General features: G+C 44.3%; 1 protein-coding gene across 1 annotated transcript; it reads right to left on the reverse strand.

Moving 5' to 3' along the window:
• Positions 1-40,241: 40,241 nt before the first annotated feature.
• On the reverse strand, positions 40,242-104,098 carry LOC144797928 (extracellular calcium-sensing receptor-like). The gene is made up of 5 exons (XM_078668729.1): positions 104,012-104,098; positions 59,723-60,553; positions 48,319-48,546; positions 41,452-41,575; positions 40,242-41,366 (listed from the first exon to the last, which is right to left on the reverse strand). Exons 1-5 carry the CDS (start codon positions 104,096-104,098, stop codon positions 40,468-40,470), a joined length of 2,169 nt encoding a protein of 722 aa, XP_078524855.1. The 3' UTR covers positions 40,242-40,467.
• Between the last annotated feature and the right edge of the window lie 40,081 nt (positions 104,099-144,179).

Below are 144,179 nucleotides of genomic sequence, written 5' to 3' on the forward strand. Positions count from 1 at the left end.
CCACTCAATGTGGTGCATGTGTAACGCAAACCACAAAGACAGATTTTTTCAATGACACTTTGCGTGGCCCTGAGTGCCTTCAAAAATCTGGAGTAAGGCAATGCAACGCAAATCACTGATTTGCTTTACTCTGCACTGGGTAGACGTTCCATGGTCATCGCATGAGTGTTCCCACCCGACTCACATGGATTTTGGCGTATCGCTAGATATACAAAAACTTGTAAACCTGAGGATGTGCCAAAATCTTACACCTTCCCAGGAAAGGCGCACTGAGGAGAAATGTATATATTTCTCTGTGTTTCTTCATCTTTCTATGTCTGCTGCATAAAGCACACATAAAGAGTAAGTTTCCTCCCAGGATTGTTCTTTGTCCAGGAAGGTGCCCCTTCACTTTATCATCCTTAGATGATTGACTGATTGTTACAATACCATTAGAATCCGTATATTCTAGCAGATTTCTGAGGCGAATCACCAGTCCAGAGGGATGAGATGGCTGAGTCTGCCGCTTGATAGCCAAATTGGTGATACTAGATTCTGAGATGTCTATAAAGGTTATCTGTGAAATGCTGGTGTCTTTGGTCCTGCGTCTGTCCGTTTGAGGGGTCGACGTGTGTGGTTCGTCAGGAAGAGTCTTGGGCCAGAACACAGAGGGGCTTATTTACAAGCCCCTGCAACACTTTTGCGTCATTTTTAACATGGGAAAAATGACGCAAAAGTGACGCAAGGGGCTTATAAATCTGCCCCAGAGATTTTGGACGTGTGCAAAAAAGGGAAAACAGAGCTATTCCATGCTCACCTTTCGTGCCACGTGCATATGATGGAATGGGGCAAACATATGTCGCTGCAGGCAAAATCAAGGATTTTTTTTTTGTTACAAATGTTTGAAAAAACGGAATGCAGCGAGCTGCGATATTAGGAAAGAAATTGTAATCCTTAAAAAAATCCTAAACAAAACAGTTAATTGATTTGCAATGTTTTCTTTCTGTACCAGTGCAATATTTCTGCGATCAAGCTTTAACGTGAAGTTGTCTGAGGTCATTAATACACACGATTTGTTCGTTTGGGTGGATGGGAGTGATTGGTCCATTTGCCTCTTTCCCACGACTAAAATTCAAGCCATTCACCCCTAGTCAAGTAGTTTTCTTCAGTTTAAACTCATGCAACTTGAACGAAAACATTCAAATGTCGGGTGCGCCAGTGAAGACAATGGGATAGCTCGGGCTAATGAGGCAGGCTCCAACTTTCCAATCTTTGTGTGCCTGTTTCTCCCATTTTAATTCAGAACATTTTATCCTCGGTGGATGGAATGTTAAAATAGCCTTATATCCTAGGAATGTACAAATTGTTAAAGGCCCATTCACTTTTTATAGGCACTTGCCTGCGGCGCCGGTTCAGGGCCTTTAACAACTGGTATAGCTGTTGGCTGCAGAATAGAGGGATTGGAGGCATACATGAGCAGTCTGAATGTTCAGCATAAATGTCTCAATAAAAACCAGATGTTTTACAAGGAGCCCTCAAGGGATGAGTTGTCCTTAGCCTGTCCTGTAACATTAACAATAACCAGTAATAAAGATTCTGCAATGTTCTATTGTTTGAAGATGGTCGCCAAGTTTCTGTAACATCATTCGCGAGTTGGCCCCTTTAAAAAAACGGGTTACCCATTGCAATGTGGGCTTTATATTTATGATGATAAGAAATATGTGCAGCTGTCTATATAACCAATTAGTCAACTAGAAGAAGCATCCTTTAAAAAGATTTGCAAACTAAATGCAAAAGCTCTATCACTGATAGAAGACAAAAAGACTCTGGCCAAACGTCGACACGCATGGACTGTATTAAATTCGTATAAACGATTAAAACCGCAACCCTACCTCGTGGCACACTTTCGGCTATCTTTAAAAATGAAATTCATGGCTTTTAGACTGGGCGACCATTTTTCCAAAGACTTGATTCGGTCATGGAAAGACACACACCAGGGACCAAGATGTAGACTATGCGGGTACCATACGGAAACATTGTGTCACCTTCTGTGCACGTGCGAGTCAACAAAAGACGAGAGAAGAATTTTGTTGAAACCAGTCCTAAATATGTTTCAGATCCGCACCTGCAGGCAGGCTGTTATCAGCTGGATGGGAGCTGGTTCGAACATTTTAATATGTCGCGGGGTAGAATTTTTGAAAATAGTAGAGACTTTGCTTTTAAAAGCTGAACGAACCTAAAAATGGGGTCTGGAAAATAATGTTTTACTTTTTAAAGAAACAGAAAATATATTTTAAGAAAATGAATTTTATCTTTTTTCTATTAAATTGAAATTTGCATATGTATACTTTATGGTTGTGATAAACTAAATAAAGTTAATTTTGACTGACTCTATATAACCAATTAGGAATACTGCGCAGTGGCACCGTCCCTTACATAGGGGTACACGTTATTTCGGTGGAAACATTCTGCTAATTTGAGAAAAACATAAGTACATCTCGGGACGGAAAACATAAATGAAGCCTGTGCGTACAAATACACGGCTTCAATGAACGTGCTTCTGCGTGGGTTCAACTGGGCAGAAGAAAAGATGGCCCTTCCCTCATGTGCTCCTTGTTTAAAACTGCCTTGAAGCCAATTTACCCACCCCCTAAATTCAGATTTAAAAGGGGGCACTTCAGCCGCAAGAAGAAAGATCACAAAACTGTGCACATTTTTAAAAGCCAGTTGAAAAGTAGCACTGCAAAAATAATAGTGAAGCTCAGTTCCATGTGGTTCCCACCCACTTTGACCTCCTTGCTTTTCACTCTTGCAGCTGGACTTTATTCAGTCACATCCTGCAATAAGGCCAGCTCGCTGGCAAGGACATCTCCATAGCCCGCCATCAAGGTTAGGTACATCACCCACGTGGCGTTGTGGCCATGATGACTCCCCATGAGAGCTGACCCCCCAGAAACGGGTGCTGCGCCTGGAGTCTAAAGGAATGGACATGTCTCTCAGTAACTCGCAGTGTACTTTGCTTTTTTGGGGAAGTGTGTTCCTGCGGTCTGGAGTACGGCTGCCTTAGGATATATTCGTGAATTAGAAATCTATTCCAATAGCTCACGTCATTCCAGGGAAATATTCCTCCTGCTTGATCGGGTGGTTGTCATTTTGTAATTGACAACCTGTTTCTTTCCAACTTGCTCATGGGGCAATAGGTAACAATATACAAAGCGCAACTTATTAGATAAAGGAGTTATTTTGTTTTTAAACGTCCTCAAATCTCATTGTTTTCCAACAAAAAGGAGGGCACCGACTTTGAAAAGCATTCTTCTGGCAGGGTCATGTCCCCTGAGTGAGTTCCTGTTAGAGTAACTGGAAGTGAGAATGACTACTCTCTCAGGCTAATCGGTCACTCCCTGCGAAGGAAGTACTGTCCTAATAGTACACCCTGACACTGCCTTAACCCCAGAATCAGATCCTGTCCTACTTTGTGCAAATTCATCCTCGTTCTAGAAACATTCTGGAGTGATAAAATACAATAACACATCTGTAATCGCCTGCACAGCTGCACCCACCCTGCCTCTGCCTGTGGAACCAACCCGTGTTAGAGGGAAGTTGCTCCTGAAAGGAACATCTCTCCACCGCCCAGCCTGTCTCCCCTCAGAAGAGCCATTCCATATAGGAATGTTCAAGGTGAAACCACCCCTCCACGCCCACAAACTGTCCCTCCCCATGGAAGCAATGCTTGTTCCAAGGACTTACCACTGACAACAAATACCTCTACAGCCGCCAAGGGAAACATGAAAATAGCCCCGTTTAAGGGCATTAATAAGCCACTGACATCACTTTTCTCCCTGTTTTCCCCCTCTCTGTTGAGGTAATTCCTATGTCCTGTTGTACCGTACGAGCATTCCCCTGTAAAACGTTATTCTTAAGTATTAAGTACCCCTTTGCTTAACTACTGCGTGTTTTATATAAAAAAAAAAAATTGCTGGCGTGTAACTCATGTGCTCTCAAAACACCGGTCTGACAGGCAGCACACATCATTTTAAATCCCTGCCCATTCTTGTCCCTCTCCTGGAAGAACTTCTGCTAGAGCAGCCCCAGCAGGCAATGATTTAGGAACCGTGTATACTTGCTGTGTGTCTTCGAGGCGCTTTGCATGGGGAGAATGAGGACACCAGCACGGCTGCGAGCTTTACTGCATCTTCTCTGTAGAGACAGCTGTGTGCAGAGACGTCATCTCATCGCTGGCTGTCTCTGGACAGAGAGGCATGGATCCCTGCTCTCTCTTATACCATCCCTCGTCTCCGGGGATGGAAAGTAATTGGAGCGACTGACTGTGATGGGAGTGCGTGTCACTGCGTAATCTGAGGCGCGTGGCACATGAGGGGACACCCAGGGGTCAAATTACACTCACGCAAGAATCACACTCCCTTCATGAATTGTTTTTCCTTGAGTCTCAATGGAATTAAGAGATGTCATCATTTTGAGCATTTAATTAAAAAAATAATGATGCTAACCTGGGTTGATGCATCCGACACCACTGTGAGTGTGGTAGGAAAAAATGGGTACCTCTGTTAGCAGGTTAGGTACATAGGGCCTCATTTACAATATTTTGGCGCTGCCGTCCATCAAAAATAAAGAAAAGGGCAGGAATGCATCATATATACAAGAGGCAGTTCATTCCTGCGGCTGCCCTCGGACCCCACAGGGGGCCACCTCAGAGGGCAGCCACCCCTTAGTTACATTTGGGCACGTCCCCACCCCCTCTCGCTTCTGCGGGACTCCAGGAGGAGTCCCCTTACAGGGCACGCCAGACACGCCATGTCCGGCGCGCCGGGGGATGGGGAGGGTCTATTTAGGCCTCCCCCCTCCATTGTTGATCCACTTTGCTGCCCGCGTATCCGACATGGGACAGGCAGGGGAAGTTCAGAGGACGGTGTAATGTCTTCTTTGTCGTTGCAGGCGGAGTTACAGGGCGATCTGGAAGCAGTCTGGGTACAGAAGGATACCTCTGCAAGAGCACAATAGGGGTGCCAGAGCCAAATCACAGGAGCCTCATGGGAGGGTCCTGGAACAATGGCGTTGGCGCCTGTTAGTCCTTTAGGGCGGTTGTGGGCCTGAACAACCGGGGTCTTGCCTTGCTACACTCCGCCCTGAAAGGGGCATGAGTAATAAGGGACCAATGTGTCACGTGATCCAGTAAGGGGATCATCCCTATAAGGGGAGAGCTGATTGGGTTACTACAGTGCTCAGGCGGGCAGGGCAGGGCAGCATAGGTTAGTACGGCTACCTGCCCTTAGATCGCCCGTAAAATAACCCACCATAATTTGCATACTGTTATATGGAATAAACCGGCAGCAATATTTTCCCTATAATGGAACTATGTCCTTTTACCACCAGCACTGGTGCACAAGGAGCTGCCATGCGCCAACGCAGGCACTCTTGTGCCACGGTGCAAGGGTGTCTGCGTTGTAAGGGTGATTTGTTTTTGTGCAGTTCTTTTGTGCATCTTCCTGCACAAAAACAATCACAAGACGTGATTTCCTTTGTCTATCTGCAGCACACATAAAAAGAGGAAAAAAAAATGAAAAATAAAGGTATTTCTCCTGGTTGCGCCTCCCTTACGCCTTTCTTGTAGAGGCGTAGGCATCTGACGTATTCCCAGGTTTATGATGTAACTTGAAAACCTGGGAATGCGTCAATTTCCATGGATGTTGCAGGGGAACACCCACAACAACACGCATGGAACGCTCCTTCCACACAGAGTAAATTGTGAGAGGGAGCTATATTTACAAGGCCATGAAAACCTGCAGAGTGGCTTTGCATGGCCTTGTAAATATGGGCTAGCACACTGTGCCACCGGACAATCAAAAAAATTATGCATTGGCTGAACAATGAGGCTCATTGTGATTTCACCAGACTGAACTGTTTGTAACCCCACCACTCACAACAACAACATGGACATTAATTCACTAAGTAAGGGTGACATCATATGACATTTGGCCTTTTGTATGCTTCTTATGGGCTTGAGTGATGGTAGGAAGTGGAAACAACAGAACACAAGCAGGACTTTGCTGTGACTCCTGCCTTGATGCCCCTATGAAACCAGTAGTAGATAGACTGGTGTCAGAGCTACCAAAGGGTAAGCCATGGGACCCAGCTGCTACTACCAGCTGCCCTTAATTCAAGCCCACGCAGGGCACCCTCCCTGTACCACTCAAATCAGCAAGGCTATCCGAGCACAGCCATAATTGCAACCACTGCCAAGACCTGGAGGGCTACTGAGCCTCAGCACTACCTATGGGGACATCTGTAACACATCATCTGAGGGCTGGGCTCCATGAATAACACTGTTGGGGGCTGATTGCGTCCTTGGTGCCCCCAGCAGGTGCAGAGGTGGACAGGCACCTTCTGGTACTCAGCCTGAACTGTAAGTATGGGGAAATCCTCGCCCAGGTGCCCACAGGACAGCTGACTGGAATCATGTATCCCAGAGGACAGTTCTCTCCCACTCTGACTCCCCCCCAGTGGGGTTGCAGGTCTAGGTGAAACCCTGGTGCATTAGTGGAAGTGGGCTGCATTGATAAAGGGAGGCTGGCATTTTGGACAGTGGCCCCTTGTCAGGTGTCTGGCGCCTCCCTCTACTAAAGGCCCCCAGCTGCAAACAAAGGGATGTGTCCCACAGGGGTTGCCGATGGACACTGGTGAATGCCTGAATGCCAGAGAACAGCGACGAGCTGGGGCAGGGGTACATCGGCACAGGGCAACATGCGCACATGGGTGATCCCAGCGGGACCTAGCCTGTCACCTGGAAAGTAAATGTATGCACCCCGAATGTCCTGAACAGTGTGCATAGTGTAAAGGACAAACTGCAGGTGCCTGTAGTAATCCAGACCTCCATACCTCATACTGCCCGGCTGCTGTACAACAGGGGAGGTGGTAGTGGTGGTGCTGAGGTTTAAAAGCTGGATAGTGACGTCACACTCATTAATCTTTTCCCTTCCCCTTCTATTTCAGTTCCGATCCGGCCTGCTGGGTGTCACCGGGTCTTCTCAGTATCACTCGTGGTATTAGTCAATGCCCTGCAACATGGCGAAAGGCAAGGATACTAAATATCCCCGTTAAGGCAAGATGGATCATTATACTAAGGTCATAGCCCCTCTGATGAACCCAGGAGAGATATACAGTCCATACCTAATAATGCTATGCTACTGTAGGTGATCCAGTCATCAAGAGAGGGCAAGATACAGGAGGTATGTGCAGAGGTATCCTTCTAGTGCCAGGACATCTGCAATGTCTCAGAAAGGGTGATGGTGGATGAGCCTAGACTTTCAGGAGTAGAGGCTCTAGTGCAGGACCTCAGGAAAGGGATGGAGAGTCACTGCAGCACAAATAGTGATGTTGTGCGGCACCTGGAAGAGGCGGAAAATCAAGCACGTAGAAATAACATCCCCTTTGTTGGCATTCTGGAAGGAGCAGAAGGCACCATTTTGAAAAGGTTCTTGGTGAAATGGCTTAAGGATACCCTTCCCTCTGGTCATATTTTCTATGTGCTATGTAATAGGATGGACGCACAGGGCACGGGGTGGTAGACCATCCTCAGGAACCCCACCTCGGCCCATCACAGTGAAGTTCCTAAACTTCCTAGATCAGGAAATGATCCTTTCAAGAGGTACATTGTAAGAGGGAAGTGCGATATGATAATTCGAAAATTATGGTGTTCCCCGAATTTAGCCGAGAGGTTCAATGCCAGTGCCACATGTTTGATTCAGTAAAGACAAAACAAATAGCCCTCCAATTGCAATAAGGGTTGCTGTTCCCTGCAAAACTACAGGTTCTCTGCGAAGGACCATCTTTTTCCAGTCACCAGAGGAGGCCTGGACCTGGCTGGAGCAACAGCCTCGATTGCCATCACAGATGGGGACCAGATCTGAACAACTAATGCCTCAGGACATTGGTGCCAGGCCCAATAACTGCCAGTAAAGGAGATGGAGAACAGGCCTGAATCCTACATGAGGAGACAAAGGGACACCCTACCCAACGAAGGCCTGAGGCCGGGGAAGACACAGAGGGAGAATCCAGTCAGAGATCAAAGAAGGCTAGAGGATTTGCCCTGCTGCAGACCTCCCATTCCAGACCAGGGGAGGAAGTATTATCTTCGCAATCTAAGGGCCCACATCCACTAGCAATCGAAATATCAGCTCTTTAGTACAATGCGGACACATAGAGACAGCATCCACAAACACATATCTTGGATCCAAAACATCAAGGCCCTTAAGATGGCAATAGTAAGCTGGAGGCCGGAGTATTGGACACACATCAATTACCCCTGTTACCCCCGGGAGATATTACATGACCCCAGAATATTTATTCCCTCTTTGACTACAGTTTGCTCTCCTTGAATTTTAAAAAAAAATTCTTTTAAGTATTACAGTGCTTGGGTTTTAAGTGTCAATGGGTAGTGGGTGACAAACCTATCTTTATATTCTTGCTCTCAGTGGGTTTACAATAAAACAGTTACGTGTTGGAAGGAGGCAGTGGGGGTGGGGAGGGTGTTGTTGTGGTGGGGGGATTACCATTGTTCTTTGTTGTAGTGACTGTATTTGGAGGACACACAAACCTGAGGCAACATGTAGGCTATGTGAGTGATGTAAACATTGGTAGGCCAATCTACTTAAGCAAACCATGGCTCTGACAGCCACCCTTAATGACCCTACCCTTTCTGTGTTAACATAGAATGTTAGTGGTTTGGGGGGATAAGATCAAGTATGGGTTGGTGGAGCAGTATATAAATGCTTACAACCTGACATAGCAATGCTATAGGAGACACCATTGCAAGGCACCCAGTGTTAATTTCTAGGTCATTGGAATATACAATTTTGGCCCATGCAAGCAACACCTTTGGGTCAGAGGGAGTGGTAATATTGATAAAGAAGTCTCCCCCTTTTCTGGTGGCCCACAGATGGAGTGACCGTTAGGGCAGATATGTGGGAGTAAGGGATTACATGGGGAAGACAGGAAGTTACCACCCTGCTGTGTGTATATTCTCTTCCCCGGCTGCAGTCCCCAAATTGGCTAAAGTGGTCGATATTCTCTTAGAGATGTCCTCATCCCTACACATTATAGGTGGACATTTCAATATTGTAATGCAAACACCTGTTGATCACTCTGAGACACATGCACTCTCTCCACACGTACTCTCTCCACATATCGTTGGCTAATTTTGCTACCACATTGGGGCTATCTCAATTATGGCGACGCTGACACCCACACGCTCAACAGTACTCTTACTCCTCTCTAAAGAAACATTACGTTGGAAAGAGGCATGTCTTAGCTGACCACGGTGAAACACAGATCAGATAAACAGACCAGGTTTGTCACGGTCAGAGGTTTTACCTTCTGGAATGAATGTCAAAAATCCTCAATGGGATGCCAATGCATTTCGGCCCTTGTAACATAGGGCAAACTCAGAAAAGTGGAACAAAAGAATATCCTGTACCACAATGGCATGGAATGATATTGTAGGGTTATACAGGGGTGGAAGTTGCTTAAACAAGAGTGGCGCATCAGGCGGTGAAAGTTTTGATCCACACGTGCTAACGCCGGACTGTTCTCAATGAGAAAAGCTTGTTGATGTGCCATGTGGCTTGTTCAATCTCTACTAAACAACGTGATCAGGCAGCAGGACTTTTGCAATGCAGCCTGCAGATTGCCTGTGACTCAGCCCTCGGCTCCAGCTGACTCCACCGCACTAACTAGCATCTAAGCGGTGGTAAGAGTTCAAAATGAGAAGTGGACGTCAGAGTGGATAAATTACTTTGCCAACAACTTTGCATCCCCAGTGATCAGTATTGACACCACCTGGTAGGCTACTGCCTCCAGTGTGACCAGACTGACCAACACAGCTCACGCAACAAGCTCATCTCCCTGACAGCAGTCCAGTTTCAGCCCGAGCACACGAAAATGTTTGTTTAAATATTTATGTTAAAGACACACTCTAGGTATCAGTACCAAGACTGAAGACAGCTACAGTGAAATAAACAATGTGTTTTGGAATCCAACATAGACAACAGTACTAATTTAAGTATTTATTGTGTAAATAAAGAATGTACGATCTTTTCCTAGTATACATCATACTTTTGTTTATTTGTATTTTGCTCAGGTATTGTGGAGTCATTAGGGCAACACTCTAGATACTATACTAGTCAGCTGGGCTATTTCAGGAGTTTGAGCTCCTTGCCATTTTTTTCCACTGTAGATGAACTGGTGGTCAGCCAACAGACTCTTGGAGTCAACTTCATAGTCCTAGGTACACGTGGGATCCTTATGGTTCTTCCCACAGGTCACAAAAGCAGGTTCATTCATTCTTCTGTCTTCCACAGGTCCCGTAGTGATCTTAAGAGTGCACTGGGGGTGCCATGTTTATGCCAAGTGCCAGCATGTGGGTGAGGGTAACTCCTGGCTACTCCCTAATGCAGTACAAGTTCCCATGGGTGACCCTACCACCATTTGGAGCAATTCCCGTGAGTTATATTGTAAACTATCCCACAGTACCACACTCTTACTACATAGAGCATGGCAGGACCTTTCAGACCCTGTGCGGAGCTTCTTGGGTCCACCCAGAGGTGTGGCTATCATAATGGACAAACCCTCTCTTGCGGTTATACTAAAACAGTTCCGGGGTCACTCTCCCTCCAACTGAGTTTGAAGACATGCAGACTATGAAGAATAAAGGGAAGTAGACCTAGGTGTGTGCTATGTTTTCAAGTGACAGGGTAGGCATCTTTTGAACACATATTCATTGAGCCATTCAGCTCCTTGGTGACAGTGAACACTGACAGAATGGCAGGTTTGGCTCAGGTAGAAAAGGACAATTAAAGGTGTCATTATTTCATAGTGATATAAAATCCAACATGGCCATTAAGGTGAATTTTAAAATTAGCAAATTAATAATTTTTCTACCTACTCCCAACTGAAGTTAAGCATTATAAGGTGTTAAAATATAACCTTGATCTTTATATGGGAGAGTCAGTCTTGCCAAAGTGAGAATTGACTTTGTAGGTTTTTCACTGCGAGGGCATGCAAAACATAAAACACACATGAGCTGCTTTTTAAATACCATGCCCCCTGCCCTATGAGTTTTTATGGCCTAGCTTTGGAGTGGATTCTGAAAGAAAGGATTAGGCCTGGCACAGTGTTTATTTTGCCAGGTCAAAAAGGAAGTTTTAAAATTGCATAATCAGTCTGTAGGAGCAGGATTGGAGACATGCTTTGCATTATCACTTTATTGGATGACACATTATGTTCTGTTGTCCACCAGTGACATTTAAGACCCTGGGTAAAAATGCTGATTAGGATTGAAAAATCAAATAGTCAAGTCAAGTCAAAAACCACTTTATTCGATTTAGTTAAAAATCATAAAAGCATACTACAGCAAATAAACAGATCGAATACATGTTAAAATTTACATACAGTACAATATATAAAAACAGTAAAAAGGTTCAGGTTAAAAGAAGTCAACATGTGCAAAAAAGCGAAATATACCACGTTCGTCAAAGTTACCAAAGGATAAATCACAATTTCCTCTTCCTGATTCGTACAGCAGCAACAAGGTAATTTGCTACGCTGAACATCACCATGGGCGTATCTAGCATTTGCAAGTACAGTAAAGCTGGTTTCGCTTGCATAAAAGCTTTCTCTTTCAACAGAGGTATCAAATACTTCTGCCTTGGGACATTATAGAGGGGACAGAACAGCATATGGTGCATATTATCTTGAATAGAAAAATTGTCACATTTACATACAGGTGCATCCTCCGGCTTAAACCAGCCCTGTCTGTCACAGAGTACCAAGTAAATCTGGTTAAAACGAAACTTGACTAGGAGCCACCTGTGAAACGGAATGTTAACTTGGGTAAGATATGGTTGAATTGCCGGACAAATAATTGTCATATAATGTGCTCTAACCGTAGGTTTTATTAACTGGAGTTGCTCTCGCTCCAGGATCTTAAGCTTGTAAAAGTTTTCCTTAACCCAGGCTAAGTCAGCTTTTTTTAGATCCAACGGGGAGGAGAAAATCTCCGGGCGTCCAAGTTCTGTTGAGCACTTTTTGATATATGACAGCCAGGCAATATCTTTGTGTTTGTCAAGTTTTAAACAATCCATCAGAATTTTATGGTTAAGACCTAGGTTGTTATTAATCCAGACCCTAATCCACAAAAGAATGGGTGCCATGGAAAGGATATCAGTAATGTACCTTACTCCAAGCTCCTGATGGACAGAAAAAGTGGCTGTTGACAGAGGAAGTCCTAACACAGAACAAAAAAACGTATTAACCTCTGTTTGAATGGTATCAGTTTTTACATAGCCCCAAACACCTGCTCCGTACCTAGCTATTGCCAATGATTTCGCCCTGTACAAAGCTAATAATGCACCACTTTGCTTCCCTCCAAGTCTCCTTGAGAAGCTCAAGATGGCATTAACAGAGCTCCTCACTGCTTTAGTTTTTGATATTATCTGAGGAGACCAACAGCCCTTATTGTCGAAAATTATGCCGAGGTAGGTGAAAACTTTAACATTAGTGATCACTTCCTCCTTACAATAAAAAGGTTTAGTATTATTTTTAGCAGCCCCAAAAACCATGACATGGGATTTAGAATTATTGACCACAAGTTCAAGAGAAGACATGAAGTCACTAAATGCATCTAAGAGTCTCTGGAGGCCGAGATGTGTTCTGGCTATTAAGGCGGCATCATCTGCGTACAGGAGCACTGGGATGTTAATGTCTCCTGCACGTGGTGTATCCACACAAGCAGCCAAAAGATTCTTTTCCAGAGAATTTATATACAAGGTGAACAGCATAGGGGCGAGGATGCAGCCTTGCCGCACACCCCTTCCTGATTTAAACCAAGCTGTACGATGTCCCTCTTGGTCCATTCTAATGGAGGCCTTTAAGTCCTTGTGCAATTCAGCTAAAAAATAGACCAAAGGGGGATCCAAACCCATTTTTAATAACATGGCCCACAGCTTCGCTCTGTTTACTAAGTCAAAAGCTGTGGATAAATCCATGTAAGCAACAAAGATTGTCCCCTTTTTTGCCTTTGTATATTTGGAAATTAACATGTGCAAATTTAGGCATTGGTCCTCTGTCCCTCTTCCTTTCCGGAAACCATACTGGGCGTTGGACAAAATGTCATTTTCTAATGTCCATTTATCAATTTTAGCCAACAATACTTTACCCAGGATTTTCATAGAAGAATCCAACAAGGAAATAGGGCGGTAACATTTGGGGTCACTTCTTGAACCTTTTTTGAAAATTGGGACAATGATTGAGCATGTCCAGGTATTAGGGAAACCCCCTACGAGTACATGATTAAACACATTCCTCAATATCGTGGCCCACATATCCGGGTTTGATTTATAAAAATCTAGAGGAACACCATCGGGTCCCGGGGCTTTACTCTTGGCAGGGCCAATTATCGCAGTCTTGACTTCAGTATCATTAAAATCTAGATTTAGTTGCATGTCAGAATAACAGGGTATATGGAATGTTTCATAAGCTTGGTTACTCCCATAAATGGCTGAGAAATGTTTAAGCCACTCTAATTCTGGTATATTTACCTCAAGATCTAAATTGCATGATTGAGCAAATAAGGGATTATTTATTATAGACCAGAATTTAGAGCTATTTTTAAGGGTAGTTGAGTCCATTAAAGCTTCCCAGGCTTCTTCTTTTATGGCTTTTTTACGTGTTTTTACCGCCTCGGAATATTTTTTCCTTAACTGTGCTACCTCTAGCTTATTTCTAGGAGAATGTTTGAGTGCTGCCAACAATGCAGAATGGGCTTTCGAACAAGCATGGTCGAACCAACCAGAGACTGGGGCAGGTCCCCTCTTTGGGCTAAGTGTAAGTTCTTCTTCCACCTTAGAACAGATAGCCTCAAAGGCGGCGACTATCTCTTTACCTCCCCTTTCCGGGTCTCTACAGGTCTGTAGTTCCACCATCATGTCTTGTTCGATAAGATTTAAGAAATCATTTGGGCAGACTTTACACCATTTTAGTCGCCTCCCTTGATCTTTGCTCTTAACATTCTTCACAGAAGTAACCAACACAGCCCTTTTGAGCAGTCCAAGCGACCCATCCAGAATTAAACACACCGGGTTGTGGTCACTAAAACCACTTTCAATTGCATTATAGAAATGAACATAATGGAGGAGTCCTGGGGATAGAAAAATATAATCAATAATGGATTCACTACCCCTCGCATTATATGTGGCCACACGATCTTTCAAATCTGAAAAACCCGGTTCATATAAATCATTTACAGATAAAAGATATTCCAAAGCTGATCCCTTCAGGTTATGCTCAAAATGAGGGGGACTCGTAAGATCAGGCCCATTAAAGTCTTTAATCTGACAATGCAAACTACATAAATGAACGTTAAAATCGCCCATTAAAATGATTTGAACAAAAGTGGTTTGTTTTGACATGTAATCAGCTAGAAACGTATTTAAACTTTCTAAAACAAAATTTGGGGGTCCACCCAGCAAGGAGTTATAACAATTAATTAAAACAAGCTTATTTTTGTCTGGCTGACGGATTTCTAGAAACTGGAAATAATGTGACGAACTAGTCAGTTCCCTCACACTTCCAGCTATATTAAGTGAAACCAGTAATATCAGGCCGCCTTTGTCCCTTCCCACTGTGGTACACTGAGCTTTGACAAAAAAAGACGAATAACCATCCAGCCAGAAAGTATTTTCCCGTGCCCATGTTTCCTGCATGGCAACTATATCATATTCTTTTAGCATACCCAGCCAGATTGGGTCATTTTGTTTGGCACGTAGACCCGCAATATTCCAAGACAGGATCTTAATTTTTCTATTACCTAACTCTGTTGTAACTTCCCCTTCATTCGATGTAATGATACCTGGGGTAATAGTAATAGCATTGTCTACCAGGGCATTAGCTAACAGATTCGTCTGATGGGGCTCTAGTCAGTCCATATTTGCCTGGTTAGCGAGAACCGCAAATCTATTTGTAAGGGGCAAGTTATCTATGTGCGTATTCATAGTAGAAGTAACTGCGCCAGCAACCCTTGGTTTCCTTGTCACCCATTCATTCCCTTGGAGTGGAGAAAATTGTCTACTCTCTACCCCACGGTTGTTATTTTGCAGCGGCCTACTGTGCCCTCCTCCCGCTGTCAGAAGAACAGGTGGATAAAAGAAACCCAGGGGCATGGCGCGCACACCCTTACCTAAAGGATCCAACGGGGATGCATCCCAAAAAAGACGACTAACAACATCACGGGATTTAAAATTAACTATAACACAGTCTCCTGCCACACATTTCTTTGTTTTCCCCACCCAATTGACCCTTCTACACATCAAGATATTAGCTGCGATGTTACCTTCCCCCGAACAATTCGCATTACACCATCTTTCCGTGTGATCAAACAGCGTTTCATATTGTTCCACCTCCCCTGCATCTAATTTGGGCACATTTACCAATACCGCTACGAAGGGAGTCGCATCGGGGGGCAAGTGCACTGGAGGTACTCTACCCATCCGCTCTCCCGGAATACCTCGTGGGTTTTCCAATAAGACACGGTTTGGCGCTGTTTGCGGCAGAGGCATATATCTACCATTTACAACTTTCCCAGTGCTTGACACAAGGTCTACAACAGGTGTCTTTATAGCGGGGACAATAGGCGGGTCGATTCCTATAGGGGTAGAGACCTGTGGAACCTGAATGCAAGTCAAAATTTGTGGTGGCATTACAGGGGGCTGTTTATCTAAGAACTCATTAATGCGTTCACATTTATTGAGCAAAGTGTTAACACAGTCCTTCAGAGTCTCAGTTATATCTGTTGCGATCTGGATTAAAGCAGATTCAAGTCTTTCTGAGAAAAGTTTTTCCAGAAGAGACGAGAGGCCCTCCTCAGTAATATAGATAGCATTCTGATCCCTGGGCTGGGAAACAACCATGTTTTCAGTAGGACCCATGTCTATAGCAGGTACAACAGTAACTGGGAACTCCGGGGAAGGTAATGTTGTGGGGGACTGCGCCACATTAAGATGACATGAGTCAATAATAATCGTCGGCTCCAGTGGAACACAAGTGGAAGGCAAAGTATTCATAGAGCATGAGTCTGCTGATGTAGTTTCCAGACCCAACGCACGTTCAGAAACCTTAATCTGGGAGGATAGTTCGTCAACTTTACAAGTCAAGTATGTAATTATGCTTGTAGTGTACTTGGGCACCTTGGCCTTCGCCTCGCCCAGCACTGGGGTTACCAATTTGCGCTTACCCATGATGATAGAGCTGTGGCCGTCCCGTCCCTGGTCGTCCTTGGACGGCCTTAGACGGCCCGCCCTCTGCCCGGGCTCCGCCCGGCGACGCCCGCGCGCGTCCGCGAGGCGGAGATAGCCGTCTCCTTTTGTGCGCCTCCAGGCGCTGACCACAGGAAGTGGGCGGTGCAGTGGCAGTGGACCAGGCAAGCTGGGAGTTGTGGTCCGCTCCTCTCCGCGGCCACACCGTCAGGGACCCAGCGGTGTCAGGGCAGCTCGGCGTCAGGTGACTGGGGCAGCGAGACCCCTCAGCAGCCGGTCGGCAAAACAGGTGAGACCCCCGCTCTGCTCCGGGAGCCGTCTCCTTTTGTGCGCCTCCAGGCGCTGACCACAGGAAGTGGGCGGTGCAGTGGCAGTGGACCAGGCAAGCTGGGAGTTGTGGTCCGCTCCTCTCCGCGGCCACAACGTCAGGGACCCAGCGGTGTCAGGGAAGCTCGGCATCAGGTGACTGGGGCAGCGAGACCCCTCAGCAGCCGGTCGGCAAAACAGGTGAGACCCTGGGTAAAAATGCTGATTAGGATTGAAAAATCAAATAAAAGTCAGCCAAAAAATTCTTAATAACTGCACTAAACAAGATATTTCCTTAAAAATGGACTTAGATGATAACATTATTGTATAGGACTATATGGTCCCTTTCTACCTAAAATTGTAGTTCGCCTCTCCTTTTTCTATACCAATTGCCCAGGACTTCTCTGGCTTGCAGTTCAGAGCTATATCTCCTAATAAGCAAGATTCAGTACCAACAAAGGAGCACGGAAGAGTGAACAGTAACTAAGATGAAGGGGCACACCAGTAGGTGATAAATATACCTAGTGAATTTCATGAAGTTTACATAAACCGTGACCCTCATGACGTCATGGAATGTCTACAATCCCAAATAGATTCTAGCAGTGTAAACATTTACACTGATTGATAGAGTAAACTTGAATTGTTCTTAAACGTGTGGCTATTAAATTTGAATTTGTGTTCTTAAACTGTTCTTAATTTGTGTTCTTAAACTAAAAGCATGCTGCGTACCGGGAGGCTGTGAGGGGTTGGCTTTTGCCCATGATCGTGGCTTGTGGCTCTCCTTCCGGTTTTGCACGGTCCTTTTGGGTCCTCTAGGCTCCTATAGGGTGGACCCGGGGCACCATCTTGGACTCCAGTGCTCTAGTTGTGCAGGCTATAAAAAGAGACGCCTGGCGCGACTGTGCAGCCTTATGGGGCAGGCAGTCAGGTACTGAGGCTGCCGTAGCATTTTTACCTGCTTTTACCTTCATGATTTTAAAAACTGTTGATGGTGTAAACCTAAATTGTTCTTAAATGTGCGGCTATTGAACTTTTATTTGTGTTCTTAAACTGTTCTTAATTTGTGTTCTTAAACTAAAAGCATTCCGCATACCGGGAGGCTGCAGGGGGTTGGCTTGCGCCAGTGATGGAGGCTTGTGGCTTTCCTTCCAGTTTCATGCTGCCCTTTTGGGTCATCTAGGCTCCCGTAGGGTGGAGCGGGGACACTATCTTGGACTCCAGCGGTCTAGTTTCACAGGCTATAAAAAGAGACGCCTGGGGCGGCGAGGGGGCAAAAACCTTGCCGCGTGCAGCCCAGGTCTGGTGCAATTTTCCGCTAGCGGGCTACCTGCCCTAAACCGTGAGTGCAAGTCCATTTGTCTGCATTCGGTTCAGGCTGAGTTGGGACAAAATTCCTCAGAGAAATGCTCATTCATGTTACCCCCGAATCTGGTTAACTCCTCTGAACTCCCTAAAAAGGGCCAATTCTTCCTACTAAATTGTTGCTCCCTTCCCAAGCATTGATTTGAAATTGCCGATCTGCTTGTGGAGAAACAGATGACTGCCCTTTTCCTGGTAGAAACATGGCTTCATGCGCAGGCAGCTGCAGACATGTTAGATGCTGTTCCTAAGGGCTTTGCAATAACCAGACGGGATAGACCTCTGGGGAAGGGTGGGGAGGCGAACTGGCGTGATACACAAGCAACAGCTATGCTGCAGCCTATCAGAAGTCCATCTCAGTGGGGCCAAAGCAGCCTCCTTTACCCTAACAAGTTCAGGCCAGTGCTCTCTCAATGGCCTGTGAATCTACAGGCAGCCGGGAGTAGCTGCCTCGTTCAGCCCTGCACTACTGGATATGGTTCTGGCGTTTGCCATTCAACATTCTAAGTTCATAATTTTAGGGGATCTCAACCTACACTTTGACGATCCTACCTCACATAATAGTATAGATTTAATGGAGGAGCTCCCGCAGCTGGTGCAGGAACCCACTCACACTCGGGCCACATTCTTGACCCCAGTTTTGCAAACCCAGAGTGGGTGAAAGTAGACAACCCGATTCCTATTGTCTGGTCCGATCATCATGCCATCCCCTTCCAGATTCTGGATACCCTTTATCCTCCTAAACCCACCCAGGCCCTCCTCGTCAAAACTTGAAATTGGATTAGGATCCGTCAGGAGACGCTTACCTCTGCCCTGATTCATATTCCTCCCTGCTTAGAAGACTGCCTGCAAGCCACCAACCTGCAAGTTTCAAAATGGTTAGAGGTAGCTCTAGATAGGATAGCACAATGCAAAACACTAAATTCTGCACGGTCCAGACCCTCAGAAAAATTGGTTCTCACAGGAACTCGCACAAACTAAAGAATGTAATTGCCGGAAGTACTACTGTCCCCAACACAAATAGTCTTACCTACATTTTCTAAAATAATACCAGAAAAAGATCGGGGAAGCGCAGGCGGAATTTTATACACTAAAGATCGATGAGGCCAAGCACCACCTGCGGGAGATCTTTAAAATTGTAAAATCCCTTACCCCCCTGGATACTGTATCTGTGGGCATGGACCATCATAGCAGGAGCAGCTGCCATAAGATTGCCCACTTCTTTTCGGATAAAATCTCGGCGATATATACCTCTTTTTCGGTGGCTGAAAATAACTGTGTCCTCCCCTCCATGAGAAATCCTTCACTCCTTCGTGATGGTGCTTTCAAGATTGAGGGCATCACAGTGGAAAAGATGGACTCACTAGTGGCTAAAATTGAATCTGGTTCTCCACTAGACCCGGCGCCTCCAGCTATTTGGAAATTGGGGCTGCCCACACTGGCACCCAGGCTACGTTCAGTGCTCACTATTCGTTTGAGGCCGGCTGACTTCCGGTTGAGGGGAAACATGCCATAGTGATCCTGCTCCTGAAAAAACCTTCTCTTGATTCCTCTAAACCAGAGAACTTCCGCCCCATTTCTCTCCTTCCTTTTGTGGCGAAACTGGCTGAAAGGCACATTAACTCACAATTGACAGAGTTCATTGCAGAGCAGAACATCCTACACAAGACCCAGTCAGGTTTCAGGCTACAGTATTTTACAGAATCAGCCCTGCTTTTAACCTAGGACACACTACATGGGGTTGCTGACGAAGGGAAATCAGGGGCTCTCATCATGTTAGACCTCAGCACAGCTCTCGATACAGTTTAACATACCGTGTTACTGGATCGACTGTGGACACAGGGTATTAGGGGTGGTTGGAAAACAAGGCAGCATCTGTGAGGCCTGCACAAATAACATGACTACATTTGTCCTTCACTGGGAACCAAACACCCAATTGTAGCGTCTGACTTTCAGAGGGTAGCGTTGCAGAGCAGTCTGAGGCTTACTCAAGGGAGGTGGTGTGGGATAGTAATCGCCATTTGCAGGTGCGCAGAAATAACACTCAATAATTGATTGTCCAGTCTGTACTTTGCTTTATAAAAGTAAGAGTACATTTATTAAACACACACACTACTCAATACTATGCACCAATTTACAAATGTATATACGCTGTTGGAATTACTTTGTGACATTGCATAACATCTACATCTCTCCTGTAGGGGGGTGGGGTCTAGTATCACCACTCCCATGTATGCACAGCATCTTGCCCCCAATGCAGTTAGTTGAACATAACCTGGAGTGAGGGCCCTGCACACTGGCACCATCCCAGGGGCGACCCCCTCCCCCCATTGTCTCAGCAAGCATTTAAAATAGGTAACCCTGCCTTGGTGGCACACAACTCTGACTGAGCATTTCCTACTGATCATGAAGTATACACCGCTACATCTTAAGGGCTAGCAGTCGGGGTTCTTTACCTAAGCGCAGCAGCAAGAAAACATATTTATGCATCACTTTAGATTGACAGTACTCATCACATTTGTGGATCATTATAATGCTTCGCAATTCTACCCCCTAAAGGCGTCACAGATGAAATCACAGGATTACGCATATACAGCCATACGCCCTAGCAGGAATTTCTGGCACCATAACCCCACTTTGCTTATGACATCACAGTACACAGATACTTCACCTTACACATATGACCTGCAGTCCCTCTAAAAGAAATAACATTAGTAAAAGCATTTCTAGTGCAATTACATCTCTTCACCTCCAGGGGATGCCCTTCTCCAGACATTCCCAACTCAGCCCTTCACTCCTTAATGCACTGCTCAATACACCCTCAGCTGTAGAACAAACGTTCCAGCCCAGAAGGTGTTAAATGCTGGCTGAGCCCTTGAGGGGTTATTCTTTTCAAGTCCCCATGTGACTTAGGGAGGGACTTCTCTTTATGCTGGGGGGAGACTGTGCTTCTCCAGCAACTCTCCCAGCACCCTTTTCACAAATGAGGGTGACCAGCCCCTCCTCTGGGGGCCACCAGACACCAAAAACAATGATTTTCCCATGTCTTGCAAGGCATTATGGGGTGCTTCAGGCTCCATTCTGTGCATATTGTAACAGTGGCTCTCCTGCAGCGTCTGTGAGAGCCGCGATGTGGGCCTCCAGCTGTAGCACCCCTCGTTGGAGGGTCCGGTCCCACCCGGACCCCCTGGTGAGTGTAACGGCTCGGGGAGCCCATCCCCGGCCACCTTTGCCAACTTTCGGAGACCCGGTCTGGGACCCATCTTCTCTTCGTGGAGAGGAGGCCTTAGCTTATGGAAGAAAGGTTATCAATCCATCCTGCTGAGGTCAGCCCTCAGCCAGGCCTTGATTAAGGCTGACTCAGAGAAATGTGACATTTCTGGATTACCCAAAAGCAGTACAAATATGACTTTGGTCTCTACAGAATACTCCTTCTCACATCCATTTCAGTGGACTTTAGTGCTTGTCTGGAATCTGTAGGCCTTATGAAAGTTACTCTAGCTCATGGGCTCCTCACCCCCATAAGGGAATAAGGAAGTGAAAAACAGTAAAAACACATTGATTTTCCCTGGCATGTTCTTCCCAGTGTATAAAGCCTATTCCATGTCACCACCCCATTCTGCATAAGTCCTGCCACACCATTCACTTTGTAGCTGCTCCTTGACTGCGCACGCTAGGAATCTCCCCTGCGCAGCCCTTACACGTGTGCACACGCATGTACACCTGTGTTTACATGTAACAAGCCCGGTGTCCCTTACTCCAGCAGCTGCACAGTGACCTGGTCAAGCCAGGGGGACACCCTTAAAATTCCCATTCAGTCTCTTTTATTATGAGTTTACTGTGGGTGAGTCCCAACTTATGAGGCTCTCCAACAGTAAAGCTCAACAATTAGGTGCTCAAAAAGCGAAAAATCCGGGCGGCCCATAGTGTCAGACCACATTCTAACAGGGGTGGAGCCTTTGATTGGATTGCGGATTTCCTTAATAAGCACTCGTTTCAAGTCATCTAAAAGCCATACATTATCCCACTGCAGAGGGGAGTACTTCAGGGGTTGGCACTGAGTCTCACTCTGTTCAATCTTTAAATGCGCCCATTGGCCGATGGGATCCAGAGCCATGGGGTGAAGATGGTATCATATGCTGATGATGCGCAGCTCACGATTATACTAGCTAATGATGATGAGAGGGCCGCAACCAATTTTAAACTATGTGTGGTGACCTAATGACATGGATGCAAGTCAGCTGCCTGAAGGTGAATTCAGAGAAAACAGCGGTGCCAGAGGTGGGGAAACAGCCCTCCTTCTGGTCCTCGGCATGGTGGCCGGTCGATTTTGGTCCCACTCTGAGCTCAATACCCAAAGTGAAAAATCTATTCATCATTTTTGACGCACAGCTATATTTTGACAGTCAAATTAGGGCCACAGTGGCATATGCTTTTGGGTGCTGAGACTGATAACGAAGCTTCTGAGGCTAATACCGTCTGCTGCACAAAAAACAGTAGTGCAGGCCTTGCTGATATCGTAGCTGGACTACTGCAATGTGCTCTCTCCGGGTACATCTATAGGCAGGCTAGCTATGCTGCAAAGAGTACAAAACGCTGCAGCCCGGATGCTTATGAGACAACCTAAATGGTCTTCTGTTTGCCATGGTTTGGCCGAACTTCACTGGTTTCCAGTTAAACACAGAATCACGTATAAAGCCCTGTGTTTTACGCATAGGATTATGTATTGGGGGGGGGGTCCCACTTACCTTTTTCCCCGGATCAAGACTCATACTCCCTCCAGAACTCTCAGATCTGGAGGTGCAGCCCTGGCAGTGATCCAGTGATCCCCAGAGTTCACCGTGCAAGACTGGGGTATGCTCTTTTGGGCCAAGTGCAGCCAAGCTCTGGAACTTTAAGTTAATTAACCTAAGACTTGAACAATCATAGGCAAGCTTTCAGAAAAACCTGAAGACCTGGCTTTTTAGACAGAACTAGAAGTCCACCTCCACCAGACTTGTCAGGGCCTAATTTATGCTCAGCGCCTGGACACTCCCTTAGATTAACCACATGCTTAATTATAAATCTAAAAATCATTCATTCAGTGTGGTTCTGAACCCTCTAAAATATTTGCATCTCTTTATTTGGGTGTGTACATTATGCTACATAAGTAATATATCGTGAGGTCAGTTTTGATTTTTATTCAATGGATGATATTCATGAGTAAGAATACATGAGCAAGCTTGAGGTTACACAAGTTCAAGAAGCCACTATGTGTGCCCCAGTTTTGGCATTAGGGGGGGTGAACATGAGACTTGTTTCATTCAATACATTGAAGTTTCTTCATTCCTGCCTCACACATGGGACATTGATTACAGAAGCTTGTGACTAACAAAATGAGAAAACTGCGAACAAGGGAAGTTCTACCCTATCAACCTTCCCTGCAGTCATTGTCTCCATCCTGAGGTGATGTCTCTGAAGCCTCTGTGAGGGTAACAATGCCAATACTTGCATAAGAGTAACTGGTTCAGCAAGGGTGATACTGGGGCACAGTGAGTGTCAATATTAATTGATCTGTGCAGGTTTTCTGCAGACATAGATCATTTACCTAACAAGATCTATAAATGTCAGGGATTTCCTGTAATTCATTCATTGTGTGGTTTTATCCGCTTAACAAATGCTCCAGCATAATTGTTCTGTGAAGATTCTGGAGTCAGTCAAGGCTGAGAGGCTGAGTGACAGCAGAAAGATTAAACGGAAGCAAACCACCACAGACAGGTCTCCAAACGCAACCCAAATAAAAGTCTGCAAATATATACCCGCTAAAATTGCATCCTTTAGCATTACTTTTGGCCTCTACCAGGCCTTCATATGAGGGCCACCTTGTTTGTGAAACCCCAGGTCTGTAGATTGTCTGACCCTCCCATCCTCTGCAATGTCGCTGAAATGAATAGAATGAAAGGCCAGGAATGCAAGCATTGAGCATCATTAAGACAATGAGGTATTTCCATGATTGCTTACAGTATGGGTAAAGATTAAGAAGGTTAAGAACCTCAGGTGTGACTGAAAGAATGATGTGGAATGAGTGTGAAGCACATAGGTGTATGGCAAATGGGTAACCCTTCTTCTGTTACATTAATTTGCAAAGTAAACCACTAATAACAGGAGAATGCAACTAAGATGAAACAGTAGACTGCTCAGCAAGATTCTGGTAAATGAGGTGCATTTCAGACTCATATCGAGTAAACTGATTTTCACATACAAGTTTGTACTGATACCTTGCCAAGGTTCTTAAAGACGTTTGTAATATTACAATAGAGTTTGAGGTGAGAGGAGTTTAGGGGACTGTATAGTTTAGTCTCTTTGTTAGAATAAACAAAACAAAATACTACACCAAGAGAAATACATGGACAATTTTTATTTGCTTGACTCGTAGGGTTGTGTGGGAGAGCAATCACAGGTTTCATAAGGAAGTCATGTGGGGTGGAGAGCCCAGAACTCAACAGGTAACTAGCAGGCACAATAATGTAATTTCTGGCTCAGATCTTATCTTTTATGTAAATAAAAAGTAGATTCATCACACAAGAAACGAAATACTGCTAAATTCAGGCGAAAGAACACACAAGGTTGCAAGCTAAGTTACAGTAAACAGTGAGGCTCCACGCGCTATTCTTCCCTGTATCCTCTTGGTATACCACTTCCTTGCACTGTGGAGGCCCTCTCCTATCTACAAACCCCAACACACTAAAGGGTTTAGGCTACAATTAGGCACAGGTCCATTGGGCTCGAATACACTCACATGATACATGTGGAACTCGGTTCAATGTCTCTTTGTCACTTTGCTCAAAAGTCATAGAGTGTGCGGCATACTTACCTGTGTGCACTTAGGCACTTGTCCTTGGTGCAGGTTATGTCCCACCTTTTACCTGCTGGTTATTTTGCAGAATGGGCTGTGCAGCAGATGTGGTCCAGACCCCTGCCTTGATGGCAGCGGCTCCTCTGCTGTGGGGGCCACACCAGTGTTCTCATTTGTGACAGTGTTTGGAAGGGATATTAGGCAGATCTGCATGGCAACAATTCTCTTCTGTGGTGCCTTCTCTCCAGGGCTGCTTCAGACAGTTACTCTGGTGAGGGAATTCTGGCATCCAGGCTGAATCCTTTGCGAGGTATCTCTCTTGCAGTTGCAACCAATGGACCGAATGGACCTTCTAGCTTTGGTGGTGGCATGCTTTTCACTCACAGCAGTGTCAGTAACAGTCTTTTAGAAACTGCCATTTACAGGGGGTCCTCTTCTGGTACAGTCTTAATGCAGCTCACATGTAAATTGCACAGAGTGACATGGGGATTCTTCATAACATGGGTCACTCTTAGCTTCCCTGTCTGGGCAAGGCAATTTTGTCTTGCTGTTTCTCAAGCCAGAATTATGCTGGGCTTCTCCCCCTGGAATGTTTCGTCGACTGCTGAGTCAGGCACTCTCCTTCCCTCTTTCAGCAAATAGGCAGGCTTTCAACAACAGGCAACCCATCAGCTCCTCCAGCAGAAGGTACAGACTTCAGATTATGTCCACTACTCTCAAGCAGTCACCAACCCTGGTTGCACAGCAGAAGTTCTAGCAGCCGCGGTCTGCGCAGGTTACAGTGGTGGGGCCGTGTAAGGGGGATTTCAAGGGACGGTGCTGAGGGGAAAAGTAATTATTTATTTCATTTTCCCTCTGCATCATCCCTCGAAATCCCCACTTACCAGGCCCCACCGATGTTACCTGCTCGGACCGCGGCTGAGTTCTAGTACTCTGTGAAGCACTTGTTTCCTTGGTCAAGAGGGACCTAGGACTAGAACAACAGGAGTGATTTGGATCACATCTTTTATAAATGTACATATTTTTCAGGCAGGGAGTGTAGATCCACTGTTTTAGGCCTTAGAACCAGCTCACTTTGGTTCTGTTTAAAATATCATTTTCAGGCTGCTCTCCAGACACAGCTTTTCTATGCAGTGATGGCTTCACAGAAGGCAGCACTGGGGCTAGGTCCAAGGAGGAGAATTCAGATCAGGGGTACAACGATGAGTGAAATCTCTGCACCTGGCTGCCAGGCCTGCCTAGAAAACTCCTCTCCTTGAACAACAGAAAGCATTGTTCCACCATTTGCTCCTATTACTATGAGAGTGTGTTTGATTATTTCTCCAGTTCACAGTATATGTACTAAATCATGCATTACCAGTGACAGACACAGGCCTCTGTTCACATACTAGATTAGCATGACACAAAAGCCAAAAGAAAATCAGAATACCAGTTTGACATACAGTTTGGCACTCAGGCTAGGGTCTCAGGCCTGATTACCATGCAAGGAACATTTGGGTCCCATTGCTTATAAGATGGAAAACCAACGAAACATTTGAGATATAGTGGTAGGCAAAGTGTAGGGTTCAAGGATTGGAATGTGTCTTCTTGCACAATTAATTACACACAGAGCTCTAAAAGGATTCAAGTCAACTTTGCCTCATCCACATTGCTGAGTGAGTGAAACCACTATACAACTACAGTGCTAAAGAGTGACAACATGTGAGGGTCAGCACACTACTGACTTTGTATAGGAAATGCTAGGCTAGTGCACTGACTGAAATCTCACCCATAGATAATAATGAGAAACCCACTTTATCTCACTGATTGAGAGGAATTAAAAGATTGGTGCTGACTGCAGCCATGCCCTGTGAAAGCACCTGCATGACTTCATATATAACAAGCCAATTCATGTAGAGACATTGATTGATTCAAATAAGGTGCAAAAAGCAGCAATATATCCTGGCTCCACAGGCTCATGTTCCACCTTTATTATTATTAATATTATTATAAATTTTATAAAGCGCTTGGTTACACTAGCAGGTGTGTCCCCGCGCTATTAGCTGATGTTGTTTCCCATTGTGCCTTTGGTACTGAATATGGAGAGAGGGCCTATTTAATGCATTGGAGCTTGGGGAAATAGGAATGTTTTCAGTTCTTTGCGGAATGTAAGCTCCGCGTTTTCCAAGTGCAGCTTTTCTGGCAGCTTGTTCCATAGCCTAGCAGTCAAGGCTCTGAAGGATTTTCCCCCCATTCTTGCTCTTTTTACCTTTGGGACCTGTACCAGCCCCACGCCAGTTGATCTTAGTTGGCGTGTTGGTTCATACCGCTTGGGGCTACCATAAGGGTAATAAAGATGTGGAGAGTACTCCAGCTGCACTTGGCCCATTACAGGGATAGTGAGTCACTTGGTCCACAACAGTCTGAATAACTTAACCACATGGGTGCTTATGACGAGCTCAGCTCATTATGAGGCACGGTGGCCATATGCTCATGACTAGCTGAGCTCGTCATAACAGCCGCAACGCTCGCACGCGGGGCTAATTCACCCGCTGTGCTGAGCGTTCCACAGAAACGGGTGTGACCGTGACGAGCTCAGCTCGTCATGAGCACACGGCCACTGTGCTGCGTGATGAGCTGAGCTCGTCACGAGCACCAGGGCACTTTGCGCTCCCCCCAGTACAGCGGGGGAATTACCCCCGCTGCGAAGGGGTTATAGAGGGGCAAGTATAATGACAGTGGTGCTCACCATCCATCTCAGATTTCTGCTGAGTGGCAGACACAATCATGGATGCATCTTCACTAGCTGTTAGGAATACCGTGGACATGTGCATTCTAAGACAAGTCCCTAGTGGATTAAAATGATGGAGGACATGCAACAGAACTCAAAGCCTCCAAAGAATGACTTACAATTGGCTCTAGAAATCAGTGGATTTATATTTAGCACCCCATTCTAAATCATTCCCTAGATAATGCACAAAGTTTTCATTTTTTATGAAGACTATCAGTAACCCTATAAATAAAAATACTGGATAATTTTTTGAAAGTCCAAACTTTCTATCTAAAATTTTGAAATTGTAGATAATAGAGAGAGGGATATCAAATGTTAGTCAGTTCTTGAAAATGTCCGATGTAGTCATGCACACAGTTTAATATGCTTGGTCTGGCTAGGCTGCTCTCTCTTTTTCTTCTCACTAAATCCTCTAAGTATATAGTAAAGAAAATATAAGCTCTAGTATTCTCTGAATGTGCTACATCTTCATTGGTAATACCCCCAGCAACCAGAATCCATGCAGAAGGATTGTTGATGGGAACTCTCTACTGTTAATTCATAATATAGGACTTTCAACATTTCTTTTTCTAAAAATATGATTTTAATATGATTATCTTGAAAGTTATTAGTTTATTTAATCTTAATTATTCAACATTCAGTTTCAAATGGTACACAGCCAACATGCTTTTGAACCCCCTTCAAATTTCTTAAGGCTTTGATTACACTGCTAAGTGATCACTGATGAGTAGGGGTGTATGCGTATGTCTGTGTCCATGATCCTTGCACTTAATTTAATATGAGGCATTACCAGTGCATTAACAATTGCCAGTGATGACACTAATGGGCAGATTTATGAATATCTCACTCAACTCTGCATCACAAGCAAAGTTTTTGCACTGTGTGACATGAGAGGAAGAGAGCATGACAGCGCCATATCTACAAAGATGTGATACTGTTTGTATCTCTCCTCCATAGTGCAAGAGTGCATGAGTTATGTCTAAATTAGGTTTTATATGGGAAGTGTACCATTTCAGTACAAAATTCTATGATTAATCTAACGCTAAACGTTTTCCATATTGGATGTGTGCTGTACAGTACTGCACAAATTCAATGCTGGAAATGTTAGGAGAAATATAACAATTCGTCTCTCTTAATGCCTGCCTTAAGGAGGCAAGAATTGTTGTGCAACACACGTCTACCATTATTAGTAGATATTGCTTTATGTTAGACCTGGCATCCTTGGTGTGGTTTATCCTGGCTTTTTACCTTCTGACCTCCTGTTTTGCTAACTTCATTTTTGCTGGCTTTAGGATTCTGGGCACTTTACCAGTGCTAACCAATGCTAAAGTGCATATGCTCTGTACTCTAAACATGATAACAATGTCTTATCCACAATAGGCACATTAAATTTACTTATAAGTCCCTAGTAAAGTGCTTTATATGGGCCCAGGGCCTGAAAACTAAATGCTACTAGTGAGCCAGAACAACTAATTGTGCCACCCACTCAGTAGCCATTCAAACATGGCACAGGGCTGCCACTGTAGAGCCTGGGTGTGCAGTTTTAAACAGCTATTTCGACCTGGCAAGTTAACCTATTTATCAGGCCCAAACCTTACATTTTGTACATATGAGTCACCCCTACGGTATGCCGTAGGAAGTCTAATGGACGGGATGTAGTGTATTTAAAAAGTAGGACAGGTACTTTTAAGTTTAACATGTCCTGTCAATGAAACACTCTTAAATTCGTTTTCAGTACTACTAGGCCTATCTCGCCCATAGGTTAATATTGGGATTGCCTTAAACACCTTTTCAGTGTGATGGCAAATTTGGGAGCATATACAAATTTGGAGTTTGGTTTCTCTAGGCTCAAAATTTAAAAAGACAGCTTATGGTGAAGTCGGATTTAACATTTTCAGTCTGAAAATGACCCTTTTAGAAAGTTGCCATTTTCTTACTTTAACCATTCTGTGCCTTTGCCTGTCACTGAATGCACGGCTGGGTTTGTTGACATCTAGGGTTTGTGCATTCATCCTAGACAGTCATACACAGGGAGAAGGGGTGTGACATTTGCATCATGATGGCCCATCACCAGGCTGATGGGCCTTCGTTAGGTAAATTGGAAGGAAAGAGCTGACACTTAAACTTGACTAGGGCAGTACCTGTCCCCACACAAAAAGCTGCATATCCCCCTGTAGTGTGTCCCCTACTTCAAAGACACATTTGGGTAAAAGTGCTGGACACCTAACACCACCAAATCAGAACTCTACTGGAACCAAGGACATTCTGCCAGGAAGAAGAGCTGCTGTGCTGTAGGAGGATCTGCTACTTTGCAAGCTACTTTATTGTGTTGGCCTGCTGCCTGCTGATTGCTGTGCTACAGAAGGTGCTGACAATTTTCTACTAGCTTAGTTGATGGCCTGCTGCCTGCTGCCTATTGCCTAGGAGTCAGAAAGACTGGGCCTGCTCTCTACATCCTTGCAGCCAGGTTCTCCAAGGGTGTGCCACCTGTTTGTGAAGTCTCTGGGCCATGAAAGACTTCCTTTAACCCTGCTGATCCTGCTGGACTCTGCCATCCATGAATCCTACAGTTGCCTGAAGTGGTAACTCCAGTCCTAGGGCCTCAGAAATGGGTTATCTGCAGCTTTTCTACATTTATATTGATACATCAGTGACTTAGAGACGATACATCACCCTTCGATGACAAAGCAGTGGCTGCTCGATGACAGTGCTGCTAACGCCAACACCACTCAATGATGACTGTCTGTGTGACTTGACAACGGCTGTGATCCTACTGCCGAAACCTCTCAACAAAGATGCAGTGGCTGCAGTTCAACGGATCTCGACAAAGACAGGGGAAACCTGTTACACAACTCTAAGATAATGCACCAGGTTCTTGATGTCGACACGTGCTCCATTCGAGGCACTTTGTCAGCGGGACCTGTCTGAGTCCTGTAGCCAGCCTGCCCTTCATCGCGGTCTGCCTGAACATTGAAGTTCACTGGCCCCTCACAACCTCAAGTAACCTTTTGACCGCTAGTGACTTCTAAACAATGTTTTCACATTTAATCTTTCAAAATTAATTTCTTGAGATCTACTTATGGGATTTTTCTCGTCTTGGTCTTCTTGTAATCAGATACATATTTTCTATTTATCTAAACTGGTGTGAAGTTTTTTTGTGGTTGTTCACTGTGTTACTGTAATTAATGAGTTGCACAAAGGCTTTACACATTGCCTCTGAAGTTAAGACAGACTGCTCTGTGCCAAGCTACTAGAGGGTGAGAACAGGTTAATTTAAGGTTTGTATCTGATTTACCCTGAGTAAAGTGGTAGTTCGACTTGGATAGGGTGCATGCCTCTGCCAGCTTGAATCCCCATTTCTACACTTTGGACCACAACCCATGGGTGATTGCCTGGGAATGTCATAGCATCACCCATGGGACTTCATTTTGAAGTAAAGTAATGCACTTTGAGGGTATTTATAGTACTTTGGACATGTGTTCACTAACCCTACATCAATGTGATTTAACATTTAGGGGCATATTACAATGTTGGTCGGAGTTGCCACCGACCGATGTCTGGTCGGCGGTTCCGACCGCCTGATTATGATGAGACCGAACACTGTTCGGTCAGATACACCCATTACTCTATGGGAGCTTGTGTTACGGCTGTTAACCGGCCATAATACAGGCTAACATAAATAAATAGGGGGGGTGTAAAACCCTGTACCCTGTGGCAGACACACCATGTTGCCTTCCTCACAGTGCATGGATTGACAGGGGGGCACTCTAGGTACTCCCTTGGTCATCAACCGTAGGCCACGGAGGCAAGGGGGCCCTATAGGGGCCGCCAAAGTTGCTCTTCAACAGCCTTTCCATGAAGGAAAGGCCAGCACAGAAAGGCTGGGGGAAACAGACAACATAATCCTGACAGCGGAAACAGCATCCATAGGAAATTACGGTGTTGTCCCAACCGGCTGAAAGACGCTGAGAGACGGTCAGAACTGCGTCAAAATGACATCGTAATTTGGCAGCTGGACTGCAAACCATCCATGTCAATCGGAAAGTCTCCAACCGTGGTTGGAAAGCTTTTGACTACTGGTCGGAAAGCTTTGGACTACCGGTCGGAGGTCCTCCGACTGTAGTCGAAAAGCTTCCGACTACCGCTCAGAAAGCTTCTGACTACCGGTCGGAGGCTTTCTGACAAACATCGTGATCTGCCCCTTACTGTGGACGAGGTGTTAATAGCTATTGAAGTTATGACAGGCAAAAAGCCCCCCTGGTTCCGATGGGATTCCTTCAATTTTTTTTTTATTGTCACCTGACCTTTGTGGCCCCAGTTTAACCTGACAGTCTGTTCTGGTCTTCTGTCCTCAAAGGCCTGGTCTAATAATAAGTGTGTATTTAAAAAGGGTTCCAGAGACTTTCTGAGCTATCAGCCTATTTCTTTGACAGATCCGGTAGTCAAAGCAATGGGAAGGGTTATCTTAGAGAGGGCTGGTTATGGCCAGAGGATGGTTTCATTCTCCTAGCTCTCCAGTAAGTATGGGGGAATTTTGCAGATCTGCGGTCCGCGAATTCATGAAAAATCGCAAAAATATCAGCGAATTTGCGGATTTTCCCACGAACTCGCGGATTTTTTTGCAATTTGCAGAAATATTACTGGAGTACTTTCTACTGGCTAATCCAGTAAGTGCTACCTCGTGGGGGAAATGTATAGTGCTTTTCCTACACTACAGCTGCATAAAGTCTCCAGTGACCATGTGTGTGTTACTATGCCATCGCGCCGAAGGGCGCAGGGGTCCCTTGAGTGAGTTGGCCATAAAAAAAAAAGAAAATCCGCCCGCGAGCAAATTTGCGAATTTTCAGCAATTTCACGAGATTCGCAGATCTCGGAATTGCCGAAAATCCGCAAATTTCGCGAGCGGAAGGGATTTTTGGCCCATGCTTACTCTCCAGCATGGGTTTTTCCCTGGTTTAGGCAGCTGCAATCAATGTTTGAACCTTTTTCTGTTAATTAATAAATGCACTGCAGTGAAGCGAGGGTCATTGTTTATCGCATTTAAGAATCTGTCCTCTGCCTTTGACAGAATGAACAGATCCAAGCTGTGGTCGATTTTGTTATATCTGGGCATGGACATAGACATTATCCCTTTTCTCGGTGAGCTGCATAGGAACGTAACAGCATTGGTCTGATATAACTTGGATGGGTCCTGTACCAGCGCATTCTTTCTGAAGAGTGGGATAACAGAGTGTTGTATACTGGCCCCTTTCTGGTCACCTTGTATGTGAATGATCTGGGGGGCAGGTTGCTAGATAAATAGGTGGATTGTCCGTGAGTAGGCACCAGTTGGATCCCCACACTGCTTTATGAGGACAACACAGTTTTGTTGGAGAGAACTTCTCTGGGTCTGACACTGCTGGATGGCTTTGTTATAAATATGAACAGTCTGGACCTCTTAACCAAGCACAGTAATTCGCAAGTAATGGTTTTGTGCACTAGGGGGACTAAGTCAAGATCTTTCCTTGTTCAGGGCTGCAAGCTGTCTAGGGTTCAGATCGTTACTTATTCAAGTGTGGTTTTTGATGCTTGATCTATCTGGGCCCCACTGAAAAGATCAAAAAGACTAGCTCTGTCTCAATCTATTGGGACGTTTTTCTCCTTTACTTCCAGAATCTGTAGCAAACCACTGGGAGCACTGGCCACATTCTGTAGTGACGTGTGGGGGTACATTGATTCTAGGGAGCTCCAAGTGGAGGGGAATGAGTACTGCAGATGTCTTCTGGCAGTCCCAGCCTCCACAGCCACTTTTATGGTCCAAGAGGAATTGGGGTTACTTCTTTTGTAGGACCTTATTTCACTTCTGCCCCTGATCACGTGGCTTAACATTTGGGTGACACATGGGAATCGTCTTAACAGTAAGATTATCATGGACTCTTTGCAACTCCAAGGGTAGAGGTCAATCAAATGATTGGCATACATACAGGATACCTTTGTTAAGCTAGGTAGAGCTGCCTTGTTTGCCGCACCTTATAATGTTTTGGAGACAGATATCTCCTGGACCCAGATTAACTTTCTTTCATGGAGGAAAGTAGAGAGAGAGAGGAGGTAGAACTTGAGAAGTCTTCTGTGTGAGGACAAACCTTGATCCTAACAGGGCCGGCTGCAGAACCTTATCTGCTTAATGTGTTTAACTGTCATCACCGGTCTCTTCTTCCTAGATTCAGGTTTAACCAATTGCATTTGTTTTAGCTTTTTCAAAGTCTAATATTTAAAATGTGAAGCTGAGGCCCTCCCCTTGTATATTTCTGACCAGAATGTATATGCTTTCTTTATGATGTTGCTCATAGGACAATTTTATGACCTCTGCTGAAACCCTACCTTTTGTCCAGGTTAAGCCTGCTCTCGTGTACCTCAAGTTACTTCCAGATGTTTTTGTAACCAATGTTGTTGCTTGCTTCCTGGCCTGTGTAAGGCATCTGGCATAGGTTTAGGTCCTGCTTGATCTCTCATTCCTTATGCACTTTATTTTCTGTATGACACTTTTCGTGACTGTCCAGTGTTCTGCTCCACCTGCTGGTTTTGACTATGAAGTTTTTTCATCTGATTTGTTTTTGTTTTATTGATATCATCCCAGGAGGTTTCAATATGTACACATTGTTTTGGCTCCAAATACATTGGATGGTTTACATATCTGCATATTTTGCACAGTTTGATCAACAGTTCTGTAGGCCAACTGGTTTTAAGTGTAATGCACTTTATTGTGTTTTGCTGCCATTTTACAATTATTTTAGGAGGATTGAAGAAGCACATATTGCCATGATTATAACAGTCTGGGTGGTGATAAACTTGCCTATTTTGCACAATATGTCTTCTTGTCTTTACTATATATGGTTTAGGTTCAAGCCGTTAGCTGGATTTGAATGCATTGTACTCAAGCATGATGGGTCTTTTTCTGCTACTGTAGCGTTAGGTCTTTAGATGTGTGCTCTGTTTTGACTCTGATTTTATTGTATGGACCACATATTTGCTTAATTTGCACAACATCACTTTATCCTGTTTTCAATTATGTTCTGTCCACGAATGTAGTGGTGTCGCAACTTGAGATTGCCCTAAAATACATTCTTTTTTTATCGATTATTTGATGTGTCTGGATGTATTTTGTTTGATTGATTATTTTATGCAATGATGTTACTATGTACTTTTATATTCTAAATTATATTCTAAAGTTAATATGATGATGTAAAATAATGCAAAATAGTCTGAAGCACTATTGGTTTGCATTTTGACATGCATTATCAACCCTGTGACACAATATCACGGTAAACAATATCACTAACAAAAATATGTGTGTCAAAACTATTGTTTACCACAATATCATGCTAATATACTTTTAATGGTAAGTACAAAAATATTGGGAAAAACATAATTGACACTAATATCATCCAAACTAGACACAAATATTGTTAGACCTTAGGGGGGGGGGGTAAGGTTGTTTTTACCCTGCCCCCTTTTCTTGTTTTTTAAAGTTTTTCTTACCTTTTTGCTTGTGACTCTGTACTGAATCACAAAATGGTGGGACAATGAGCTCCGCTTGTGTCCAAATGACCTCAGGACTAAAGTTGAATTCATCCCCCAACTTGCAGTGAACCAGGAGGTGCATTTGCAAAGTGATGTAAAAAGGGGGCATGGCCACGGACCACTCTCAGCAATCCAGCTGTGTGGGGCTTACTAGAGATAACAGGAGGGCTAGCTGGCCCCCAGGGACCCTTAGCAGGCAAGTAGACTTCATTTCCCAATCAAGAGCGTGCCTGGAGGCATGTTTGCATAGTGGTGGAGAAAGGGGGCATGGCCTGTGTCCACTTCTCAGCAATCCCACTATCTGGGGCATACTGGAGGTATCAGGTAGGCTGGTTGGCCCCTAAGGACCCCCAGCAGCAAAGGGAACTTTAATCCCCATCCAAAAGCGCGCCTGGTCGCACGTTTACAGAGTAGTGGGGAAAAGGGGCGTGGCCTGCTATGAGAATCATTCAATCAGGGGTTTAAAAAGTGCTCCACTCGCCCATGAGGGTCTCACGGCGCCGGGGGAGGGGAGGGGGGCTTACCAATACTGCAGTTTGGGACTTACAGGAGGTAATAGGAGGGGTAGTTGGCCCCCAAGGTGTCCTTGGGGGACCATTACCCCTCTGGCTACCTCCTAGCTGCTACCTCCTGGCACAGTACTGGTTGGGGGATGAAATCCACTTTACTCCTGCGGGCCAAGTAGCTCTCCTGGTACGTCCTGTAAGTCTAACACAGCGAAATTCTGGATCGCTGTTCGGAGGTCGGGTCCCCTTTCTGCACCACTTTGCAAACGCGACTACTATGTTATAGTTAGAAATTAGCATTTAAAGAACCTTCGAAACTCACTGGAAAAAAACATAGGTTTCAGGGACGTTATAGTTAGAAATTAGCATTTAAATTACCTTAATAATTCACAGAAAAAAAACACAGATTTCAGGGACATTAGAGTTAGTAGGACATTTCACTCATACAAAACCAGAGAAGTGCGGCCATTATTGTTGGCTGAGCTAACTATAACTCGCGTCCCCGCAATGCACTGCTGATGATGTCACATATTATGTCACAGATGACATGGTCTGTGACATCACTCATGACCTCACTGATGACATCTCAAATAACATTACTGATGACATCATCCCCTTAATAGCTGATGCACCTCCTCACACCCTAATATATCCTTTCATCCACCTACTCAAAAATACAGACTAACATTCTCGAAACCATAGACACACCAATACCAGTTAGTACATACCCACTCACTGATTCATAGGTCTACACACACATCCATTCACCTATACAGTCACTCATATATTCAGTCACTCATCAATACAGCCACCGATATATGCACTCATACACCTATACAGATACTCACACACTGCACTCACCCATAGAGTTACTCACACACCTAGGGGTCGATTCCGATCCGATAAAATCCCCGTCCGTACGAATCGTATCCGGAGCCAATTCCGTACGACTCGTACAGACGCCGTACGACCGGACGATTCCGATCCCGATCGGCCGACCCGTACGCGATTCGTACGGTACACGTCGATTCGTACGGAAAAGCGCACGATCACCTACACACCGTACGGCGCGTACCCCCCATGATCGCAGGGGTACGGTGCGTACCCCATGTACGCTGGGTGTACGGCACGTACCCCGCATGGCCACAGGGGTATGCCGCGTACCCCTGCGATCATGGGGGGTACGTGCCGTACCCGAGGGGGGGCGTTCCGTACCTGTTTCGGCGCGAACTCTGCGTTTACGACTGTTTTCGGCTCCCGTAGGAAAAGGGTCGTACGGCGCGTACCCGACACGAATCGTACTTGTTCGGTCGTAAAAACGTGCCGCGATGTCGCGTACAGCGGGTTCCGAGTGAGATTCGTACGGAGATTTGAGTCGTACGGAGTCCTGTACGACTCGTACGGAGTTCGGCACCTAGTACGGATCGTACTTCATCGTACGTACGGGACGTCTACGGATACGATTCGTACGGGGAAAAAACTCTCCGTACGACCATTCGGAGCGCATTTTACCGGATCGGAATCGACACCCTAGTATTTCATCCAAAGGATCAATCACACTGATATTTACTCATTATACAGTTATACAAACACCATCTTACTTATTCATACAGATACTAACACATACTTACTTTCTTATACAATCACTGACAGAAGCACACACTCATCCATACAGACACTCTCACAATCACTCACTTGCACATATAGTCACATATTATGCAACACTCACATATATAGCCTTTCACATATGTAGTTACTCAAACATGTACCATTGAGACATCCATTCACTCACCAACACACCCATACAGACACTCACCCATCCATACAGGGCCTCACAGACACACTCGTGAATCCATACACCCAGTGAATCACCCGCTAACTAATGCAGAGAGTCACACACACCCCACCCACTCACACAGACACTCAGGCCCTCATACAGGTACTCAGACAACCAATCATTAACCCATATACACACTCATGTAGCTACTCATCAACCTATGCAGCCAGTTACACACCAACTGACAGACTGATACAGATATTCACATAGATTAGTCACTCACCCATGCATTCACTAAGACAGATTTAATCGGTCACACACCCACCAAATCATCCTTACAGACACTCTTACACCTACAAACCTAGTAGCCCACACCTAAACATTGACTATAAAAATATCTATTCCATAACGTATACATTTAAAAGAAATGGAATATTTAAATATCAACTATTAATTAATTGTTAATTAATTATTACGTATTTAACTTCCCACTCTTCACCACTACAAACATAGCATCCCACAAATAAATAAAACGGCATTAAATAAATAGTCCCCAATTTACATATTTAAAATTAAATTCAATAATCAATTTACAAATTATAATAATTATTTAATCAATTAATAATTAATTATCTTCATGCCCTATACCCTTACACACCTAGCATTCCACAACTAAAATATAAGTAAAATAAGTCAGTGTTCCATATTTGATAGGAATAAATCAAACACTTAACGATTATTAATTCATTGTTAATTAATTATTACTTAATTAAATTCCGGCCCTATACTCCTACTATCCTAAAAACCTGCGATTATCATATGACAAAACTGACTCAGTATTACATAAAGGACATAATACACATTAATCATATAATTGAATAAAATGTATGAAATAATTCTTAATTATTTATTGCCTAGTTACCTTCCCACTCTATCCCCCTACAAACCTAAGAACCTGCTTCAACACTATAAATTACTATTAAAAATTGCAAACACATTCTAAATCAGTTATTAAATTAAATTGCAAGTTATATTTAAAAAAATCACTCAATGCTAAAACTGAAAATGTATATGCAAAGCAGTCATGAGTGTATACAAAATGTCCTTACTGCTAAAACAAACTTTTTATATTATGAACCTTCTAAAACATTGCATAGTCATTTATGACCCTCATTTCAATCCCAACTGCAAACTACACAGTTTACTCTTATTGAAAAGCCACTGTCCTTTCATCAGCTTTGTGCAGTAAATCAAGCTTTTAAAAACCTAATACCCCATGGCTACAAATCTGACACACTTTCAGGCTATTGAAAGGCTGGATGCAGCAACTCAGTAAATGATACCAACCAACCATACCAGCAGCTAGAAAGAAACAGTACTTCAGTACCACAGGATGGACGTCACAAGCAGTTTCAGGAAATTCATGAAAGTGCCTGATATCATAGCATTGAATTATTCTTGCCCACATCCTAGAAAGCCCATTACTCTGATAATAACTTGTTTTTATATTGCCCTTTGTGGCACTCTTCTAGCTTCTCTAAGCATTCAAATACAAGTGTTACTGTTACCCAATGTAATGGTACTCAATTTACCCAGCTTGATTGCTTTCAAACTCCTAACCTGCAAATCAAAGTAGATATCAGTGAAGAGTGTTTAGGTCGCAGCACCATCCTGCTGTCATAATGGAATAATGGCTTCTGTTTTTTGTCTGGGTACAAAAGCTGCTCACATTCCAGATGCTAAAGTACTGATCTGTACCTTGCTTGCACTGAAATGTACAGTTACATGGCCTTCATGTTAGTAAAAACCAGACTCCACATTCAACGGTATTCCGACCAGTCTCATGGCACTTTCACAAAGGGGCAGTGAGATAGAGACCATTCACAGGGGGTAGGCTAGCGGATCTGGTGGCAGAAGAAGAACTAGAACTAGGCCAAGAGCTTATGCTGAACATCATGCTTTGTACGGCATAGTAAATCTGGAGTAAAGCAAGGTAGCACAAGTCCCTGTCTTGCGTTCCCCTGCCTTGGAAAGGCATTCCATGGGTGGAGAGTGGGTGTTCCCACGCATCCACCCATTGTTTGTGAGCATTATAAGACTTACTAATACTAGTAAACCTCGGCATGTGTCCAAATGGTATGCCTCTCCCGGTGAGGATTCATGGCTTGCTATTTTCTCTTTCTACTTGTGCCGTCTTCTACAGCATTATTAGAAAGAGGAAATGGCCCTGGGGATTGCCTTTTGTGCAGGAAGGTGACCCGCAATGTCACAAGGGTGCCTGCATTGGCACTTGGCAACTGCATTTGTGCTAGCACAGGCAGAGAACAGGAATGTGCCATATGTTCATGATAATTGCACATTCTGGCTCTCTCCCTGTCAGACAGTGCAGCGCAATAAGGCACCTTGTGGCGTTGTGTCAACTTCTAGTAAATCTTAGCCAACCAGGGTCTAGATACGATGACCTGCATCAGTAGACAGTGACGAGGGACTCCAATTCTAATATAGCAATTCATCATGACTACTTTATCCAGTTTAATCAATAGTCACAATTGCAGGAAAAACTGATTAAAAATTGCAGATTTTGTGTAATAAACTCTAGAGGATGCATTGGGGTCAGATAAGAGCACTGATGGTGTAGTGAAAGTCAGTGCATTGGCAATTTAAAGTGTCTTGCCGAAGCAGCATTGAACTAGTGATAGACATTTTACTATATCTAGTCCAGAATTTCCTCTTTCTTTCAAGGCGAAGTGACAAGGGCTACCGTTACTGATATTTGAAGATGAATTTTAATTGTCATCAATTTTTTGGGTGACTGGAAAGGTAAACAGATGAAGATGAAAGAGCATACAAACTTGTTTAAGTCACATGTCAACCACAGTATCATTAGAACATACATAATGCATATTCACATATATGTTATCACTAATACCATTGTACCGCATGCTATCTGGCTTCAAAGCAAACTTTTGCTGTCGTCTAGATAAGAGGAAAACTATCAAAATTCAGTTTCACACATGATTTATAAGATACTTGCATATTGTTCTGTTTTCCTTTCATTTTTTGCCCATCAAATGTTCCCTTGTATTCATTTCAGGACTTAAGAGAATCATATAACATTTTGTAATAAATATACAGAAAAGTAATGCAAAGGCTGAAGACAAAATTGCAAATATTTCCATGGCCACCATGTACTTGCCCTTAGTGCTGAGGTAGGCTGGAATAAATGACAACCACACACTGAGGAATGCAAGCATGCTAAAGGTGATAGATTTAGCATCATTGAAGTTGCTTGGCAGATTTCTAGCTAGGAAGGCCACTATGAAACTCATAGAAGCAAGAAGTGCAAGATATCCCAGCATGCACCAGAAAGCAATAGGTGATCCTTCATTGCATTGAACTATTATCTGTCCCGGATTAACATTGATGTCATATTCTTTGAATGGAGGTTTAAAAATCATCCAAATGACACAAAGAAAAACCTGAAGGAGTGTGCAGACACTGATGATGGTGTAGGACAATTTGGGGCCAACCCACTTCCTCAAGTCACTGTTGGGTTTCGTAGCATTGAAGGCAATGACCACCATAATGGTTTTAGCCAAGATGCAGGAGACACAAAGAGCAAAAATTATACCAAACATAGCCTGGCGTAGGAGGCACTTCTCAGGAGTGGGATGACCAATAAATGTTAATGAGCAGAGAAAGCAGAGGGTGAGCGACAAGAGCAGAAGGTAGCTAAGGGAGCGGTTGTTGGCTTTCACAATTGGAGTGTCCCGCTGATGGATAAAGAGGGCCAAAACTGCTAGAGGGAAAAGTGAGGCGAAAATAGTGGTTGCTGCTAGACTGAGGCCTAAGGGTTCTTCATAAGACAGAACCTCAATAGTTCTTGGTATGCATTGGTCTTGTTTCACATTCGGCCACTGATCCCAAGGACATTTGAAACACTCAGTAGAATCTGCAAAGAAAAAGCAACATGCACCTCTTAAAACAGTACCACAACATGACTCCCAAAGTGCATTAAAAAAATCTGATTCATATACCAGTTTGGTTTGAAATTTCTCCCTGGGGACATGGCACACAAAGAAAGCAGCATGCAGGTTCTCCTTCACTTGCCATTTTCCTGGTCCCAGGGGCACAGCTAGGAGTACACAGAGAGAGTGGTACCTGAAATAGTATTCAAATAATCTTCATGTAATACACAATTTTACTGATCCCACTGTATTATCAAATATAGTAATGAGCAAACTGTGTAGCAATTTTATAAGGATGTGTTAAATATCCATCTATGTACAAATGGCATTGAGTATGCGAGAGTGTTTCTCGGGACTAAATTCCAAAACACAGACACTTAATGGCAGCTACAACATGGACGTGCAGCAGATGTGCACTTCTGGTGTGATGAAGATGTGCCAAAGGCAAAACTGTGGGTGTCACTCCACAACTGGTCTGCACCAAGGGCCAGGAATCTTTGCCACACAACACCTACTGCTACCCTGCAGCAACACTCCATGCCCTCAACCCCAGTCATTGCTCCTTATGCTGTTGTCATGCCACACTACACAACACTAAGGAAATGTTTTCCTGCACTTTCTGAAAGCTTTGATGCACTCACCCACACCCAGCACTCACCGCACCCGCACCAACAGCGCACAACATCACACTCTCTCACACTCATTGAGTCCTGTGATCTCCCACATAATACTCCACACTCACATTCATGCCTCTCAACAATCACTCACTCACCAGACACAACACTGAGATCTGGGCCCTGCTGCATGACAATGACCCAAGAATACTTTTGCTCATGGAACCCTTTATCGGCACTTAACATCACCACAGCCATTCCCCCAGGGTACAAGATCCCCAGGCAGAATAGACTTTGTAAGCCAAGAAGCATATTTCCCATCTACCACAAGAATGCCATCAGTTGCATCTCCTCGGTGGACACATCATCTTCCAACTTCTAACCCCTGTTGTTCAACGCCATAGCTATACAGCACTCTCATTTACAGACCACCTGGACCACACACCGACTTCAGCAATGCCATCACAAACTTTGTCACTCTTGGTTCTAGCATTTACATCATACTTGGCGACCTGAACTTTTACCTGAAAGACCACGCTTATCTCATCTCAAAAGCACTCATCAAAAACATTGTCAGTCTGGACTTCGCTCAATAAATAAGTATGCATACGCCCCCATTTGTACCACCTTCAACAACATTCAAGTCAAAGAGCCCGCTTCAGTCTCCTGGACAGACCAGGCCCTCATCAAGTTCACCATTCCGATCTAGGGCCAATGAACATGGACCACTACCAGACCAGCCCACCAAAACTAATTGCAGCAGCTTCATTGACAAGTACTGGGATACAACTCTTAGTACCAACCAACCCAAACACAGCAAGAGCCTCCCTAAAGCCATTGAGAATTTCAATAGTTGGATTACCTTCTGTGCCGACGCCCTGCCCTCCCCCTCAAACACTGCAATACAAGATCTAGAAGACCTCAGGTCAGTTGGTACATGAAGGAACTCAGACTGATTAAACCCCACTGCAAACAGCAAGCGCGCAAATGGAGAATAAGCCAGGACAATGCAGATTATGGTATGTGCTACCTGCCCTGCACTTTTACCACCAAATGCTCCATACCACCAAACACGCCACACTGGCAGACCATATCGCTGTCAGCACCAATAAAAGCAAAGAAATCTTTGCCATTGTGAAGGATTTCACCTCCAGTGGCTGCCTCAAACTCTTTCATCCCCTTGCAGGGCTTCTGCAACAATCCCTCCCAATTCTTCAGTAACAAAATCACCACCATTTCCAGCAACTTCATTGCACAACTGGACCCAACAGACCTATCCAAACACCTCCCTATCTTATCCACAGAGCCAATGCTAATCACATGGCCTATTACCACCCCAGAATAATCCAACACTACCATGAAGTTCATCTACTGAGAAGTCCCATTGGACCCCCAATACCACTACACCTACTCCAAGGGACTGCAACCCATCAGGACCATGCTCATACCCATTTTAAATGCCTCCTCCCTTTCTGCTCCCTTCCCATGCATTTGAAAACATACTACTTTTGTTCTAGTGCTGAAGAAATCTTACATGGACCCTTCGGTGCTTGCGACTACAGACTGATCTCCCTTCTACTGTTCCTGGCCAAGGTTCTTAAGTAACTTATCAACAGACCCCTAACCAAATATCTCAATGCCCACCAACTCCTCGACACCACACACCCAGGTTTTAGACCTAAACACAGCATGCCACCTGCCCTTGACCCTGCCACTGAGTTTTAGGTTTAGTGTAATTTTTAATACAATATCCTCAACTTCAAGAAAATAATTTGCTTTCTGATATGCCAATTTTCCGGGAAAAAACGTGTCTTTTCTTTGCAAAGTGTCTTCTCAGCACTACAACTTGAGAGATGAGGGACTGCATAGCCCCAAAACGAAATGCACAGCTTCGTGCCGCTGTTTTAGCGTGCACCTCTTATTTGAACAACTATTAACTTTAATCTGCAATATTCCTAATTTTTAACCATGTTTTAACTCTTATGTTTCCAACTTTAGTTATCTCCATTTCATCCAAAGGTCCAACACTTGGGTTATAGTGCCAATTTACAGGTTTCTTATATTCAAACTGTGCCCGTCCAGGCCTTTCAGAAAGAATATGAGTGATGCAAAAAGTCCATCGCAAGCAGTCTTTAATATTTCATGTAAAAATACCCAATGCATTTAGGGCTACCATGTGCCCTTCGTCGGGGGTCACTACAAGTAAATCATAACATGAATAAATTATTAACAATTCTCTTACTGCATGAACAACGCTGCAACATCATTTCACAATTTCATTCCCTTCGTTACATGAACTATTAAAGACTGCTTGCGATGGACTTTTTGCATCACTCATATTCTTTCTAAAAGGCCTGGACGGGCAGTTTGAATATAAGAAACCTGTAAATTGGCACTATACCCCGAGTGTTGGACCTTTGGATGAAATGGAGATAACTAAGGTTGGAAACATAAGAGTTAAAACATGGTTAAAAATTTGGAATATTGCAGATTAAAGTTAATAGTTATTCAAATAAGAGGTGCACGCTAAAACAGTGGCACGAAGCTGTGCATTTGGTTTTGGGGCTATGCAGTCCCTCATCTCTCAAGTGTTCGTAACTAGTGGCAGTAGGGCATGCCTTTCAGCCAATCTGCACGCAATCACGCGGAAGGATTGATAAATATGAAGTTGAAAAAAAACGTGGTTTAAAAACAAGGTGTTCATTCCCTCATCTTACATAATTCTCAGCACTACAGGCATTTTTAACAAGTTGTTCCAGAGCCACCAGTGTTATGATGTTTAAAATATGTACACTTCCATAAGTCCGTTATGAGTCTTCACATTATAAACACAGATACAAATGTTAATGGCTCTGGTTTTAACAAATGTTGGATGCAGATCCATATGCCCAGATGCAGGAAATATATATGCACATTATATCTTCATGTGCCCAGGCGCATTTTCCTATGACTTCTTGTACCCTCCAATGCTTCAATATTTACTTACTCATTTTAGTTTGTCATATGCAAACAAAACGTAATGGTCCAAAGAACTTCAATCATATTGACTAGTACAACAAACACATAACCAGATGCTGCCATGAGATACCATGCCCAGGTGTGACCATAGCATGCCAGGTATTACACAATCCGAAAAGAAAGGCAGTGTATGAAAGGTCGAGCCTTTTATCCCATATACTGCCAGCTTTTGTAAGGTGTAATTTCATGTCTCGATCCAACCATGCTATGCGATGGTATTACCAAATGCTCAAATGCAAACACAGCATTCCGGGTACCTTTATGCATGCCTAGTTACTGCCTTCGTATTTTGAGAGTAATTTCATATAGACTAGTATATCAATTATAGACTGAGACACCTCCAAAAATGCCCAAGTACTATCATCTTTTGCCCGGTGCAGCCTAACACCAAGTGAAACCTTATATGCCCATGGGCTGCCCAAATATGCTATTTCAGCCTTTGATACCAGAGGAGTCTCACACAGAACACTTTAGCCCCATATGCCTAGATATTGTGGTTTAGGACCAAGTACAGACATCAAATTCTCACATTTCCCAAAGAAAAACACATGGATGCCCAGGCAATTCCATTGTATAGCAGCTGTAGTGCACCACACACTGCAGGCTGAGGTACAGCCATTAAAATGTACAAGTACAGCATTACATGGTAAGGTCAGCTAAAAAAGTCTGGACACTGTCATGATACACTCAGTAAAATGACACATACCCAAATACAGGAGTACATGTCAAGGTACAGCCATGGCTAGAAACAGTACAGCTCTATGTGTTCAACTATAGATGTCATGGTCCAGAAGCAGCATTATTTGCTGGCCACCTGGCCCCTCTTTTCAACCAGAAAAAACTCATGGTCTTTTGCCTGATAGAGGAGAGGTGAATACTGATCTGGCACTGACAGAGGTAAGCAGTGGGGGGCACACAATAAAGAGGTGGTGTGGCGGGTGCATGGGGGAGGGTGGAAGGGGGTGCGCGTGCACAGGAGTGTTAATAATAGAAAAAAACACTTACCTGGAGCTGCCAGCTGCCTCACGCATCGCGCTCAGCCTTGTCCTGCCTGGTCCCAGCAAGCACTCGGGCCGCATCACAGACTCCTTGCTATCTCTGCGCTGCTCTCATGTGAGAACAGCACAAGGATTGGTCTGAGCGAGCTGGAAAGATGATCCGCTTAGACCAGAGAGTTTGTGGGGGGTTTTCCAGCCTGTCTGTTAAATGCAGCAGGGCTGAAGAAAACCAAGTGCGCATGTGTGTCTTGGTCGGCCTGAGATGGACAGCCAAACAAACATGCGCACTTAGGGGGTGCACACTGCACACCTTCTCCCCATGCCCCACCCCTCCCTGTTCAAGTTGGCTCAGAGCCAGCAAATGAAAAAGAAAACAATGACATTGTTTTATTTGTCACTGAGCCAGGCATTGGGACGACGCTCCTCTTTTATTGTGGAGGGGCCGCCGCTGGGTAGGCCAATGCCCAACATTGTGTTTCTCTTTTTGCAAAGGTCCCTGGCTTCCCTCTGCTTTCCTTTGTGTTTTTGTGTTCAGTGAAGGATAAAAAGATTAAGTTAGAAAAAGGATAGATCATCATGCTGAGTACACTCTGCCCTTCACCAGACAACAAGAGAGTGATGCCATAAAACGAGTAGTCAAAAAATGATAATACCCTCCTTGTAACATGGGTTTTGCGCTTTCCAACCAGAGAAAAGACCAGAGGGGGATAATCAGCCTACAGAGCATGAATGATAAAACTCTAAACAAGTTAAACACTGTCACTCCCTTACCTTACACCATGCTCTAGTCACTTGCCCACAGTAAGTGGGTATAGCTTAAATGTTTAATGACTTTCTTCTCATCAGACTTTTCAATAGCCAATAGTAGTGTTCATCAGGCTCAATGGAAAGATAAATAATGGGAACAGGTGTGCCTTAAAGTGATTAGAATACCAAGCCTTCCTGCACGCACACTTCACATGCCAAGCCAGCACTAAGTTTGCACCAGGCCCATTGCTGTGGGTCAGAGTAGTGGCTGCATCAGAGGAATGATGGGTAAGAGTTGCCTGTATTCTATGAATTAAGATATGAAGAATCACCAGTGAAAAAATGTGGCACCCTCAGCTACTTATAAATAGGTTATTATTACTTGTTGCAACGTATGTGCGGGGAAAGGTGCATTGTGTGCTGTTGTCAGTGCATGGAGAGGCATTTTAATCCACCACCACGTTTCCTCTAACCAGCACAATGCTTGGAGTAGACCTACATATACATGCACTTCAATGAGCACTCGCTGTCTATACATTAGATGTCAGAATTGTGATTAATACCAAAAGAAATTTCCAATATGCCAGGATATATCTCAGATTTATGACACACATCTAGGCACAACAATGGGTGATCAGTAAATTAATGTTATCCATTTGAATAATGTTGATTTGAGTTTTGTTGTGTTGTCACAACTGGGTAACCTCTTTGCTGAGTCGATGGCCAATGGTTCTTAACACTTTGACTTCTGTGGATGTACAGCATACACAAAAGTGTACAGCAAACAAATATGACATTTATGTAATATTTTATTTAACCCCATGCGCGCTGCGGGTTTTCCCGCTGTGCGCTGACTTTTGCGAAAAGCCGCGGTTCATGACGAGCTCAGCTCGTCATGAGCGTACGACAGGCGCAACTCATGACGAGCTCAGCTCGTCATGACAGTGGAAGGGGTTAATACACAAATACAAACATTTACAAAGATAACATTTTCAATTTTAATGGGAAGGTTGGAGCTTTTCACAATGTAGTTTTATTTCTAAAAGATAGAGCAATATGCTGGACTTTTTTCTGGTGCATATAATTGTTTTATTTTAGGCCACCAGTCTTCCAAATTAGAATCTATTTATTGTACTTGCACTGCTCCTATGTAACAACCTATGAATACCAAGCACATTTTGAACCCCCATTCTCTAATCCCTTCTGATTTACAGAGTGGTATGAAGCTTTAAGTTTTAAGTTTTGCTTCTGTAGATACATGATGTTTATTAATTTGCTGATGGTATTTAATTTTTCCAATGGTTGTGGCACCCCTGAGTAGTTATTGCAGACCAAACCACATCCCCAGGGCAATTTAGGAACTGCTGTTTTAAGATCCCAAAAAGTGGATAGGTGTCTCAGACAGGCTCCATCCTCAGGTGCAAAGATGTACATTTAGAGAGAAGAGAAATAAGTCATCTTTTCACCAAACCAGCATGGCTGCCTCACACTGGGTTGGCTTGGAGCAACTCAAAGTTGTATTTGAACAGTTCCATGCTGTGACAGCTGTTATTGCCTACCTGGTTTTCCTGTGTATTCCACAACATAGTACTGGTGTTGAGCAGGAACCTGCTCCTTGCAGGTGCATTGCCTTTGAAGCTCCCCACTATCACTTGCTTCAGGGTGCCATCAATACCAGGCTGCCAGTTCACAATATCGTACTGGGTCTGCGGATTGCCTCCAACATCAAAAATCAATTCTGAGCCCACTTCCTTCTGAGAACGGACATTTCGAACGTAGTGTAGCAACTGAATGTAGAGGGATACAAGATGTTAGCTCTTTTCATATTAGTCATACTTCATATTAATTTTACAACACTCAACATAAAGCTAAGAATACCCATATACTCTAAGAACATGTGAAGATTCCAATAAAGAGAGTGACACAAACTGCATTCTAGATTAATCCTTTAAACATCAGTTCTTGGATATTGGTGATTTTGTCCTCCATCTGTGGCTAGTGTGTAGATACTTCCACATCTGTATCACTCATACTTCAGGCCTTGGAGATGCACAATGCATTAACAAAATACCAATAGATTTATAGTGCAGCCTATTACCTTTACATCAGTAAGGTGACTGACCAATTCAGTAGCATAATCATTACACTGATAATGCTCCTCTTCTACTTTCTATTGCTTCCCATTGGTATATTTACTATTCTAACCTCTGTAATGTATAGGTTCTCAGAATACAGAAGATCTCTACTTAGATCTGCCCTATAGACAAAAACACTTGGCCTACTCTCCATTGTTTACTACAGAGCAGCGATTATCGTCCTTGATTAGGAAGTAGGAATGCAGGCCTGAGGGATGGGGTGAGGGTGGAAACAATTGTGGTAGTTATTCAAAATGCAAAACGGAAGCTATTGAGGAATGTATAAAGCATTGCATGATGGTGAGGGGGTGAATGGACTAAAATGTACTAGTTCACAAAGGCATTTATGTGTACATAAAGCAGTATGCCTGAAGTACTGCTTCATGTGCCTTAAAAGGATATTGTGCCTTAGCCGCCAAACTATCCAAAAGGGGATTAAAAACAAACATTCAATTGATAGTCTTAAACTAATAATACAAATAGAAAGGATGATGCCTTCTAAGCACTTTTACAAACAGGGAATTAGACATTTCAGGTATGATTCGCCAAGGCATTTAGGATTGGATAAATTAGTTCTCCTGTCGTACTGCTTTATGTACAAATGTCGTTGAAGGGCACAGAGATTTAGGGCCAGGTGTATCAAGATACCCTTTTGAGATTCTCAAATAGCGATTTTTTGAGAATCGCTATTTTAGAATTGCAAAATGGTATGTATGCAGAAATTCTCTATTTTTTAGCGATTTCTTAAAATTCCTTAATTGCGATTAGCAAATTGCTAATCGCAATTAAGGAATAATTTCCCATTCATTTCTATGGGCCAGAAGGCCCATAGAAATGAATGTGAAATTATTCCCAATTTGCGATTCGCAATTTGCTAATCGCAAATTGAGAATAATTTCAAGGGTGCAAGGGTGTTTTAAGGACACCCTGCTGCAACCTTGAAATTGACATATGTGCGCATATGGCGCACATACATGCCCTAAGGGCATGTATGAGCGTCACATGGCACCTTTACAAATTGCAAAAAGTGCATTTATAAAAGAATTCGCAAATTACCTCCAACTACAAGTTGGTGGTAATTTGCGATTTCTTAGCCTAAATTCTCAAAACTTAAATGCTTCATACATAGCATTTAAGGAATCGCAATTTGCGATGCCTTAAATGCTTACGCAATATTAAGGAATCGCAAAATTTGCGATTCTTTAATATTGCGAGGCTTTTTTCTTATACATTCCATTTTCCTATTTTTTTGTCGCAAACGCTGCTTTTTAGCGATTCGCAGCGTTTGCGACAAAAAAATGGTTTGATACATCTGCCCCTTACATCCTTTTGGCCAGTGCTTTTAATGCCCATGTGAGTTCTTTACCCTTGAAGCTGCATATGGGATTCTTGCTATAGAGGGAAAAGGTCAGTCTTACTTCGCATATAGTGGATATGGTACGACACTTAATGATGTTTTTAAACCTTGTTTTTTGCTGACGAGGTTTGTATCTAAATACAAGTATGTCTCTAGAAAAAAGGAACAAGGAAGGTGAAAAGACTGTCCGCAAATTTGACACTGTCACGGTGTCAGTATGAATATTACAACCATCAAAATAGGGAGGGAGACCTTATTTAGAACAAGCAAAGGTGACATGCTTCATCATAGGGTTCCCTTCCTCTCGTTAACGCTGCAAAGTCATTGGTGTAGGTTACAACTCGCCAAGCTTTGGGGAGGAGCTGATGTGTTTTCAGGGGAGGAACCAGAGGAGTCAGCGGTGAGGGGCAGAGTGCGAACAGGAAGTGGGTTAAAACTGTGTACAGGAGGCCAAATAACCTTAATTTTGCAGTCTCCTGGGACAGGATTAATAATAAGAGAGGACTTGGTGTGATCAGCTCAGATAACCCTAGAGTAGGTCAAGATGTTTCTGCCCTGTGGGGACCTCATACAGGGTTCAGGGCCATTCTTCAGTACCAATTGGCTAGTCACTCTGAATGAAAAAAAAAAATATATATATGTAAATATACTGGCCACCAAGATTCAGTAGCCTAGCGTTCAGGTGATGGACGGGGTTTGTGGGGGTAATGGGTCCACCATCTATCTGCAATCCAGAATCAATAATCAACATAACCAATAAAGCATGTCTTAGTATGTCCTATTGGTTTATTACAACACGGTCTCCATGTCAAAACAAAATACCGAACAGAATAGGAACATTATTGAAACTCAGAGGCCTTACCTATTGATGACTTAATCAAGACCACTCTCCAGGCTATAAGGTGACACCACTCTTTGCACAGCTAAAAGTAAAAAAAAGATGAACCAAAAAATCACATATCAAAACCTTGTGTTATTTAGTTTATGGAAAGAATTATGAGAGTATGATGGGTCTCGAAGTAGATCTGCCAGGTACTGGAACATGAAATGATAACACATAGTGGGGTCTGGAATTACATATACTAAGCTAGAGTGTGGACGGATTGATGCCCATGATGCGTTAAGTGCTGGTGTGGTGAGATTTAAAGTAAAGGGCTGAAGTTGGAACTGGACCGTAGGGGGTTCCCATGTATTGCGATGTCTAAGTATGTGCAGTGTAACTCCAGGTTACATGCGTGCTGCCAATAAGATAAATGCAGGGCAACTGCCATAAGCAAGTGATCGATTGCATTTAGAAGGGATTAACAAACAAAATTACATGTAAGTAAAGGGAAGAGCTGGACCCGCCTGCAACACTAAAAAATGTCAAGGGCAAGGCCCAAACTCCAGCAGAATTGGAGTTGCCCGGACCGCGCAAGCCCAACTGCAGCTCACTTTTACGAAGTCCATGTTCAACTAGTGTGGCGTCCCAACGAGAGGCAGAGGAGTCCTCCAGGAGAGACTAAAGGAAAATAAGGTAGTCGCGCTTGGCAAGACTCATCGGAGAAAGACGCTCACAATCGTTGGAAATGTAGTTACCTGTGGCATCTGCACCCAGACTCATTATCCAAAAAGTGTCTGTAGGAAATGTAGTCCCCCGATACAGGGACCTTCATCATTAAGCTATGTGTGGATTGGTCATTACGGTGCAGTAGAGGAAATGTGGCACGCTGCAGGTAGGGCTAGGGAAAAGTGGATTGTGACAACTTAACTCGATATAGGCAGGTAGGCCGGTACTGTTCTTTAACCCCTTCCACGCTCATGACGAGCTGGGCTCGTCATGAGGTAGCCTCCTCGAACGCTCATGACGAGCCCAGCTCGTCATGTAAAGTGCGGTTTTAAAAATCTCAGCATGCGAGCGGAATTCCGCCCGCACGCATGCGGTTAATATGGGGACACTGATTCCTGTGTACTCCCTGAGATACAGAGATAATCATGGTATCTGAAGGATCAAAGCTCATCTGGATGTAGAGTACATATGGATCCAGTATCAGAGGAGTGAAACCAGCAGTGTTATGCCATGTGTGAGGGGTGTAGTCATGATTTTGGTTGTGATTGCATGAATACCGTGTAGATGGAGAACAACTGTGAGGTTCGATGTGCGCAAACTGGTAGAGTACATATGGATCCAGTATAGGGGGAGTGAAGACACTGAGAGAAAACAGAAAATTGCTACGTTTGAAGGGTGTAGTCATGATAATGTGTGTGGTTTTCATGAGTACTGTGTAGTGGGAAAGCGGCTATGAGGCTCCAATTACGCGAGCTGGTAGAGGGAATTCAAGCTATCGGTGGGTTGAGGTCATGAGGATAATCGTCGGGGTAAAAACATATAGTATGTTTTTAGTGCCCAGAATGATCCAGGGGTTCTCATCGTTCAGGCCCTGTGTATCACAGCGGAGCCTGAAGATCCATAGTTGTTCCCTGTGAAACAGGACGGAGGCATGGATGCCCATCGTCCGGAGGTAGTGGGGCTTGTCTATGACTGCTCATTTGAAATCATCTTCTGTGTTGCATTGTCGAGAAAGTGTCTAGTGAGTTTGATATTCGTACATCTTATTGAGCTACTATGTTCCACTATTAGTAGTATTACCTTGTGTGTGGTCATACCCACATGGATCAGATTGCAAGGGCATCTTAGCATGTAGATAACCCATTTGTGTTGTAAATAGTTACAGTATGTAATTCTCAAGGGGTTGTAAGGCCTTAGCTCTATCTGTGACGTGGGACTGGTGTAAGGGCAGACCGAGCACAACTCACAGGAATAGTGGCCCTTAGGAGGCTTAGCTGACCATAGGGTATTCTGGTGTGTCTCACGCAATGTGCAGGGTGGTGGTATAGATCTGGTGTGTATCAGGATGTCCCCAATGTTCTTGCTACATTTAATGCCAAATAGGGGTTTTGAGTAGCTGGTTGTTTCAAATATTGAGACTGGATCAATTCTTATTTATTGACTGCTTGATGACTGTATGTACCATCGCAGACAAACCTGTCCATGGGGATTTTTAAATGGGTTTCAAGCAGGACTTCTCTATTGTTATTCCTTGCCCTTTTGAATGCTTTGTGAATGATATTGGCAGAGTAAGACCTCTCAGACAGGTAGGCACTTGGGGCCCGATGTAGGTCGGTCGGTAACGGACGAAAATCTGTATTTTCGGCCGTTACCGACCGGTATTACAGAAATGGTATGTAGGGCCACATATTGTACAGATTCGGTAAATTTACCGATCGGTAAATATACCGAATCTGTAAAATACCGAATCGGTATTTTTACCTAATCGATAAATTTGATATGTAGGTGGGACTCTTCTGAGTCCCACAACCCTTACCGAATCTGTATTTTACCATCAAATATATTTGATGGTAAAATACCGATTCCGGTGTGCATGCACATGTGTGCATGCACACCTGTGCCATATGACAGGCAGACCTGCCCTTAGGGCAGGTATGCCTGCCACATGGCACCGAGCCTCTTTTGGGGGTGCCAGAGGGTGTCAAAGTGACACCCCCTGCACCCTTGTGGAATTCGGTATTTACCGATTCGGTAAATACCGATTCGGTAATGCCCATTCATTCCTATGGGCTGCAAAGCCCATAGGAATGAATGGGCATTACCGGTCGGTATTTACCGAATCGGTAAATACAGATTTTTACCGATTCGGTAAAAGGAACATCTGGATGTTCCTACATGTCCCCATTCTTATTTACCGATTTTTAATTACCGAATCGGTAAAATTCGGTAATTAAAAATCGGTAACTGAGTCTTACCTACATCTGGCCCATAGTGTGTTAACATGCTCCTTAAATCTCATTATTTCTGTGAAATTTCTGCGTATTCTCAGAAACTGTCCGACTTGTAGATTATTATTCAGGGCCCGTGGGTGGAAGCTGGTGTAGCATAGTAAAGAGTTGTGAGCCATAGGTTTTCTTTATAGCACCTTGCAGATCCCACCTTCCTTGAGATATACAACCACGAAAAATGTGAGGAAGGTCTTGCTGAATTCACATGTAAATTTTTATTGGGGATTCCTTGTGTTGAGCCGGATGGAGAAGGTCTCTAATCACTCTTCAGTACCTTCCCATACCACTAGTATGTCTTCAAGATATGCCCTCCATACTTTAAAATTGGCATAGTGTGGATTGACTGGTTTATAGATGTGTTGGGACTCGAAATTGTGCATGTAAATGTTAGCCATGTCAGGGGAAAAGGTGCTGCCCATCAATGACCCAGTGATTTACCAGTACAGGTGTTCCTTAAACTGAAAGAAATTCCCTTTCAGGGCGATGGTGGCATAGTCCATCACAAAAGGGGGGGTCATGTCATCCCATATTCTGTGATTCGGGAGCTCCTTCTCCTTTTGTAAGGACTCATCTTCAGGAATGGTGGTATATAGGGATTCTATATCAAAAGAGGCCAAAAGGTGTTTTTCAGGGACGAAATCAATGTCGGTAAGTACGTTCAGTATGTGTATGGTATCTTGAAGATAGGATGGCATCTCCGCTGTTATTGGGCGTAGGAACTAATCTACGAATTGTGAGAGTGGTAAAGTAAAGATTCCATTCCACATACAATGGGTCTTCCTTTTGGGGGTCTGGTGAGTTCATGTATTTTTGATAAGATGTAGAAGTAAGGTGTCTTGGGATGGTTTTGTACCAAAAATTCAGATTTACCCTTGGTGATCCATTCTTCAACCTTCCCTCTTTCCACCAAGGTATTGATGGTAGCCAATAGGCTCGGGGTAGGGTCAGTACATAAGCTTTGGTAATATCTCCCATAATTAAGTTGTCAGTAACATTCTTCTTGGTAGTTCTGTTGATCAATAATGATTGTTGCTCCGCCCTTGTCCACCAGTTTGATGACTAGCTCTCTGACAGATCCTTGTTGTTGGAGACAGTGTAATTCAGCTTTGGACAGATTGAAGAAGGGCATTTTAACCTATTGTCTCAATCTCTCAAATTCCTTTATCACTTTCTCAAAGGTAGCCAATTCTGGTGTAAAGAAGTAGCGGTGGGTTGAAGGTGGGCTTGTTTTTCAGACACGTATATGACCACATGCAAGGTAGGACTACGTATAGTAGAACATCGTAGCTCGACAATATGTAAGAAATATAATAACAAACTCACTAGTCACTTTCTGGACGCAGCCCACACAGAAGATGACATCAAATGGGCAGTCATAGATAAACCCCACTACCTCCTGATGATGGGCACCTACAAATCCATCCTGTTCCACATGGAACAATGATGGACCTTCAGGCTTCGCTATGATACACAGGGCCTGAACGATGAGATCCCCTCAACGATTCTGGGGCACTAGAAGCATACTATATGTTCTTATCCCAATGATTATCCTCTTGACCTCAACCCACCGATAGCCTGAATTTCCCCTACTAGCTCACGTACATGGAGCCTCATAACTGTTCTCCATCTACTCATGCAACCACACCCAATATCATGACTACACCCTTCAGACATAGCAATATACTGTTTTCTCTCAGCTTCTTCACTCCCCCTATACTGGATCCATATATATTCTACTAGTTGGCACACATGGAACCTCACAGTTGTTCTTCATCCACACAGTATTCATGCAGTCACATCCAAAATCATGACAACACCCCTCACACATGGCATAACACTGCTGTTTTTGCTCCCACAATACTGGATCCATATGTACTCTACATCAAAATGAGCTTTGATCCTGCAGAAGGCCTGTCTGCATGGTGCCACCTTTCCTCTACTGCATCATAATGACCACCCCACACAAAGCTTAATGATGCGGGTCCCTGAATAAGGTGACTAGATTTCCTATGGACACCTTTCCGATCATGAGTCTGGGCACACTCACAACAGGGAACTCCAATTCCTATGATTGTGAACATCGCTCTCTGATGAGTCACGCCAAGAGTGACTACCTTCTTTTCATTTAGTCTATCTTAGCAGATTCCTCTGCATCTCACTGGGACACCTCACCCGTTCATCACAGACGTCGTAAAGGTGAGCAGCAGTAGGCTTTGCACGGTCCGAGCAACTCCGATTATGCTGGAGTGCGCCCTTGACATGTTTTAGTTCTGCAGGCAGGTCCCGCTCTTCTCTTTACATACAAGCAAATGTGTTTGTTGGTCCCTTCTAAATGCAATTGGTCACTCACTTGTGGCAGAGGCCTTCCACTTATTTTTTTGGCAGCATGCACGTAACCTGGAGTTACACTGCTTGTACTTAAACACCACAATACATGGGAATTTGCTCCGGTCCAGTTCCAACTTCAGCCCTTTACTTAAACCTCACCACACCAGCACTTAACATATCATGGGCATCAGTCCGTCCACACATGGTATATGTAATTCCAGACCCCAGTATGTGTTATCATTTCATGTTCCAGTACTTGAAGCATCAACTTCTAGACCCACCATATTCTCATCACTTTTACCCTAAACTAGATATTACGAGGTTTTGATTAGTGATTTTTTTGTCTTTTTTGCAATGAAAATAGTGGCGTCACCTTATAGGGTGGAGAGTGGTCTTGATTATGTTATCAATAGGTAAAACCACTGAGTTTCAACAATGTTCATATTCTGTTTGGTAGTTTGTTTTGACAAGCTGCTGACCATGTTTTAATAAACCAATAGGACATACCAAGACATGCTTTACTGGTCATGTTGAGTATTGATTACGTATTTCTGATAGACGGTGGACCCACTACTCCCACAAACTCGGGCTATCGCCAAAATCGAGAGTCTACTCAATCCTGAAGCAGGGTCACCACAGGGAAGAAACATGCTGACCTACTGTAGAGGTATATAAGCTCATAACCCCTAGTCCTCTCTTATTTTTTATCCTATCCCAGGAGACTGTGAAACAATGTTTATTTGGCTTCCTGTACACACTTTTAATCCCCTTCCTGTTCGCACTCTGCCCCTCACCACCGACTCCTCTGGTACCTTCCCTGAAAACACCTCAGCTTCTCTCCAAAGCCTGGAGAGTTGTAACCCACACCAATGACCTTGTGGCCTTTGTGTGAGGAGGGAACCCTATAATGAAGCATGTCACCTACGGCTGAGTGAGGGTTCTTGTCTTAAAAGAGGTCTCTCTACCCCTTTTTGATGGTGGTATTATTCCCTCTGACACCGTGACTGCGCCAAATTTGTGGACAGTCTTTTTATCTTCCTTGTCCCTATTTCTAGAGATGTACTTATAGTAAGTTACATAGTTAGATATGGAGTGGTACAGGCTCCCATTTAGGGCCTCTCCCTTAGATCCCTCGTGTGATTTGATTGAGGTTTTTATCTCACCCACTCCTTTAGGCATAATTTTACAGGGAAAGGTGGTGAAGTGCAAATGATTTCATACTGATTTCACAGAAATTAAACTCAATTGGTCAGTCACAATATCTTAAAAGTACATCAAATTTACAAAAGATATTAAAAGTATTGATTAAAAGAAAAAATGTAAGCTGATTTTTTTCCAGTTTTAGAATTCACAACTACACTACCTACCACATCCCTTCACCCTGGAATTAGTGGTAGGAAGAAAAACCAAGAGATTGTGGAGGATAGTGAACGTCCCCACATTGAAATTAAACACAGTGAAGTCAGAAGATTTTTAACAAAATTAATTAGTGAGAATAGAAGACATTTCAATGTATGCATGTATGACTTTGTTGATTGTCTTGAAATTAAGAATGTCTCTGTAGAAATAGATGTACTAAATCAGAGCTAAATGTTTCAAAACAGGAAAGGGGTACAACCGTTCTGGGTGGTTTGATACTAGTTTGACAAGGGCACACAATGATTTACACTCCACCCTTAGTTGAATACAAAGGATTAAAGAAGAATTTCTGTTGTGTAGATGTAGGTAAAAGTCACTACTTTCTGACAGAAAGAAAAACATTAAGGAGGAGGTTTGGACAGCAGCACAGCTCCTCCACAATGATGAAGGAGCATTGAACCACGGGCTCAGAGCCAGCAGCTGAAAAATAAAACAATATCTTATTATCATTTACATTTTTTAGCTGCTGGTTCTGAGCCAGCGTGTGCAGGAAGGGGTGGTTGGAGGGGGGAGGTGGACAGGTTTAGGCACCTCTAAGTGTGCAAGTATGTTTGGCCGGCCATGTTAGCCAGGCCAAACATACATGCGCACTTAGGTTTCTCCAACCTAAGTGTGAATCTAGGGACTTACATTGAGAGCTGAAGGTGTGTCAATTGTAGTACAGTTTTAGGGAAAGATCACTGGTTCTAGGAGACTGGTTAGCAGCAACGCAGTAAACCTCAGTGAAAGATGCTTCAAATACTAGGCAAAAATGTGGGGGTACTGCAACAAGTACCAGATCTTCTGTATGGCATAGACAACAGAGAGCACCTCCAACAAACTCCAGACATTCATCAACACATGTCTAAGAAGAATCCTCCAAATCCGCTGGCAAAACATCATCAGCAACAATGACCTATGGCAACAGACATTTCAATTCCCTGCTCATTAAAAAATCATAGTATGATGCTGGTGCTGAATAGTTCACACCCTCCTCAAGCCTGCATCACACATCACCAATCAAACCCTGTCATAGATCCCTCAAATGAAAATGGAAAGAGGAAGGCCAAGACATCTCTGGCACCAAAGCCTCAATGCTAACTTTAAGGAGATGGGATACACCTGGAGTCTGATTTAAAGAAAGGCCCAGGACAAGGATCACTATAGAGTCCTGGTTGATGGCCTATACCCCCAGAAAAGAGTAGTAGGTATAATTAGGTAAGTGATTCAACATACCCAGAATAAGGTATCTAAAAATGCAACTGCAGGAAAAAAGTTATTCAGGTATACAGGTATACATAGGACCAGAGGAGGAGTGTGTAGCATTTTACGTAAGTAGATGTACAGAACATTTAATATTTCCCTTGGTATCTATGATGCCACCCCTTCTATGAAAAACAACCTGTCATGATCTACTGATTTACAATTCTAAATGTGAATCAAACCCCAACCTGTTCTCCTAGATCATTACACTTAAAACACTCTCCGGATCCAAATCAGCCTCCAGCAAGTATGGAATATGTGCCATCTTTGCCATGAAGACTAAATGAAGTGGAGCTTGTTTGTTTATTGCGAAGGACACAGCGAGATGAAAACAAGCATTTGATTTGAATGGGTGGTTAATTTCTGCTGGAGTGTGGAGCTGAACCACCAATGTAGGAAATCTTTGCTTTTCTCCATTCTCCGTATTAGATTTTGCAATAAGGGATTTTCTAAAAGGTAATCTGAGAAGTATCTCTCTTCACATTTAATTCAGTAAATGCATTCAAGTCTTAGTGCTATCCTTTTTGTGTCCTTTTTACACTTGTTTTCCATATCAGCCTATCACAGCAGGAAGCCCCATTCTTCCTAAGGCACAGCAACATATTTGTAAGGAAATGAAAAGAAAATCTAATAAAGTTTTCCCACCTGCCATGGTTGGAATGCCAAAATATCTGCACAGGTGCCATGATAGAAAGGGCCTTGCCCAATCCTGCAGGAATGCAAATCATGCAGGGCCAATGCTAGAGCATATACAGCACTGTAGATATTGTGTGTGACTCTTGGAACAAAGAGGTCACCATAGAAGCTTTTACTTATGTCCATTTGTTCATTCTCCAAACAATACTTTGTACTGTAATTCCATGTGATTTGGGGAGGTCCTTCATCCTGCCACTTACAGTTAAAATTGTTTTCCCAGAATTCTTTCATGAAAATGTCTTCTGGTGACATGGAAGGATGAATACTTGTAAAATGCTCCTTGAACCCAGGTATAGCACCACTGTGAATTGCAAACCCAATGCTCCCACTCAAGATACCTGAGTACCTTTCAACTGATAGGAGAGGAGATGTTGACCAGGCTTCACTGGCAATCCAGGTCTTCCCAGTCATATTTTGCCTCACAAGCTCATCCATGAGAGGAATCAAGAGGTTATCACTGGAGAATAAAATTATGGCATTGGCAGATGTCCTGCTGATGACTTTAACAATGAGCTGTGCATTCTTCTCAGCATAAATGTTCATAATGTACTCTGTGAAAGCAACGCAGGCTCCTGTCTTGACAAGTTCTTGCTGCAATATTTGAACTCCCTGTTGGCCATAGTCATTGTCTGTAGCCACAATACCCACCCATGTCCATCCAAAGTGTATCACCAGCTGTGCCAACCCTTGGGCCTGGTAGTCATCACTTGGGATGGTCCGGAAGAAGGAAGGAAAGTGTTGCCGATCACTCAGGAATGGACTTGTTGAAAAATAGCTGATCTGTAAAAAAATAATTCCTGTTAATTCTTTCGTGCTCATGCATATTCCTCAAGAAGCCGCAACTGTGCATGCTGAAATGTTACAGCACAAGTAACACCATGTTCTATTGTGAAGGTAAATGATTGACTCAAAAAGTTAGTTCTTTTCTATGGCTCTTCCATGAAGATGAGCACCATATTATCACTTTCATTGTAAATGCCAGCAATGTTAAAAGTGAATTTCACATCCTTAACAGGCAATTACAGAAGAATCACGGCTTTCCAAATTTGGTTCGCACACAAAAATATGTTAAGGACTAGAAAGAGTTAGTGAAAGTGTCCCTAAATACAAGGAACAGGACGAAGCAGGTAGAAGTGGTTCAAGCTTTAGACACACAGGTCAAACCATAGGCAGAAGTGCATGTTTCTGTTCAAAACAATGCATTTTACCCATGTAGGCACCCATTCTGCCTATGGTGGAAAATAATAACTACAGTTTTCTGTGACCATCAGGCACATAACAGATTGATATCCGGGTATAGTCAGATCAGTCTTTCATTCCTTTCATATGGAACAAATGAATAACATTGAACATGGTAATTTTAAAACTCCCTGCTAATTATGCTAAACAATGGAATAAATCAAATATCAAGCACTATTTGTTTTCTGAAATGTCAATTAACAAACATCATAGGAATTGAAACATATGGTGTAGACTACAAAATAAGAATATCCGTGCAATTGCACATCACTATAGAAATGAAACAGAAGACAGCTTCACAGTTTGAAATTTCAAAGAAATTGGTGAAGGAAATACATAAAAATGGATAATGTAATTTGAAGAAATTAGGCTTAATTTTACCAACTTAACATTAAGTGCTGTTAATCTTCGCCTTCTAGTGTTGAAACATTTCTCAAAGACACTTGAAATTTTACAACTGAAGCAAATTAGATTGTGGCAACATGTTTGTGTGCAACTGATAAAAAATTCTGTGGTCTGAGTCTTGCTTTTTGTGAGAATACCCTCTTTCCTAAAAGCACCTTTTGAAGCCAGAGGCCTCATTCAGAAAATAATAAAAAAAGGGTGGTAGTAAACTTATGTAAAGTGTAAATGTCAAACATACGCAGTGCTTAGTACTCCCAAATTCACAAAGCGTTAAAGAGTCCTTTTAGGAGAAGAACCTGCCACCCTTTTCTGTGAGGGATATTTGGGCTGCAACAGGTAGACACCATGTCTGAGTTCTGACATTCCCTGAAAAGTAAGATGCAGCTGATGGACCCGCAGTGGCATAGTACCAGAGTATTGCAATCAAAATATCTTCTAACAGAAATATAAGGGCCAATACTAACAGCTACACCTACATGCTGAGATCTCCACACACGTAGATGTACATATATGACCGAGTAGAGATCCCTGCTGGGATGCTGTACTTCAATTCTGTGCTGAGATCTCCACTTACGTTTAGACTGACCAGTCTCCACCCCCTCAAATGAAGCTGTGAAGTCTCCTATGACCAACTTTGCGACCAAAAAGTTACTACAAGAATCTTTACACCTGTTTGGGGAGTGCAATGCTAACCGGAACCCAAATTCACAAAACTCACATACATTAAGCATTTAAAAAGACAAAATGCAACACTGTAACCTAACTTCTCTTCCCCTAAGGCTACCTCCCTAACAGGATGCAAAACATCTGTTATAGAATCCGATGCAGTGTATCCTACTTAAAAGGAAGGGTAACTTCACTATGGAGACAGAAGCTGTAGTTACATTGATTTTTTATCACTACAGGGAACTACACTGTCTGCCTACGAACAAGCTTATTTGAAGTACACATGTTGTAATGCATTTCAGGTGTTGATGGGTGTGAGAATGCTCTGTCTGTAAATCCCTTCCACCTTGCAGTATTAGCTGTGTTGAATATGTGTGAGGTTGGAGTGCAATATATGTATTACATTACTTCTAACATATTTATATTTCATTATTTATATTGACAAATTCAAATTTTAAATGTAATACTTTTATTAGATTTACGTTTGTTGCATTATATCCTCTCTGTCTTGCAGTATCAGGTGTGTTGAATGTGTTTCAAGCATGGTTATAAGATGTGTAATATATTACTTCTACATTATAAAAATAATAATCAACAAATACAATTAAAATACATTTATTTAAAGACATTTTACATTTAAAATAACTAAAAAAGAAAAATGTATAATTTCTTTTTTTTAAATAACTGCTAAAATAAGAAAAAAAACCTTAAGAAAGATTTACTAGGGCTAGAGCCTTAAAATCTACTAAAAAATAGTTAACATTAAACTTTTAAATTCATTATTTTGTATTTCTGCCTAGGTGGTGGAAATGTTACTGGAATTGGTTTGAGATAGTAGAGATGGAGGCCAAAATCTCTATCTGTAGGTTTGTGACTACCATTTGTGACAATGGGTGGTTATACAACTGCAGTATTACTTTCTGTACTATAAATACTTCTATAAACAGCCCCCAAAGTGTATTAAATATCAGTGTTAAAAATATCAATCCAACAGAGTTAGTAGTCGAAAATAAGAATCAGAGGTCAAAGTACATTTGAAGGCACGACATGTTATTCTCACAGTGGTAATCGGTTAAAAAAATAGAGGGGTATATTATCAACAACTAGCGATAATTTTTGTCTCTAACTTGTTTAGAGACAAAAATTATCGCCGCACATCGGCGATTTTTATCGCAGATAAACCTTGCTATTAGCAAGGTTTATCGCAAATGCGATAAAAAACGCCCGCAATGCATGAATATCGCTGAAAAGTCAGCGATATTCATGCATTATCGAGCAAATGCTCTTAGCCATGTTATCCACCTCCCATTGGATAACATGGCTAAGAACTGCTCAGGGCAGGTGTTAGCTTTTGGAGATATTCGCCCTTAGCGCAAATATCTCCAAAAGTTGGTAATAGGAGATAGCGATGTTAGCGACTGTTTCCAGTCGCTAACATCTTGGCACGCCCACTTTGCATATCATTAGTGATAAATATCACTGACATGCAAAGTGGGGCCCATGATGGTCGCTATCTCCTATTAGCTGTCGCTAACTGGTGTTAGCGACAGCTTGGTAATAGGGAGATAATTTTATCTCCGCTTTCTTGGCTTTTAAAGTCAAAAAAGCGGAGATAAAACCCCTTGATAATATACCCCCAAGTTTTGATCATTGTTGAAAATAATCTTCACGATGAATGGTAATCCAATACACAGGAGCCCGTAATCCCTGTATAAAATACCTTTGCAAACTTCCTTATTAGAGTCAAGCCGTGGCATTTCTAGTCACCTAGAATAAGGAAATGATGCAGCTGCACAGATGTAACAAGCTATGACAGGTGACTTCTGGTGTCTCAGTGCATGCAGACAGAAGCTATGGTGAAAGGTAGTATGAGGAGCATAATTACAGCTGCAATTTAAACGCCAGCTTCCTCCAGACACCCAAGGCCAATTTGGTGGGCAAGCCACTACTCTGCAGATGCTCTTCTACTGTGCAGATGACCACAGGCTCCATTCCCTCCACATACTCAAGCCTCTGTACATAGCCAAGGACCTACTACGTACAGATTGGTATAAATAATATCCTAGAAATTCACTGAAAACAAACATTAAAGTGATGTTATATTTAGATTAGTTATGGTAATAATGTGGTCCTTTACATTAAAACAAAACCCTAGAACGTCACTGGAAGAACAAAAGGTTAAGGTAATATTATGGTTAGGGTTAGTAATAGTATCTTATTTCACACGGAAAAAACATGGAAATTCACAGAAAAAACAAAGCTTAAAGGTGAGGTTATAGTTAGGTTAAAAATATCAGTTTTAAATGCAATTTTAATCTAAGAAAAAATTAAATTCACCAGCTCTAGATTATTAAACTAACTATAAATTGTGTCCCCACCATGCACTGCTTATGACCTCACATATGTTCAATTACATCATTGATAACATCACTAATGGCATCTCAAACGACACCACTGATGACATCCTAAATGACATCATTGATGACATCACCGATTACATCACTAATAGCGTCATTCAACATATGAATGTTCAAGTTACTGGAAACCAGTACAGTCTTTGAAATATGAAAAGAAGTACTTACCAGTGCAGAATCGTGTAAAGCATAAATAACAAAGATATGTGCTTATAAAAATAATTAGACCATAGTCCACTCAACCTAGACCCTGTAGATACGCAAGCCCCATTAGGTGGCCAAGCCCCTTCTCTGCACGTCTTTTGCAATGTGCACACATTTTCACAGGTAGTCCACTACCGCCAGACACCCAAGCCCATAGGGTAGCCGAGCTTCTACTACACAAAGCTTTCCTCCTTTCCAAAACTCTTTTTGCAGAGGACACTACCTTGAGACACCCAAGCCCCATTAGGTGGTTAAACCCTTACAATGTATAGCTATTACCCTAGTTGGGGCTCTTCACGAAGGGACCACTCCCTCTAGGAACCTAAGTACCATTAGGTGGCTAAGCACCTATTACACATTTTCTCTGTCATGTGTACAGAAGGCCAAGCCCCATCAGGTCCCCAAACCTCTACTATGCACAGCCATTGTCATACGCACAACTTTTCACAGAGAACCCACCACCTACCCACCTTAACCACCTGTTAGGTGGTTAAGGCTCTACTATGCACAGCCTTTGTCCTGTGGACAACTATTGGAGAGAGCCCACACCCTCCACTCATGCAAGCACCGCAGGAGGTCAATAATTGTGCAAAAACCTACACTCATTAACAGTACAGAAGCTATAGACATTTTCCTTTAGATTTAGCTCACTAAATTCCTTTTAGTGTCAGATGCATATTGCAAACAGTCATGGTCATTGGATTATGCCATCTGGGATGTCATCAAACATGATCTGGGGTGGCGAAGTGAGCTAAATTACTATGATGGATTCAACCCAGATCTGTGACTGGGGGTGAGTGTATGAAAAGTTTCAGCGCTCCGTCTATCATCTCCTTGTGTTTGCTTTGTTCGCCCTTAATTGGCAGGGTATGACCAGATGTGGGTCCCTTGCTCACTTTGCCACTGGATTCAAGCTAGCCTGGCTGATGATGGTGTTACCACGAAACTGGTCCCAGGATGCTTGCTTCAGGTCCAGGGAAGACCTAGCTTGTCAGTCTGGTATGGACAGTTCCCATGAGGCACAGGGTTAGGACTGATTTGCATTTAGCTGGGTTTGCTCTGGGGTGGTGACGAGAGCTAAATATCGATGATGGATTCAACCCAGATCTGTGGTTGGGGGTGAGTGTCTGGAAAGTTTTAGTGCTCAGTCCATCATCTCCTTCTGTTTGCTATGTCATCAAACATGTCATTATAGATGTGATCTGCCATGATAGATATGTAGATGTATCTATTTACGTACTCCCATAGCATTTCATATATATAGTTATTCAAATGCATGTTTTCCCATTATAAATGCACACTAGTCAGTATTGTTAAATGGTTGTTTCATAGCAGTGTAATAATTCAGCTTGCTTGAATATATTTTTTTCCAATATAATCTGATATTTTGATTTGCCAGTTATTTCCCCTAAACAGTAAACAAGGTTTTACTGGATCAAATCTAGGTGAAAGGATATTAGGCTCCTCTAATTCTTGATTGTTTCAATAATCTGCGCTACTTCTTGCGTCAGAATCAACACATACAATTGCTGATGAAGGTCAAAGGATGGCTCTAGTCATGCTTTACCTGAGCGCCGCTTTTGATAAAGTCTCTCTTGGCTTGCTACTTGACAGACAACATCATGCAGGGATTGGAGGTAGGGTTCTGGGTTGGCTGGCGAGTTTTCTGGAAGATTGCACCTTTTAAACTACTCTTCAACCCTATTTGTCATCCACTCAACATCAGCTTTGAGCCCGACCCTTTTCAACCTGTATATGCGACTGATGACAGACCTGTTAGACAAACATGGGGTGCAGACGGCGTCATATGCTGATGACACACAGCTGATCCTCACCTTGGCCCAGGACAACTTAAAGCAGCAGAGGATTTTAAGCTCTGCCTAGAGGACATGGCAAACTGGAAGAAACACATTTGCCTCAGGCTCAATGCCAGTAAAACAGATATATTAGTGGTAGTAAAACAACCTTCCATCTCGTCATCGAGTTGGTGGCCTAGTAGTCAGGGTTTCCACCTTCTCCGGGTAACAAAGTTAAAAACCTTGGAGTCTGGATTGACTCCACACTTTCCTTCTCTGACCAGATCTCCGCTCTTACAGGTACCTGTTTCGGGATTCAAAAAATGCTGAAAATAATTTTAGGGCTCTTCCGGGACGCAGCCAAAAAGACAGCGGTCCAGGCTCTGGTGACTTTTAGATTAGATTATTGCAATGTTATCAATCTGGGGGCTCCGAAGAGGAGCATATATATGCTCCAACGGGTGCAAAAAGCAGCAGCTTGAATGCTGATAAATATGCTTGGCTTTTCACCAACAGGTAGTGCCCTGGAAACCCTCCACTGTCTCCCTATTGAAGAGAGGATCTCCTTTACAGCCTTGTGATATCTCCATAGAAAATTGAGGGCAAGGGCCCAAAATATATCCACCCTATGATACACACCTACCACCCCACACATTGTCTGAGATTGTCTGGAACTGGATTGGTCTGCATTCCAAAATTCAACAGAAAAAAGATTTGGGGGCATCTCCTTTAGGCACCTGGCAGTCCATTTGTGGAATTCTCTACCTTTGCACCTAAATGTAAACGTGTGTATACTTGTAAAGCGCACTATCACCTGAAAGGTATCTTGGCGCTGTATACCGCTGTGGAACCCTTCCTGGCTTTCCCTGTGAGATGCCCCCTTACTGGGCACCTCAAAGGTGAGGCCAGGCATCCTAGTGCTTTCAGGGCTGTTGTGGAGATTAAGCAAGCTATTGCCCAGAGTTGCAGAGTGGGACCCATGATTAGAGTAGGCACCTAGGCGAGAATTATCGAGACCGTGGACATTGAGCCCCAGACCCTGCCGCGTCGGGACTTGAACCCTGGTCCCGGGCCAGACCTATGCTAGACCTCTGCCTCAGGGTCTGCCGCTCTAATCAGTGGGCCAGACTTCTCCACCTAAGACTGAAAGCATCAGAATCAGCCTTTAGGAAACAGCTTAAAACGTGGCTGTTAATGAAAAATATCTCTCCCTAGCTTTACACCATCCACAGTATGAGTTTAGCCTCGAATTGAATTTAACACAAAGACACTCCGTAATGGAGTAACCATTGCGCACTACAAGCCACAATAATAATAATAATAATAATCCTGGTCCTGATAAAATAGCTTAAATTGGTTGCACCAGAGGACATTGCTCCTCCTCATATCATGGTGATCTTGGCTCCAGTACCTCTTCTCATGATCACAGGTCTGTTGAAACAATCCCTTATTATTGAAACTATTCCCACATAATGGAAAGCAGTGCAGGTGAGACCTATTTTAAATAATCTCTAGGCAGCTCCACTCAAACTCTCTAATTATAGACCAATATCACTGCTTCCTTTCTTTAGAAAGATTCTGTAGACAAAACAGCTGATGTCTTTCTTAGAAAACCACTCTTTGCTAGAATCGTCCTTGTCTGGCTTTCGGGCGTCTCATAGTCCAGAAACAGCATTAGTGGAGGTTCTTAATACCATTAGGCTCTCTCTGGACGCTAGCCAACCAGCTATGTTGGTTCTGTTAGACCTATATGCAGCCTTCAACACCATCTCACATTCAATTATAGTCCAAAGACTGATGGAGATTGGTGTTGGTGGAAATGCCCTAGGTTGGCTAAAAAATTTCAAAAAGATCTTACCCATAAAGTCAAGTTAGACCCCTTTACTTCTTGAATCATGGCCCTGGACAGGGGGTACCCCTATGCTCATCTTTAAACCCTACACTGTTCAATATCTATGTTGCACCCTGTAGCTCAAGTGATAAGATCTTGGGGTCGAAGTTATATCATATGCAGATGACACCTAAGTTATTATAACCATGGGGGAAAATCTTGAATCTACCAAGATCAGTTTCAGGGAAGGTATGGGAAAAAATAGCTCTCTGGATGTTGTTGAATTGCCTCCAGCTTGATGTATGAAAGACTGAAATTGTGTTTTTAGGAAAGGCTTCTTCTTTCTGGTCGACACAAGGTAGACCTGGCGCCATATTTTTCTTGTCATGCTTGTGGATGGTACAGTAAGTGTTGCAGTCCCAATTGATATTTAAACGCTCAATGTCATAGGTGTATTCTCTGCATCATCTAGTAAGGCCTTATATTAAAGTTGAATAAACCTTTCAGGGATTAGACACTGTCTACATGTTTTAAGGGTCAAAACACATACATTGGTTACTTGGCAGCAGTACCCCAGTGTGTACAGTCTAAAAAATAGCATTAAACCCCAGCAAAAAACTGGGGTGACCATGTTAAAAAGGGGTTAAATTTTAGATTTTGACCTAATCATAAAAGAATATTCCTAGTCTGAATTAGTGAGCATATCTACTCATGATTACTCAAAGATCAGCCCAACATTGAGTGCCAATGATACAAAATACAGGCCAAGATTCAGATTCTGTAGACCCTCTGGCAGTGCAGATTTAGTCAACACAGCATCATAAGTCAGGGAACCCAATGGACTTTAACCCATGTAACCCACTGAGCATTACCTGAGAAAGTGGAGTATTAGGCAACAACCAGTCTTGAGACACTCAAAGAGTATTTGTTATTAGTGGACTCTAAATCTCTTTTAATCATAAATAGACACACTCAAGAATTCTCAGTAGGTATATACTTTTATGATTTTATTAAAATCAAAAACCTGCACTAGTGCACCCTGTATGTCTATTGGTTGTTATGAAGATTAACAAGATAGTGTTAAAAATATTGGTTCACAAACAGAAAAGCAAACAATATTGCCACAATTTCTCTCCCTCAGTTGCCTAATGTAATGCTCAGTGGGTTGCGTGGTTTACAGTCCACTGGGTTCTCTGTCTCATGGGGGTATATTGACTATGTCTGCACCTTAAAATGGTTTAGAGATTCCAGAAAACCTATCAATATCTTTGTACATGAAAGCAGTATCTTAAGACAATATGTGTAATATTGGGAGCAGTTTTGAATCACGCCAAAAAAGGAATAAGGCAAATTCCAGGAGAGTGCTTCAGTGTAGTGGGTCCATTAACTAAAAGCTGCAACCAAACCCTTGGCTGCAAATCATGGTTTTCCTATAGCTATATGGTGTTTGTCGGCTGAGCGTAGTAATCGTGTTGGAATGTCCCACACAGGTATATTGTGAACTAGTTTAGAGAGGATCCAATGATGGCTTTGAGAAGCAGTATCAGTAGCTAGTATTGTGCGCAAGTGATTACTAGGCAGATTGATGGTGATACTGTGAAGTAGGGGCCGTATCTGAAATGATTTAGGAGTGTTTGTGTAACAAACTCTAGAATTGTATCCAGTGGTGTAATAGAGTACTGGGGAAACCCTTCAAGTAGAGAGTTACAGTAATTGGATGTTTCAAGGACAAGTGAGGATATCAGTGTCTTTGCTGTGAAAGTAAATGGTTGATTGTATTTTCTGTTTGTTAAATAACTAAAGTCAGGTTGGTGTGTACAATATGAACCTTTCCATACTGGTTGAAGGGTTGAAAATGTATCCTTATTTTATTTTCAGATGATGCTGGGATTACAATGTCTGGTGGAAAGAGGATAAGGTAAGTGAAGGAGATAGGTAGTGAGTTTTCAGTAAAATAGATTGTTTTTATTTTTTGTGAATTTAAAATTAGTGAACAAACTGTCGTCTAGTGTGATATTGCTGTAAGGTATTTTAGAATTCAAATCTTAATAAAGGAAAGTAAAATTAGAACATGAAAGCAGGATTTGGGTTCTTATGTATAAAGATGTTTGGAGACACCAAAAGATGATCTGATGTAGCCAAGACATGAAGTGTAAAGTGAGAATAGAAGTGACTATGCTTGGTGTACATGTACTTGCCCTGGTTTAGGAGGGAAGAGTGATGCCCTTCAAGAAGCTGAGAAACTAAAAAATAATGATCAGAGAGATCAGATGAGAACCAATTTAGAAGTAATTCAATGATTTACAATGGTGTATATCAGAGTGAAGTGATCTACAGTAATGATTGATTCAGAAAGGTTGGAGTACAAAAATGGAAGAGAGGTAGTTGTGGTGCACAAACATTAGGAAGCTGGACACTATAGTGAGGATTTTACAGCATCATGAATCCAGATGGGAAGTGGTTACGCAGATTTAAAGTAAGTATGGGCGAAATTTGCGAATTCGCGGTCCGCGAATTCGTGCGAAATGGCAAAAAAAATCCGCAAATTTTCCTGCGAACTCGCGGATTTTTGTGCCATTTGCACAAATATGTGACCACGTGTGCCTGTAACTTTGCCAGCGCGCCAAAAGGCGCCGAGGTCCCTTGAGTGAGCTGGCCATTAGAGTGGGGACAGGCGAGAAGACGTTTCATACCGTAAGTGTGTGGTGTACGGGGCCAAACAGGCGGGGCTTCTATGCGAGTTCACATGCATCTTGTTTATAAAGGGTCAGACACCAAGCAGAGCAGCAGATGAGGAGAAAGCAGCCTCCTAGTCACAGGAGCTACACAGGGATGGCACTCGGGGAACTCATGGATGCAAATATACATTTGGCACAGGACCCCAGAATCCTTCAGATGTCCAAGATATCTCTGCTGCGCGTGTTGGTACAAAGCCATTCTGATCCTGCTCAGTGGGTTCAGGCGCATGCAGCTGCTGCTGCTGGACAATGTCCCATCTCATACTGAACTACCCCATACAGGCATATGCTGGCGCTGGGCAGTAGGGAGCAGTGGCATGCAGGTGCTCCACGTCTGGTACATGCGCATACCGGTTCCAGGGGGGACACATGTTTATTGGTGCTGTGTAGCAAGTTATGACTTTACATTTTTGCCGGAACCAGACGGTGGTACCACCTACACGGATCAGGAGCATCCAGGCACCAGACTTCATGGTGCAAGAGCATAATGGTCCTGTGCGGTACAGGTATATATGTACTGGGGGCAGGGGGGTACTTAGCACAATGTGTGCTCACACCCAGAGGGCTCCCAGGCAATTGAGCACAAATGATTTTCACACTGAGAGGGCTCCGGGGCAGTTCCGCAGCACGGGGGCTCACACCCACTGGGCCCCGGGGCAGTTCAGTAGCGCGTGGGCTCACAACCCCTGGGCAGCTCAGCAGCATGGGGGCTCACACCCACAGGGCTCCCGGGCAGTTTAGCAGCGCCACCCTCTGGTTCACCACTGCCACCCTCTGGTTCACCACTGCCACCTTCTGGTTCATCACAGCACCCTCTGGTTCACCACTGCCACCATCTGGTTCACCACTGCCAACCTCTGGTTCACCCCTGCCACCATCTGATTCATCACAGCACCCTCTGGTTCACCACTGTCACCCTCTGGTTCATCACTGCCACCCTCTGGTTCATCACTGCCATCCTCTGGTTCACCACTGCCACCCTCTGGTTCATCACTGCCACCCTCTGGTTCATCACTGCCACCCTCTGGTTCACCACTGCCACCATCTGGTTCATCACTGCCACCCTCTGGTTCACCACTGCCACCCTCTGGTTCATCACTGTCACCCTCTGGTTCATCACTGTAACCCTCTGGTTCACCACTGCCACCTTCTGGTTCATCACTGTCACCCTCTGGTTCACCACTGCCACCCTCTGGTTCACCACTGACACCCTCTGGTTCATCACTGCCACCCTCTGGTTCATCACTGCCACCCTCTGGTTCATCACAGCACCCTCTGGTTCACCACTGCCACCCTCTGGTTCACCACTGCCACCCTCTGGTTCATCACAGCACCCTCTAGTTCACAACTGCACCTTCTGGTTCATCACAGCACCTGGTTAATGTGTTACTAAATTTGAGCTTCAAGTCCGGCACCTGCTTCCTTATCTGTAAGTGCATCCTGTTGTGGTTTAATTTTTGTGACAGCCTGGAGCATTGTGCCATACTTGTAACTATTCTCTGACCCTGCTTAGAGGGTCAGAGCATGGTCAGAGAATAGTTGCAAGTAGGCAACAACACTGGAGGCGCCGCTCAGGAAGCACTTACAGGGTTACGGCAGGTGCCCAAGTTGAAGTTAATTTCTTTGTAACCATTTTGTAAATGGTTACAAAGAAATTAGCTTCAACTTAGGCACCTGCTGTAACCCTGTAAGTGCTTCATGTACTTCAGTTTTTGAAAATCCATCCCGCACGCGATTTTGTGGATTTTTCTGCGATTTCGCGAGATTCGTGGACCGCGAAATTGCAGAAAATCCGCAAATTCCGAGAACGGAATGGAATTTACGCCCATGCTTAATTTAAAGTAGAGAGGAAGAAGGTAGCACAATTAAAAACAAATATTTATTTTGACTAGGAATGAATAGAGACAGGTCAGTGGTTAAATGGAGATTAAAGATATACAAATGAGTGAAAAGGCAGACCAGAGATATTTCAGAGTACCACTGTCACCAAATCTGGGCCTGAGCTTAGATATAGACTCAAATGCTTTCTTTGGCCATTTTTGGGTACCTGCTGTAGTACACTTAGGGGCATATTAGCAAGAAGCTCGTTAAAATTATCGCCATTTAAAACAGCGATAATGGGCTTGCTAATATGCGTTATAGAATTCCAATAGAAGCCCAGGTTAGATGTGCTGGGCATCTAACCCGGGCTTCTTTTTTTTTTTTTAAAAGGACAACTTTATTATATTGATATACAAACAGAAATAATGGTTTCAGAGACTTTATCAAAATATAAAGGAGAAGGCTGGGAAGTAGAAGAATGAGTGGGTACCCTGGGTAGTCTGGTGTTACAACTGAAGAATAATGGGCTGGGCTTCTATAGGAATTCTCTAACGCATATTAGCAAGCCCATTATCGCCGTTTTAGCGGAAGTTTCCTGCCGCTAAAACAGCGATAATTTTAAAGAGGTTCTTGCTAACATGCCCCTAACTTCCTACTACCTCTTTCAGAAGATTAATGACATCCCCAGCCATCGTGCTGACTACCTATTATCAGAGGCTGTACTAAATACCACAAATGTCTCTCATGGTCTTAGTGCATTGAACTGCACATCTTACATTATAGCCAGAAAGACACAGTTACAATCTCAGTTACAATTGTGGTAGGTTGCACTTAATCAATGTTCAAAGTATCTGAAATGCTGGTGACAAATCATGAAAGTTACTGCCAGTTTCCGTGGATCTACTGATGATTATTGCTTATTGCAACAGTACGCAATTCCAGCATGCTAACATTTGATAATGGTGAGTTTAATAATCAATGCAACTGTATGAGGATTTGGAATGTGCGTGACTATACTCACAGCACTTGCTGGCACACCCATGCTTTATGACCACTAAGCATGGGAGAATTCACTGGAATGTATGCACAGTCCGACTAACAGATGCATGCTTGAGTGATGATTTGACACACTAATGCACATTCTTACCCCACAGTGGAAAACCCTCTGTACGCAACATACCCGACACCCTTTTTGAGATCCTCAACAGAGTTACATCAATACTAGTGCCATTATTGAGTCAATACCAAACTTAAAGTCCTGCTTCAGGTGTCTTTAATCACACTGCTAGTGATCCTATATTACCCAGAGGTTATATGTAAAACTGTCAGATCTTCTTTGTGTTGATAGTGATATACTTTAAGTCAAGACCCAATTACTAACCTCTTGTTTCCAGTGTGCAGACGTGGTGTGAATACCCAAAGCTCCCTCCCAAATACACAAATAACCGCGTTGAGGTACAAACGGTTATCCATGCAATTGAGTGGGGAAAGAGGAAGGAAAGAGAGAGGAGAATGATGTCACTGCGTTCCTGGTTGTGTTACAAGAGTGTCACCTTTTCTCCTCTTGGGCGGTAGAACAGATGAGCTGAGTCTGGCTCTAACCTAGTGAAGACAGAATCAGAAAAACATTCCCCAATGATAGTGACAACAAGCTAGTCTATAGATAGTGACATAGGTGACAGATGTTCCTCAACAAGTAAGATCTTTCAAATCATTTGGTACTTCATGTGCTCCAACTATTATTCCTAGTGGTTACCCTCCTAATGCCACTACATCTGGTGATTTGTTTACAGGAAAACACATCTTCAATTAATGATCCTATATTCCTCAGAAAAGGCAAAGTAATCGTGAAAGTGGTTAAATCAACACAAATAACTTCAAATGTGCTATTCTAGCTGAGGGTTGCTGGCAAAAGTGTCATTGCAGTGTATTTTCCCTTTCCTTGTAAGTGAAAAGGTCATCCAATTATGCTTTGCAGTAGTAACAAGCAGAGAAGGCAAGATCAACAGCAACTTCAAAGTTTTTCACTGTCCTTAATGTTTTACTCCAAGGACCCAATTTCAAGTGACTTATTGTGGGTACATCAAAGATCCAGAATTTCCTACTCTGGATAATATGCCCGCACCAAATAATACCATTACAAACTATTTAAACAGAAACGGGGAATAACCTGCGGACCTAGGAATAGTGGATCTCTTTCATGATTAAGGACCCAATACCAGGGCCCTTACGGTTGCTGCTTGTGAGCGGATGGTAAATAGGAGGTCAGAGAGCAGTGGGTGAGGGTCAACGCAGGCAGATGGTCCAATAGGACAGGACAATATCTACCTCCCCTGTGGTATAGGCAGTGGGCAGCCAGGGCCAGACTGTGCCTCTGCCAGCAGTCCCTGCCCACAGTAGTCTGTAGTTTTATCAGGTGCATAGTTGAAGCCAGGAGAACCAGATGCAGTGCTTCTGGACCCACAATTACAAGGACTAGAAACAGTGGGCCACTTGTAGTTGCTTGGAGCAGTATCCCTAGGGAACTGGGACACCACCCTACAGAACTCGCAATGATGTCCGAGCGTCACCCTGTAAGTTAAGATGTGCAGCACATACAATAGGTACAGCTTGCAAAAGCTTTGCTTTCAGAGTTCCTCCCTGGGGTAATTACAAGTGTATTGATGTATGTGGCAAAAGTGTAAAACTGTCACAGTTCCGCCTCACAAACAGGTTTAAAGGTAAGGGACTGGAAGCCTATGCCGTCTAGCAGTAGATATCATGTCAAATCTACTTTCCACTGCTTGTCTGCACATCCACAGACAACATTGCACAGCCTGGCTAATTAGTATCTTGCACCCTTCTGCATCAGTGATCCATAAGTATCAAGGCCAATTTCCTGCTAGTCAGTCATAACTTCTTTCAAACTAACACCATATTAAAAATAAAAACTTTGATATTTTTTCTGGAAATGATCTCAGGTGAGGATCCAGCTCATGTTTTTTTAGGCAGTCTTGCTGAAAGGCTTTCATTGTATGTTTGTATAACACATGCAGTCTGTAAACATTAATCATTTGATGCATCTTTCCTGCCCTCGTCTTGGATGTGCCCATATCCAAGATAAGGCTTGGAAAGAGGCTTTGAAGGAGGCTAAGATCTTACCACTCCTAAAAAAGCCGTCTTTGGAACCCCTCTGCCCAGGGAATTACCAGCCTAACTGCCCCCTTCCTGCTTTGGCAAAGGAGTGTGAGAAGGTGGTTAATAAACAGCTCACGGACTTTGTGGAAAGGGAGGTGCTTCTGCATCCTGACCAACCAGGGTTCAGGGCATCCCATAGTACAGAAACAGGGCTCCTGGCGGAGGCCATCCGGGAGAGCTGCATTAATTTTGCTCGACCTCTCGGCCGCGTTCAGCACGGTCCCGCACTCACTTCTCCTGTCACGTCTGGCTAGGATTGGTCGGTCGGGTGCTGTGTGGGGCTGGTTCCGGTCCTTCTTGGAAGGACGGGTTCAGCAAATCTGGATTCCACCGTCCTCCTCCTCCCCTCAGCCTGTAACAATGGGAGTCCGCCAGAGATCCTCCCTTAGCTCCCTTCTCTTTAATATCTAAGTTACTCCGCTGATATATTTGGTGGAGGAGTTGGGGGCTAAGGTGATGGCAAACGCAGATGACACTCAGTTGCTTTTTAGCTGGGACAAGGATGCAAACTCTGTACTACTGGTTCAACACTGCCTATCTTCTATCTTTAAATGGCTTGCGGAGGCGCAGCTTAAGTGTAATGAAGAAAAGACAGAGTTCCTGTTATTTGGCAAATTCCCCCTCAACTTTAGAGAGCAGCTCTGGCCTCCTGAGTTTCCATCACCTACCTCATCAGGGAAGCCAGCTAAAAACCTTGGGGTATGGTTTGATGAATTACTTTCCTTCTCGAAACACATTAAGAAGCTGGCTTGATGTTGTTTCGGCCTGCTTAAACTTTCAGAAGATTCTTCCCCTTCCTACCTCAGGCGGCGTGGAAGACGGTCACATGTGCACTGATTTTGTTACAGCTGGACTATGCCAATGCCCTTCATGCTGATATCCCTGGGTATCTGCTGAAGAAGTAGCAGGTGGTTCAAAACACGGCATCCAGACTTCTATTGGGCATTTTAGCTAGGAACAGTGTTCGTCAGCAGATGCATTCTCTCCACTGGCTCCCCATGGTGGATAGAGTTACATTTAAATTATTGACTTTGGCCCACCGTGCTCTTCATGGTTGTGGTCCTCTTTACTTGCCGAGGTGTCTCTCCTTTTATGTTCCCGCGCACCCCCTGAGATCCTCGTCCCTTTGTTATGCTCAGGTCCCTTGTTTCAAGTTTCAGAGAATAGGGGGCAGCTCTTTTACAGTGAAGACGGTGGCTGCCTGGAACGCCCTTCCTCTTGCCCTGCAGACCATTGAGAACCCAGTTACATTCAAGAGGAAACTGAAAACTCACCTATTCTCCTGAAAGCACACTGTCCTTACCCTGCCAGGCACCGCGCCAGGACACTCATGAGTAGCTGTGCGCTTTATAAACTCATAACATAACATATCAGATTATAAGGTTGTGCCTTTTACATTGATACAAAGGTATCTCACCATGCTTGCAACAGTCTACTTTCATTTAAAAATTAATGGGACCATTCGTGGTATACCAAATATTTTCCCAGGATTTAAATGGAATAATCTCTTTGGAAACTTATGTGCAAGTCCTTTTGTGATAAAAAAAACCCTGCAAATTCACAGATCACACGGTTTGTGACTGTATACATGATTTCCTTCCGTACAAAATCCTTTTACAAGTAAGAAAATTATTTTCAACTCCTAAAATGACTTTTGCAATCCTTTCCGACTCACAATTGGGGAGGGGTATGAAATGGAAACACCTTATATTTCCAATTCCGAATAGAATGTAGCAAAAACTAATGGCTACAATAGTGATCTCAAGCTTATATGTTATGGACTCCTGAGTTGGGATGTTAAATGGTTAGCAAAGAGGGAAAGAGACAAATCGTGTTAGCCTCGGAGGAAGTCATTAGTGGTCCATGGTGCTACTGCTCCCCCTAAAGTTTTACAAAATGGAAAGCTCTTTTGTTTTTAAATTCAGTACTTGTTCCTTTAAGTGACATGGGATTCTTAAAAAACAAAGTCCTCCATTTTGGAATTCAATCAAAGGTATGGTGGTCAGCTGTACCTTGCAAGCCACCAGAAGATGTAATCAGCCTAATGAACGTTAATTTGGAAGGTCACTCTTTGACCCCCTACAAGTCGGTATTTTGTGAACCAACCTATCGGTACAAAGGTCAGTTTGCAAAACACTATTGCAGTCTCAAAATGTAAATGCGCAAATTGTTGCCACTTTTTGCAAATTGAATATTAGTGCTCTATCAGGCACATGCATTAAAAGAAAAAACGGTTGCAAACGGGCAGATTCTCAGAATCTGCCCCTTTGCGACCAGTATTTTTGCATTTGGAATGCATCATCCCAAATGCAAAAATCGCAATTTAAGTAATCTCTAAATTGTGATTACTTAAATTATGATTGCCTTTAAGGAATCGCAAATTGCAATGCATTAAAGTAAAAGAATTAGTGATTTCGCAAATAGGAGTCGCAAATTACCATCAATTTGTACTTGATGTGCATTTTTCAAAGTTCCATTTTACACACACACATGCCCTTGGGGCATGTGTGTGTGCAAGATGTACTCCTATGCAGATTTCAGGGGTGCAACAGGGTGTCCTTTTGACACCCTTGTACCTTTGCACCCTTGAAACTGCATGTGCAATTTGTGAGTACCTATTGGGTACTCGCAAATTGCGAATGCAATTCCCATTCATTTCTATGGGCCTCTAGGCCCATAGGAATGAATGGGAAGACATTCCTTAATTGCAACACGCACTTTGTGAGTCGCAATTACGGAATGTTTAGAAATCGCTATTTTTTAGCGATTTCTACATGCATAGGCTTTTGCGATTCTTTAATTGCGATTCCTTAATAATTGAAATTAAGGAATCGCAAAAGTCTACCTTGATGCATCTACCTGAATGTGTCTTGTGCTTCGACTTTGCATATCTTTAATCACCGAATGCTGAGTCTGGTTCTGACTGAAAGCTGTTTTCCGAGAAGAGCTTACTTATGTCTGATGGCTGAAATTAGGCCTCTGCAAAGTTAGTATTAGGTTTTTGGGCAAAACGATCATGAAGTTTAATCTAGGGTAGGGTTTTCCTATTAGAAACTTAGCCTGTTCCCCTTTCAAATTAATTTTTGAGAGGGGTCATCGGTTCCTGAATCCTGAGGGAATACACCTGTAAATTAATGCAACGCTACTGGGGTGAAAGATGCACCGGGTAATCAATGGAAATTACATTAATTGCAGGTATAATCACTATCCGCCAACAAACATCCTCTTATCCCGTTCAAGATTTGTACCGCCAGAAATGGCGGGAGAACTTTTTCGTATCTAGCCCCCACTCTATGGAACTCCCTCCCTCCGCATCTACGTATGGAGACCAGCCATACAAAATTTCGTAAAACTCTAAAAACATGGCAGTTCTGAACTCTTTCCCTCCGCCTGCTCTCTTTATTCCTTCTCCTCTATTGTTTTTCAGGATAGGCAAACGCTTTGAGACCCTCGGGTGATATGTACACCTAATAAAATCTTATAACATAACATAATACTGACAGGTGAGGCAGCAGATAGGAAGGAATGTATGTGAAGCTGCATTTGTTGACCAGAGAGTTAATGGAATTTCTCCCTTGCCACTTAGACGACAGGTATTCTGACCTTGAAGTGTCAACCTACCTACGTACAGTGCTTTAAATGCACGGTAGTAATCAATAAATATAGTTACAGTTACCCAAAAGAAAATATACAGTAAGGCTATAGTGTGTTAAAGTGCAGCATTGGTAGAAAGAACAGGTTACATTCCTAGGCAGGTGTGAGCAGCTTGACACAAACCGGAAGCATTATGATTGTCCCTTATAATATGGTTGTCTCTTGAAACATTACATTCTCTTTATAAGAGTAGGTTTCCGAAGGAATCGCACTGTAATCTAATGGCATTATGCTCATGAAACAACGTGAAGATGGTACTGTGTTAAGGTCAGATAAAGCACAGACGGTTCAAGTATTCCAGGCTAAACTATCTTGTCAAAGATATTCGTGGCCACAAGTAATATAGACGATTTCTGGTAAGAGGAAGCTTTATGTAAATATTTCAGTTTTCAATAAATTGCCTATTTCGCACCCACGGAGACCATTGTTGAAATAGGTTATTTCACTCACTATGAAAGTGTTATGTCTTTCTTTTATCTTGTGCTTCTGGTGGTAACTCTGTCCATACTGCCCTCTGCGGAATCACTTAGAGGCAGAGTAGAGGCTCCTGCTGTGAGTGACAGACATGACATTTTAATTTTTTATGTATATGGAACGGTACCCGCCTTATGTTTGTTATTCATACTGATCCCATTGTTATCTATTCACACACTGCATCCCCATTTGATAAGAATTCAATCTCACTTAACATCGGGAGGTCAATGCACTAAATGCATTAAATAAAACAAGGAAAGCTGGTGACGCTCTCATTAATGACCTGGAAAGGCTTATGCTACCTATTTAAACATGTTATTTACGGAAGTGTACTTTCAAACATACATTTGCATATGTATTATGAAAATGTAAATGCAGTGTTACTACCTCAGTACAACTCAACTGCCTGATAAAAAAACATTGCTTATTGTCTCAAATGATCCAATCTAGAATCAGTTCACAGAGAAAACCTCTGGTGTCATACTCAAAAGACCTAGTTTCTGTGATTCTGTCTCTATGCACTCATTTAACCCATTGTGTTTTGGATTATGTCACCAAATAGTTGATGGAACGAAATTATTGCTGTTTTTCCATAGCCTTCAACATCTATCACACATTATTAAGCAAAACCTACTTGGAATATATACAATTGATACTCCTAAGGGTGTGCCTTGCATCTTAAAATTTCACAGAACTATCATCATCACAATTTTTGTCACTTTCAATTCTTCATCTCATGCATGCATTGTCTGCTGAAAGCAATCATTTTTTTGGCACCAACAGCACCTAATAAATAACACAATAACAGACTGTGAAAAATACCACCACCCACACCACCACCACAACCAATAACACGTATACAAAAAACATTATCATCACTGACACTATCGCCTCTAATAACATAATCAATAACACCAAAAATAACACTAATACCAATAGTACCAATATGGCAACCAGCACTACCAATTCCTTCAATACCACACCACCAGAATCCACCAATGAAATTTAATGGAACCAACGTTATATCAATACTAAATCCACAACCATTTATAAAATTACCAACATCAGCACTGCCATTAATATCACTTTCACTAAGACTACCACCAATACCACCACCATCAACCCTACCACTACAATACCATGCCATCGCTAATACCATCAGCAATAATGCCACAACACAAATACCATCTGCACCAAAACCAATTCCAACACTAATACATCATCAATACCACCAACAATAACCCCAATACCAGTTCAATTATTTAAATAACCATCACCAATACAACCACTGCCAGTTCCATTAATAGTATCACTCTAGACACGGGAAGCAGCCACAGCATCGGTGTCAAAACATCGCGGTGCATCGCATTGTTGTTCACATTGCATGCTCCCGCTGCGCGATGTCATTAACATCGCATGCCATTAAAACGCATGCGATGTTAGCGATGTTACGGTACAAATGCAGATCTTAATACACCAATACACACGGGAAATAGAAAAACAGGTTAACGGAAAATGGACATTATCGATGTTAATACACCATTGCAATGCAGTCAAATGCCTTATTATTTATACGCGATGTTACGATAAAAATGCAGCTATTGCACACGAGAAATGGAAAGAAGGTCAAATGCAGCAGATGATCGGGAAATGGAAACATGAAGCACAACGGGAAATGGGAAAAGCGGACATTATTAATTATTATTGGAAATGGAAACATGCAGCACATGAACGAGAAATGGAAACATGAAGCGGACATTATTAATTATTATTTCCACAACAAACGTATCGATTGCAATTAAAAATTGTTACCGATGTTAATACACCATTGAAATGCAGTCTAATTCCTTATTGTTTATGGGTGGATGGATGCATGAATGAAGGATGTGTGGATGGGTGACGGTGGGTGAATGGATTATTGTGTTTTTATCCAGGAGCCTAAACCGATATTCCTATTTTATGCCCTTGTCCGGTTATAATCAATAATATCCATACAACGGCATAATAATCATATCCATATTCAGTCGTAGCACATGCTGTCACATTAAGCAAGGCTACTTCCCCAGCCCCCTAGAAAGCACAACGAGTTCTCTAAACAAATTCAAACCACCAGCAATCTGGGAAATCCCCCTTGCTTTGTTTTGATTTCATCCTAGAACTCCTGTAAAGCACTGTAAGAACGGCCAGTTCTTAGTGACATCTTCATTGACGTCTTATGTCCAGCCTTACGTCAAACCCGGCACCTTACAGGTATAAAGATACCAACGTTGCCTTAAGCAAACACACGGTGATGGTATTGCGAGCAGCTATCTGCTTGCCCGAGAGCCCAGCTGATGCGAGAGCCCACGGACGCTGCCCCTCCCTTTTGACGCACTGAGAGAGACGCTGTCTTTTCTCCTGCCGAGAAATCCAGCTCCGGTGTTTCCAGATACCTTCGCGGGTTACTGGGATATCGAGTCCTGAGAGAGAGATACAAGACCTCCTGCTTTCTAATACCCAGGTACGGAGCTGACTAAACCCTCAAAGAGAATTCTTGAGTTAGAATCTTGGCAAAACCAACTTAACTTAAACTGCTACTTACTTACTCCTTCCCACGTATTAGGCTTAGGTCAGGTACACCGGGTAGGCGTATTTAGAAGCACCAGTTGAGTACGTTAGTCAATGTATATAAGTATGTATATATTTTATCTATTTTAAAGTATCATATGGCTAAGAAACCATATCAATGCTTTTACAGTATTATTTCTTAATCCTCCTTTTACTGTACGCACTTTACTATGAGTATTGCAATTGTGGCAATTCATTTCTCTTGTATGAGGAAGAAGACTGCTCAATAAATTACACCTTTTATTGAAAACGCCCGTCTTTCTTTTCTCTGCATTCTGGTGAAACTAAGTACGCACATTTGACTGAGTGAAATAGCTGTCTATTGTTTTCACACGACTCTAGAGATACACTCTTATTCTTAGAAAGCAAAGTTGTCATGTTATATGGTTGTCAGAAACGAATCCCTTCTTGTCTGTCCAGGGAGGTTAAACTCCTCCTCGTTTATTCGAGAAAGTTTCTAGTGACCTCTGAGCTAGCTGGCAAAAAACTTAAGTCTAATATAGTCAGTAGAGACCTACATAACCCCAGTCCTACGTCTACACTGCTGAATATATTATTCCAATGCGCAGAGCCTATTGGAAATATAGGAACTACACTACTTGGCGCCCAACGTTTGGTAAGGCAGTAAATCTAACGCAAGACGTTAGAGTAACTCAGTCGTGCTTTTTCACACAGACCCCTTTTCCCGTAAATACTCCAAAAGACGTCTGGAGTGGGTAAAAGGTTAAAATCCGCCGGAACTTAGTAGGAAGAGATTCCTATGTATAGTTTTTGGTATAGTCAACCTTGAAGGATGCAGTGTTCCAAAATATTGTGCACCTAATCTTTGTTTCCTTGAATCTTGATCTGCAACAAAAACCTTTCTGTCAGTAAAAATGTCAGAAAATGAAGACGAAAGGGAGGCAGCTAGAATAGCAGCTCGACTCCTAGAGGATGACACAAGTCTCCTACAGAATGACCCAAATGCTATACTCATTCCGGTCAACATAAGAAAAACTATAACTCTTAAACTTATAGAAAATGGACTAACACCAAGAGGTGGAATAGTCGTATTCGTAATTGAGGCCCATGAATATTGGCAGACAGAGGTATTCTACACATGGTTAAACTTTCCAGCAGCAAACGCTGTCACACACGAATTCCACTATTACAAAATAGAGGAACCTCCGGATGAGTACACTCCTTTCGAGGAGGTGGAAATCCCATTAAAATACCAAGAGCACCTGCTATGGTTTAAAGGCGCCCTAAAACATAATAATCCCATCACCAGGCTCGGTCCACTAGGTAGACCAGGAGCAACGTGGCCGGTTCTAGCCAGCTACACACCACATCCCGACATCGAAAAAATGTCAGTACCAGAACTTTTAGCACAGCTAAAACAACTGATTAAAATACATAGACAATTAGTCCAATATGTAATGCGGACTTCAACAGTCCAACCAGCTATTAACATTCCACAGCTGACCCCTCATCAGGGGAACACAAACAAAATTACACCACAGAACATACAATCATGTCTGGGTAAAGTACCCGCAAAACGGGAACAAATTCCATTCTGGTTAGCACAAAAAATCACTCAAATAGAGGCAGCATTTCCGGATACTACCCCTACTGAGAAACACAGAATTCTGACTATCTGTCTTCCTATGGGGATCGCACCACATGTGGAAGACTGTGACACTTGGGGCACAGTCTTTGCTTTCATTTACACAAAAACACATGATGTCCCGTCTATGGCGATAATACCAGATGTGCTAAGACATATTCAAAATGAATACGGTGCAGAACCTGCTTTAACTCTGGGTATGAAATTACTGAAAGACTTCAGGCAGGTCTCGGCTATATTATTAGCCAACATAAAAGGAGAAGCAGCATCTGTGGCGATCCGCCAGAAATTGAAAGAAACAGATATAGCAGACCAACCAATTGAACTTGCCAGAATCATAGAAAAATCCTATGAAGAACTAGGTAGAGATATTTTGGGTGGGAAACCAGTAAAACCCCAACGAACTGAAAATCCTGAAAAGATATTTATTAAAAATAATCTAAACACTCTAAAAAAGAGCTGGGATGGAAATAAACAATCCACTCCCAAAGAAAAAAGATTCCAGTCCAGAGGTAGGTCTCCTCGGCGGAGAGAAAGATCTCCGGACCAAGGACACAAGTCTCCCCAGAGGGAGCCCTCTGAGAAAAGATACAACCTTAGAAATAGGGATAATCTAAAGAAACCTGATAGATATCAAGACATTGATACACGTCCCTCTCGATCTTTTCAGACTTCCTCGCAGAAATCAGAAAGAAGAGGACGGTCAGAACACAGGGAAGAGCACGTCAAGTCCAAAGACAAGGAACCTGCTCATCAAAGTAAAAAATTACAATTTCCAAGAAAGAAGGTAGCCAGCATTAAAATAGTTAAACATGCCGAGGATACTGAGGACACAACTGAAAAATGGAGAGTGGGCCCAGACAATGCTAGACAGCGCAGCAGAAGTGACCATAGCTCGCAGGATCCTGATGAAACATCTGGAGACAGTGGACACGAATGAATACATTCAGGTGGAAACTGCAGATACCAGAGTTAGCAAACCTCATAAAATATACGAGATAACATTACGTATAGAGGGAGATAAGACTAGGAAAGTAAGGGGTCTATTTTGGGATAACTTTTCCAAAGGCTATGACATCCTTTTAGCTGAGAAAGACTGGCCACCAGAGTTTGTCAGGGAATGCCCTCATGGCGAAGAAATGATTATGCCTGCCTTCTCAAATCATATTCCAATTCATAAAAAATATACATATGCAAGAAAATGGGCAGTAGCCCAAGCTCCTGCATTAAATATAAATCATGTAGGATGGGATGAGGACTCTCCTCCTCATAAAATCCAGTTAAAATGTCAACCAACTGCACAAAGACAGTACCCAATTAAGCAAGAAGCTAAAAACAGGTCAGGGAGATCTTAGATCAACTTGAATACCAGGGGGTGATTGAAACATGCACCTCACAAATGAACAATCCTTTGTTTCCTGTCTCCAAGCCAGACAATTCATATCGTCTAGTTTTGGACTACAGACACCTTAACTCATGTTGCAAGACATTTGCAGTACAAAACTCACACAGTGCAGCACTAATGAAATAACATCGTGCGCAAAAAATCCAAAAGAACATTAGACATCTCTAATGGATTCTTTTGTCAAAACATAGCACCTGAAAGCAGGTACTTGACGACTTCCTCAATAATGGGGTCACAGTAAATTTCTGTCGACTCCCACAGGGATTCAAGAATAGCCCAGGATTATTCTCAGCAAGGGTAACAGAGTTACTACAAATGTATGATGATGAGGCATTATCATATGTCGATGACATCTATCTCACAGATGATGACTTGGATACTCACTTGAAAAGACTGAACACCATAATACTTGGGTTCGCAGCAGAGGGTTACAAATTCATCTTTAAAGAATCACGAATTGCCCATCTAACTGTCCTGTTTTTAGGATATGAATTATCAAGTGAAGGCAAAAGCCTAGCAGACAATTTCTTAGAAAAGTGTGCTGTACTCCAAGCACCAAAAACGCTGAAGAACTTACAATCAATACTAGGGGGTCCATTATGATGATGGGCAATCCGCCCGACAAGCACTCTCGTTTTCCCCTCCGCCAGATTAGGATGGCGGGGGGGACAGCGGCGGACGGAAAGACCGTCCGCCGCTTTACCGCCGCGGTCGCCTTGCGACCGCGGCGGTAATGGATTAATATGGTGGCGGTGTCTAATGGACACCGCCAGCCATATTACAATGGCACCAAGTAGAGGCCTTTCCGCGGCGGCAATGCCGCCACGGAAAGGCAGGCGGGAATTGCTGCGGGGGCCCCCTGCAGGGCTCCCAGGTTGCCAACACTGTCGGGGGCACATGGGGGGTACCTATGGTACCCCCCCACATTTGCATATGCAAAGCGGCAGGCACTGCGCGGTGCCTGCCGCTTTGCATATGCAAATGCAACAAAGCATTTTTAGCATTGTGGTGGGCGGTGCAGACTGCACCGCCGGCCACAATGCTAAAACTACAGGATGTGCCCGCCACTGTGGCGGGCACATCCTAATTCCCCCCACGGGACCCCCGCCCTTATGGCGGGCGGTCCCGTTCCCCACTATGGTGACGGGAGGACAAAGTTAGTTAGCTAAAACAAAATTGCAAACTCGCGATAACACACGCAACCTTGTAATCCGAGTCATCCCAGGAAGATGCGGATTCACGTACCTGACCTCTAATGAGGAAGAAAATGTACCAATAGCTTACAAATCACATTTGTACACACAAGCTGAAATAAAATTCAGTTCTACTGAAAAAACTCTAACTGCGGTTCAGACTGCTGTAGCAAAAGAAAGAGCCCTAGCACAAGGTAAACGAATAATAATTGTTACACCAATACCAGCCTTATAAGCGGTAACAAATCAAGCATTCCAAATGCTAAAGCACTACATCCGAGATGGATACAATGGGTTAATTCTCTTGCTGCAACAGACGTAGTATACGAATTTGATCCTAATTTGCAAACACAAGAATTTCTACAATACGAATATGAATGTCCACTGCCGACCGAAATCCTGCCTCTAGAACACTACAGCTGTATAATATATACAGACGGATCAGCACAACCCGCAGTTGGGGGTAAACAAGCTTACAGTGCTGCGTGCGCGATTGTTAAAGGTCGTTTGCATGAAGGAAAATTTAGACCATTGGTCACTCAAACCCAATCTCTAGGAGATTTTACAGCTCAGCGAGCTGAACTACTAGCATTTAAGATGGCACTTGAAAACACCGATCCCGAATTCCCCACACTAATAGTATGCGATTCATATTACTGCGTTCAGTCTTATAATGAATACTTGCAGAACTGGGTACAAAACGGTTTCAAAGATGCAAAAGGTGGCACAATCAAGCATAAAACGCTTTGGGAACAAGTAGTTCTTTTACAGAAAGAACTACAAAAGACTCACGTGATACATACAATGAGTCATCAACGTGATGGCGTTCACGTTGCGGGGAATTCATTTGCTGATGAGGCCGCGAAGGCAGCTGTCCGTAGCTGCTATCATCCGGTCAAAAACTAAAATAGACAGCGATATAATGCAAGCTGTCAGTGCTACGGTAAAAGATGATATAAAATCACTCCCGAAAGGCTTTCCAGTAAAGTACTCATACATAACTGATGCGAATAATGTTCCATTTGCTCGAATCCCTGGAGTGGGGGATAGGGCAATTCCAAACATGGAACACAGGTTAGGACTAATTACAGCGGCACACGAAGGTCTCGCTTCTGCACATGCTGGTGTTTCCGCCACAATATCGTTATTAAAACACAGATATTGGTGGCCGCGCATGAGAAAACAAACTAGGAACTATGTTCTAGAATGTGAAATATGCCAAAGAATGAAAGTATCAACAGTGAAACGACCAGCACAGACGCCCCTTCTAATCTCAGATAAACCATTAGCGTGTGTTTACCTGGACCACTGTGGTCCCTTAAAAAGGGATGGCAACTACAAATATATCATGGTCGCAGTGGATTCCTGCACGAGATTCATTTGGATGTGGCCCCAGCGCTCGGCTGACGCCAGAACTGTTATAAAAGATTTGCGAGTCTATATCGGCACATACGCAATTGGCATGCTACATTCTGACTAGGGTCCTGCTTTTAGCTCTCGAGCTTATAAGGAGGCCATGACCAGCATGGGCATTGCATTGTGGTACTCTTGTCCCTTCCATCCTGAGGGAAATGGGATTGTGGAAAGAAAAAAACGAGACATAAAGCAATCTATAACGGCAAGGGTATTAGGTTTGGGTGATGGGTGGGTCCAACATTTAACAAGTGTCCAACGTAGTCTTAATAATCTGCCAAGAAATTTTCTAAAAGGTTTCAGCCCGTACGAACTATTGTTCGGTACTAGAATGCATATTCAGGACTTAGATAGTCAGACTTCAGTGGTAGAAGAAAAATGCTTTGATATCAAAGATCGTTTGGCTATTTTTCAGGACTTAAATGAAACAAGAAAAGACCTGAGCAACATAAAGCTAAAACAGCAGCCAACAGCCACTGAAGAGAAACCACCTGTCCCAGCAAGGCCTGTCTGGATTCCAAAGATTGGGGATCTAGTCAGAGAGAAAATAGCGGTGAAGAAGGAATTTGGGCCTTCTTACAGAATAGCAATACCTGTCTTAGCTGTCAGCGGAACAAGATCAGTAGTACTACCGCCCCTTGCTGGTAAAAAGGAGAACCGAGTTGTATCCATCGACCTGGTAAAATCACAATCATGTGGCCAATAATAAGTAGTAGGCCCAGTAGACTTCCAAGATGTAGCAGAACACCAAAACTTGCTACAATACAAGAGGTTCAAACTGAGAGACTAATCACATTTGATAAACCTACAGTGAATAAAAAAGGACTATGCAACAATGCCATGGAACTTGTGCCTCTTGAAACCCAAATTGCAACAGTTCGTCAAGAAACACCTGTCTACAACGATGTAGCCTCAGACTATGCTAATGAAACAAAAGATGCAAAAGCAAATAAAAATCCGGAAGCAATTCCAACAGTTGACAGAACTGCATCTGGCTACTTCATCAATTTCGATGACTTTTCTGAGGATCCAAGCAAGCCTGAAGAACAGCCAACAACAAAAACTTTTAAAGACAAAGTAACAGAACTCTTTCATCAACTCAAAGAAACCTATCTGATTTCTCCATGGATTGAATTTTGGATTGTGTTAGGTGTACTTTTCCTCCTGCTTTGGCTCATCATGGTTCTTTGTTTGGGAAATTTTATTGAAGGAAAATACAGTACAATGGACACAGCAAGTCAGAACATCAACTTGGTCCTAAAGCCACACAAGTCATCTCACATCGAGAAAAGAGAACTATCATCCGTGAATGTCACAGCCAATCCAATACCCGGTGGGGTAGCTTGGGACAATACAGATTACGAAATCTATGGCCCGGTCGAGCTCTTGAAGTATCCACACCAGTTTAAGGTTTCATTAAGTGACTTTGTAAAACCGAGCACATTTTCTGATGATTGGGGCTTTGAAAGTATTAATAATATGATGTCAGATTTAGTTATGTCAGCAAAATGTAAAGAACATGATTATTTACAGGGTTCATCGAATTATGAAGAAATGTACTGCTACAAGCACTTTGCACATCATTATTTGCATAAATCTGCTCAACCTAGAAATGTTTTTAATTATAATCAATGGGAACATTGTGCAACTCCACCAAAAGGCAGTTCGAAAACATTTTACGAGAAATTCCCATACTTCTCAGTGTTTAACACAAGTGATGCAGAAACGTTTTATTTTAAAATGTTAAATAAGACAGGAATGTAAACAATGCTGACAAACATTAAATTAATCTATTCAGAAGAATTTTTTGAAAAAATGACTACATTTGGTTTTGATTTCTGGAAAAACAAAGTTGAAGCAAAAACCATCTGGGGTACCAAAGATTGACAGGTCCAAGGTTAGAATCATTATTTAGAGCCTGCATGATCCCAGAACAAATTATATTCTTGAATGACACCATTCAACAGACAACCTGTCTTGGCCTAGCCAAAATTAAAGACTTAAACAAACCGTCTATTCCAAAGCCAACACCTGACAGTAATAGCACTACAGATGTTGAGATAGACGTATCCCATATCTTTAACCAAAACAGAACACATCCTGATTGGAAAAAATGGTTGATCTGGCCCACAGACACAAATAGCTGTCAAGATAGATTCCTGAACAAATTACAGGGGTTCAAATTGACCAGGCCAGACCCTAGATACTCCCAGAGACAACATCCAGGGATAGTTACAACATACAGTGTAGGAAAACTCTGCCTCGAATGGCTACACACATCCACACTGGCAGAAATTAAGCAACACTTTACTTTACTTAAAGATGGTGCTGACTTGCGTGATTTCATAATGGGACCACGCAAACAGCGTCAAAAACGTTTCATAGCGGCCGGTGTATACGCAGCATACAACGAAGCTTGGAAAATATTGCAAATTGAAACAGCAGAAAAAATACGAGAAATTGATCGTATCAATTTGGAAAAAACACTTTCTGTTGTGGACAATGGGTTAATGACTCTGTCTTCCAGAATATATTCACTGGACAGTATTGTATCATCTGCTATTGATATAATGGAGCAGGACTTACTAATGTTACAACACGGTCAGTCCCAATTGCGGTCTATTGTACAGCTTGGCTGGACGTTGCAAAATCTGCGTTCAGGCTACGTGCCCTGGCGTTTAATCAACACAACGTCACTATTCTCTATCTTTAACCTTACTGATACACAAATCAGCTTGGCACGGAAAGGAGCAGAGTATACAATTCTGAGCATTGAAAAACTTGAGAGATTACCATTGACAATGTCAGAAAGACCTGTCATTGAATGGATAATACATGGAATAATAACAATTCCGATAACAACTTTCCAATTTAAATTCTGTCAAGAGTATATACCAGCAGGCCAGTATGAAAGGTTGGGTAAAGGGTACATTAAGTCATCATGGAAATTACCTTACACACACACATGTTATAGTGCAAAGGAACAGAATGTATTTCTTAGTGGTAACAATTGTAAAGGATCACTAAGTGGTATACTTCTTTGTCAAGGTATTAACTTGCATGGGGCCTGTGAGGGGACTTCAAATAACCTTTCATGTCACCAGCATGGCACACCTGCAACTCGAATAGAGCCATTCTTTAGACGGATTTCTAACGGGAGCTATATTCTAATAGTGGACCACAGATGTTGTGGCATGGTGCCAGGAAAAGCTTATCTCGTGAGCGTTAGTTCCATGGTCACTTGCTGTATGCAAGTACTGTATCCAAACAGCACTCCAGACACGGAGGCGAAGAATTGGCCCTTTTTTAATATCTCTTCTATTCGAATTGATACTTTAAGCAGAATGAAGTTTGTTCTTTTACAGACAACTGTGCCCTTGACGTCATCAAAAGAAACGTATGATCTTCAAGTTGCAAGGACAACAGCAGAGATACATACCCTTTTATCATCAAATTGCCCAGTGCATTTTGCAGAAATGCTAAGCCAAATCCTAAATATGTCTGATACCAGTGGTGTCCCATATATATTTAAGACAATTTTTTCGGGACTGTTAACACCCTTCCAAACAGTTCTGGGCATTTTTCCTAATTTTGTCCATTCTGTCTTTGGCGGCCTACCACTTCTGTTGGGACTCGCAGCAGGCATTTTATTTTTGATACTTCTGCTTCAATATGGCAAGCCAAGTTGCAGACAAGACTCCAGCAACAATGGAAGAAACGATCCTAGCTATATGCTATCGGGACCACATAACTAAAGTCCTTGGATTAGCCCGGCTAAGAGATCTGAATATGACCTGGTTTCTTTCATTCAGACCCATCTGGCAGAATTGCATCTTACCTGTGCTTCGATGTATGCTATGCGGAGAAGAATGCGTGTTGGATGTCTGTCTTACACTACTATCAGCAGTACCATTGGATACAGATACTTTGCTAAGTCCTGTAACGGCTCATGCATCGTGTTGTCCCCATCGGCTACCCATTCTGATGACGGCATTCGTTGAGACTTCACCACTGCGATTAAAGGTTAGTGAAGTACGAGATGAGAGCAACATCACCCAGGTACGACCTTCTGTGAGCATTGCTGATCCTGACATCGATGATAGCAATCATTCTCACGACTGTACAGTTGCGGCATTTTCGAACTTAATCGAATTTTCACCTGAAGCCGTAGACAACTTTTTTGCGAATCTGTCTGAAATGATGTTTTCCCCCGAACAAAAAGAATAACTTTTTAAGCAAACTAGTACACAGCGTTCCCTGAACTCTGAATTCGGCCTTTGGCTTTGATAAACAAAAGCTACTGAACATATTTGGAACTATATTTTTCTCTCTCCCCTGAAAGCGAAATTATTTTTTTTCCCGATTCCAAAATATTTACTTTTTTTCTGGCACATGTACTCTGCTTAAAGTAGAACTATTCTTAGAGAACAGAGCTTCTATTTTTAGGAACTCTAGAGACAATATATTACCTCATCCGCTAGCACATTTTCAGCAACTGTATTTATATTTAATGCAATGGTCTCGACCTTTTCTTTCTGTATTAAGAGCCATTTCATGTGTAAATTTCGCAAATCATTCATGCCGATATATATATGCATCCTTTTTAATGAATGATTACACTGCTTGAATAGCGTACAGTATCTATAATCAATTTTCGTGTATATCTATGCACCATTTCAATTGCTAACAAATGTATTTTGGGGTGGGTTGAAATACACATGCACTTTTATATGTTTACTATTGCTTAGTTTTAGTAATGATGGACATTAGATCGTGGAATGGGTATTGTGTTTTTATCCAGGAGCCTAAACCGATATTCCTATTTTATGCCCTTGTCCGGTTATAATCAATAATATCCATACAACGGCATAATAATCATATCCATATTCAGTCGTAGCACATGCTGTCACATTAAGCAAGGCTACTTCCCCGGCCCCCTAGAAAGCACAACGAGTTCTCTAAACAAATCCAAACCACCAGCAATCTGGGAAATCCCCCTTGCTTTGTTTTGATTTCATCCTAGAACTCCTGTAAAGCATTGTAAGAACGGCCAGTTCTTAGTGACATCTTCATTGACGTCTTATGTCCAGCCTTACGTCAAACCCGGCACCTTACAGGTATAAATATACCAACGTTGCCTTAAGAAAACACACAGTGGTTGTATTGGGAGCAGCTATCTACTTGCCCGAGAGCCTAGCTGATGCGAGAACCCACGGACGCTGCCCCTCCCTTTTGACGCACTGAGAGAGACGCTGTCTTTTCTCCTGCCGAGAAATCCAGCTCCGGTGTTTCCAGATACCTTCGCGGGTTACTGGGATATCGAGTTCTGAGAGAGAGATACAAGACCTCCTGCTTTCTAATACCCAGGTACGGAGCTGACTAAACCCTTAAAGAGAATTCTTGAGTTAGATTCTTGGCAAAACCAACTTAACTTAAACTGCTACTTACTTACTCCTTCCCACGTATTAGGCTTAGGTCAGGTACACCGGGGTAGGCGTATTCAGAAGCACCAGTTGAGAACGTTAGTCAATGTATATAAGTATGTATATATTTTATCTATTTTAAAGTATCATATGGCTAAGAAACCATATCAATGCTTTTACAGTATTATTTCTTAATCCTCCTTTTACTGTACGCACTTTACTTTACTATGAGTATTGCAATTGTGGCAATTCATTTCTCTTGTATGAGGAAGAAGACTGCTTAATAAATTACACCTTTTATTGAAAACGCTTGTCTTTCTTTTCTCTGCATTCTGGTGAAATTAAGTACGCACATTTGACTGAGTGAAATAGCTGTCTATTGTTTTCACACAACTCTAGAGATACACTCTTATTCTGAGAGAGCAAAGTTGTCATTTTATAGGGTTGTCAGAAGCTAATCCCTTCTTGTCTATCCAGGGAGGTTAAACTCCTCCTCGTTTATTCGAGAAAGTTTCTAGTGACCTCTGAGCTAGCTGGCAAAAAACTTAAGTCTAATATAGTCAGTAGAGACATAGATAACCCCAGTCCTACGTCTACACTGCTGAATATATTATTCCAATGCGCAGAGCCTATTGGGAATATAGGAACTACACTACAGGATGGATGCGTGAATGGGTGGGTGACGGTGGATGAATGGATGGATGGGTGGTTCTTAGGGCATGGATGGATGTGTTTATGGGTGGATGGATGCATGAATGAAGGATGGGTGGGTGGGTGATGGTGGATGAATGGATGCGTGAATGGCTGGGTGACGGTGGATGAATGGATGGATGGGTGGTTGCTAGGGCATGGATTGATGTGTTTATGGGTGGATGGATGCATGAATGAAGAATGGGTGGATGGGTGACGGTGGATGAATGGATGGATGCGTGAATGGGTGGGTGACGCTGGATGAATGGATGGATGGGTGGCTGCTAGGGCATGGATGGATACAGTACAATTACTGTACCACTAGCCCTCTTTTAATTTGCCTGAGGTTAGTCGAGCAAAACAGGGCCCATTATCCAGTGCAGAATTCAAATCACATGGAGAAAAGTGTTCCATGAAAGATGAGACTCTGCAGATGATCGGGGAATTGAAACGGAAATGGAAAAATGCATCAGGTGAACGGGAAATGGAAACATGAAGCGGACATTATTATTTCTTATTCCCACAACGAAGTTATCGAGTGCAAAAATACAGGTTACCGATGTTAATACACCATTTCAATGCAGTCAAATGCCTTATTATTTATGCGATGTTACGGTAAAAATGCAGATGTTAATACACCATAGATAAAACGGAATGCATGAAGCGGATATTGCACACGGGAAATGGAAAAATGCAGCAAATGGAAAAACGTAGCAGATGATCGGGGAATAGAAATACATGAAATGTTAATACACCATATAACATGGAGCAAAGTGTTCCAGGAAAGACGAGACTCTCAATGCCCACTACAAGTGAGGTATCACGGGTTTCCTATAGCTAAAGATCAGAAAATTACAAAACAACAAACCACGGTCGCGGAAACACTGCAGACCCACGTGCACACTTTACAATAACCCAAAATGGAACGTTTTCTAACATGAGCCGTGAGGGTAAAGGGGGAAGAAGGGAAACATAAACTCAGCTGTGCACTAAAAGGTGAATAGGTATGATTGGACCCTGTCCCATCAACTCACGATGCGGTGGGTGCTTCCCGGTTTAAATAGTCAGTGGATCTGGCCGACGTGTGATGCGGACATATAGAAGGAAACACTTGGTACAGAACTGATGTGAAACATCGCGTTGTCATGTCGCGCGATGTAATGTCGCCGATGTGACACGCGTTCCTCGTCCACGGCCGCATTTGCGGCGCAACGACGTGCGATGAGAAAATGGTTGATGTAAGTGGCATTGCGATGTATTGGCCGCGATGCGAACGCCCGCGAGGACATTGCGGCCGATGGATCGTCATACAACCTCTAGGCACTACCAATGCCACCCACATCTATTTGATCATCAGTAGTACCACCACCACTACCAAACCATCATCAATACCACCAACAAAACCATGAGTACTAACACCACCAGACGATATCAATACCACTAAGTACACTACCATCATCAGCAATACCTCAACCACCAAAGGAATCACCACCTACAACGACCAAAAGATTAACCACAACTACCAGTGCCACACAACCAACATTATTTTTGCTACAAGTAATATCATTCTTTCACCACAATATAACTACTTTTACCTCCATGAATACCACCAACAATATTAACCCTCCACAATATCAAGTCTTGACAACGCCAGTATGTCTAGCTTTAATGTCCTATTGGATTGAAAAATCAGTTTCCTTGTCTGTGTTTGCACACATTGTCACATTAAACCCAGATGGCTTGACTTTGTCAATACATGATCTAACAGAAGCTCATACTTACTTCACAGTAACTGCTTTCAATCAATATATGCAAGTATAAAATAGTCTCCATCAAACACATATCAAAGACATAACTCCACACTCCATTTTTTGTAAAAAGCCTTACTTTTTTTCATCATATTATGTGAAGCCCTGAATTATCTGAAAAATCATCAGATAAGATGCCACTGAGCTATAGATTTCAGAAATAACATCTCCAGTTAATGGCAGATTATCACCTTCATATAAGACAAGCCATGTTCTCATCTACCACAAGCAATGCCTGCTACTCACACCTGCCATGGGGCATCATACCATCGCCCTATCAAAACACAAATACCACCAACACCTCTACCAATATCCCCTCTACCTTTATACTATGTAAAAGGCAGGACTAAGGGATCTAGTCACAACTGACATGGGAAATCCTAAGGTCTTTACTTCAGGTAGAGTCTCCTCTGACCAAGGAGGTGCTAGAAGAACTTTTTTAATATGAGAAGGCACATCATTAGGTTACTAGAGTTGAGGGGTGAGCGATCCCGATCCCTTACTGGCCGTATTTTTGCCCTTGACACAGGGAAACCCCTTACCCCCTATTATAAGCAAGGTTCAACAAGATTATCAGGGCAAGATTAGTTTCATGTGTTCTTTCTGGAAAAATTCCAACCACGCACTGTATTTTTTTGTAAGGTGTTTATGACAGTACTGTCACTCTATCCGTAAGAATGAATGAAGAAACAGCCAACACATGTTTCAGCCCTTTACACTGCCATCCGGCCTGGGTCTTCCTCAGGGCTGTACATACATTCATAATTTGCAAAGGAGGAGGGTGGTGTGTATCCCCATGAAAGAAAAGAGAAATGGTAATAAGGTCGGTGAGAGAAAGAGGAAAGAAGGGGAAAGTGAATTTTATTAGTTTGTGGAGTAACCGAGAAATGGGTAGGATGCAAGTGAGGGGGGAAAGAGAGAGAAAAGGCACACAGCGACAGAGGGGTACAGTGGTGTAGATCAGTAAGGTACATCATATTTAAAAGGAAAGGCAAAAAAAAAAAAAACAGTTTCGGGAATCACACGGGGAGGAATAGAGATATGGGAGATTGAGGAGGCATTGAAAAATAGCCGGGAAAGAGGATAGGAGAGAAGGAGACAAGAAGAGAGTAGAGAAAGAAGAAGCGTCAGGAAGCATGTAGGGAATATAATATATGTATCATAAATTTACATAAGCTGGAAAGTTAAATGTAAATGAAATACACATGTCAGTATGGGATTGCATTGTACAATCAATTTAAAATAGTAGTTGATATATGGCACATAATATAGAAGGAGGAATAGTGTATAATGAACCAGCGGTCATCACATGTAGTATATTAAATTCACCATGGTAGCATATTTGTTAGTTGGAAAAAAGATAATCCATAAATAAAAGCAAATACCCACGAATTTGGTTGCAAAATATTTGGGAGACAAAATAAAACACTACAGTAGGGTAGAAGGGTATCATTGGATTGCAAGGAGACCGACTTCAGGTTTATGAATTGGATGACGGTAAACAGACATAATATCGACTACAAAATATCGAATGGACATAATATCGAGTACAAAATATAGGCTGGACAAAATATCGAATGGACAGAACATAGACATCAAAAATATCGTTTTGAAGGTAAGTAATGTAATATCGAATGTTAAAAATATAGAAAGTTAAAATATCGAAGTATATAATATAGGTTATTAAAATTATAGAATTTTTAATAATATCAATTTTTTTATAGTGTTTGTTTTGTTATTATATGTGTGAAAAGCGTGTATTTATGTTATAATTAATTTTAATTAATGAATTTTGTTTTTTTAATTTTTGCGTAATTTAATTCTGTAGCGGGTTGTGGGTTTATAGGGGAATAGGGTGGGAAGTAATTTATTTATAATTAATTAAATATGTAAATTTATATATTAGTATTCATTTTTAATTAATTGTTAATTAATTTATATTTGGTAATTATTTACATTTTAATTGGCAATTTATTTTAATTAATTGATTAATTGCTAATTATGTTAATTTTACTAATTTATTTTCTGTAGCGGGTTGTGGGTTTATAGGGGAATTGGGTGGGAAGTACTTTATTTATAATTAATTAAATATGTAAAAATATTTATTGGTATTTTTTTTAGAATTAATTGTAAATTAATTTTTTATGGGTAATTAATTAAATTATAATTGCCAATTAATTTATTTTAATTGATTAATTGCTAATTATGTTAGTTTTACTAATTTATTTTCTGTAGCCGGTTGTGAGTTTATAGGGGAATAGGGTGGGAAGTAATTTATTCATCATAATTAATTAAATAATTCAATTTATTTAATTGTTTTTAATTTGAATTAATTCTTAATTAATTTTTAATTGTTAATTAAATAATTGTTTATTTGTAATTAATTTGAATAGGTAACTAATAGTAAAAATTAATTGTAACTTGTCATTTTAATTGATTAATTATTATATTATAATAAATTGGTAATTAATTTTAATGAAATTTTTATGGATATTAATTTATACTGTTTTTAAATAATATAAGAAGTATTTACTTTCCCTACTGTTGCACTCTCTGGAGTGGGAATAGTAATTTTTACCCCTACGCTATCCAACACTTTCCCTACTGTTGCACCCACTGGAGTGGGAATAGTAATTTTTACCTCTACGCTATCCAACGCTTTCCCTACTGTTGCACTGTTTGGAGTGGGAATAGTAATTTTTACCCCTACGCTATCCAACGCTTTCCCTACTGTTGCACCCACTGGAGTGGGAATAGTAATTTTTACCCCTACGGTATCCAACGCTTTCCCTACTGTTGCACTCACTGGAGTGGGAATAGTAATTTTTACCTCTACGCTATCCAAAGCTTTCACTACTGTTGCACCCACTGGAGTGGGAATAGTAATTTTTACCCCTACGCTATCCAATGCTTTCCCTACTGTTGCACTCACTGGAGTGGGAATAGTAATTTTAACACCTACGCTATCCAACGCTTTCCCTACTGTTGCACTCCTTGGAGTGGGAATAGTTATTTTTACCCCTACGCTATCCAACTCTTTCCCTACTGTTGCACTCTTTGGAGTGGGAGTAGTAATTTTTACCCCTACGCTATCCAACGCTTTCCCTACTGTTGCACTCTTTGGAGTGGGAATAGTAATTTTTACCCCTACGGTATCCAACGCTTTCCCTACTGTTGCACTCTCTGGAGTAGGAATAGTAATTTTTACACTTCCGCTATCCTACGGTAATAATATTGGATATTATTTAATTATATTATATCACTATATATTCTTATATTTTAACAAATATGATTGTAAAAATGTTTTTATAACTATCATTAATTATTTAATTATTATAAGGTAATTTAAGTATTTTTAAGTATATTTTAGTAATTCATTTTTAATATTAATTTAATCTAACATTGTTTTTAATAAAGTCGATATTTTTAAAAACTATATTTTTGTAAACGATATTTTTTACTCGATATTTTTGTACTTACCTGTTTGTAGATACAAAGTCGATACTCTGTCTGTCGATATTTTGTCGCCGATATTTTTGATAGTCGATATTATGTCCCTCGATATTATGTCAGTGATCCTTGGATGACAGCATATTAAGCGTAAAAGAAACAGACGTTATGCATCAGGCGTAGCAGTGGTATTAGAGAGGATTTTTTTTAGTAAAATGTTAATGCGACATATAACATATGCCACAAATAACGAATTGAAGGTGAATTATTCAAGGAATTTTTGGAGTAAAATGTTAATGCGATATATAACAGGTGCCACAAATAACGAATTGAAGGAGAATTATTCAAGGAAGATAAATGGTGTAAAAAGCTTAAAGTATAAATCAAGTAGTCTTTGTCAAAAAGGTCCTAAGGATTCTGAAGGGAGAACTTCTGAGAACACGCAGAAACTGTAGCGAAGAGGAGGTATTCAACAAAAAAGGACAAGAAATTGTGTCAAGACTAAGTCAGGGAGGGTATGATCCTAATACACTAAACAATACCTTAGCCACAGTGGCCCAAATTGGACGCAAACAAATATTCCTACCCAAACGACAACAAGAGAGTAACACCCTGATCTGTTTTATTACAGACTATCATAATGGTCATCACCAAATAAGACCAAGCTTGAAACAACACTGGAATTTTTTACAACAAACACCCAGCCTAAATGACCATCTCAAAATATATCCAGAAATTACATTCAGACGATCACCCAACCTCAAGAACCTTCTGTGCAAATCTGAATTTGAGTACAAAAGGAAAGCCATCACCACATTCCTAGCCAGAGCACCAGGATTTCACATGTGTAAAAACTGCAGTGTTCGCAAACCGAGCAGAAGCAGGTACCATTAACACAAGGAAAGGAATTAACCATTAAAGAATGGATTGCTTGCAACAGCAAATTCACCATCTACGTAATCATCTGCCTTTGTAACCTCCCATACATTGGGAGCACGATACGACCACTACGCACCCGGATTCACGAACACTACCACAACATACATAAGCACACCGGTCATCCACTCACAGAGCATTTCCACGACAAGCACCCACACAAAAACGACTTCCTCTTCTTTGGCCTGGAAATTGTCCATTCAACCAGAAGAGGGAGAGACCATGAAGAGAAACTCAGAAGACGAGAAAGTGAACTCATTCTGAAATTCAAAAGAGTGACCATGGGGCTTAACAAAGAGGCAGAAATTAATGTGTGGTTGGGAGAAGACTAGTGCAAAAGGGCACTACAGGACTAAATTGGAAATTGTGCTGTACCTCTGCTATCTTACATCTCTCCCCTATGCTCTACCTAGCTTCTCCGCCCTTGCCTGCCCACGCAGTCAGAAACCAATTTGATGCATATGTAATAACTTGAAATAGCAACTGTCCCCATACAACTATGTATATGTGCATTTATGCTCTTTGCTTCGATCCAACAATATGCAACCTTACTCTTGTATATGTGCATTTATGCTCTTTGCTTTGATCTGACAATATGCAGCCTTACTTTTGAAGTTGCTGTCACCCTCTTGAATCAGGAACTACCTGCGCCGACCGGGGTGCTCCGGCACCATGATAAGCCGTTATCTAATCTGACATCCCACACACTTCTCCCACAAAACCCCCCACCCCCTCCCCCTTTTCTTTATCCCTCTAGCCCACATATTGACATAATTACTCTCCCCATACCACTCTGTACATGTGCCTGCTGGCGCATTATTCAATCCGCCGCTTGAAACTCAAGTGCACGATTGACCAAGGACATTAGACATTGAGGACCCACTGACGTATACAAGGGTCCCCCCGCGCAATTCAATGAATTTCATCTTATTGCTCTCCCTCTCACGCCTAGGGCTTGGGACCATTCCACCTACTTACTCTGTTTTTATCATCACTCACTAATCTGCCTATTCACTCTGTTCTTATCGCTCACTCACCAAACCACCACCATTACAATATGGTGCCCAACATCACTAGTAGCCTTCCCTCTGATTTATGAAGCAGAAGCCATACAGCTGTGCAATTACTGACGAATATAGGGGTTCCCCCTTCCCCCACGGAATTTCATATTTTTCATCCTATTGCTTTCCCTCTCCCACGCCTTGCTGTGGGACCATTCCACCTACTCACTCTGTTTTTATTGCCACTCACTAAACCACTACCTTTCCAATATGGCGCCAAACACCACAAGTATATTTCCTTCTGAGTCGTGAACTGGAAGCCATACAGCTGGGCATTTAAAATGGCCACCAATCATCTCCCGTAGTTATCGACTACAACTGACTGCAACAACGCGGACCGGCATTATGCCAGTTATTTAGTGGTAAGCGACTAGCCAATGACCAATAACACTGCACAACATATCCAATCCCGACTTCCCCTCCCCGAACCTGACAGTTACCTGCCCCTTTCTTATTATTTCCCATTCAGAATCCTTAGGACCTTTTTGACCAAGACGACTTGATTTATACTTTAAGCTTATAAACCGGTAAGCCATATATCGCCTTCTTGTGTGACACAAGAACTTCACTGCCTTTACTTGGGCTCATAGTCAGAGTGAGCTCACATAACGCATGATATATTCCATGATAGAACCGCGCAATCTGCCTCAGGAACTGACGGGCAACCCAGATTTGCTCTAAACCACCCGCATGATCACTGTTTAGAATACCATGGCATCTGCTACCATAGCGATTGCGCTGCCACACCAGAATATCCATGCTTTAACACCAAATTATCCCTAAATATGTCACAATGTTATCACTTGTTTACTAGATATTCTTACAATCTTGAGGTGCTACCTTTCACTTATATTGCGCCACCACAGTATGGAATTAGTACACAACACCGGTTTCCCCTGTGTAAATAAATTTCGCTTCCTTCTCTTCTCGATGCGGACCCTGTTTCCTGGCGGACCCGACATCGCGAAAACTACCATTGTAAATATACTACTACCCATTTCAAAAATGTTCTTTACTCTACTGTTCTTTACCATGTTAAATGCGCTATTTTTTTTACACCATTTATTTTCCTTGAATAGTTCACCTTCAATTCGTTATTTGTGGCACCTATTTTACGTTATCATATGTTATATGTCGCATTAACATTTTACTAAAAAAATGCCTTTCTAATACCACTGCTACGCCTTATGCATGAAGATCTCTTTCTTTTGCCTCCTCATTTAAAATGCGTCATCTACGCTCAATACGCTGTCATCCAATTCATAAACCTGAAATCGGTCTCCTTTCAATCCAATGATACCCTTCTACCCTACTGTACTGTTTTAGTTTGTCTCCCAAATATTCGCCAACCGAATTCATGGGTATTTGCTTTTATTTATGGATTATCTTTTTTTCAACTAATGAACATGCTATCATGGTGATTTTAACCTACTCCATGTGATGATGACCGCTGGTTCATTACACACCATTCCTCCTTCTACATTATATGACGTATATGAACTACTTTTGTAAATTGATTGTATAATGCAATCTCAGACTGGCATGTGTATTTCATGTAACTTACCTGCTTGTGTAAATTTATGATACATATATTATATGCTCTTCATGCCTCCTGCCGCTCCTTCTGTCTCTGTAAATGTAAATGTAAATGTGCTGGACTTGTAAAGCGCACAGCTGCCCGTGAGCGTCCCGGCGCTTGCTTAGGGAACCCGTCCTGGTATTCCCCCGTGAGAAACCCCGGCAGGGTGTCCACAAGGTGAAAGCCAGGCATCCCGCCGCGAGGGGCCGTAGTGGAGATTAAGCAAGCTATTGCCCAGAGTCGCAGAGTGTGACCCCGTGAGTTGAGTAGGCACCAGAGCGAGAATTGTTGAGTCCGTGGAAATTTTTGAGCCCGAGACCCGCCGAGGCAGGGAACCGAACCCTGGTCCACGGTCGATCTCAGCTTCCGGGTCTGCCGCCTCTAACCACTGAGCCACGCTTCTCCACATCTCTCTACTCTCTTCTTGTCTCCTTCTCTCCTATCCTATTCCCCGGCTTATTTTTCATTGTCTCCTCAATCTCCCATATCACTATTACTCCCTGTATGATTCCCGAAACTTGTTGGTTTTTTTTTGCCTTTCCCATGTGTCTGTCTTTTAAATATGACGTACCTTACTGATCTAAACCACTATACACTTCTGTCGTTGTGTGCCTTTTCTCTCTCTTTCCCCCTTAACTCCCCACCTACCCATTTCACGGTTACTCCACAAAATTCACTTTCCTCTTCTTTCCTCTTTCTCTCACCGACCTTATTAACATTCCTCTTTTCTTTCATGGGGATACACACCACCCTCCTCCTTTGCAAATTTTGAATGTATGTACAGCCCTGAGGAAGCCCCAGGCGGATGGTTGTGTAAAGGGGTGAAACACGTGTTGGCTGTTTCTTCACTCACTCTTACGGATAGAGTGAAAGTACTGTCATAAACACCTTACATAAAAACCAGTGCGTGATTGGAATTTTTCTAGAAAGAACACATGAAACTAATCTTGCCCTGACAATCTGTTGAACATCATTATATTACCACTGTTGTTGATTTACACCTTACACCCAGTTATCTCAAGGTTTCCCATGTAAGGTCTTAGTAGCTTGAAAGTTTTACCTGCATTTCCCATTGCATTCTTTCAAGTACTGTACTGGGATAGTAATGGGAAAATTCAAAACTGCTAGCAACACAATACACAACCTGAGGACTGAATTAGCTCAACAAATCTGATTATCCAGCCCATCCTTTAATCATAGAAAATATCATAAGAATGGCAAGCATGAACGCACCTGTGGGTATCGATACAGCCCCAGGACTCGTGCCATCTGTATAGAGTTTGGTGACACAGTGTCCCCCACAATTCCCACCAGTGGCTTCTTGCCCAGGCACCTGTAGTTTGGGATGGGCAATTTCCTCTCTGATAGCATCCAAAAGGTTCCTTCCAGGACTGGCGTCATCATCATGCATGAGTCATGGATCCGGAAGCCCAGTGTTATATTGGGTAAGAGAGTGTGGCTCCTGTTTATCTCCTCCACTGCAAACACCATAGACTGGAGCCACTGGTAACTCTGTAGGCTGAATCTGAAGTGGAGAATATCACTGGCTTTTTAGTAATCTGATCAAGAGTTGTTTAAGCATTTTCCATACCCAAAATAACATGTATGTACTATGCGTTATATGGCACAATAAATATAACAATATGTTAATGCTTGCGCTCTTAGCTTGACTTCTACACTTGCTGGCCATTTGCAACTGATATGACTATTCTGTTGTAAGAATGTAATACAGTTCAGCTGGTAACAGTCTCTTTTGGTAAAATATCTATTTATTGGTCTACTGAACCAAAGTAGATAAGAGCTGGATTCTGTCTGAATGACTCTTTATAAATCAAACAAATGATCTTGAAAGTGACTCATGAAAATATGAGTTTTCAGAAAACTGCCAGCTGTATATTTGTAGCTTTTAAAAGAACTGACTTCACCATTACTATAAATAACCTGCAGCTGAAAGATCTTGTTGATCAGAAAGAGCAAGACATGCTCCATGTCACAAAGCATTTTGACTTGTGCTATTAAGATAGCACTTACTTTGAATGCTGTCCTATGTTGCTATCATGACAGCTGGTCCACTACTAACCTCCAATAATGAGGAGTCCACTATCCAGTTGAAAAATAAAGTGTGTCATTTGTTGAGGTGAAACTCAAAATGTTATATCAGGGAATGTAATTATACTTTGTATGTGAGGAGGTTTGGGTTTGTGGGCCCCTACAGTTGTACCATTTGAGGGGGGGGGTTGTGTGGTGATTAATAGCAGGTAATTGCATTCCTATTTCCAATATATTTCTCCATCTATTGGAGCTGGATCACAATGACTGACTCTCAGACTATTCTCCTACTCCCTTTTATATTGGCAGGCAAGCTGAAGCTAGCACCCCTCCTAGAGTTGTGGGTCCCAATTTGAATACTACAGTAAGGTTTATCTGCTGGAGTGTTGCTGGCATCAGGGCCAAGATGTTGGATCTTGAGTGAACAATTAGTTTGTTTTGGGAAGGTTTTGGAATCCTGCTTTGGCGACTATAATCCCATCAAGCTCATTCTGAGACTACCCACTAGTGTTAGACCTATCACCTCTCCTGGCTTAACAGGTTTGATCCCAAAAGTTAAGGGTCTCAGGATCAAATAGCAAAGCATATCTATTTTAACAATATTAAATTCCTTCGTTGGTTTCAACCTGACCCTGATTACGGATTCACTGTTAATTCTTGATATTCTCTCCACCAATATTTTAGATGCCTTTTAGGTCCTAAATGTATCTACCAGAGTGATCATGCTTGATCTGTTGGGTCTAACAGGGCTCATAAAGTTAGTGGTTTGATAGAGTGTAGTATCTGCAATCTTAGGATCCCGTGAATTGCCTAACATGTGGCCAAGGAACCAGCTTAATATCACCCTAGCAGGACCAGCTTATAAGGAGGCTATTAACAGTAGGAAGCTAACTCTAAAAGAGGAAACAATGGGATGCCTAGTCTATACCTTCAATATTGGAGATGCTAAAAGTTTCTGGGAGATAGTCAATGGTAATCAGTAACCCTTGACTCTCTCTGAGGGCCTAGGTTGCAACATCAATCCTGAACAATGGGTGGTGCATTTTAGGCAGATTTACTCATTAGGGCACTGTGTGACACTAACTTCTGTAGAGGGGGATCCTATAGTTCCTTGGGTATCTCCTTTGAGCTTGAGGAAATATCTTGCGCTATCATAGCCAGTCCTTTCACCAAGGTTCCATTGACTTTGATAGGGTGAATATCCCTTTTTGGAGCCCTCTGATAACCAGGGCTGGACTGGCCAAAGTCAGGCATTTCTCCTAGGAGGGTGGAATGGTGGGGGCAGGTTATGCAGCAGTGGGGGCTGGTGTTCCTACTGAGGGACGGTTTTGCAGCGATTGTGGATTGTCGGCCCCAGTAACAAAAGCAGCAGTGCTTCACACTTGCACCTCCCACCTGGTCTGACAAAATTGCTATGGCTGCTTTGGGTTTCCAGTCCAGCGTTGCTAATAGCCAATGTTTTGAACGCTCCTGCAGACTCCAGAATCCATAGTTCATGGAAATCTGTGGTCATTGTACTTGTATTTAAGAAGGGAGATCGACAGAATGCTAGATGCTACAGTCCCATCTCCATTTTAGATTATGTAGTTAAAATTGTAGGCGGGGATATTCTACAAATAATTAAAGACTGGATCCTGTGCAACCTTTTTCAAGTTCAGCATGGTTTTAGAGAAGGTAATTATACTTTGGAATAGGGCCTGAACCGTAACTTTATAACTGGGAATTATGCTACTGCTCAGAAAGGGGCTCTCAACATTCATGGATCTAAGTAGTGCTTTTGATCAGGATGATACTGCTAAGAAAGGGTGAATCTACTTAGTATTCATGAATTTAAGTAGAGCTTTTGATTAGGCTAAGCTATGGGGTATTCTGACCGAACTTGGGTTGCCCAAGCAGTTGATCGACTTTCTACAGGCCCTTTATTCGGGTGTCAATGCCTCTGTCAGATTTGGTACAAATGGGGAACGCAAGCCTTCTTTTAGTTTGCCTTTGTGGGTTAGGCAAGGCTGCCTAATGTCTCCTATTTTATTCTTGCCATATGTCAATGGTTTGAACTCATTCTTGGTAGATAACGGAAAAGATATGTCTAGAATAAAATCTGCATTGTCTCTTTCCTTTATATGGTGATGATGCAGTTTAGATTCCTATACCTAAAATGGTTTTACAGACCTCCTAGATCTGTACATTAAATATATGGATGAATTAGATATGTACACCAACATAGCCAAGATGCTCTACATGCCATGTCGGAAGGCAGCTTTCTAAAGTGAAACAACTAACTATTAAAGAAAAAGTTACTACAAGGGTGAGCAACTTCCCCTATTTGGGTGTTACCTTTGATTTACTGAATAATTGGTTAGTCTCTCTTCCAAATCGAAATGTACTTTTCAATCAGGCATGTGTGTCCCTATTTAGGTTTGCCTCTCTAGTGGGCAGCAAATCTATTTTACTCTTGATGCAAGTGTATAAAATGAAATACTTCCCAGTTTTAACATATGGTGCCGCCGTCTGGGGGTACCGTCACTGTTCGAAAATTCATCGTGAGGAGAATCACTTCTGAAGGAGATTGTTGGGCTTGGGTCCCTCTAGCTTTTTTATGCATGAAGATTCGAACATTGATTATGTGGAAGATTTTGTTAATCTTGCCCCGTTGCTCCTGTGGATTACAATTTGGAGTAGTGAACATACCACTTTTAGCAGAGTTGTGATACAAGATTGTCATAATTGTGAGTATGGTTCTAAAATTCTAAGGCTTGCCTATATCACGAGCACTGCTGCATCTTTAGGATGACCTGATCTATACTATTCTCCTCATTTGGTTAAGAAAGGTGACCAGTCAACAATGAAAGAGCTTTTTTTAAAGAACATTTCTGAAGAGATATAGACCAGGGCTATTGGCAAACCTACCCTGAGACCCTACTTGATTTTGAAAACTAACGTTGGACCTGATCCTTATCTTTCCCTTGTTAGAAACCCATGGGAAAATCTCTCCTTACAAAGTTTTGTTCAGGTGCAATTTGGTCTTATATAAATTTTCCCCCTTGGCAATTTGATCCTAGTTCAGTAAGAACTTGCCCCTGTGATGGCAGTTCACTCCAGTCTTTGGAGCACTTGGCCTTATTTTGTAAGTTTTATGACCCCCCACCCCTGGTGTAGGTTTTTATCACCCATTCTTAAATCTATGGGGCTTTATCAATATAGACTTGCTTTTCTCTATCTTCAAATGTAGTCTTAGGCTGTTGGGTCTTTTGCTGATGGTCCATTTCCATTTGTTTTGATGTGCAGTACTAGAACAGAATAATTAATTTTAAAGCATGCCCTTGTTTTTAACTTCAGTTGTACTGTGATGATTTAACAGTTTGAAATGAGTTTTGAATGTCTATTTATTTTTAATTAAGATGGCTCTTTGCTTGTTTTTATCGCTTTTGTTTTACAATTTTATCTCATACTAATTTTCCCTCCTGTATTGCTCTTTTATGATATTGCTTAATAATTGAATAAAGATTTTTGATTCATTCAAGGTAGCGCTTGAAATAAACTCCTTTAGGATCCTAATATGAAAACAGGATTAGGAGATGGTAATATGTGACAAGAACCTCTGTTCACATTTTCTGCGTGGCAGTTTGTGGTGTGGTTAGCTGTTTTTGTACTGCTGTCTTTGCTGAATTATTGCAATGTGATTTTGCTTTGTTGTACTGCAATGTCTGTGTTGTGTTTAGACTATTTGTGATGTGGTATGTTATGTCTAATTGTGATGTTATGCTGCTTTGTGCATGTTATTCTGTTACATTCAGTTGTTTACTTATGATATGTCAACAAATGCTGCTATATTTCTAGTCAAAACTAGCACATGCATTGAAAGTTCTGACAAGCACCCATTTATCCCTTTCTAGGGTGGAAAATTGTGCTGTGCCAACTCTTCAACCCCATAAGACACCCATTGAAACAAGCATTTACAATGCAATGGTCTCGGCTTTGTTAAAGTTAAAGCTATTGGCATGTTTTTTTTTAAAACAGAAATAAATGGTATCATTTACAATGGCAATAGGTGAGCATTATAGAGTAGTAGAGAGTATTAGTGGACACAGAGCCACACACACACAAACAGCGCCACACACACACAGCCACACACAGACAGCGCCACACACAGACAGCGCCACACACAGACAGCACCACACACAGACAGCGCCACAGACAGCACCACACACAGACAGCGCCACACACAGACAGCACCACACACAGACAGCACCACACACAGACAGCACCACACACAGACAGCACCACACACAGACAGCCACACACAGACAGAGCCACACACAGACAGAGCCACACACAGAGAGCCACACACACATACAGCTCTCTGTCCAGTAACGCCCTAGGGAACAGAGGCACGAAAAACCGGCTCACATGCAGGGAACAGAGGCATAAACCTAGCGTCCATCACTATTGTCCATTGTTTTATCAACAATTCATTTACGAAAGGCAAACAAAACCTGAATATTCCAATTCTAAACAGTGCTCATTGTTAGCTGCACCTTGAAGACGATCACTTGTTCGGTTTCACTACCCAAAAGAAAGCAAAATAAAATATACAAATAATGGGTAAAGTGTAATGTTGTCCTGGGCTACCATCTCTAGGACTGGTGATATTTACAAACTACTCGACCTTTGGCCTTGTGGTTTATGATGTCACCATAAGCCCTGGGTGGCAATAGTGGACAAGATCTCACGGTTGCCCTTTATCTGGTCTCTCCCATACGCCAACTTCCTTAAGGAGAGACCTTGCATGCAGGTGTCAATGGTCAACGTCTCCTCTACCCCTGCAGTGATTGTGCTCTAAGCTTTAAACAGGGCCGATTCGTGACTTCCTCCGACTTTGCAACGTTGCCTTCACGCTGCCCTCCCGCCCCTGGCAAACCTGTTAATTACCCTTTACACATACAAATCTCACCCCCTGGCCAACCAAACGTCTTTGTGCTCAGTAATGAATCGCCCCAGCCCCTCCTTGGAATTTGCACACCTCCCCGTGCAGGCACATGTAAATGCTTTTTGTCTGTGGAGCTCGCGCCCATGAATCAATCCCCCCACCGCCCCCCACCCCAAAGTAAAAGTCTTGTCTCCCTCGGGCTTGAGAGGTGCATCTTCTCCCTGATGAAGAACTGCAGTCCGAAATCACATCCGAGTACACAATAAAAGTGAGATTAAACACAGATAACACTGGCCATTGCTGTAGCGCCCACCGCCCTCTTGGCGCTTGAATAATGCTCATCCACTGGCCTTTCAGTGATCTCAGAAGGATGAACGCCGAGGTCGGTTCTGAGGGGGTCGAACCCACAGCACCTCTGCAGCAGGTGCTTTAACCCACCGAACTATCTCCAAGCTCCACGGGTTGCCAGTACGGCTCCCGTGAGACCATGGGGCGGGCTTCTGAAAACCAGGGGCTCACGGCTGCAAGCCACCACTTCGAGGCTCGCTCCCCTGTGTGAAACCGATCCGCAGCTTTGAGGACGCGAATAACAATAAATACTGTTTTCAGCTGTTCGTCCCCGTCATTTGCCTTTTGTACACACAGCGTCTGATCACTTTTTTTCACTTTGTGTAATCACCATGGGCGCCTGCATTTGTAAATGTGATCTAGATTGAGACATGTTGTCTAGAACGCGTAAGTTTGTTCAGCTTTTTGTTTACGTTTACCTACATTCAATGTCATTAGACAGGTTAGTTAACAGACAGACTGCTGCTTCAATCGCGTCTGTCCGTATCCAGCACTAGTTCATTCTAGCGCTTCGATGACAGTTGAAAACAGCGCCACGGTGCCTCGCAGGGTGGAGGACACCATTGAGAGAGGGGGCGTCCTGCACGGATCCAGGACAGACAGAGGGGTGGCACCGGCCCTTCCAATGAAGCAATTGCGAGGAAGGTGTTTGGCATCGAACACTTTCATTCTGGGATTGTGTGTTTAATAATGATTTAAGCGAATGCGCCTGCCCGAGGCCACGCAGTGGCCATAGAGAGGGCGGGCCACTAGTCTCGGAGGGCTGTCCCGCCCCCCAGCAGGATGTTCAGCTTCACCTCCTCACTGGTTGGAGGAGGCGGCTGGCGGTGATTCACGTCCGGGGCGGCTGGGAGGGGCCTCCATGGGTACTTAAGTTCCTGTACCCCGTTGGAGGGCCTCTTTGCCACTCCGGACGCCGTCGTGAGCTCGTCGGGACACTCTTTTCGCTATTTGAGGTGAGCGAGGCCTCGGCCTACTCCTCCCCCCCCTTTCTCTCCGCCTGCCCCCTCCTTAGGAGTTGTGAGCCTGGCGAGGCGGCCCATTATCGTGGGCTGCTGTGGGGGGGACGTCCGGTTCCCCGATGTGGTCTCCGTTGCCTTGCCTCTCTCCCCGGCGGCTTGGGTCTAGCGGGTCCGGCCGGTAATTCGTCGGCCCCGCCGCTGATTTCGGGCGGCCATGCTTTGGTGTGCCCCCATGCCGTGCTACGAGGATCCATGACGGGGTCCATGCGCATGTTCTGAAACAACGGGTGCTTTTCCTCTAGCCCCGGCAGCCGCGAGTAATGGCATACCTTTAGCATTCCCCCCCCCGCCGCTTCCCCGGTTCTGGCTGCCACGGCGGCCATTTTAGGCGGGGAAGTTTCTGGCGGCAATTGTAGGAGATCTGTGGTGGGCAGACTGGGGTGCTCGCCCCCCCCCTTGATGCTCCGAACTCTTACAAATTTAATATTCATGAATATGGGGCCCCGGTGCCCGGGGCATGTAGAATCTTCAGTGCCAGGAAATGAGGGTGTGTGTCGGTGTTCGGTCTAGGTGGGACCCGACGAGCGCTTCAGTCGTGGTTTGCCATATCTGCCATGTCGCATAAGTTGCTGTTGCCATTTATGTTTTGCCGTTTTTTGCCATGTACATTGGATGAATATCGGTCAATGTGGGCTTGGGACCCGACGCGCTTCAGGTGGCGTGTTATAATGCTCTGTTTCAGGAAAACGCGTGTATAATGTTTTATGTCAGGAAAACGCGTGAATATTGTTCCGTTTCAGGAAAACGGGTGCGTGGCAGTGTTCGGTCCAGGTGGGCTAGGGACAGGACGAGCGCCTCAGGTGGTGTCTAACATGTCTCTCCCCTCTTGCATAATTTCATGTTTCCTATTATTTGCCGTTTTTCTGTCTATTTGTTGTGTTTCGGTTTGTCAGTTGCTAATCGATCGCTTCCAGCACGCGCATGCCACGCACATTTATTGTAATGTACGGCAATGTTTCGCTGGCTTACACACACACAAGGGTAAGCGAAGGGAGGCCATTGGCGTGCACGATGCAGGTTGATCAGGTGCGCTCAAGGGTACCGTGCCTGGAGCGATGGGGCTGCTATCTAGTGGAGAGACTGCCCCTCCATGGCTAACACCTGGCTTTCCCGCGTCCTGCTGCCGCCCGGTCCCGCGCTGGGTCAGCGGTGCATGTAATTATCAACGTTCATCAATTAAGTGCCTTTGCGTATTGAGCCATTGGTCGCCTGGGTGGGACTCTGACTATACCCATGCCACTGGTAGTTCTGTCTGGTCAGCCTCTAAGCCTCCCCCCCCCCCCCCCCATGGGCGGTGCAGGCGTCTAAGTGCAGGCTGGACCGCAACTTGTTATTAAGTCATCAGGGCATAAGGCGCGGGCGTCCGGTAACGTGGTCGTACTTTGTTTTGCGTTTTCTGTCTCGCATTCGGGCGTCCGGTAACTTTGTCGTACTTTGTTTTGCAGATTCTGTCTCGCATTCGCTTTCCGCATCTCGGCCCCCCTTGTCAGAGCTTCAGCAAGAACTCCACCCCCCCCCGTGCTAGCGCAAGGTATGTACGACATAGAGGATTGGCGCTAATCCAGTTTCATCAAGGGATAATGCCCTTCCCCTGCTGGGCACGGGATGGGTGGGGAGACGACAATCGTCAAAATTGAGTATTGTGTTGGTGTTTGCTTTCCGGTCACGGCCGATAAAACGTTGCAGGTCCAGTGGTTTATTCTCTTTTGTTTTAAACAGTGCACGCGGTCGTTGGAGCAGCTTCCAGGGTCACCCTCCGAGTCACGGATCTCGTTAGCTTTCCCAGGATTAGCAATAGAGGTATGTACATCTTAAGAATGGGCCGGCACTAGGGGGGTGCAGGTTTCGGCCGACCCCCCCCTCCCGTTTGCAATATCAGTTCTCGTTTGTCTACAGGTACTGAGCGTGCGTTTCGACCCCCCCCCAGGCCTCTCCTCACATGTATTGTTTAGAGAGTACCTTGTGGGATTGGGGGGGCGGCCAGTCATTAGGTGGGGTGTGCGTGCTTTCTTGATAAGGATGTTGTACATGGTGGCTCATGGTTATCTCTTTTTCAGGATAAATCCGAAGGCACCATGGAGAGTCAGGGGTCCCCCTCGCTGTTTACGCAGACGTCCCAGGTTGATGACTCGGGTTTAGGACCTTCCCAGGATCCACAGATGAAAGTGTTGTTGGATATGATAAAGGCTAATGGGGTGGCGTGGGCCAGTGAACTTTTGTTGGCCAACCCACCTAAAGCCCGCGGCTCGGCCCCTGCCCCACAGATAACTGAAATAGAAGTGGCAGAGGACCCGGCCACCGGGAGGCCTAAGCGTACTAGGAAGCCCACAGTGAAGGACTTCCCAGCTGAACCCCCCACTAAGACCAGGGCGGCTGACCCGGTCAGGAATGTCATTGTGCATGCACCGGCATCCCCCCCCGCGGTGATCCGGGTGTGCCCTCCGTCGCCCCCACGCCTGGCGGCGCCGAGCGGCGAATTTGCTACCCGGGAAGATCTGGGTAAGATTACAGACTCGCTGGCTTTGTTCATGTCGGAAATCAGAGCCGGTCTGCGCGCCCCCTCTGTGCTGTCCCCTGATTTAATGCACTCACAGACTGTTGTACCGTCAGTTGCGATGCCACTTCATGCCGCTGGGGAGGCGGACGTGGCTCGAGTGTGGGGTGGGCTTTCATCTCAAGGGGGGGACATGGCCAGTCCCTTGTCAGGTGTGGTTGCATTGCCTGTCAGCATGCCTCAAACGATTGTTTCCTCAGCACCTCCTACCCAAGTGTTGCCGTTGGCCCCAAGTGTGTCCCAGGATACACTCACACCCGCTGTGCCCCCGCCCCTGGCACAGGTTGTCCCCCCGGCCGCTCCTCCCACTGGGGCACCCAGTACTCCTGCGGCATCCTCGACTTCGGGGGTGGCCCTACCTGCGCCCACAGTATTTATGACCATGGCGCCCCTCTTGTCAGGCAAATGTTCCCTAGCCTGGCTGGTCCCGCAGGCAGCGAAGGAGGGCATATGGCGTAGAGAGTTTATAGACATTTTTTCCCTGTTGATGTTGGGGGCGCAGGGGTCGGATGTGACAAGAATGGGCTCCAAGGATGAGGTGAAGAAGGCGCGATTTCAGTCATGGCCAGAAAAGACAATAAAAAACTGGCGCCAGGCATTTGCCATTCTGGCAGCGGTAATCACAGAGCGCTTCCCTGATCATGCGCAAGGTCTATTCCAGTATAATAGTATCATAACGAATGAAGCTGAAGCATCCTCCGGGATGGGGTGGTACTCATATGACTGTGAGTTCCGCAAAAAAATGTCAGTCTGTCCAGAACTAGAGTGGGACCAGATTGAAGTTAGACTGTGGATCGTACACATGGGTAAAGGGAAAGCTGAGAGTGGTGCCAATAGTGTGGTCCAAGTTAAGAAGTCTGAAAGTGATAAGTCGTTCTCTCAGAAGAAAAATAATTTCAGGCAGCCCTTTCGAGGAGGGCGTGGGGGGGGCAGCTTCAACAGACAGTATGCCAAGAAGAATGTCTCTTCCACTTGCAGGTTGTACAACGCAGGTAATTGCACTTGGGGGAAAGCATGTAGATTCTCACACGCTTGCAACAAATGTGGTGGCTCCCACCCAGAGTCTTCCTGCGAGAAGCGGTCTTCCTCAGCCAGCGCTGCCAATAAGGATAAATAATGACCCCAAGATCCCATCCCCCTCCCTGCCCCCCATGCTGCGTCCCCCCCCCTCAGCTTTGACTTCCGCTCCTACTGCCTTAGAGGGGGGTTCTTTTACTGTACTGCCCTGTGGGGACCCCTCCCCCTTAGCTCAAAAGGACCGTCTCCAGTCATCATCCGCAGCCTGTTGCGCCTTTTGCGAGCTTATCCCAATGAAAAGGATAGGGAGGTCCTGACTTCTGGTTTCCTGGACGGTTTCAGGATCCCATATCAGGGTCCTCGGGTCAGCAGGGATGCAGAGAACCAGAAATCTGTCAGGGAGCTCCCCGAGGTGGTTGACAAGAAGATAAGCAAGGAGGTGGCCTTAGGGAGGGTGGCGGGCGCTTTTCCTTCCCCCCCTCTTCCTGACTTTGTGGTGTCCCCTTTGGGTGTAGTCCCCAAGAAAGAACCTGGGGCTTTCAGGCTGATTCATAACTTGTCTTTTCCAGAGGGGAACTCTGTCAATTCGTGGCTTCCAGAAGCGGCCTGTTCTGTCTCATACTGTTCCTTAGATATGGCCATTGACTTAGTGAGGAGAGCTGGGGAGGGGGCCTGGCTAGCGAAGGCGGACATTGAGGCAGCCTTCCGCTTGTTACCTGTACACCCAGACAGTCAGCATTTGCTGGGTTTCAGGTGGAGAGGGGGGTTCTACTTTGATAGGTGTATGCCAATGGGTTGCGCTGTCTCCTGTGCCTTCTTTGAGGCTTTCAGCACCTTCCTTCAGTGGGCCCTCACAGAAGAATACAAAGTGTCAGCAGTGTCACATTACCTGGACGACTTCCTCTTTATTGGAAGGGAGGGCACGCAGGAGTGTCAAGAGGGCCTTGACTCGTTTATTGACCTGACTAGTCGCTTAGGTGTGCCGCTGGCGTCAGGTAAGACGGAGGGCCCTGCTCAAGTGCTGACCTTCCTGGGGATTGAGCTCGACACGGTTCAGGGAGTGTCTCGTCTCCCAGCAGAAAAGGTTGTGGGTTTGAAGAACGATATCCATGCTTTGCTAGGTAGGGATAAGGCACCTCTGGGGGTCATTCAGAGTCTCCTAGGCAAGCTGAACTTCGCTGCCAGGGTCATTCCGGTGGGGAGAGTTTTTGCGAGGCACCTCGCCAGGGCTACTGCCAGGGTCCACAGACAGTATCACTTGGTTAGATTGACCTCTGCACTGAAGAAAGATTTGCTAATGTGGGATGATTTCCTCTCTGATTTTAATGGTACAGTGATATGGAGGTCCCCGTGGGTGGAGAGTCCGGAATTGAATATGTACACGGACGCGTCTGGTCGCGAGGGATTTGGTGCCATTCTGGGAGAGCTATGGTGCGCGCAGGGATGGCCCAATGCTTGGCGCAGGCGTGGTATTACTGCTAACATTACTGTCCTGGAGCTCTTTCCCATTGTGATTTCTCTACACCTTTAGCCGGATACCCTGTCCAACAGGAAGGTTCTGTTCTGGTCAGACAATATGGCGGTCGTGCAGGCAATCAATGGTCTGTCTGCCAGCTGTCCGCTAGTGCTGTCTCTACTCCGGGAATTGGCTAGCAGGTGCTTGCGCTGCAATGTTGAGTTTTGAGCTAGGCACATTGTGGGGGTCATTAATGTCGCAGCTGATGCTCTTTCTCGTTTACAGCTGGACCGTTTTCGGGCGGCATGCCCCCAGGCGAGAAAGGAGATGACCCCCTTTGCACCAAGGCTTTGGCACATCTTGGAGTGGAGCAGCAATTGAGAGAATTAGGAGAGAAATCTTTAGCGCTGGGTACAAGGAAACGCTATGCGAGTCAACGTGCTACTTTCCTTTCAGTCATCTCTGACTTAGGCTTGCAGGCTTTGGCGCTGGAGGGGAGGGTCCAGGCATTCATTGTATGGGCTAAGAAGCAGAAAAAGTCCCACTCTTGGGTTTGCGGCCATTTAGCGGCCATCAGTCATGAGGCTAGGTTGTGTGGAGGGAGTGATCCAGCCAAATCCTTTGTGATTAGGGCAGCTCTGAAAGGGTGGGCTCGGGAGGATCCAAGGGTCCCGGACGACAGGTCCCCCATTGATTTTCCATCGCTCCAGGCTATGTTACAAGTGTTGCGCGCAGTTGTGCACTCCCAGTATGAAGCGGCCTTATTTTCTGCAGCTTTCAGTCTAGCATTCTTTGGGGCCTTCCGGAGTTGCGAGTTGGTTGCCCGCTCAAAAACAGATATCTCTGGAGATGCGTTGGGAGTGGGGGATATAGCCTTTGGGGAAGTGTTGTCCATCACGCTCAGGCGGTCCAAGACTGATCAGGCTGGTAAGGGGTCTGTTATCAGGCTCTCCCCCCTGGGGGATCCTCGCTACTGCCCGGTATCGGTCCTACGGGCCTTCTTGGCTATGCGGCCTGCTGGGTCGGGTTACCTGTTTGTCCATGCCGACCTGTGCCCCTTGACTAAATACCAGATGGACAAAATCATGCTGGCCTGCCTGGACAGGGCTGGTCTGTTAGTACAGGGGAAGACATTTTCTAGCCATTCCTTCCGCATAGGGGCGGCCACATCGGCCTTCCGCGCTGGCATGCGGCCAGTTCAGGTTCAGTCGGTAGGGCGCTGGGAATCGTCTTGTTATAGACGTTACATTAGGCCTTGATGTGCTACATAAGGAGGTAAAATTTCGGCTTTATTTGCTGTGTTTGATGTGGCGTTATTTGTTTTACTTGTGATTTACTCAATAAAGACCCTTGAACATATTGCGTCTTTCTTGACAGGTTCACGAATTTGGTTCATGGGGCATTCCATGGTCGACAGATTGGCCCGATGGGCGGCGGTCAGGAAGTGGACCAGCACCTTCACAAGTATTGACTGTGTGTGGTGGGGTCTCCCGGCATGCGCTGGCATAGCTTACTCTTCCGACTTCGGGAGGCCCTTGCCCGGGGTGGACCACCTCCCCTCCACTTGATAATCCACCTGGGTGGCAATGACATTACGTACTTGGGGAAATCCAGTCTTCTACTTAAAATGAAAACTGACTTGGGCATCATCAGTGGCCTTTTGAGGGAATTTTATGCAAAACAGAATAGGCAGTGGACCACTTTAGTCCTTTGAAAGCACCAACTCAAATATCACCAGTATTTATGTAAACTCAATCTTTCATATAGCGTGCAATATTCAAATACTCCCTGCCCTGAGAGTATATCCCAAATCCTTGGGAAAAATCAGTATACGAACCAAACTTTGAAATGCACCGCCAGTAAATGTCAAATCTCCACCATGTGTGGTTGATAAAGTTTATATACAAGAATATTTTTCAAAATAAGGGACGCTGTATCCGTAAATGCCACAAAAGTTCAAAATTCCTTTAATAGTCCATTAAGGTACCAGGCTGGTACCTTAATGGACTATTAAAGGAATTTTGAACTTTTGTGGCATTTACGGATACAGCGTCCCTTATTTTGAAAAATATTCTTGTATGTAAACTTTATCAACCACACATGGTGGAGATTTGGCCTTTTGAGGGAATGCGAGGTCTGGTGGTCCGAAATAGTGCCCAGGAGATCCTGGCGGGGTGCTAAGTCCTGTGAGGCAATCGAGAGGTCTAGGAGGCGGATCAATGCGGCCATGAAAAAGTTCACTCAGCGCAGAGGTCTAGGCTTTATCAAACATGAAATGATTCAGGACAAAGTGAAAGGTTATTTTGAGGAAGATGGTGTTCACCTCACGCCGGTAGGCTTAGATCTCTTCCTGCTGGACTTAAAAGAAGCACTCATGAGCAAAGGTTGCAGGTAGTAAAGGCAGCAATGGTGGGGGGGCCTGTGCGGCAGCGGGTACCACCGCACTGGCTGTGGCGGAGTTACTGGGCGATCCGGAAGATGAGAGGTGCAAACGATGTACTTCAGCGGGCACATAGGAGTGCCAGAGCCTAACCTGTAACCTCATGGGAGGTGCAGGAATTCGTATCGGCGCCCCAGTAGTCCTTCGGGAGGTTGTGGGCCTGTGCAACCGGGGGTTTGCCTAGTCACGCCCCGCAAGGGGCGTGTCAGTAGTTATATTCTAATTGTACAGCAGTTGGGTGGTTCGCCACGGTGCTGTTCGGCTCAACAGGCGGGCAGGTGGCGAGAATGCAGCCGGCCCGGGATCGCCCGTAATGTTTACCCACCTTCATTACATATGTTGTATGTAATAAACCTGCAGCAAATTTTTCCCAAACTAATACGATGTCTGTGTATTATTTTGCACGTTTGGGGAATGTGGCGGCGGGGGATTTCCTGTGGCCCTGATGTGACTATGCGCCTGCCCGAGGCCACGCAGTGGCCATAGAGAGGGCGGGCCACTAGTCTCGGAGGGCTGTCCCGCCCCCCAGCAGGATGTTCAGCTTCACCTCCTCACTGGTTGGAGGAGGCGGCTGGCGGTGATTCACGTCCGGGGCGGCTGGGAGGGGCCTCCATGGGTACTTAAGTTCCTGTACCCCGTTGGAGGGCCTCTTTGCCGCTCCGGACGCCGTCGTGAGCTCGTCGGGACACTCTTTTCCCTCCCTTGCCTCTAACCCAGAGTGTCGGTATGAGGGAATTGTGGAGGTTTGTTAATGTGTCTATTTATTGTTGCAGGTTGGAGTTAAGCGGAGTTACTGGGCGATCCGGAAGATGAGAGGTGCAAACGAGGTACTTCAGCGGGCACATAGGAGTGCCAGAGCCTAACCTGTAACCTCATGGGAGGTGCAGGAATTCGTGTCGGCGCCCCAGTAGTCCTTCGGGCGGTTGTGGGCCTGTGCAACCGGGGGTTTGCCTAGTCACGCCCCGCAAGGGGCGTGTCAGTAGTTATATTCTAATTGTACAGCAGTTGGGTGGTTCGCCACGGTGCTGTTCGGCTCAACAGGCGGGCAGGTGGCGAGAATGCAGCCGGCCCGGGATCGCCCGTAATGTTTACCCACCTTCATTACATATGTTGTATGTAATAAACCTGCAGCAAATTTTTCCCAAACTAATACGATGTCTGTGTATTATTTTGCACGTTTGGGGAATGTGGGGGCGGGGGATTTCCTGTGGCCCTGATGTGACTATGTCGTTTTGTATGGCTAAACTTTTTTTTTGCTTTTTTTGCTGTATGTAGTGTTTTTGGGAAAACCACTTAACAAACTAACACCTTTTTCTTTACACTGCACGTCCCCCCTTCCTCCTTAACAATCAACATGATAGAAGCAGTTTACGTGGTGAATGGGGTTCAAGGTGGGAAGATTTGCACCTCAAAAAAAGTCGAGGCTTGTGTGAAACCATACAATGTGATGGACCCAAGAGTGAGGCAGAATAGCCCATGGGGTCAAGGCGCCTGTGTGCAACATTCAACTTAGTCGGACATTCTTACTGGGCTGGCTTTGTCCCCGAGTTTGAATTGGGCACTGTGTGAATTCCAGATGCCCCAGTGCTGTATGGCCGTCCCGTGAGAATGAGTTACGATGCGAAACAATGTCTGACGCTCGCTCAAATCCATCTAGACTGCACTCAAGCCAACATCCATCAAAAGGGGCATTTTAATTTAAAATAAACACAAGCCTTACTGCACCACTGTCCCTTATGGGTACAATTAAACGTACAAAAGATATACATAAAAACAATTACTTTTTATCTTTTACAAAGTCATGCAATTGATAGCACACAAAAAACATCTATTAATGCTTTTTACTCAGGTACTTTTAGTCCATAAGTCTATCTACCCGGTGCTTTCCGTGGCATGTCACTTTACACCCTTCACAACCAATGGCAGGCGGCACGCTGCTGTGGAAACGTAAGGCAAGCAAGCGTTAGGTAAAGCATTGTTCATTCATTGCTTGGCCTCTGTGCTGGAAGCCTGCACAGTGGGTGTGTTTTTAAGTGCTCGCTGGGAACGAGTGGAGGGCGGGGTCTGTCTGAGGGACGGCCAGAGATTCACCCTGCAGAAATGTTTATTTTCTTTTATATAGTGCGCGTGTAGTCAGAGCTGACGTCAGAGCGCTTTGATAAAAGGCACAGAAGACACTGTAAACTATGTGCATTCAGAGTTGAAACAATCGAACCAGAGCGCCTCGTCAGGGGTACTAAGCGCTAAATAAATAAATAGCCTTGTACTCCTGTGTTCATCACAGAAATGCTCTCTGGATGAAGGAAAGTTGCGAGTGAAGTTTTTGGTGACCCGTGGGGCAGGGGGCGGCACGGCCGGGAGTGAAGCGAGATTTTTTTTTAAAAACAAGGATATGCGAGACCCTTTACTATGGCCGTGAGTCCGGGTGCCCTCGTAGGGTGGCGGGCACAGACTGGGCCTACTCTGCACACACACAGGCCCTTCTCTGTAGAGTCCCGCCCCCTTGCACCAGATAATTCTGGGCAGGCTCGGCACCGCAGGGTGCTGTGAACGGCTGATAGGAGTTCGCCCCCCCACCTCTCCACCCTTCTTTGAGAGGAGTATGTAGAAGCCCAGGAGGTGTTTGTGCCCTGAAGCAAGGGAGGGCAGGCAGATCTCAAAACCGGCCCTACTCGTTCAGGATGGCCTCGTCAGACATCCCCACTCCCCCCCCCCCAGAAGCATCTGGTGACCTCCTCCCCCCACCTCCATCTTTGTGGATTTACACGATTTTAAATAGTGCGCATACTGCCCATAGGCGTCGAAGCGCTTGACAATATAAAGTGTTGCATCACGCACGTTAAATATATGCACGATATTACACAAGAGTTACTTAATCGGCAGGTTGAGAACAAGCAAAACATTACACAATGTTACACAAGTTTCATACACGTATAGAGACTTACACAAACTTTACAAACTATAGAATGCAGGATGAGCAAAATAAGTCCGACTGAAGCAAGGCATCAAAATGCACTCCCCGTGTTTATTTGCATACTACCGCTTTCTACTTAAAACTGTGGCTGCAGTTCCTGATCAGTGTCCCAAAAAAGCAATAATCTTTGGGAACAGGCACACAGACAGCGGGAAGGGTGGGGCGGGAACGGGCACACGGACAGCGGGAGGGGGGCGGGACCGGGCACACGGACAGCGGGAGGGGGGCGGGACCGGGCACACAGACAGCGGGGAGAAAAAACCCAAGCACTCACCTGGACTTCTTCCGGCGGCGGTCGGCCTGAAATGACTGCCACAAAGCTCTGGCATTTTTGAGATTCGGGGGCGTGTTCTTGCAGTGACGTCAAGATTAAATACCAAGATTAAAAAAAAGCAAGAAACGCCCCCGAATCGCGTCGGGACGGGGAAAAGATTTACAGACACCCATCTCTTCCAATGGCTAGCCTCTATTTACGAAGCTAGCCAATGGAAGACAGAGGCGGGTTAAAGCACCACTGTTGAACTCATAAAATTTCGGCTCCGCCCACTGCTTCGCAGAGCGATGGTAGCCTCAACCTAAAAACCATAGGCCTCCACCAGTGCTCACTTTATGTGATATGGCCCTTTGAACCTTTGAATGTAAAGATACATTTCTATAGTGCTGGTGAGGGAGATAGATGGTGCAACTATTTGTATTATAAGGGATAAAGTGCTCACTACTGTCAATAAATAAGCATAGTTCTCTTTCCTCTAGTTGGCCTCAGAACTCTACTGTGGCTCATAATAACCTCACAATGTGTGGGAGTAGTACCTCCATCACATATCTAAGCCAAAGATGCAAGGTAAACAGCAGAGAGAAAAGTTTATATTTAGACACATACCCTTTCAATCCACTTCATAAGAGATATCAATTCAAGTTATTTGATGAATGTATTTAATAATGAAATCCAGTTGTAGTTCTGGTCAGCATTCCAGAAAGTTCCATTCTGTTGTTCCTGGGACAAGGGTCAATTTAATTATTATTTTGGTTAATTGTTAAACAACTAATATTTCGTCCTAACTGCTTATAAGTATTCATTCTTGCTGCTATGTAGTGCTATGGGTGGCCTATCATATCCACAGCTTAGAAGTGGGTTAGGGCCATTATTGGTTAACCTGAATCCAAGATAGCTGTAAACATGTTTAGTTTGATTAAATGTACCATGTGAGAGTGGTTAGTCTTGGGGCTGGTGGGTTTTCTATGGGAATATGTTGTATTTTTCTGATTAATGAATGACATGTAGAGTAATGGGCGATATAGGTTTATAGCAGCTGGCGTTTGCCATTTTCTCATATATTCTACATACTATGTGCATGTTCTATGAGCAGAAAAGGTAGCACGACACATTCTTATAATTTATCAATGACCCTTTACACCTGACGCTCTTTATGTGCAGTGATGTCTAACTCTCTTTTATTGTCAATAGACCTGAGAGTCCTGCAGTAACACATCTGTCACAGTGCTGAGTGAACTCATGAGCCTCTCTGGGCAGGAGCACTTCATCCGTGGTCCATGTAGAATGAAGATGCTGCTCCAGTGTGAACCACGCAGTCAGTCTTCGGTTTCTCATGTTTCCTGGCTCATCCAAGGGGAATGGCTTTAGGAGCCTTAGAGGCACATGGGAGGATAGACTCCATAATTGATTGAAGGGAGTGGCATATGCTTCATATGCTTGAGGCATGGGCACGTGGGAGCCATTAGTGAACGTCGGTGGTTTGAGGCAACCAGTGTGGTCATCTGGGGCCATAGTGCAGATGCATAAAGCAGCCAATGCACACACCTAAGATGCATACAATGCACACACCTAAGATGCATACAATGCACACAGCTAAAAGGCATACAATGCACACAGCTAAAATGCATACAGCTAAGATGCATACAATGCACACAGCTAAGATGTGTACTTATGGATTGTTGTTACTCCCACGGTGCTGGAGCTGAACTAGAAACAGGGTGGTAGTGTGGCAGTCTGTTTGGGTGCGGTAAAGGAAGCAGCACATGTGATGCTGGAGTTGCCTCTGTTGTGCGGGCAGTCCCTGGTAGGGGGCAGACTGGCTTCTTCTGCGGGGGTCAATGTTGTAACACTGCATAGGATCGTCAGTACGTGCAGTGGATGGCACCTAATTGAAGGTCATAACTGCGGGATTGCGAAATTTGTGTAATTTGCTTTCTGCAAAAATTACACAAAATTACACAAAGTCACATGAAAATCCAAACTAGCATTTAGCGCAAAACTTTAGCATGAAATCTTTTCTTGCGTCCATTTTGGATGCAAGGGTGCATTTTGCTCTAAAAAGTGCCTCTCACAAACAGCCTTTTGTGCTTTGGTTACTTGCTTTGTTTCCATGCTAAGATTTGGTTTGGTGTTAAAGGCAAATCTTAGCAAATTTCGTGTAACAAGTGCAATCTGAAATTCGTAAAATTGCACATGCTTATGCCGGAGTACCAGAAACAGTGCCCATGCCAGTGGAGTCAGGTAGGTCTCCTGCAGAGTTATCTCATTCTTTTCTGTGTAAATAAATTTGAAGTTACTACAGAAAAATTAGATGAAACTGGTCTTGATTCAGGTGTTTTTTAGTGAACACATTTTAGGAGATATTGTGGTCATTCTGTTCATAAATGTAATATGTTATAAATAAAGCACATCTACGCAGGCTGATTGTAGAGAACTGTAATAAAGATAGTTTTTCAGTCTGACATAAACTAAAATCCAATATCAACTAAAGAAGTGTAGAGGGTGCCACCCGCCCGGCCGTCATGCCCCTTCCTTATTTTTAGATCTCACTTGTGAATCCACCAGTGGAGAGAAGAAATGGATAGACATCTGTGAAAATTATGAGGAGCCTCTGAACATCCTAGTTATTCAACCTGGGAGGTAAAAACGTTATTGGAGCTTGCTTTCTGCAACAAAAAGTATAACAACACTCTTATCTGGATGTGACTGCCCAAGAAAAACCTAATGTCAAATCTGTGAACATCAACATGGAGAGGCAAGAGGAGTCCAGAAACTATAGACTAATTTGTGGTAAGGTTGTGGACACTTGAGTCAACGGGACACATTAGACAGTGTTTTTTCCTTCTGGCACACCACTGCACAAAAACGTTGCCAGAGCCCTGCTGCTGGGGTGAAACTACATTTCCCAGCCTCCACAGGGGCACAGGAGGGGCTGCTGCTGATGACGTGCTATTAAAGCGCTGGACTCTTCCCGCAGCGCGAGATGCACAAGGGCGTGCGCCCGGGCCAAGACAGGACCATCTTGAATATTACTTATTAATGTCATTTGAAAACAATTGCCTGAGTATAAAGTAAGTTACAGACATTTCTAATAATACTACTCACTATCTTTTGACCGCTAAAAAGAAAAAAGAAAATCAATTATGGAAAAGAAACTGATACTTTGAACAGTTATGACAGTTGGAAAATATTTGATTTAATTTTAGATTAACCATGTTTTTTGTATGAGTCGTTGTTCCTTTAAAATAGCTTGTACCCATGGTCGCTGTGTTCTCTTGGGTTCCCTTGATGGTTTGTATAATATAAAATAATCAAACTACATACTAGTAATAAATAATGGGATGCTGGAAGAGATCATTTTCAGAGTGAAAGAGGTACATATATAGTGTGAACACAAATTAAGCCTGACTCTAAATCGAGGCTAAAGTATTAAACACATTCATAGTATGTGCAGATTAAAAGATGAACACTTTTTTATTGCATTGAAGTGTGCACTTATATCATGCGGGTCTCAGGGGAACCTTTTATGATTTACACAAACTTTTACTCCAGGAGAGAGCTGTTGCAGTATTTATAAGCAGCGCCATTCCTCTATCTGCATGCAATACAAATGTATTCATTGCTGGTGAATGCAGTTTTCATTGTGTCTGCTGAGTGAGTGTGTATGTTTTCTCTTTGAAGACCTCTGCAATTAAAGCCCTGGAATACTATTTTTACCAATACCAGATGCACTAAATGTTAGACTAGCTATAGGAAATGGCCCTAGAGAATATGCCACATTTGCTGATTTGGTCAGATTATGTGTTCAATAATGTCTCTTGCTACTGCTGTAACTTCTTCCCAAATCCTAGTTTAGCTTTACATTGCCGCATAGCTGCCGCTGCTGTACACATGGCCATACTTCTCATAACAGCCACCGTCGGCCATGACTCCGCTGTCAATGAATTTTGGAAATGTCCTATTACTACAAGGCTTCAAACTACCCCGGTTTGACCAACTATGCATAATGCGGTGCTAGAACCATGACACGAAATGAAGAAACACATAAACAGGTAAACAAATAAATATTATGGATGTCCTACGTTTCACAGTTGAAAAATGAAGGTCTTGATGCGAATGAGATGGGGGTGAAGTCCGGCAGGTGGACGGCGAAGATGCCACCAATCAGAAGGTCCCCTTCCCTGGGGTACCCGCGCACCTCCTCCTCGCTGCCCAGGCGGCAGTCGGCCTCTGCGTGGGCGCAGGCGGAGGCCAGGGCCAGACCTGAGAGCCTCACACACAGAATGGCAAGCCAGCACCGGTGGGGGCGGGGGCGGCGTCCGGGGGCCCCTCTGGCACGAGCTGGGGGCTCCACTCTCCCCATCGTCCGCTGTCCTACAGCATCTTCACCAGCAACCTACGTACAAACACTGTGTGCATTAACCTCAGAGAATGATCGCTCGATCAAGTGTAGACATATTTCATTTATCCACTTATTTAGAACTTCAGAGAAATACAAGTTATTTTGTGTTTATTGGGCAATCTAGCATTGTCTGTGACTGGACATCGCTAGCACACTTAAACAGTATGTGAAACCGACATTCATAAATGCATCACTCAAAATCCCCTCCCTGACTGACCCCCTTAGCTGTACCCTAAAAGATCCCTGTAAAGAAATGGCAAAGAGCCTCTAACTATTCCCAAGAGGGACTGCACTTATCCCCTTTCATTCATTCTCTTTTTGCTTCAGCTTTGACCTCTCTTTTACTAAGGCTGTCTCACATACAGATTTCTCGTTTTCCTTTCATCAATATTACCTGCATTTCCCTCCTTTTATTCTCTCAATTAATATAATTTTTGTTTCACTCTATTTCCTTTATTCATTTTCCTCTTTTCTGCTCAATCCCATTTGCCTACATAAGTGTCCCTCTCTGCAGCTTTTCCGCAATACTTTCTGCTATTTTTGTTCCTGAAGTTTTCTCAATTCACTTTCACATGCTCTCTCCGAATGTACGGCCACATGCATCATTGCACCCGTTTGCGATTCCTAAATTGCGAAAATTAAGGAATCGTAATTTAGAAATCGCAAACTGCAATGCATGAACAATTCGCATTTATTTTTGCGATTCGGTATTTTTCCTTAATTGCGATTCACAATTTGCGAATCGCAATTAAGGAAAACCCTTCCCATTGATTCCTATGGGCCAAAAGGCCCATAGGAGTGAATGGGGAGGCATTCAGATTTTGCGAATTTCAAAATGCGATTCGCAAAATGTGAATGCAATTTCAAGGGTGCAGGGGGGGTCCAAAGAACCCCTCCCTGCACTTCTGAAATGTAACTTTAAATGTTATGTTATGTTATGTTATGTTACGTCTATTTATTGTGCGCGCAGCGACTCCAGCCAAGGAGCGTCCCGGCGCAAAGACAAGGTAGCTCGTAACACAACGGGATGTAAAAAGAGGCAAATAAACAGCTAAAACAGGAGCAGGGACAAAGACAACTAAAACAGGAAGGTTTTTATCGCCTTCCGGAAAGTCAGAAGGTCCTCAAGCAAGCGAATTTCAACAGGCAAGGAGTTCCATGCTGACGCAGCCAGTACCCGAAACGAGCGGCCTCCCATGCGGCTAAGCCTGAATCTGGGAACCACCGCAAGGGCCAGACCTTGGGAGCGGAGGCAACGGGCGGGAACATAGAAAGACAGACAATTCGACAGGATTTCCGGGCCTGTACCTCTCAAGATTTTAAAAGCGAGGCACAGGACTTTAAAGAGAATACGCTTCCTAACCGGAAGCCAGTGTAGGGAGCGAAGGACACCTGTCACTGAGCAAAATCTTGGTAAGCCGACGATCGCCCTCGCCGCAGCATTCTGAACCCGTTGTAATCGGGTTAGTTCAGCCTGATTGGCCCCAGCCAGGAGAGAGCTGGCATAATCCAGGCGAGAGATGATAGTGGCCTGGATCACCAGCTGCCTGGTCGGGGCGTCAAAGAACTTGAGAACAGGTCTCAAGCCCCTCAGAAGACCGAAACAGCAGGCCGCAGTTCTTTTCGTATGGCCTATAAAAGAGAGGCCCGCATCCAGCCATATCCCCAGATTTTTCACTTCCGATACCGGGATCGGAGTGGGATCCAACTCTGGAGGCCACCAGTGGTCACCCCACAGCTCCACTCCCTTCCCGACGACCAACACCTCTGTTTTAGTTGAGTTTAGCTGAAGGCAGTTGCCTGTCAGCCAACTAGCCACCGCCTTCAGTCCGGATTGAAAATGCAATTTACACACACACATGCCCCAAGGGCATGTGTGTGTGTAAATTAAAACTTTCAAAAAAGCAATTTGTGAATATTTAAAAGTTTTCGGTAAATTAGCATGAAGTTCAACTTCATGCTAATTTACCACTTCCAAATTGCGAATTCGCAATTAAAAAATGATCATGCATTGCATATAAGATATCTGAAATTGCGATTTCTTAAATGCAATCGCAATTTTAGAAATCGCAACATGGTTGCGATTCCTAAAATTGCGAAATGCTTGATGCATTCCAAATTAGTCAATTGCATTCGCAAACGGCCGAAAATTGCGATTCGCACCGTTTGCGAATGCAATTGACTTTGATGCATGTGGGCAGTAGGGTCTTATTTACAAGCCCCTTGCGCCACCCTTTCGTCACGTTTCCCCATGTTAAAAATGACGCAAACATGGCGCAAGGGGCTTGTAAATCTGCCCCGTATTTTTTACATTATGCCCTTTTTGCTATTTCCATTATCCTCATCTTTTCCATACTAAACACCTCCGGTGCAAAGGCAGAGGATCCAATCACAGTCTCATGAAAAGGCTGACATTGGGGCGGTTGTTTGCCTTGCATTCGAAGCATCCTCATCCTTTATCCCAGTGTCCCAGTGTACTACCTTCAGTTACCTGGCTGCTCAGATGGAATGTGTGCAGTGCGGTGCAACCTAACCTCTTCATTAAGAGGGCGTGAGTGGACAGCGCCCTTGCTTGTGCACAGCAAACAGATGCTGCACGGAAAATGACACGGGCAGCAGATCTCTTGTCTCATAGTTCAGAACTGAAATGTGACTTCATTGCGACCTCTGACCCTTGAAGATATAGGCGTCATATATCAAAACAAAGTGGCACATTGAGAGGGGTCATCAGGGGAACAGGTATTGGTCCAAAGGATGCAGAAGCCAAGAGCTTTCTCTGGGTGAAAGCTTGTCTTACCGTCAGCAGCCAGTAATCATGTCTCGCTCTGTGACTGCCGGAGAGGTTGTAAAGCATGTGCCCATTGGCATGCGAGTAGACAAGTGTAACTCCAGTGCTTGATTTGTAAAATAATAAGTGCCAGGGCCCTGTCAAGGGGGCTATTGCAGCTAACTTTGCCCATTGCCCCTGTCATCGCTGCCAATGGCAGTACCAAAACAACTACTAACCCTCTCTCGCGTGCAAGTGGGACAGTTCAGATTATTCCATGTCCCCAAAGTTAAGGAAGTGCTGGGGAGAGGTGTATTATGTATGTTTAATGTATGCTGTATTTATGAACAACCGCTGTTCCGCTCCTCTCTCAATTAGATGAGTAGCGTCACCATGTGGCAGATTGTCATGTGCGGTGTTGACACTTAATGCCGAGCACCGGAAATTACTGGCTGAAATTAAGCACTGTGCAACTCGCAAGCATTTGAGACGTGTGCATTGCCATTTAAAATGTCTGTTGCCAATTGAAAAGCTAAATTGTATATTTGCAGTTTCCAGGCTGGTTAACTCCTCCCTGATAAGAATATAGACTTCTGATAATAACAACACTCCACAACTCCACCCTGAGCTTGAATGTGAATGTAAATCCTGCCACAGGAACAGGTCTTCTGAAAACACCCCTCCAGAGCCCTAGCCAAACTTGCACTGTGGTTGTGAATCATGCTCACCTGACAGCAACCCACTCCAATCCTAACCTACCATTCATTGTGAATGTGAGTCCTGCTGTAAGAATTGCTCCCTGGATAACACCCCTCCAAAGCCCAAACCTACCTTTGAACGTGGAAGTGATTTCTCATAAGAACAGCCCTCTTGACAACACCACTTCACAGCCCTAGCCCACCCTTCGCCGTGAATTTTATTCTTTCTGTAAGACCAGTTCACCTGACAACCTTCACAGTTCTAGCCTACCCTTCACTGTGGAAGTGATTTCTCCTATAAAACAGCTCTCTTGACAACACCCCTCCACAGCTCTAGCCTACCGATGACTGTAAATGTGATTCTTGCTATATGGATAATTCAATTCACAACACCCCTCCACAGCCCTATACTACCCTTCATTGTGAATCTGATTCTTGCTGTAAGGAAAGCTACCCTGACAACACCCCCACAGCCCTAGCTCACCCTTCAATGTGGGAGTGGTTGCTGCAGTAAAACAAAATGCCCGATAAGAACCCCATTATAAATACAGCCCCCCTACATCTCTTGAAGGTCCCTTCAGTTCATCCTTCTGAAAGCACCCCTGTAATGAAGACAGACCCCATAATAACATGACCTCTAAGTCCCAATCTTTTTTAGTCAGCATTGCTACCATTAAATCCTCTCTCTAAAACCCAAGCCCAACACTCTCTATGGGGGCAGCTTCTGTTTAAAGAACAGCCCCTTCTATCTATTCAGCTTCCGCCTCTCGTTCACCCTGGATATTATCAAGATAGGCGATAAAATTATCGCCGTTTTAGCGGCAGAAAACTGCCTCTAAAACAGCGATAATGGGCTTGATAATATGCTCTACGGAATTCCAATTGAAGCCCATGTTAGATGTCCTTCACATTTAACATGGACTTCAATTGGAATTCCTTACAGCATATTATCAAGCCCATTATCGCCGTTTTAGTGGCAGTTTTCTGCCGCTAAAGCGGCGATAATGTTATTGATAATATGCCCCTCCCTCTTTTAAGAATCCTGCTCTCCCTAGAATATGTCCTAAAGTTCGCGCTTCTCTTCTCTACTGAAGTAATATTTTAAGAACATTGCCTTGGTGACGCCATTAACACGTTTACGGCTTGTCCATTGCAATGGCAGCCATTCCAGTAAATGGTCTTATGGAAATGACGTCATCTTTTTATGCTCCATCTCTTTAGACACTATCCAAGCGGGTTCTAGGATGCTCCACTTTGAGGTGAATTGCTGCACGTTCCCTAAACCCATGCACTTATGACTATACCAGGAACATTGTCTTCCTCTTGAACTTGGTGTCGTCATCCACTTCCTGTCACACCCCTGTCACTTGCACGCGCTGTACACAGCAGCCGTTATTATTTTCTGCACCCAAAGGGTGGGAGAATTAACTGCCCTGGTACGATCCGAATTTATCCCCTGGGGACAGAGTGCATTTAAACGAACTTTTAACTCAGCCACCTCGACATATTAGAAACCGGCGCTTTGTTATGGCCTTTCGACCTCTAGGCGCACAAGTTTGATTCATACTCGGGGGCAGATTTACAAGCCCCTTGCGCCACATTTGCGTGACTTTTAAGACAAGAAAAGTGACGCAAAATTGGCGCAAGGGGCTTGTAAATCTGCCCGTCAGTTGGTGTTCTATGTGAATTGTCTTTTATGGTCTCCTCGTGGCTCTCGTTCGGTGTAGAGCGTCTGTTTGGATCTACCTCCCACCTGTCACTCAAACCACGCCGCCATCTTGACACATTTGGTAAATGAAAAGGCTTGTGCTTCAGTGAATTGGCCGATGAATGCCGGGGCTAGGAAAGCAGGTACCCATCTCTCCCCTGTAATCAGGTCTTCAAAGTGAGAACGTTTGGGCAAATGTGTGGAATCATTTGTCATGGGCAGCATGTGTGTGGAAAGCGCCCCATCCCTTTGGGGGTGTTTGATAGTGCCCAATCCTCAGCGTCCAGCTCCTCTGTAGTGTGCACACAAGCCGCCCAAAGAAGACAGTGCAGCCCTACCTGCTTGGATGACTCACACCGCCCTGCAGCTGGAGTCTGCCCCTCAGACTGCAGGGTGATGGCTGGCTTCTCTGCAAGCCATCTTCAGTCTTTACTGCTAGGAGGGTACTGCGCCTATACTTATATACCAGCATCCGCCTCTCCACTCACCTAGGGTGCCCTCCGAGGCTCACTTACCATAAGATGCTCCTCTGGGGACAGGAGATTAAATCAATTACCTACTTCTTGGTGATTACAGAAAATTCTGTTTTTTCCGCTTGTCTTTTTCCTCATCCCACCTGTACCTCCTGGGATGAAGGACTGATTGTCAAGAGCCCACCAAAATGTTCCCGCCAAACTAACATGATTTCGCCTCTGACATCTGGTGCACTCAGCACATGTCAACGTTTGAAATGGTATTTGAGAAAGGGTAGACTAGCATCAGAATGCATCCATGGATGGAATCAAATAACAAATATATTATATTATGTATTTCAGTGCTTTATATGACGCCAGCTTATGCCCTTTTAGATCGGATGCAATCAAATAAAGTGAAAGGTTGTTACTCGTAAGGTGTGAGGCTACTGTGGTCTTGGTTATTGCATGGGTAACATCAACAGCCACGAATACGTTTGTAGGTATTTGTACCAATGGTAGGGTCATTAAAACTAGTAGTGTAGGGGTGAGCGTCAGGCTTTGGACGAAACCAGTCTAATTCAAGAGACCACCGCAGCATTCGGGCCATTCAGAGCTCCTCTTTGATGCAATTTCTGAGGATCCCAGTTCTTGCCCATATACATGTTTAAGTAGTTTGGTAGCCATCTGTTTTTGAGGGTTAAGTATAAGGCACAAGTCCTAAAAAAAGAAGTGGGGGGGACGCTGTCACCGCAAGTGATGTCAAGACAGGAAGTGACGTCACAAAAGGTGGCTTGCACCATCGGGTTCATTGCCTCCCCTCGCTCACCCCTTAAATGCGATTGCATCTGAGAAGCCAGCGCGTGAACGGCGTGCTGGGCGGTCCGATCTTGTCCCAGAGAGGCCAAAGAGTGAAGTCCAGCTGTTTGGCAGGGGGGACGGCATCCACCCAGTAAAATAAGTGGGGGGACGCTGGCCACCCGCGTGGTACCCCGACTCGAGCCCTGGTTCAGTAGTTACCCTGTGAGCTAAGGTTTTACAGTGCTTAAATTCTAAAAAATGTAGTGCCAGGGCCCTGTTCGGAAGACCACTGCAGCTTGCACCACCCACAGCCTGCCAACTCTGCTAGTGGCAACACCAACATAACACTTCACCATCAAACTCCTAGACGTGTGACAATTCAGACTATTTCAGGACACACAAAACCATAATAATGGCATGAGATGCTGTTATTATTCATTTTCAATGTATAATGACGTAAACACGGTTGTTGTGCTCATCTCAAAATTAAAAAGACAGCACCACCATGTGGTGGACTGTCACTAGAGCCGGAGCTGACAATTAAGTGCTGAGTACCGATACCCACTGGCACAAATTAAGCACTGCTAAGGACACGAGGGAAAGAGCCCTGAGAGAAAAGATCCCTGAGACTCAGACTCCCAGGCATTTGACTGAGGGGCACCTTTAATAAAAAGTCAAACAACTCAGAAACCAAACTTGCTGTGGTGCTCCTCAATGTGTCAGAGAGAGAGAAAAGGACAGGGCCATATCTAATATAAGGCACTGTTGCTGGCTCCCCTAAAACTAGCACACCTTACACTGCTCTGTGCCACCCACACAACCTTGCACCAAAATGCAAAGGATTCTGTGTAATGTCTAGCGGAGCGAGACCACTGACCTGGTCAGTGTGACTGCTCCCCTCCATGCACTCCCCCGTGCAGCTCCACAATCAATTGCTGCCCCCTGAGCTTGGTTACAGGGTGTTCGAGGCCCTCCTCCACCCGTGGCTCCTGCCTGCGCCTCATCCCTGGTGGTCCAGTGGGAGACAACTTGCTGTTCTGCATCTCTTGCCTTTTTTCTTGGTGCCCTCTTTTCTCTCTCTGCTCTCTTTTCTCACTTTCTTTTTCTCTCTTGTCTCTCTTTTCTCTCTCACGCTTCCACTGCTGCTGCCCCCATGTGCCCTACCCCCTCCAGTGTGCCCTACTCGCTCATGCCTACCAGCTGACTACACTCCCTGACCCCTACTTAATGGAATCCGCTGCACGGCCACATGCAGCAGGCGTGCCACTGACACGCCAAAGGTAAGCTCGTCTGCCTGTCCGTGACCTCTCCGCGACAAGCTCCAGCTACTCTGTCCTGTGACCCGCCTCTGCTATGACTCCAGCACCCTCTATGCTCTCAACCCCGGGGGCGGCAACAACAGCTGGCTTTAAAGTATGAGTAACACCCAAGGCCCAATCTCCTGTTGTCGGTGACCCTGCACCTTCCCCCAACCCCGGAGCCCAGCAGCAGCCACCTGCCTTCCGGACCTCACCATTCACAAACCACTCAACTGCATCCTCCTCAACGTGTGCTCCCTACACAAGCATACCATAGAAATCTGGGACCTCCTCAACGCTCATATGCTTGATGTCGTCTTCCTCACATAAACCTGGGGCAGCCCCAACTCCTCGCCCAACATTGCCACCACCATTCCCGAAGGATATAAGATTCTGCAGAAAGACCGCCCCACGCGCCCAGGAGGAGGCATCACAATCAGCCACAAAAGCACCCTCCCCATGACAATCACTGGCCCGGACGACACCATGACCCTCATGGAGCATCTCCACTTCCAGATCTAGATCAACCCTAAAATGACTCTCTGCAGAACCCTCATCTACCGGCCGCCTGGCAACATGCTCCTTTTACCAACACCATCACTGACCTCATTGCACCCCACGCCCTCGCCTCCACAGACTACATCCTACTCAGAGACCTGAACTTCCACCTGGACAACCACGATGCCACAATCACCACCGCCCTCCTAGAGAACCTTGCAAACAGAGGACTGAAGCAACGTGTCACCACCCCCACGCACACAGCGGGACATACACTCAACCCCGTCTTTGCAGAAGGAAACATCATCTCCTACAGCCACACCACTGAACTCCTCTGGACAGGCCACCACTGCACCTACTTCTCCTTCAGAAAACCCATCACACACCAGCACACCCACCCCCTCCCCCAGAGAAGCTGGAAAGAAGTCACCAAGGACCAGCCCACCTCCGCCCTCATCAGCTCTCAACCACTGACGACACCAGACACTAACACTGCAGCACGCAACCTCCACCGCTGGATCACAAACTGCACTGACACACTCGTCCCCCTCAAGAAGCCACAGGATGACACATCAGGAAAGCAAGCTGGTTTCCATGCACTCCAACAATCCAAGCACTCCTGCTGACGACTCAAAAAGACATGGAGAGGTAACAAAATTCCAGAAGTACGTACTGCCTACAGAGCAGCAACAACAGCACACCACCAACTAATCAAATCCATAAAGAAGAAATTCCTACAAGACAGAATCCTCACCAGCGCCCAGAGAACTCTTCTCCATCATCAATGAATTTGCCAAACCCTGCAGCGAAACAACAGACATCCCCCTCCTAAGATCTCTACAACAGACCCAGCACCTATCTCACCTAAAGATTAAGATGATCTAAAACAACTTCTACAACCAAGACTTCCACACTGCTCGAGCCCCCCCATTGACACCACCCAACAGATCCTGCTCACTTGGACCCCACTCATGACAGAAGACACCTTAAAGACCATATAGAAGTTACACTCTGGATCACCCTCAGACCTCTGCCCACCCCACATCTTCCACAGAGCCTTCATGGCCATCGCAGCCAAACTATCAATTGCTCCCTCAAAACTGCCACATTATCCAATGACTGGAATCACGCCAAAGTCAATCCTCTCCTAAAAAAAACATCTGCAGACCCGCAGCCAAGGTCATCGAAAAAACACCCTGCTAGCAAATTTAATCAAAGCCAAAAATGTTCTGGACATCTTTCAATCCAGTTTCCGCAGCAACCACAGCACAGAGACTGCCCTACACGCTGCCACCAATGACATCCGCTCCCTCCTTGACCAGGGCCAAAGGGAAGCCCTCATCCTCTTGGACCTCTCAGCTGCTTTTAACATTGTCTCCCACCGCACACTAGCTACCAGACTCCATGACGTCAGCATCCGTTGAAAGGCTTATATCTCAATATGCTAATTTCTCACAGTCAGAACACAGTGAGTCAGGCCCTCGCCCTACCTTTCGGAAACAACAGAGACCAGCTGTGGAGTTCCCCAGGGATCATCCCTCAGCCCCCCTCTTCAACATCTACATCGCCCCCTTTGCAACCATCATCAGAAATTATGGGCTCATCATCATCTCCTACGCCGACGACACCCAGCGCGTCCTCTCACACAACAAAGAACACAACATCACCAGACATAACTTCCAAGAAGGGATGAAAGCCATCACCACCTGGATGAAGGAGAGCTACCTGAAACTCAACTCTGCCAAAACAGAAGTCCTCACCCTTGGCTCTACCCCCTCTGCATGGGACAACACCTGGCCCCCCCCGCCCTCGGAAACCCCCCACCCCGCAGACCACACACAAAACCTCTAGACCCATTGTTCACCATGAACCGCCAGAGCAACACCATCTCGTTGGCTTGTTTTAAGACACTCTGCATACTCCGATAAACTTTCAAATGGATCTCAATTGAATCCAGAAAAATGGTCATGCACACCCTCATCAGTTTACAAACTGGCCTACGGCAACCATGTCTATGCAGGAATCAACAAGAAACTACTTCACAAACTCCAGACCGTCCAGAACGCTGCAGCCAGACTGATCCTAGTCATCACCTGTCACAACCACATCACCCAACACTTCCATGATCTCCACTTCCTGCCCATCTAAAGAAGAATAACCTTCAAGCTTCCCACTCACACATACAAGGCCCTCCACAACATCGGACCAGCAAACCTGAACTTCCGTCTCGCCTTCCACGCACCCAGGAGACACCTCTGATCAGCAGACCTCTCTCTGGCCACCATGCCACTCATCTACAAGACCAGAAATGGAGGAAAGTCCTTCTCCTACCTCACAGCCAAGGCCTAGAACAACCTCCACCTCCGGCAAGTCCATACGCTGCTCCAGTTCTGGAAGGACCTCAATACCTGGCTCTTCGAATAACCCCAGCACTCAAAGGAGCTGTACCCCCAGTGCCTTGAGGCCCTCGCAGGTGAGTAACTATGTTTTACCAACCCTGATTGATTGATTGATTAGTGTAGCTTTTGTAGTGTAAGGTTACACTTACAGTACAAAACTATCCTTTGATATGCTTTACAACTATTCTCATTTTTTATGTGAGCTGCACAATGCACCAAAGATCCAAAGATTAAAATATTAGGAGACTTTAAACAATGCTTCAACTTTACATTTGCCTTTAAGAAGTGTAATTTTTTACACAAATCCTTGCTTACCAATGTTAGAAGAAAGAAATTTGCATCAAAACCTGTGGTCAGTGCATGGAAACATCTATGAACCACTCCCGAGAGTCCCTCGTGATGCAAAGTAGTGAAAGGCACCACTAAGTAATACTTTACATTATTTAAGGCTAGGTTCGAGCCCAAATCAAAATTTGCACTGCAAAGAGAATAAAAAACACATTTTGCACAAGTTTGTGTCATTCTTGGTGGCAGTCCACCAGTTCAAAGTATAAGTAAATTCGGGCTTGAATGTGTAATATCAAAACAGTTTTAAGATCACTGATTTAAGATTACTGAGCATCCAACTACTTGACCCAGGTACCCAGGATCAAGAAAGCACGCTCCGGAGGCCGGCGTTTTTCCTATCATGCGTCCAAGTTGTGGAACGCTCTCCCTCTTGACCTCCGTGCCCAACACAATCTCCTGCCCTTCCGGAAGCTTCTAAAGTCTTGGCTGTTCCCGTAACCTCCTTCTCCCACACTCGCCTGATATTTTTTGGATCATCTGTTAGCGCTGGGACGCTCACGGGCAGCCATGCGCTTTAGAAATCTCATTACATACAACTCAATAAACAAACTTTGTGAGCACAAAACAAAGTTGCCAAGTGCATAGGACACATTGCAAATCAAAAATGATTTTCTGACGTGCAACATGCTCTTTGTGACTGATCCTGATTTAGTATGCAGAGGGGACCTGAAAGTGGTGTGTTCATCCTTCTATCGAATTGCAATGGGATGTGTAAATGATTTGGCAACCAAATGGTGGTTTCAAATTGTTGATGAGATACTGATAACCTAAGGGAGATGTTAGCCCATTTGCAGATCCTGATGTTAGGGTTGCTACTATTTCTGTGACTCCTGTGTCCGTATGTCACTGCCTCCTTCTGAGATTTCTTCAACATGTTAAACTCGGGTGGTATCTCCGGCTGGCCCAGAATTGTATTTAGTGAGGTCCTAGCAGCATTACAATATGAAGCTGTGGTCCCCACTCCTGACAAATGTGCTTAATGTGTGCCAAGTTATCAGCCCTCCTAAACCCTGGGCCCATGCCATTATAGTCCTCAGATTCAAAAAGGGCTGCAAAGGTGATCCACATTGTTATTGCCCAATATAATTTTCAGTGACCCTCGACCCTGGTTTAGGGTAGACTGCTCCCCATCTCGCTCACTGCTGCTCCCTGTGCCACTGCCGCTGTTCTACCACTGTTTTTGCCTCCACCGTGCCATTGTTGTATCTCACTTGTTGTCTGTGTTCTCTCTCCCCCTGTGTCAATGATCCACTGTGCCCGCTCCTGCCATTTTTCTTTTCCCGCCGCTGCCTTTCCATGCGGCCCGACCCCCTTTGCGCCCATTCGCCACCCCGCTCCCACCTCCCAGCTGCTCCTCGTTCCCTTAACCACTTATATGGAGGCCGCGCAGTAACTGGCAGAGCGACCCTCGACCCTGGTTTAGGGTAGGCAGCTCCCCACCTCGCTCACTGCTGCTCCCTGTGCCACTCCCGCGTTCTACCACTGTTTTTGCCTCCCCCCGTGCCATTGTTGTATCTCACTTGTTTTCTGTGTTCCTCTCTCCCCCTGTGTCCACGATCCACTGTGCCCACTCCCGCCGCTTTTCTTTTCCCGCTGCTGCCTTACCCTGCGGCCCGCCCCCCTTTGCTCCCGTTCGCCGCCCTGCTTCCACCTCCCAGCTGCTCCTTACTTCCTTAAACACTTAAGGCGAGCCAAAGGTAAGCCCGTCCGCACCTGGACCACGGCCAGCGCCAGAACCCCTGGACCCTGCGAACGCCACAATGCCCAACTTCACTACGGCTCCAGCACCCTCCACGCACTCAACCCCGGTCGATCACGCATCTGCTGCCTGGCCATCCCGAAACACACCCAAGGACCCTTCTCCTGCCGGAACTGCAACTTCACCAGCATCCGGCCCTCCAACCCACCCACAGAAAAACCCAACTTTCTCAGATGCATCCTGCTCAACAACCACTCCGCCCGCAAACATGCCGTCGAACTCTGGGACCTACTCAACACCAATGCCCCAGACGTCGCCTTCCTGACGGAGACCTGGCTGACCCCCTCCTCGGCACCTGACATCCCCATAGCCATCCCAGAAGGCTACAAGATCACCCGCAAGGACCACACCAACGGGACAGGAGGAGGAAACGCCATTGTCCACAGGAACACTCTCAGAGTCTCAACTGACACCCTCAGTACCGCCGAACACCTGCACTTCCAGATCCACACCGACCCCAACACCACCCTCAGAGGAACCCTCATCCACAGAGCCCCCCAGACCCGGACCGCAGTTCAGCGACTCCATCAGCGACCTTGTCAGCACACAGGCCCTCGCCTCCATGGACTACATCCTCCTCGGGGACCTGAACTTCCACCTCGAGAACAACAACGATACCAACTCATCCACCCTGATCGCCAACCTCGGCAACCTCGGACTTAGACAACTCATCAAGGCACCAACACACTCCGCTCGCCAATTGCTTGACCCGATCTTCTTTGCGAGCACCCATGTCTTCGACCGCACCACCCAACTCCACTGGACTGACCACCGCTGCATCCACTTCACCTTCCGGAAACCCACCATACACCACCGCACCCAGCAGATGCCTCGCTGCAGCTGGGGCAAGATCACTGAGGACCAGCTAACCGCCACCCTCGCCCAGAGCCCACACGCAGACCCGACCAACCCCGACACTGCAGCCCGCAGCCTCAGACAATGGACCAACGACTGCGCCAACACCCTCGCCCCGCTCAAGAAGCCCACCAACACCCACACCAGCAAGAGAGCCAGCTGGTTCACCAAAGACCTCAAGACTTCCAAGCGAGCCTGCCGTAAACTAGAGAAAATCTGGACCTGCGAAAAAACACCGGAAAGCTACACAGCCCACAGGAACGCCACCCGCCTACACCAACAACTCATCAGATCCACCTAAAGGACCGTCTTCAGAGACCGCCTAGACAACAATGCACACAACAGGAAAGAGCTCTTCAGCATCGTGAAGGAACTCTCCAACCCCAGCTCCAACACCAATGACATCCCACCATCACAAGACCTGTGTGACTCCCTGGCCACCTTCTTCCATCGCAAGATCACAGACATCCACGACAGCTTCGACACTGCCATCACCTCGGCAACATCCAACACCCCCGCTCCCACGACCACCACCCGCACCAACCGCCAGTTCGCCTGGACCAACATCAACGACGACTACACCATCAAGATCAAGAATACCGTCCACTCTGGATCCCCGGAAGACCCCTGCCCACACCACATCTTCAACAAAGCCAGCAGCAGCATCGCACCCCACCTACGGAAAACCATCAACATCTCCTTTGAGACAGCGACCTTCCCGGGGAGTTGGATGCACGCAGAGATCAACGCACTACTAAAGAAACCCAAGGCGGACCCCAAGGACCTCAAGAATTTCCAACCCATCTCCCTGCTCCCGTTCCCGGCAAAGGTAATCGAAAAGGCCATCAACAAACAACTAACCAGCTTCCTCGAAGAGAACAGCATCCTGGACCCATTCCGGTCTGGGTTCCGCAGCAACCACAGCACCAAAACTGCCCTCATCGCCGCCACCGACAACATCCGGATCATGCTCGACAATGGAGAAACCGCTGCCCTCATCCTCCTTGACCTGTCAGCCGCTTTCGACACAGTCTGCCACCACACACTAAGAGCACACCTCCATGACGCCTGTATCCAAGGAAAGGCCCTGGACTGGACCACCTCCTTCCTCTCCGGGAGAACCCAGAGCATCTGCTTCCCCCCCCTTCCACTCCAAAACCACAGAGATCATCTGCGGCGTACCCCAAGGCTCATCTCTCAGCCCTTAATTAAATAAACAAAAGAGCAAGGGTAGAGGTTAGGGTGATAAAATCAACCTCCCGAACTAGTTAATCAAACAATAGGATTCTATCAAATGGTATTTTTATTTTTATTTTTAGTATATAATGTGAAGTAAATCCAGTGTGTGTTTACTGGTCCTTGTGGATGACAAAGACAAGCACTATGGGCCAGATGTAGGAAGCCTAATTCCGGTCGGTAACGGCCGAAATTACCGAATTTCATCCGTTACCGACCGGAAGTAGGCTTTTCATATGTAGGTGGCTACATTTCAGATTCGGTAATTTACCGAATCGGTATTTAAGGATTCGGTAAATTACCGATTCTTAAAAATACCGAATCGGTAAATTACCGAATCTGAAATGTAGGGAGCACTCAACTAGAAGTTGGTGGTAAATAATGAAAACCTTTGAAAAAGCATTTTTTTTGCTTTTCCAACAGTGCTTTTTCAACAGTGCCATGTTGCAGACATACATGCCCTTAGGGCATGTATGTCTGCAACATGTGCACCAATACACAATTGAGGGGTGCAACAGGGTGTCAAAGTGACACCCTGCCACCCTTCAATGGTACCCCCGTTTAGACCTGACATCATTTGCGTGAGTCTCCCATCCATTTTTGTCGGATTGACTCCTCTGTTTTGACTATTCTTTGCTGGTTGTATGTTTTGGGCCCTGTGCCACTGCTAATCAGTGCCACAATGTAAGTGCTCCCTATGTTAAATTGATATACTGATTGGATTCCATGATTGGCTTATTTGATCTACTGTCAGCCCCTAGTAAATGTAAATGTAAATGTAGGTATACTTGTAAAGCGCATTGCCGCCCCATCTCGGCGATGTATACCGCTGTGGAACCCTTCCTGGCTTTCCCTATGAGATGCTCCCTACTGGGCACCCCCAAGGTGAAGCCAGGCATCCCTGCGCTAATGGGACCGTTGTGGAGATTAAGCAAGCTATTGCCCAGAGTTGAAGAGTGGGACCCATGATTATAGTAGGCACCGAGGCAAGAATTATCAAGTCCATGGACATAGAGCCCAAGACCCTGCCTTGTCGGGAATTGAACCCTGGTCCCGGGCCAGACCTCTGCATCAGGGACTGCCGCTTCTAACCAGTGAGCCACACTTCTAGTACAGTGCACCATGTGTGCCCAGGGCTTGTAGAGCAAATGCTGCTGGTGGGCTTGCAGCACTGGTTGTGCCACCCACAGACGCAGCTTGTAAAGTGTGTCTCAGGCCTGCCATTGCAAGGCCTGTGTGTAGTCTGTGACTACCATGTCGACTTGGCCAAGTGCAGCCACTTGCCAGTCCCTAAACCAAGGGCAGGGTGCATTGTAAGTAGAAGGTAGGACATGCTCTGATGTGTGTAGCATGTTCTAGTGGTGAATTACAGCCATTTTCGTTTTTCACTATTGAAGGCTACCTGTTCTCATAGACTAGAATGGGCAGGGAAGATTTTTACATCCCTACAATCCTAACTGACTCAGGGGACATGGTAGAAATTCAAGTTTAGTATGCCTGAACTCAGAATATTAAAATACATCTTTTAGTAGAGTTTATTTTAATATTCTGTGTTTGCAAATACCACTTTTAGAAAGTAGGTATTTGCTTGCCTAACCATTTGAGCCCGCCTCTGCTGACTTGTATATTCCTTGTCTGGGTTTGTGTGTGACAGGGATGGGGAAATTCCAGGAGACACCTCCTGGCTGGCTCCACCCCTGTGGCTTGTCTGATGTCTCTGCCCTGCACAGTGAAAGGAGAAGGGGAATCCAGAGCTGCATCTTCCCTCCCCTGTGCTGGCTCCACCTCCTGTGGGGCGTCTGATGTTTCTGCCCTGCACAGTGAAAGGAAGAGAAGAGTCATGTAAACATAGTGCTCAGGAACTGGTTTGAACTAGAGAACAAAGGATTTTTTGGTATAAATATTGGGACCCAGTCCCACAGACTTTAGATCACTTCTGGAACAAGAAACCTTTCTGCCAAGGAGAAGAACCAAGGAAGCTGCAGGAGTTTGGACTGCCCCTCTGCCAGTGTGCTGTTTGCTGGGTTGGCCTGCAGTGGTTACTTCATTGCCAAGGGAAAGGAGAAGGAACTTTGTAAGGACTTTCATCTACAGAATATTCTCCAGGGCTTGAACTGTGCTTGTCTCCTGCTGAAGTCTCAGGGCCAAAAGACTTCACCCCCAGCTCCCTCCTGAAATTCCTTGCTGGGAATTCTGACTCCAGTCACTTGCGTGCCGCTTGGAGCTGGGAGCTGGGAGCTGAAAGCGCGACGCATCGAGAAGAAGCATGTCGCCGCCGCAGCTGAAATCATCGCAACGCCGGAGAAGCGAGAGTTCGTCGCATCTCCCTGGAAGCGTGTGTTCATCGAAGCTGTCTGCTGTCGCATCGCCGGAGAAGCGCGACGCATCGAGAGAGCTGTCATCGCATCACCGGAGAAGCGCATCGCAGGGCCTGTTGCGGCTCCAAAGTACAGAGTTGTCGCAAGGCTGCCAGGGCGTCATCGCATCGTCATCGCATCGCCGCATCAAGGGCGCCATCTTCTCGCATCGCAACT

Source organism: Lissotriton helveticus, chromosome 12 (genome assembly GCF_964261635.1).
Source record: "Lissotriton helveticus chromosome 12, aLisHel1.1, whole genome shotgun sequence".
In the NCBI taxonomy this organism is placed as follows: Eukaryota; Metazoa; Chordata; class Amphibia; order Caudata; family Salamandridae; genus Lissotriton; species Lissotriton helveticus.

Excerpts from the sequence above, each read along its gene's own strand:
- LOC144797928 (XM_078668729.1), bottom strand. The coding sequence starts at position 104,098 with ATGAAAGAAAAGAGGAATGTTAATAAGGTCGGTGAGAGAAAGAGGAAA. Across the intron at positions 60,554-104,011 it reads GTGGAGTAACCGTGAAATGG|ATCAGCTATTTTTCAACAAG; the intron begins GTAGGTGGGGAG and ends ATTTTTTTACAG. Across the intron at positions 41,367-41,451 it reads AGAAATTTCAAACCAAACTG|ATTCTACTGAGTGTTTCAAA; the intron begins GTATATGAATCA and ends TTTTCTTTGCAG.